This window comes from Ruditapes philippinarum, unplaced genomic scaffold (genome assembly GCF_026571515.1).
Source record: "Ruditapes philippinarum isolate M1 unplaced genomic scaffold, ASM2657151v2 ctg3913_1_1_1_1, whole genome shotgun sequence".
In the NCBI taxonomy this organism is placed as follows: domain Eukaryota; kingdom Metazoa; phylum Mollusca; class Bivalvia; order Venerida; family Veneridae; genus Ruditapes; species Ruditapes philippinarum.
In genome coordinates, this window is record NW_026859290.1 from 18,226 (window position 1) to 162,404 (window position 144,179).

Here is a 144,179-nt window from a genome sequence, read left to right on the forward strand (position 1 = left end):
TGCATGGGTTATGTCTGGATATGCCATCAGTATAGACTTGAATGTATTAACAGCTAAATAATAATAATGCTCCCGTAAGAGGCTCATATTCATTGATAATTTATTTCATATGTTTAAAACTTTAGTATTGATAGCTCGTTTTACTCCATATCTTTAATCTATTTAATTAGATTTTTTTCTTTAACAGAAGCAACCGAGGCTCAGCAGACCAAATAAGGGAACGATAATGGAACAACATAAAAATTCAAATACTAGCAAAAGTAAAGAAGGCTCCAAATACTAAGGTAAAAACACAATAACTTTAGTTGTATTGCACTGGAAAAATGTGGCATAAATACATTATAAATTAGTAGTGTTTTTTATTATTTGAAAACATTTTTTAAGAGCAGCTCAAACTTTTTTTTTTATTTGAGCATATGATACATGTAAATCAATTTGTTATAATGTCTTAGCAACCATCGGGTAATAGGGAATGTGGTCTTTTGTCCTTTAATGTGCACGAATGAAGGGAAAACTTTGATAAATGTTGATATCATAAACATTGCTACCACTGGCCGGCCAGGGTGTGTAGTTTTTTTCCTGTATGCATGTAGATAATACAGAAAACTTACAAAATCTTCATAAAATACTCCTGTTAGTTCTATAATTTGATATTATTTCACAGAAATGTTCCATCTACAAAATAATTTCAATCACTTTGTCACAAAACATTCTTGTTACATGGCAATTATTCGATGGAGGTCACCTTTCTATAATAAAATCACCTTTGTTACATTTTGATATGATTAAAAAGATATGATCTGACACCGTTTGTATTGGTTTGGACTTTCCTGGGGTCAGTTCTGGTTAAAAATATAGAAAATGGTTTTCAAACAATACTAGAGTTAGAAAGAGATATTTAATAAAATTGAGCCAAGTTAATTGGAGACGCAGTTTGTATGCTTTATTGGACATGCTGACAAAAGTTATGTTACTCAAAATAGAAAAAAGATGGGGGGTTTCAGACAATAATAAAGTTAATGAGATACTGTCAATAACTAAAAATAGAAGCTTTTAAGTTATAAGGCTGGGATTGCTTTGTGGCCGCCCCCCTTGAAATCAAGGTACTGTTATTTAATATAGAAAAATGGTTCATAGACATAGTTAGGATCAGTTATTGTAATACCATTTTGTGTGTGCGCCTTTTTGGAACAACTGACTGGGGTTGTTGGATACGTGGGGTCAGGTCACTGTTTAAAATAAAATGGTTTTCTGGACAATAAATAGAGATGTAATAAACGTTGGTATTTTAGGCAAGCTTGTGTGGAGAATTGCTTGGGATTGATTTTGGACTCAATAGGTCAAAGTAATTGTACGGATTATACCACTTAAGTGATAGCTCTAGTTTCCTATTTGATTAAGTTAGCACATTGTATAAGGTGCAAACAAATGATATATGATTCATATAATTAAGATGATTTTTATAAAACATGAACAATTTTATTTCAGGACAGATCCTCTCAGATTCTTCAAGTACAGGATAATTCGCTTGGGATTTCAGAAAGAATTATTGCAAGACAAGAGCCCTCAGAGACAGCACCGGAGAATTGACTAATCTATAACTCTGCAAACCTTGAAAAACAGCGTTCATGAACCACTGCAAAACGAAACGTGTTGTGAAACAAATATAACAGAAAAGAACGTAATGAAACTGTCAGTTAATTTCAGTGACTTTGATAACCTTGTGGTGTCTGACTTTCCACCAGTTGAAATTAGGAATAAAGATAGCAATTTATTGTCAGTGGATACCAGTACCCCTTTATCAAAGAGAACCAGGCACAAAGCAGTTTCAGTGACTGAAAACGCAAGTGATGCTACAGAAAACAAAGTTGACAGATATGAGGAGGAGTATGAAGAGGAAAATGGAAGAGAAGATGATACAGAAGAAAGTGAGGAGGATAGTAAGACTGAAGGTAATTCAGATGATAGTGAAAATGAACAGGACGAAAGTAACAATTACTCAAGAGTTGGAGATTTAAGTGCCATACATGAGCATGTTTCAGATGTTGAATCAGGCTCTGAATCAGATAGTGGAAACTGTGACATTGTTGAATCTGAGAGTGATGAAGAGGAAAAGGAATGTGATAGAAGAATAACTAGACGAATGGACAAAAGTTCAAAATCAAATCTAGAAAGATTATCAATAAATCATATAAATCAAAGAAGGAATACCAGAATGACAAGAGTAATACAATGTCATGAAGATATTAATGACTTAGCAGAGCTTTTGGTAGAGTCACACATCGATTCTAGTGAAACTAATGCAATTTTGTATCTTCAAAATGATGAATTAGTTACTGATGATAATCAGGAAGAGATAGAATATGTGTCACGGTCAGAATATCACACTGCTCATTCATCAAGATATAGTGATTATCATTCTGCAGAATATGATGATGCAGACGTTGATGATGGTAATAATGGTAGTGGCGATGTAGGTGATAAAGATAATGATGAAGAGGTAATTTATTCATATCCTTGGCTCATGATTTTATAAATGAAGAATTTATTCCTCCCTATAAAGCTGTAAAATAGCCTTCCGTATCATAGGCTGCTGCTGCTGCCAGTGCTGCTGCTGCTGATGATGATGACGAAGATGATGGTGGTGGCAGCTATGTGACTGATGATCTATAACAATGCATAAAAAGACTTTTCTCTTATAAAAGCTATCATTAACAATGAAAATTGTTGGTTAAACTGTCCTCTCTAGTTTCACATTAATTCAAGCATGCCATGTTGGTATAAGTTATTAATTACTTTTACATGATTAAAACTAAAAGTAAAGGCCATATAAAAAGACAATTACAATTTGTTTAAATTCTGATATTTATTGAATTGTGTAACACGATACAGGTTAAAATGGCAGCAGGCTTACAAGACATGTTTTAACTTTGACAGTTTCTTTTATTTCAGGTGGTAAAAGACCCTTCTACCCCAATAAATAACTACAGATTGTGTGTTAAATTCCAAGAACTGCAAAATTCGTTCTCGGTATGAGTATTTGAAATATGATGTAAAGCTTTTGGAAACTTGATTTATTAGGATTTCAAAACAGTGTTTTGAACAATTGCAATTGATTTTAACTTCAAAGTTCCATTTTAAAGTCATGAAAAAAGAATGAAGAGTATTTTTTCTTGAGCTCTCACACTAAAATTTGAAGATCTGTAATGCAAGCTTTGGAGTAAGTTTTGTAAGTCATTTGTAAGTTTTGAATGAATTTTTGTATTGTGTGTCTAGGAGTTGGGCGGCAATAATTTTTGTATCAAGTTTTTGTAGTGAGGAGACTTTAACCTTTACTGACTTTGATGGTACAATGTATTTATGTTATCATTTTAGGAACTTTTGACTCCCAAGAAGAGAAAGAGCAGTAAGGTATCACTGTCAGCTCGAGCTAAAATTCTCATTCTCTGTGACCAGACAGAACCAATAACCTTTACAACAGCTCTTACTAAGAAGTAAGTTTTTTATCCGTTTGTGTAAACTACCAGTGACTATGTATTTCCCAAGGTAGCATTTGGATAGCCAGTTAGTCAATTTGTATAAAAGTGCAAAGTTATATCTATGATCTTAACTTGGTTGTAAATTTCATAAGAAATTGTCAAAAGGAGCTGTTGAAGTGACATAATGATATCGACTGCTTTCAGAATGATCTCAAAGTGTAGGAAGATAGGAGAAGGGGTTTACGGTGAGGTTTTTAGAGCTATCAACAGTAATGGAGATTCTATTGCCTTCAAGGTTTGAGATATTTTTTTACATTTCTAATGATATTCTGTTAAAGAATAGTTTCTGTAGAAAGAACAGACATAAGTTTAATAACGTTTAAATAATGGTTTTAGAGCATTTAAGTTGCTTATTACATGGAGAAGGTAGTGCTGAAAATGACTTAATTTCTCATGAAAGTAGCAATGTATAATCCATGAAGTAGGAACATGTATTAACATAAAGTAATATTTCACTTCAGTACAACTAATTATTATAAATTGGTACTTTGAGAAGCGTGATGCAAAGGAATGTTAGATTACTGGCCAATGAGTATTTTTTGATTTAAATAAAAAAACAAAACTTAAGGCATTTGAGAAATAAAAATAAACCATTTCTGAGGCATATTAGGGCTGTTAAGGGACTGAGGCCAGGGGCATTCAGGTAGGGATTTTTGCATTGTTTCGGAGAAAAAGGGGAGGTTTGCTCTTCAACAAAAACTACTCAATATGTTAAATCTATTTTGTTTTGCTAAAAGCAAATTTTAATTAGATATTATGAAAGGTCTTGTGCTTGAGACAGATAATTTAAAAAATAAATGGGAATATAAAATCAATATATAATTATTATATATTGATTGGGAAGAGGAATGGGTAAAGTTTCGACTCGAGTATCATGACATTAGGGCCCGGAGAATTTTACATCAGTATCATGGAATGCACTGATATTCTGTGAAAGTCAAAAATATGAATATAATCTGAAAAATGCTCATATTTTTTGCTAGGAATTATCTTATCAGCAATTATTCTTGCTCTAAAAGGTGATGTCGGATTTTGGGTCATATGCATGAATATGTTTTGCCCCCAGTTTCAAAATGAATAATCCCAATGCAAGGGGAAACAAGAGTTATCCTTATTGTATGACATGTAAACATTTTAGTTTGGCGTTCAAAATTGTAAAACGTAAAATAAAATAATTGAGTCACTGATAACCATTTACACTGATGCCATGATGTTCTGGCTCTAGAATGCTGGCAAAGGCTAGTCGTTTTCAAGTCTTTCTAGTCTTTTGGTAGTAATGTTTAACTTATTTAATTAAATGATAACTCAGCATTTGTACACTCCAAGTAAGGTAAATAATCAGATATTTTATACACATTTATTTTTCTCTGCTTAAATGAAAGGGAAAGAATCTTAATCTTATTGTGTTCATTTGAAAGGAATTGCATCCTTTAAATGAGCTTATTTTAGTTAACTTTATTATTTAACTTAACTTAAAACAAGAGCCGGTTGAACCGGGTGATGCTCCCCGACTAGGATTTGGACACAGAAAAGTATATCTTTTGTAGTTTCAGGGTTATGTCCCAGACAAAGTTCAAAGTGTGATAATTCCAAAATAGTTGTAAAATCCGACTTCAAATAACGACGTTATGGGCCGGACACAATTTTGCTTCAAGGTCATGCTGTGACCTTGACCTTCAAGGTAGCGACCCAAATGTTGCGCGCGACACATCGTCTCAATATGGTGATCATTTCTGTGAAATAGTTGTAAAATCCGACTTCAAATAACAAAGCTATGGACCGGAAACGATTTTTCTTCAAGGTCATGCTGTGACATTGACCTTCAAGGTAGTGACCCAAATGTTGTGTGCGACACGTCGTCTCAATATGGTGAACATTTCTGTAAAATAGTTGTAAAATCCAACTTTAAATAACAAAGTTATGGGCCGGACACGATTTTTGTTCAAGGTCATGCTGTGACCTTGACCTTCAAGGTAGCAACCCAAATGTTGCGCGCGACACATCGTCTCAATATGGTGATCTTTTTTTGTGAAATAGTTGTAAAATCCAACTTTAAATAACCTAGTTATGGGCCAGACACGATTTTTGTTCAAGGTCATGGTGTGACCTTGACCTTCAAGGTAGCGACCCAAATGTTGCGCGCGACACGTCGCCTCAATATGGTGATTGTTTCTGTGAAATAGTTTTAAAATTCGACTTCAAATAACAAAGTTATGTGCCGGACACAAATTCGGGACGTACGTACGTACGGATGGACGGACGGACTGACGGACGGACGGACGGACAACCCGACGACTTTATGCTCCCCCGAAATTTTTCGGGAACAATAAAAATAGTTAAACATCTAGGCAAGGTGAAAATTAAAGATTAAATGTATAAAAATTGAATTGAATTTTTTTTTCAGATCATCCCTATAGAAGGTGATTTTGAAGTGAATGATGAAAAACAGAAAAAGTTTGCAGAAATTCTACCTGAAGTTGTTATAGCTAAGTAGGTGTAATCTAAAAGTGATTTATACTCTTTTTATAGCAATTCACCTGAGTGTAGTAACCTTAAAAAATCTTTTCCATAAAAACCACAAGTCCGATTTCAACCGCTCTTGCCAGGATTGTCCATTGGGTGAAGATCTTTCAAAGTTATTCGAAGAATTTGAAGAAATATGGTTACTTTGGAGGACAGGATGAAAAAATAAGTAAATAAACTGTATTTAAATGAAAGTAAATTTATCTCAAAAACCATATGTTCATAATTATTATATAATGCAATTACAAACCATTGTTTTCCTCTAACGTTCTTTTTATATTACGTTCTTTTTATATTACCTCTCATCAACTTCAAAATTTATACTATAAATGTAATGTGAAAATCTTATGTCTCCTTTTATTTAATGTTTAATGATTTACTGTATGATGTGTATTTGCATGGTTATGTATGATTGTATGATTTCGATTTATTAATAAATGGGGTTCCACATTTTGTGGACCTGAAGCTGAAAAAAAAATACAAGATAATATAAGATATAATGATAAAAAATACATTAATTTTATTTCTTTGTTTACAGGGAATTAAGCAACTTACGTAACGGTAAGACCTCCATGACATCAAACTTCTGTGAAGTTAACAATTTATCATGTGTTAAAGGAAGATATCCAGCCGAGTTACTGAAACAGTGGGACATATTTAATAAAAATAAAGGCTCCGAAAATGACAGACCTGGTTAGTGGTATTACTTTCAACATTATTTATGAGATGGGTTCAAATTCTACAAAGGGCTTCCACACAAAACTGGTCTAAAACATCTACATATACGTTTATATTTATTAAATATGTATAGAAGTAAAATTTGAAACTGTGACCTGATATAAAAAAAACTATATTAATGCCCAGTTGCATGAAACAGCTTGGTGCAGGTAGAACTTACTATATAAAAGGCTTTCCTTATTATTCGTTATTTATGTATTTTATCTACGGCAAATTTCATATTCTGCCAAAATACTTTTGATTTGACACTTATATGCACATAAAACGATTTATTAAAAAAAATATATATTTCACTGTTAGAAAAGCTGAAGGCCACATTAAATAGCTATATTTTGATTATTTTATGTGCTTAAGTTTCTCAGACAAAGTTTTACTGTGTTACATTTCAGACGTATTTCCAGAAAAGCAACTTTACATTATGTTGGAGTTTGATGATTGTGGAACTGATTTAGAATCTTATAAGGTAAATTTTGGTCACCTTCTCATCTGTGTGTTTGCGTGGTAAATGTTTTGTGTGCAGCTTCACATCTCATCAACCACCAAGAAATTTTCTTGGATTTTAAAACTTTCCGAGGTATATTACTCTTGCATGGATTTTTGTGTGAATTATAGCCCTTTGTGGTGTCCCTTTCAGTAAAAATATGTAGATTCGTTGATGTTCTATCATCTAACTCTAGTTTGACAGTGATGCTGAATCAGAGACAATAGCTATAAAAACTGATAAAGATACATATGCAATGCTGTTATTTATTGAAATTTTGAAACTTTAATTTATGCATATGACAAAATTTATTTTTCAATTTGATTCACATAAGTTAATTTATCATTAATTATTTAGTTCACAACAATCCATCAAGCCAAAAGTGTTCTGACACAAGTAGGCTATGCACTGGCAGTGGCAGAGGAGGCGCTCCAGTTCGAGCACCGGGATCTTCACTGGGGTAACGTACTTGTTCGCCCCACAGACAAGGAAGATATTACCTTCAGATTGAAGGGTAGACCAGTCGTAGTGTCGTCACATGGGGTGGAAGCCTGTGTAATAGACTTTTCTATGTCACGACTGACCAAAGGTAATAGATTTATAAAATAGAAGTTTATAGATGTTCAATATTGGCTGCTTGAATGAGGGAGGAGGGAGTAATTGATTATCATTATGTACAAATAGGATACCGTTTTAGATGTAAATTTGAACTTTAGTATCAGCTTACCTAGATTTTAATAAAATGACCCCCGTTTTTATACATCTATGACATTTTAACCATGTGCACAATTTCTGGGGTAGAACTGAAATCTGATATCAAATGACCTTAATATTGATCTAGTGACCTACTTTCTTGTTTTTTTATGTTCAGCTATGAAATTATGACCATGTATATAGTATTATTAAAAAAGGGCATAACGTATGGTCTAGTGTCGAACATCGTCCAATTTCTTGTAATAAACACTTAAGCTTAAGTTACTGCTTTTACATAAATAACATAAATCACAGTATGTCTTCAGGTGAGCGACATTTTCTTATATTGTTTTGACTGGCTGTTGCACCAGCACAGTATATGTCATATGGCGACTTTTCAGCTTTACTGGCGTAGGAAGGCCTCAGGTGCCCCTATGTGAATTATTTCAGGCACAAGCAGGCACCTTCCTTTGTTTTTAATGCAAATATGAATATGCATTTATACTGTATTTACCTATGTGTGAATTTAAAACGTAACATGCCATCTCAAAAGAGGTTTATTTTACATTTAATAATAGGATTGTGTAGTGATTATCATTACTGTTAAATATCAAATCTGAGCCTAATCTATCAAGCCCCTCCTCACAAAAGAAAGAAAAATAAATGTAATTTTCCAAAATAAGCAGCTAAATAAGTCCATGTAAGAAAAAAATGTATTCTAAGATAAGGGATCAATAGTGTAATGGGGAGATGTTTGAATATTTCAGATGGATGTACAGTTTATACAACAATACCAGATGATGACACGCTATTTGACGGAAAGGGTGATTATCAATTTGATGTTTACAGAGAGATGAAGAAAGAAAATAAGTACGTACCGATGAAGTTTTTATTTCTTTTATTTTATTCAAAGTAAAGAATATTACTAGACTATTAATGGTTTGTCTATAACAAGCACCTTGCCGTTTGATTGGTTTGGTTTATTTCAAGACTTCGAGTGTTCAATATCATCGTTTTCGCTTCTTTACTCTTCACTTGTGAAGCGACATTTAGGATATGAATTTAATGAGATAGTCGAGTGCTAGTAATTATAACAAAGAGCCACCGCTGGGCAACGCTGGATTTATTTTCCAAAATCAAACAAAAAGATTTAATGAATATATAAGAAAATTATAGAAAAAAACTAAAAACGCTAAAGTATGTCACTAGGTCAAAATCCAGATCAGCCGATATCAAAGTTCAATTTTATATCTTAAACTGCGCATATGGTTCAAAATTCAAAGCTGTTATTCCAAAAAAAAAAAAAAAAATAACAACAATAAAGTAGGTCACTAGGTCAAAATCTAGATCAGCTGATTTGAAGGTTCAGTTTTAAAATTGTGCATGTGGTCCAAATTTCTTAGCTTTATATCAAAGAACAAAAATAGGTCACTAGGTCAAAATCTAAGTCAGCTCATATCAAAATTCAATTTTACATATAAAATATGCACATGGTTTGAATTTCATAGCTGTTCATCAAAGCACAAGAAAGAAGAATCTATCAGCTGATATCGAAGTTCAATTTTACATCTTAAACTGTGCATATGGTCAAGATTTCATAGTTTAAGGATAAAATAAGAGAATTTCGTTGATTTGGCCTTGACGGTTTGCTTTGTAAAAGGTCTTGTTTTGTCCATCAAATCCGTACATAAATAACAAAATTATGAAAATTCAATAATTTTACCTTAAATAAGAGAATTTCGTTGATTTGGCCTTGACGGTTTGCTTTGTAGAAGGTCTTGTTTTGTCCATCAAATACATAAATAACAAAATTATGACAATTCAATAATTTTACCTTATTGAATTTTGGCTTTAAAATTGCCATATTTTTATCATTTTTATACGGATTTGATTTATACTTAGCCAAAACAAGACTTGCTACCAAACAAACATATTGAATAATTTAGATGTGACCTTCACCTTAACCGTAGGGTTCTAACTAGTTGGGGACTTTTGAATTGGTTGCAATACTTTGATCATTGCTTGTATTTTTCCTTGAACATGACATTTCTTTTAGGTAAGATTCAAACAAAGGCATTATTATGTATACTGAAACAAAAAAGAAACTTTCTCCAAGTTTGAATGTAGATATGCTAGTACATTTTTTCAATCCTTTTGAAACACGATTTTTACGTTGAATAAACATATCGGGCTTTTATACGGGGATTAGCTGACCGATTTTGCAATACAAGCTACATGTATATAAGTGTGTACATCTAAGTGGTACCCGTGAACAACTGGCACATACTTTGCGAGAGTTTTTTTTTTTTTGGTTCAGTATAGTTTAAATCTTACATAAAAATAAAACGAGCCAACACTTGTTATTACTTTGTTTTATAGAGGTAACTGGGAGAAGTTAAATCCACATTCTAACGTCTTATGGCTACATTATCTGGCTGATAAACTTGTGTATCATACGAAATACCCAAGTCATTCTAGTAGACAGGAACGTGATGTGTTACGAGAATTCCGGCAGTTTATGTCAACTATGATAGACTACAGCAGTTCACTTGAAATGACTGCAGACAGTTTGTTTATGAACTCTTGAGACTGTGGCATAAATCAGTGTGAGAAAAGAGCATGTTGTCAAAATGTGCCATATGAAGATAGGGACAATAAGCGAAAAGTGTTACTTTATTTTACATGGTCTATGAAAGAAAGTGAGTCCACTTCGTGATAAAGACGAGTGTTTTTTTAGGATTTTATTCAATTGTGCTTCAATTAAATGACAAAAACTAAAACTTTAAAGAATTGCATCTGCGCATTTATGCAACAGGCTTAAGAATGTAAATATAAAACATTAATACATTACAAGGGCTGAATTGATTATGATAAATCAACACTTATCCAATTAGAGTAAAATTAAAACAGTGATAATCGTTTACCATAGTCCGCATTTAAATAAGTGCAGTTTGAGACCAAGCTATATTGCTTTTTAGAATAAGATTTCTTATTTTGAAACCCCTCAAAATTAGCAATGGTTATTCCGAAACATGACAAGTTCATTAATGAAAAAGTACTATTCATGTGTGTCTAATTTTAATGTTAACATAAGTTGATAGCATTTATATTTAATTTAGAGAAGCAATTGCTTTCTACTTGTATGTATGTATTCAAGATAACAATTTTTTGTGTGATTTTTTTTTCATTTTAATTTTGTAACAGATGTTTGTTTTATGTATTCTTCTTTTCACTTACAATGTATTATGTAAAAATCTTGATACAATGGTAATTAGTGACATTATGGTAATTTATTCACTGTCGAGTTGTGATAATATAGTCGCCTATTTCAAAAGATTATCTATTGTAATGTTGAAAGAAAATAATTGTTTAGGATAAGATTTCCTTAATTTTTTTATAAATTGAACATAACCGATAATATCAGAAGAAGAATAATTTATTATTATAGATTTTTTATAGATGTTTAAGTAGGTCACGGGGGTTATAGACTATTCAAGAATCGTTTATTATGAAATCGAAAAACAAATATGAGAAGTTACTTTGAATTTTACCAGAATATCCACCACTAACTCTTGGACAGGCATAATGTTACTAAATCCTACATTAATATCTAGCAATTGTCTAGAAGACATACAAGTGTATTTAAGCATGTTAATCTGTCGAATTAATACATCTTTTTTCACACTGGATCAAATCATGGCCTTGAGGTCAGGTTGGTGCCCTTTTGTTTTAAAAGTTGTTCTTTAATTACAATTAAAATGGTTAAGTTTTGAATGATAACACAAACATTTGACTTTATAATTATGATGAAATATTTCAGCCCGATTTTTGTTGATGTATCGAAGTGTTAGATTATGCCAGAAGTGTAAACATGTGTCAAAGTGTTCATTGTTTCTGAACCACATTTTAGAAAACATCATGATTGTTACAGTTAAATTATATATTTATATATATGTTTGTATAAAGCAGTTATAAAATTGTTATGAGATATAAATGTGTAAAATGAAGTTAATGTTTGTCTTATTTTCATTTTCCTATTTTCATTTTTCCTTGTATGATAGAGCACAGTATATGGCAGTGGTTAATGTCTTTGACCACAATCAACTTGCCCCTCATGGCTTTGAATTCCCTTATATCTCATATAATTTTAGAGTTATGTTCGGGCAATGTTTAAAGTGTAAAATTGAACAAAGGGCAATAACTCCAAAATTAGACAAGGCAGAGTTCAAGTTCTTGTGTGCTATACATCTACTCAAAAAAATCTATCTACCTACAAAGTTTCATATTAATATCTCTTACAATTTTAGAGTTATGTCCCAAACAATATTTTTCTAAAAGTGGAGATAATTTAAGTTATGGTTAAGCACTGCACTTCTACCCAATGAGATCAATCTACATAAAAAGTTTCATGTTGATACCTCTTGTTGTTTCAGTTATGTCCCTGACAAGAAAAGCAGACAGACAGATGGACAGACAAAGAGACGATTATATGCCCACACTCCGGGGAGCATAAAAATCCCCAAAGCTGTAAATATACTAGTATAACAAACTGCATAATTATAAATAACAGTTTAATCAATATAATATGGTATCAGTGTTTGGGCTTGGATATATTTTCGCTCTACTCCAACCTTCATATATAATGCCAACAACTTGGAGTAAAATGTTATAGCTGCAACAAAGTGTATCACTGACAATTTATACCAGTCACAAATTAGTACAAAATAGTTAATATATCGTATTTAATAACACACAAACAGTGGAAAATTAATGCAAAATAATGTATTGTATCAAAGTTATTCTGAAAATTTATACAATAATGCAATTATTATATGATTTAACAAAATGACCATGATGGTCCTGGATCTCTCACCTGAGATTTATGCTAGAGGAGGGTAAAGCCAGTAATTCAGTCACATTTGGGTTTCTCATTTTTTAGCTCGACTTTTCTATGAAAAGGGGAGCTATCCTACTCGCCCCGGCGTCGGCGTTGGCGTCACACCTTGGTTAAGTTTTTCGTACCACCCCACTTTATTTCAGAAGTATTACAAGTATGGCTTTGAAACTTACCATACTTGTTCACCATCATAACCTCCATCTACAGACAAGAGTACATAACTCTGTCAAGGTTTTTGACAGAATTATGGCCCTTTTTTGACTTAGAAAGTGTATTGAGCTTGGTTAAGTTTTTTGTACCACCTCACTTTATTTCAAAACCATTGGAGGTATTGCTTTGAAACTGACCATACTTGTTTACCATCACGACCTTCATCAACAGACAAGAGGACATAACTCTGTCAAGGTTTTGACAGAATTATGCCCCTTTTTGACTTAGAAAATACATTGAATATGGGTAAAATCCACTTATTGCCTTAACCCTTTGAGATATTTGCTTTGAAACTTTTAATGCTATTTCACATCATTACCCCATCTGTACGCAAGAGAAGGTAACTCTGTCAAGGATTTGTTTTAAAAATTAAGGCCTTTTATCGACTTAGAATCTTGGTTAAGTTTTAGTACCAGTCCACTTTTTGACTGAACTGTTTGAGATATTAATTTGAAAGTTGGAATACTTGTTTACAATCATGATTCCCAAACATGTCCAGGAGAAGGTAATTCTGTCAAAGATTTTATTTGAATTATGGCCCTTAACTGTCAATGTTTTGTATTATAGGCAAGCACTAAAAAACTTAAAAAATCTAAAAAAATTCATTCCTATCCACTTCTTCACTTTACCATAAATTATGTCATATAAACATTGCTGTAATATTCAAGGGTATCAAACAACTAGTTCACTTTAAAAATACAGAGATTCTTGTATTGCCTTTTACTGCAAAAACTTTTTTTATTGGCAAGCAATAAAAAAGTCGAGCGCGCTGTCTTACGGACAGCTCTTGTTTTCTCTTGGCTGCACAATTTTTTTAATATTTGTAGATGTGTCTACTACAAAATTCTTCATGACAAATATATTTCTAAGCTCTTGGCATGGTAATTTCACACAAAAAGAATTAATTTATTGTATAACTTCATGTACGTAAGTCTATATAAACAAACTTTACTATGTACATCTATATAAAGCGAGTAATCCTCAGGATGGGCCAGTATTGACCCAAGGGGCATGATTTATAAAACTTTTGCAGAGGACCACAAGGTGGTGCTTCATGCAAAATACCTAAGCTCTTGGCATTGTAATTTTAGAGAAGAAGAATTTTTGTAGATATCAACTACGTAATGTTACATGCCAAATATCTAAGTTTCGGCTTGTAGTTTCACAAATGAAGACTTAAATTTATTTTCCATCAAATCCACCTAGTTGTTTAGGAGGAGATGTTGTTTTGAGAAACTGTGGACAGCAACAAATGATGGACAACAAATAACAGATACACTGCTACTAAAAATAGCTGCAATCTCATTGGTCTTCCCATTAAATAACTGTATACTAATTCATACAACATTGCAAAAATGATAACAAATTATACACTCTATCAGTTAACATTAATGATTCATACAATTTTCCAAACATTAAAGGAGCTCCACTGAGGTTAAGAAGCCTAAAGCCATAAAATTTGAAATTTTCAGATTACCAAGTGAAGCCTTTAAAATGGAAAACTTTGCAGAGGATTATCAAGAAATATACTCAAGAATTTAATTCAAAATCTATAAATATTGCGATTCTGTGCGCAATTTGAGTGAAAAACATTGCAATGCTTTTCATGTTTTGGCCATTTTATGCAATAAAACTTATTTCTCTGGAAAAACAAGTTGAGGGCTGAAAGTTTGAAAACATGTTATTAGTTCAGATCTACATCAAATGGCATACAAATCTTGGAAAAATATATCCAGTCTTGTCATGTCAAAAAACAAACAAGAGGGCCATGATGGCCCTGAGGTCGCTCACCTGTATATAGGCGCACCCAACCCCCACCCCCCAACGTTGCAGGGCCAATTTAACCTAAGGGCTTTTATTTGCACAAACTTGGTAGACACCCATAAGCTCTAGCTCATTGGGCTTTTTAAAAGAAGATTTTTTTTTAAGTTTTTACTATACACACATAGTTAAAAACAATGACACCCCTGGGGCCGGGCCAGTTTTGACCCCAGGGCTTTTATTTGAACAAACTTACTAGAAGATGTTCATGCTTAATATCTAAACTCTAGCTATTTGGGTTTTTTCAAAGAAGATTTTAAGTTTTTGCTATACACATATAAAGAAAATCAATGACCCCCGGGGCTGGGCCAATTTTGACCCCAGGTCTTTTATTTGAACAAACTTTGTAGACACTCACTAAAAGATGTTTCATGCTTAATATCTTAACTCTAGCTATTTGGGTTTTTTCATAGAAGATTTTTTAAGGTTTTGCTATACACATATAAGGAAAATCAATGACCCCCGGGGCGGTGCCAATTTTGACCCCAGGGGCTTTTATTTGAACAAACTTGGTAGACACCTATTAGAACATGTTTGATGCTAAATATCTTAGCCATAGCTCTTTGAGTTCTTTAAAAGAAGATTTTTTAAGTTTTTACTATATGCATAAAGGGAAAATCAATGACCCCCCGGGGCGGGGCCAATTTTGACCCCAGGGCTTTTATTTGAACAAACTTGGTAGACACTTATTAGAACATGTTTCATGCTAAATATCTTAGCTCTAACTCTTTTGGGTCTTTAAAAGAAGATTTTTTAAGTTTTTACTATATGCATATAGGGAAAATCAATGACCCCCTGGGGCGGGGCCAATTTTGACCCCAGGGCTTTTATTTGAACAAACTTGGTAGACACCTATTAGAACATGTTTGATGCTAAATATCTTAGCCATAGCTCTTTGAGTTCTTTAAAAGAAGATTTTTTAAGTTTTTACTATATGCATAAAGGGAAAATCAATGACCCCCCGGGGCGGGGCCAATTTTGACCCCAGGGCTTTTATTTGAACAAACTTGGTAGACACTTATTAGAACATGTTTCATGCTAAATATCTTAGCTCTTACTCTTTTGGTTCTTTAAAAGAAGATTTTTTAAGTTTTTACTATATGCATATAGGGAAAATCAATGACCCCCGGGGCGGGGCCAATTTTGACCCCAGGGCTTTTATTTGAACAAACTTGGTAGACACCTATTAGAACATGTTTGATGCTCAATATCTTAGCCATAGCTCTTTGAGTTCTTTAAAAGAAGATTTTTTAAGTTTTTACTATATGCATATAGGGAAAATCAATGACCCCCCGGGGGGGCCAATTTTGACCCCAGGGCTTTTTTTTAACAAACTTGGTAGACACCCATTAGAACATGTTTCATGCTAAATATCTTAGCTCTAGCTCTTTGGGTTCTTTAAAAGAAGATTTTTTAAGTTTTTACTATATGCATATAGGGAAAATCAATGACCCCCGGGGCGGGGCCAATTTTGATCCCAGGGCTTTTATTTGAACAAACTTGGTAGACACTCACTAGAAGATGTTTCATGCCAAATATCTAAGCTCTAGCTCTTATGATTTTTTAAAAGAAGATATTTAAAGTTTTTTCTTTCGGTTGCCATGGCAACCAGAGTTCTGCATGGAATTAAATTCTTTGAACAATTTTTAAAGGTGACCACCAAACGTGAAGGAACATTCCTGTGAAGTTTGGATGAAATTGGCTTAGTGGTTTATGAGGAGATGTCATTTAAAGTAAAAGTTTACGGACGGACGCCGGACGGACGCCGGACGAAAAGCGATCACAAAAGCTCACCCTGTCACTTTGTGACAGGTGAGCTAAAAACAGTGGAGCTAAAAACAGTGGAGTTCCTTTAATGCAGAAATGCATTATATCACAGTAAGTGGCTATTAACTTTTACCAGTATACATAGTAAAAAAATAATACAGAATATGTATTTTATCACAGTTTTCAGTAATTATTCATAAAAATGGTTGAAAAATTTAATATAATAGACATTTATGGCATAAATCATTTATGATTGATATACATAACTATAAATCCATTTAGAACTCACTTTGTAACAGTGAGAATTCATACAAATAATCCAAAATTGACACAGTGTAACACAATTATGTAAACTTGAGTTTGACAGTAAAGGTAACTTAAATGTCAATGTCATACTTGAATCGTCCAAAAAAGAAAAGGCACAAGAAAATTCATATCATATATCACAGACTGTATCAAATTATCACAGACAAAGTAATTTATATAAATAACAATCTATCATAATCATTTAACCAGTCTAAAATGAGCGTCCATCACAAGGACATGTCTGTCTTGTCAAACAAGTTGAATCATCACAGGATTCCATCAAATATCCCCATGAAGCTATCCTGCTCTGGTTTACTGCAATTACAAAATTAAAATAATGTGAATAAAAACAAAACAAGAGGGCCATGATGGCCCTAGATCGCTCACCTGAATTATCAAACTCATCCAAACAATTACCTAGACAAGCATTCTGACCAAGTCTCATGACAGGTGAGTCAAAAATGTGACCACTACAGTGTTAACAAGGATTATCCATATTTGAGCAGTGCGACCTAGTTTTTTACCCAGGTGACACATATTCAAACTTGACCTAGAAATCATCAACAAACAAACTTTCAGACCAATTTCCAGGATACTTGGATCAAAACAGTAGCAACTAGAGTGTTAACAAGATTTTTCTATTTTTAGCTCCGGTGACCTAGTTTCACATGCGATTTCGAACCTAGACAAGCATTCTGACCAAGTTTGATGATAATGGAGTCGAAAATGTGACCACTAGAATGTTAACAAGGTTTTTCCATATTTGGGCGGTGTGACCTAGTTTTTCATCCAAGATGACCCATGTTCGATCTTGACTTAGAAATCATCAAAACAAACTTTCAGACCAATTAACAGAATATTTGGATCACAACAGTAGCCACTAGAGTGTTAACAAGATTTTTCTATTTTTAGCTCCTGTGACCTAGTTTTTCATCCGAGATGTCCCATGTTCGATTTATTCCCAGCAATGACCTAGACAAGTTTCCTGACCAAGTTTGATGACAATTGAGTCAAAATTGTGACCACTAGAGTGTTAACAAGGTTTTTCTATTTTTAGCTCCTGTGACCTAGTTTTTCATCCGAGATGACCCATGTTCGAACTCATCCGAGTTATTACCTAGACAAGCATCTTGATCTAGTTTGATGATGATTGATTCAAAAATGTGACCGCTAGAGTGTTAACAAGGTTTTTCTATTTTTAGCTCCGGTGACCTACTTTTTCATCCGAGATGACCCATGTTCGAACTCATCCAAGCTATCAACTAGATAAGCATCCTGACCAAGTTTGATGATGATTGATGCAAAAATGTGACCGCTAGAGTGTTAACAAGGTTTTTCTATTTATAGCTCCGGTGACCTAGTTTTTCATCCGAGATGACCCATATTCGAACTCATCCGAGCTATTATCTAAACAAGCATCCTGACAAAGTTTGATGATGATTGGGTCAAAAATGTGACCACTAGAGTGGTCACAAGGTTTTTCTATTTTTAGCTCCTGTGACCTAGTTTTTCATCAGAGATGACCCATGTTCGAACTCATCCAAGCAATTGACTAGACAAGCATTCTGACCAAGTTTGATGATGATTGGTTCAAAAATGTGACCACTAGAGTGTTCACAAGGTTTTTCTATTTATAGCTCCTGTGACCTACTTTTTCATCCGAGATGACCCATGTTCGAACTCATCCGAGCTATCACCTAGACAAACATCCTGACCAAGTTTGATGAAGATTGGGTCAAAAATGTGACCTCTAGAGTGTTCACAAGGTTTTTCTATTTTTAGCTCTTGTGACCTTGTTTTTCATCTGAGATGACCCATGTTCGAACTCATCCGAGCTTTCAACTAGATAAGCATCCTGACCAAGTTTGATGATGATTGAGGCAAAAATGCGACCGCTAGAGTGTTCACAAGCAATTGTGGACGGCCGGACGGACGACGGACATTCATCGATCCTAAAAGCTCACCCTGAGCAAGCTCAGGTGAGCTAACAAAAGGTAAGAAAATGAGTTTATAGTACTTTTAATTATCTCAAAATATCTACAAAATTCAAACATTTAGAAATAACAGTAGAATTCAAATCAGGTAAGACATGTTTGCCTTAAGTTCAAAAACCATTCAGAAAAACAGGTTGACAGACAGTAATATCCAGTTGTTTTTCTTTCTTTCTCACTATGGTGATGAACAAGTATACCACATGTACCAGTGACCTTGATATTTCAACCTAAAATTTGGTGTGCCAGCTAGATAAAACTCTTCAAGTTGCATTGATGTATAATTTTTTTCATTGTAACAACATTGTTAGCATTGTAGTTAATTACCATTAAGGAAACTTAACTGAAATGGTTAACCAATGCCACCACTGAGTGGGTCATGACAGAAGCTTCACTTTCTTCTTCAAAAGGTAGAGCTTATACTGTTATATACATGTAAAAAGGATTATCAAAAGATTTATATTTCTAGATTTTTTTCTAAAAGGAGTAATTCATTTTACTCATATGACTAGTCAAAATGACTTACTTTACTCCATTAAATGTGATTAATGATAGTATAAAAAATAATTTAAAAAACATATACCTTGTTAAAGTACTAGCTCTGGTAGTACTGCTCTTACTTTGAAGTTTATCTTTTTGTGCACGCTCAGAACTGGAAACCCAGGCTAAAACCTGTAAAATAGACACCTGGTATTTGTTGTAATAGCTCCTACAGGATTTTCGATGACTTGTTATAAAATCATTGTATCACATAATGTACTTGTAAGTAATTGCATTTAATAATGAGAAACATAACTATGAGAAATTGGACATCCTTGCTAGAGCATGTGACACAGATACCTCACTTGTCACCCCCGGCTGATTTCTTGCAGTGTTTAGATCATAGATGCAGCTCTGATACGATTTTTCAATGATCAATTATTATATATATATAGTCACTTTACCACAAAATGTAGATGTATTGATATAATGGATAACATAATCGGACACCTTTGTCAAAAAAAATACTGCACTTGAAACCCATGATGATTTCTTGTGGTATTAGAAAATGTTCCACAATCCTTTTTATAGTCATTTACCATATAATATACATGTAATGCATAAAATGTTCCATGATTCTTTTTATAGTCATTTTAACATATAATATACATGTTATGGAAAAATGCACAACATATAACATGATAATTGGACACCCCTGCCAGAACTATATAACCTTTCATAATTTCTGTATTAGCTCCCATTAGATTTTCCATTATCCTTTATATAGTCATTTTACCAAAAAATGTACAAGTATTGAAATAATAATATCATAAAAGCAGAATATGACTTGAAAAAATTCTAATTAAACATATGTACTTCTTTGTGGCTTTTGGTTTGCTTGCAAAACCTTGCAAGGCTGATTTTATTTAAAATAATGAATATGTACACACAAACTTTAAGCTATGTCTTCCATTAACATTCATTCAATTACATCAGCTCACTTTCCATTGTTACAGATAATAAGGGGCATAAATTCTTACACATCAGCTTTAAGCTATGTCTTCCATTAACATTCATTCAATTACATCAGCTCACTTTCCATTGCTATAGCTTAGAAGGAGCATTAATTCTTACATTATAGCTATTAAAGTGAATTAACTTTTTCATTATAGCAAATGAAGGTCAAATAACCTTACATAAAAGCTAATAAAGGGCAATAACTCTTATGTTTGTAGATAGTAATGAGCAAATCCTTTGAGAAAATCCTTTTAACTTTTAAGTAACGGTCTACATTGTCTGAAACATTTTAAGCAGAATGCTTCAGAATGCTTATAATTGTGCATGTTGGTGTAGACTAGTTTCTATTATGTCTGTTTAAGCTGCATGCCTCCAGATGAGCCAATTTATCTCAAGGTAGAGACAATTTACCAACCAACTTATTGAAAAATCAGATAAACAGAAACAATTCAACAATCCAATCTACCAATCCAACTGCTATCATATTAATGGTGGAAATGTCACAAAAAATGAACTAAATCAGATGTAAACTTTATTTTCTTACCTCTCCATATTTATAATCCTTGTCATTATCTAAAGAATTGTCATCACTGATATTTGTACTAAGTCTTGTTGCTCCGTTGACAGCTATAACAGGTTGCCTCCTGGATATTTGTTGAGTGTTCTGTGTGTTGGAAAGATCACATGTTTCCATGACAACTTTATTGTCACAATTCCTGGTAGGATATTTCCAGTTAAGATTGTCACTTGCAGATGAAGACTGTGAGCTGAAGTAGTTTGTCCATCTTGATTGGTGTCCTTCTGTTCCTTCCTTATATAAATCTATATATTCATCAGGATATATATTCTCATCCTTGTCAGATGGTGAAACTCTGTTTACATTATGAGCATTTGATGGACCTTGTAATGATGCATTTGCACTTTCATTTCTAAAAGAATTACTGTGGCTTTTTTCTCTATTAGTTAAACATTGGTAATAGTCATTACATCTATCATCACTCACACTTGAAGATGCATTCTGTGGAAATCTGTCTCTATTAAAAAATGGTTGTTTTCCACAGATAGTCTTTTTATTGTCACTGTTAACCTTGTTCGGTTCTAAATATTTTCTGGTATTATCACTGTAGTATGAATCATCTTTACAACCTTGAGCAGTTGATTCCCTAAGAGCAGCTTTACTTGGTGTTCCATTTTTTGACTTGTATGAAGCGCTATAAACATTATCAACTGGTGATACACCATACGCTGCTTGCTTTATTACTGTGGGTTTTCTTGTACCGTAATTATATGGCAATGTTTCATGTCTACCTGGAACAAAGGACTGGGCTTTAAGTGAATTGGCTTGTCTCCCTTTAGTTCGACCAAGATTGCACTTACTGTCCCTGTAATGGTTGAAAAGCAATGTTTTAACTTATCTTAGAAATGTCATTAAAATATACAGATGAAAAAATCTCTTGTAAACAATCCTTGGGTTTATTATAATGCAAAGTCTCTCTAATATTTGATATACACAATTTAAGTCTTAACAGTTTTTACAATTTTTTTTTGTTCCATACAAATATGGAATGCATTTGAAATGACACATCTTTAAGGGGATAGAACATCAAGTGCTTGAAGGGTGTCTCTCTCTCAACCCAATTATCACTGATTTTAGCCAAATTGAGGTTGTATGACAAAGTTTCGCTTAGTTCCAGTAAGAAGACTTGGGAATAGTGGTTCAAAAAGGTCTCAAACTATTATCATTAACTGTGTTTAAACTAAATGGCCAAAATAGCCAGAAAATTGATCTATATTCTAAAATATATAAATATGAAAAGAAGAACAGTAAACTTACAAGGAAATCACATAGACCAACTCTTACAAATAGAGGGAAGTAAATTGTTTCTAACTCTTACAAACAGAGTGAAGTAAATAGTAATCATTATTCCATTACAATACATGTTGTGTTTTTATTTATTCTGCTGAAAACAAACTGGGTAGCTTTTTGTAATTTATTTCAAGACTGTTTTAACTAAATCTTTGAACACAGAAATGCATACTTCAGATTTCTGTTTGTCTGTTGCCACTGTTCGTTCATTCTGTCATCCCATTCTAAAGGAAGGTCTGGTCTGTCATCATTTGTTACATATGTATATCCATAATCTGTCTCATGACCAAAGCCATCATTGCTGGAATTGTTCAATTATTAATATATAGCAATCCCTTATAATCGTAAATATCTTAAACAATTTAATTGCTGGAATTGTTAAATAATAATGACGGGTAGTTTACCCTTACAATCCTTAATATCTTTAACAAGATATGTTTGTAAAACATGTATGCCCCCTATCGGCAGCCAATTAGTCATGTGATCAGGTTATCATGCATGACTTCGGACCCAGTGAACAAACAATTAATAAGGGTTATCTTGTATCTACTGGTCATGACTAGTCACAAGGTAATAATTATTGTGACCCCATAGGTTGTGTGCAGCAATTTAAGTTATTACAAATCTTACCAAATAATATGCATAAATTTTATGAATCATGTAGGCCTCATTAATGACAGCCAAGTTGTTATATTACATAAGACCTTCAAATGTGTATACCAAAAGCATTTTTCGTTTAATATAAAAATATCAACCAAGGCAACTTGAGTTGTTGAGTTATTGGTCAGAAACCATCATTAAGTACAAGGTCAATATGACATTGACCCCTTGACCCCAAAATCCATAGGGGTCATCTACTTGTCATGACCAATCATCATACAAAGTTTGAAGTTCCTAGGCCTAAGCGTTCTTTAGTTATTGATCGGAAACTGTTTTTACCTACAAGGTCAATGTAACCTTGACCTTGGACCCCTTGATCCCAAAATCAATAGGGGTCATCTGCTGGTCATGACCAAACACCATACCAAGTTTGAAGTTCCTAGGCCTAAGCCTTCTTTAGTTATTGATCAGAAACCTTTCATACTTACAAGGTCAATGTGACCTTGACCTTTGGCACCATGACCCAAAACGCAATAGGGGTCATCTGCTGGTCACGACCAATCATCATACAAAGTTTGAAGTTCCTAAGCCTAAGCGTATTTAGTTAATTGATCGGAAAAATATTTTACCTACAAGGTCAATGTGACCTTGACATTTGACCCCAAAATCAATAGGTCATCTGCTGGTCATGACCAATCACCATACCAAGTTTGAAGTTCCTAGGCCTAAGGGTTCTTTAGTTATTGATCGAAAACCGTTTTTACCTACAAGGTCAATGTGACCTTGACCTTTGACCCCTTAACCCCAAAATCAATAGGGGTCATCTGCTGGTCATGACCAATCACCATACCAAGTTTGAAGTTCCTGGCCTAAGGGTTCTTTAGTTATTGATCGGAAACCGTTTTTACCTAAGAGGTCAATGTGACCTTGACCTTTGACCCCTTGACCCCAAAATCAATAGGGGTCATCTACTGATCATGACCAATCACCATATCAAGTTTAGAGTCCCTAGGCCTAAGCATTCTTTAGTTATTGATCGGAAATCGTATTTACCTACAAGGTCAATGTGACCTTGGCCTTTGACCCCTTAACCCCAAAATCAATTGGGGTCATCTGCTGGTCATAACCAATCACCATACCAAGTTTGAAGTTCCTAGGCCTAAGGGTTCTTTAATTATTGATCGGAAACCGTTTTTACCCAAGAGGTCAATGTGACCTTGACCTTTGACCCCTTGACCCAAAAATCAATGGGGGTCATTTGCTGATCATGACCAATCACCATACCAAGTTTGAAGTTCCTAGGCCTTAAGGTTCTTTAGTTATTGATCGGAAACCGTTTTTACCCAAGAGGTCAATGTGACCTTGACCTTTGACCCCTTGACCCAAAAATCAATGGGGGTCATTTGCTGATCATGACCAATCACCATACCAAGCTTGAAGTTCCTAGGCCTTAAGGTTCTTTAGTTATTGATCGGAAACCGTTTTTGCTTACAAGTTCAATATGACCTTGACCTTTGACCCCTTGACCCCAAAAACAATAGGGGTCTTCTACTGGTCATGACCAATCACCATACCAAGTTTGAAGTTTCTAGGCCTAAGGGTTCTTTAGTTATCACTCGGAAACCATTTGGTCCACGGACCGACAAGTGCAAAGCAATATACCCCCTCTTCTTCGAAGTGGGGGCATAATAATTTAATTGCTGGAATTGTCCAATATTTTCATAGGTAGTTTACCCTTACAATCATAAATACCTTTTAAATTAATGAACTTGTCCATTTTTCATTCTGGACAAAACCAGGGTTCGTACAGACATCCAATGCCAAAATTCAAGGACTTTTTAAGCACTATTTAAGCACGTTTTCCCATTTTTCAAGCACATTTGTTGCACATATACTGACACAATCTTCAACCTATGATGAATAGTGTGTTCACCATTTTTTGTTAAATACACATTTTCTACTATTATAGAAGAACAACTAAGGGTGCATCAAGTACAGATTAGTTCAAAACAACTGCAATTTGTCCACTTACTGTTACCTTGAGTAAACATTTCATTGATTTTGATACTAAATTGGATCTTTTTTTTATTTTGTTAACCGTTGATTTTTATCAAAACTATGTCATTCTGTGATTCAAACATTTTCAAGCACATTTTTAGCAAATTTAAGCACTTTTTAAGCACTTTTTAAGAGAGTAATCAAATTCAAGGATTTTTAAGCACTATTTTACATTTTTAAGCACTTTTTAAGAAAGAGACTCAAATTTAAGCACTTTTTAAGACTGTACGAACCCTGAAAACATTCATTGTTTTACAGAAAATTGTCTGAACAACAAATAATGCACACCATGATCAGACATCATTTATGTCCCAATTGACCTTGATGCACGGTAACGTGGGTAGATTCTTTAGTCACCAGGCCCCATGTTCACTAAGATTTAAGGATCAGGGTCAAGATCAGGATCAAATCTAAAAACTCAAATATTATCCATTGTTTATCCTCAAAGATTAAATATCTAATATTAACATGATAAAACTGGACTTGAAATAGCATGTTTTTGAAATTTTAGAATAAATTTATTGTTATTTTTTCAAGATATGGGAATTTTACAGTTGCTCTAAATATTGATCTTGATCCAAAAATTGATCCTTAATTTGATCGGATTATTTCTGTATTTGTTTAGTTATTCATCAATTTTATCCCAAAATAGGTTTGTTTCATTGCAAATCAACAATTATTTACATTTTGAACATGTACCATTTAATTCTAGCAAAATACGATCAATATTAGTTATATAAAACATAGAAAATAAAATCAGGATCACTTGATCCTGATCCTGATCTTTTCTTTGTGAACATGGGGCCAGTGGACTAAGGGTTTTTATATACCATGTTATAACTATATAAATTAACAAGTTGTGATTTCTTTCAAGATGACAAAGAATTTTTTAAAATATATCTTGATAAAACTGACCCTCATGTTTCCACATTGTAAGAAAGATGTTTGTAAAATTCCAGTAATGCGAGCAATTGCACGCACGAACTCAGTGCTTAGACTTAAAAACAGCTGTAAATTTTGGTTAGAAAAAAAAACAAAACAATTCATTCTTATACAACATGTTTATTTCATGTTAATATTTACCTACCATTCATCTACTGTTTCCCAGTTATCAGCTGTGTCCATGTCTAAATTACAATCAGCATACTCTACACCAGATGCTTCAATATCTGGCAAAGATGCTTCATCATTTAAGATACCATCATCTAAAATCAGGCACACACAAAAAGAATACATCATATTCTATTATGTATTCACTGAAACTAAAAACAATCTTATAATCTGTGTCAAAAGTTTTTTTTTACATGTTATGCATTAACCAGATAAGGTTATAAACCACTCTATTGTATGATATCAACTCCATGTCATGGAAATCTTTATCACACTAGTGTTCTCTTTAGTTTATATATTTTAATGGTTAAAATAAGTACCAAATTTCAAAATGTCACTCTATTCTGCTGTAATTCAAAAGGTTAAAGGACTGTTCAATGACTCTTCTTGAACTTTAAAAACTTAAATTAACTTGTTTCTTGTATATTGTATATTGAGTACCTGGGTTGAATGTCTGTCTGTGTTTGGCATACATGTCTAACTCTTGCCAGTCATTTCTTGGTCTAACATTAATATTTTGCTGTTGTATATCTGAATGCCAATCTGGTCTGTCACATGCAACATTGTTTAAGGCTTGCTCTCCATACAAACCTGACCTATCACTGGATGTTGCAATACCTTCATTTACTCTACCATTGAGTCTGCTTGGTGTATATGCAAATCTAGATAAATCTAATCCTGTAGAATTTCCTCCCACCTTGATGAATAAAAATATGATTAATATGACTTATTTATACTATTTTATTTTAGTTTGATTGTGTTGGAAGCTATATATAAGTTTATTGAAACACTCTATAATCCATTCCTTGAACCAACCAGTACTAAGCAAAGAGTGTAAAACTCTTTTCTCATTGAAACAACAGCATGCCCCCAACAAGGTTTGAACCAATGCAGTCAGAAATCATTAGATTACTAGCCTGGCATGTTAACCACTCGGCCATGCCTCCACTTATGCTTTAATGGAACCATTTTGTCAGACAGGAAAAAGGTAAACAATATTATATTATATTATACTTTCTTTTCAACCTGTCCCTTGTTGATTATGTGCATTGGACAAGGCCTGTTCTAAATAAGGAACTGTCCATTGAACTTGGAGGGATTTTCATTCAAAATAGTTAAATTAAGAAGCCTAAAGTACACAGAGTGGCCCGACTGCATAACTTTGTTGACTGGTCAGTCTCTAACACTGTGGCTTAGATAAGTTATGAGTGCTGCATGTTAAAAATAGAATGTACTTAAAGTAATTACATGTGGGCAGAAAGATATCTTCATACTATGTATGTATGAATGGTACATACCGTGTTTTCATACATTTAACTAAATTATTTCAACAATAAACAGTTATGTATCATCAAATAATTAACTCCTGAGAACAAAATATAACATTTATATCATCTTAGAGGAAGTGTTCTGTTTGCATATTATTCTGTCATAATCCGCACCACCTTTAGAAATATTACTAAGTAAAATTCCCTTGGACTTCCCATATCAATACTTCCATCAACTATATACAGTAAACTCCAAATGTATCGATATCGCTTGTAATGATATATCGGTTATATCGATAGTTTGTCTTGGTCCCTGCCAACTTCCATTATAACCTAACGGAAGCATCCTCGCATATATCGATATCGCATGTATCGATATTTCGGATATATCGATGTGGATTTTCAGCCCCAACGCACATATATTACCTCTTAAAACGATAATTTGCTGCACAAGCTTGTTGTGGAAGAGCGGTCTCGGTCCGCTTGTTTTAATGCATAAATATCTGCTCGATTAAATACAATGATGCAGAACATGTTCTGTGCGTACGTAACTACCGTTTTGTTCTCAATACAGGTGAATTCATCTCAAAAAATAAAAGCATGGTTTTGTCCTTTTATTGTTTCCTTTCAATAACAATTTTCGTTGTAAATAAGTTATACATGTACATGTAGCTAAAACAGTGAACATGTCAGAAAAACGAAAAAGAAAAATTTTGGATATTGAAACTAAATATAAATTAATGCAAGAGATTAATCTTGGTAAACGTAAAAACAGGACATTGCAAACGATTTTGGAATTAAACAAAACACATTAAGTTCAATCTGGAAAAATAAAGATTCTGTCATCAATGCATACGAGACTACGTCGTTCCCAGCCCGTAAACGAATGCGTCATGCCAGTAATAGAGACATTGAAATGGCGCTGTTTGAGTGGTTTAAGACTGTACGATCCCAAAATGTGCCTATTGATGGACCTATGCTTACACGAAAGGCTAATTCTCTGGCATGTGAGCTGGGCATGGAAAATTTTCAGGCAACAAACGGATTTATTGAAAGATTCAAAAATCGTCATGGCATATCGAGCAAAACATTATCCGGTGAAGGTGCTTCCGTCGATAATTCACAAACTGAAAACTGGATGCAGTCAAAACTTCCAAGTTTGATCAAGGACTATGAACCAAAAAATGTCTACAATATCGATGAAACTGGCGTTTTTTTTTAAAATGACCCCAAATAAAACACTAGAGGTAAAAGGAACAAAATGTTTTGGAGGCAAACAAAGCAAGGACAGAATCACAGTGCTTATCAGCGCAAATATGGACGGTTCTGATAAACTTAAACTTTTGATAATCGGAAAATTCAAAAATCCTAGATGTTTTAAAAATGTTAAAAGTTTGCCGGTAGATTACGAAGCTAATCGTCGTGCTTGGATGAACTCAGAAATATTTATCAGTTGAGTGAAAAAACTTGACAAACGTATGACACGTGAGAAAAGATCTATTCTATTGTTTGTTGATAATTGCCCGGCCCATCCGAAAATCGAGGGATTAAAAGCTGTAAAACTGTTGTTTTTCCCACCTAACACTACATCTAAGTTACAGCCCTGTGATCAAGGGATTATCTTTTCATTCAAAAGCCATTACAGGTCATGTGTCCTTGACCATATTATTTCATGTCTAGACAAACATATCGATAAACAGATTAACATTCTAAAAGCCATACAATGGTTTTATGCGGCATGGAAAGATGTAACACCGACGTGTATCCAGAATTGTTTTAGAAAGGCTGGATTTATGAATCAAGCACAGCATGAAATTAATGCGACCCCGCAGGGGCATGTTTCCGATTCGTCTGACACAGACGAGTTCGAGGACAATGACATTCCGCTGGCTGAATTGGCATCGAAATGGAATCGCCTTAGAGTATTCAGTGACATAGACAAAAACATTTCTTTTGATGATTACATAAATGCCGATGAGAATGTTGTCTCCGTTGAGCAGAAGTCCGATAGCGATATAAAAGCGGAGGTATAGCAAAAATTGAAACCCGCTGAAACCCTGTCGCAGAGTGACGAAGAGAGTGACTCTGAGACTGTTGATGACCCCCCACCTACCATGAATGAGTTTCTTAATGCTATAGACACTTGCAGACGCTTTGTTCTTTCTAAGTCTGATTCGTGTGATTCTGTTTTCGGATGTTTACATGAACTTGAGAAATTTTCAGTTGAAATAGGGAAAGCCAAAAAGCAGACAAAATTAACTGATTTTTTCCGACAGTGAATGTCTTTGTACATGAACAAAACTTAAACAAGATTTACCCATGAGTGTAAATAGTTAAAAAAGCAATTTAATTTTGACGTTTTTTTTCCAGTGTATAAATTTAAGCCAATGTAAGGTTACCAGTACCTGTGTACATATTACTTTCGGTTTATGTCAGTTTTGTGTTTATTTTGATGTGCAACTGATTTTTTATGCATTCAACATTGATATGCATAAAAAGAATAAAGTTTTGTCGTAAGTACATGATTGTCACATGTCTAGTATATAATGCTACTGCTTATACATGTTGAACGATGCAGTGCATCGTCAGTAAGCTACACACCGTACAGAAATTCGGTTGTAACGATATTCGGATATATCGATATAGTTTTGTATGTCCCCTGAATATCGATAGTTTTGTATGTCCCCTGAATATCGTTATAAGCGGAGTTTACTGTACATGAATATATGCATGTCTAAGAGACCACCTAAAATATTCAACACTTTTTTTAAATTTGAATGTGGACCAATAAAGTCAATGACAGCATTTAGAACCCTTAACCTGCTGAATTTCTTAAAAGAAGCTGTTCAGCTTCATTTTTTTAACTGTCCATAATCAATAAAGAATATATCATCAGTCAACAAATATTATAGAGCCTGGTCAGACTGCACAGATATAAACAATGGTCTGGCTCAATACTGGTGGCAAATGCTGATCATTTTCCATTCCAGCAAAGTAATGGTTAAATAACCTAGTGAATACCTCTAATCTAATTCTCTTGTTTACGGATGGTGTAGAGGGTAATGTTGCTGCTCTGTTCTTAAGTTCCTGTAAATGGCTGGCCACTTGTTTTGTTGATGCTGGTTTAGGAGTAGCCTGGTTGGCAGTATTTCTACGTTTTGATGACACCCCATTCTTGCAGCATTCATGGGCACACATCTGCTTGTTATGGCATGTATGCAGACAAGGCTGGTTGTTGGAAAGTGACATGTTGCCTGGGTTAACTTCTCCTTTTGTCTGAGTACGAATGTTTAAATTTATCGATAAATAATGATAAATGTGAACTTTATTTTCATAATTATAATTTTAACTTTGTATGGTAATCAATCTTAACATATCTTTACATATGGTCACAAAGCTTTATTCAGATCTAGTAAAAGCTACAAGTAAGTTGCAATTTGTTAGCATATTGACAGTCTTTTTTCTTATCAAATATGACATTCAAATCATGTTAATATGCTAATAAGCATATTTTTCACAGCATTTCTGTCAAGAAATATGTTAAACACAAGTGTATTGAACTAACATTTAAAATCTAATATTCATGGAATGAAAAAGAATTTCTTAAGCTGTATACATCATATTTAAAGACTTTAAAACATTCACCTGTTGGTTTCCAATGTTCGATGAGGTCATTCTATTACCTCCAAGGTAGTTTGGTGTGTATGTACACTCAACATCTAGTCCCACTGTCAGGATGTAAAATAAATCTTTTTATTATATATTAATAAATGAGATATTGACCAATCATTATCAAAGCAAATCAATACAAACTCAATATACTTAAGATAAAACATTCTCAGAATTTTCCTCCTTGTTATAATTAAAGTACCTTAACATTGACCAATACAGACAACATAATTATGTGACCTTGTCATTATAGAATATTTTGTATGTCAAAGTCAAGAAATGAAATTTCACGCAGCTCATGTTAAGAGATTATTTAGGAAAATAGAATTCATTACTTTAGTTAGTTAACTAGATGTAAACATCTCACCCCAGTCTTGGCTGATATAATGTACAGACAAGTCTGGTCCTTTATCTGCCCTCTTCACCTCCAGTTTCTTAGTCCAACATATCTCTTTCAACAACAGAGCATCCCTGAGTAGAAGAAATTTTGATATCTAAGCCTCCAATATTCTAATGATATTCAAAAATATCTTGATCATATACAAGTATTATTTCTATACAACTTTTATTTTGACTTCAGGCTTTTACCCATTTATCCCAATGGAAATGTAAGTGATTAGCCCCTGCCACCAGCATAGAGCAAGGGCGACTTGCACTTCCATACTGACTGACCAGGCTGTGAGGCTCTTTACTGGTGGAAGCTTAGTTTAAGTATTGTTATGTAGAAATCCATTTCGAAAGTTCCAGTTCAATGCAGAGCAAATCCAATACACCCTAACATATGCCTTTTAAATACATTGTAGTATTCATGATTATTACTATAATACTGTAATCATCTTACAAATAAAACAGGGAAGCAGAAAAACATGGCTACATTTCACACTTTGAAAAAATTGTACACAATTTCAAAGCACAAAAAAAAAAAGAAGAGAAAATGGCTAGACTTTACAATATGTCTGCAGCTATTTTTTACATTTTACACAATATTATTTCCTGAATATTTATAGTTTATGTTTCTCTAATAATCACTCAGATTACTTCTAGGGTTAATGTTGTGGGTAAGGGTTAGTGTTATGGGTTAAGGCTAGTGTTATGGTTTTGAGTTAGTGTTATGGGTAAAGGCTACAGGGTTAGGGTTAGGATTATGAAGCACTGATTTTGCTGCGGACAGATTCTAAAAGTGCTTCGCGAGAATAATTTAAACTTTAAAATCTGAAATCTTACATTATTCTCTGTTTAAATATCACTTTATTATCGGCATCTCCAACAAGCAATGTACATGTATGGCCTGTACTATTGGTCAATGCCTCTCTATTTGTTATCTGGAGGGTGATAACAATATCTGCTGTATTTACACTGTACCTCATCACCTGTTTCAAACACACAAAACAGCATCCATTATAATTTATAACATGTGATGGTGTCACTTGTTTTCAATGAATTTTTACAACAACTTTTTATTTATATTAGTAAATAATATTACAAACATTCAATTACAGATATAACATCATCACTTTATTCAATGCTATGTAGGCAATAAGTGATAATAAGTTTTTTTTTTAAAAAAGGCATGCCAAACAGTGAATTTGTCATTCTTCTTTACATTATCATGTAATAAAAAGAAACTTCATACGATAAAGACTTATATTATAAACTTGGATACTCATGTGAAAATTTTTTAGATATGGATCATCAGTGCAGACTTTAAACTCATGAGCAAAATTTCAGATATGAATGTGCAGACTTTAAACTCATGTACAAGGGTTTAAGATCATTAAATTTTGCTCACTCCAGTTTTCCAGAATAATCATTTTAAATGTATTATGGAAAATGATTCAAAATTGAAAAGCATTTAAACACTTTTTAACACAAACCTGGGCAAGAATCACACAAAAAAATCTACTTTCAAATTAATTCTGTACTATAGTTACTTTTTACATATTTTTCCATTTCAAGTAAGCTCAGGTAAGCTTGTTTTACATAAATTTGTCTAGTGACACTATAATCTTTTTCATTATTATGACAAAGATCTTGCACATAAGAATCACTAACAAAGTGCCGTATATAGATATGTTTTACCTGTTCAATTACAAGTTCATACTTGGGAAGCTTTGCAATGTTATCTTTAACTTGGTTACCAAATGGTGGGTGTCTGTTTACAATCTGTAAGAAAATAGTTTTTTTTGTTGAAATTTGAACAAAAAGAACAACATGTATAAAATACAACATTTTCATATTAAATCAAAACAAAACAAGATATGTTTGTAAAACATGTATGCCCCACTATGGTAGCTAGTTAGTCATGTGATCAGGTTATTATGCATGACTTCTGACCCAGTGAACAAAAAATTAATAAGGGTTATCTACTGGTCATGACTAGTCACAAGGTAATAATTATTGTGACCCCATAGGTTGTGTGCAGCAATTTAAGTTATTACAAATCTTACCAAATAAAATATGCATAAATTTTATGAATCATGTAGGCCTCATTAATGACAGCCAAGTTGTTATATTACATAAGACCTTCAAATGTGTATACCAAAAGCATTTTTAGTTTAATATAAAAATATCAACCAAGGCAACTTGACTTGTTGAGTTATTGGTCAGAAACCATCTTAAAGTACAAGGTCAATTTGACACTGACCCCTTGACCCCAAAATCAATAGGGGTCATCTACTGGTCATGACCAATCATCATATAAAGTTTGAAGTTCCTAGGCCTAAGTGTTCTTTAGTTATTGATCGGAAATCGTTTTTACTTACAAGGTGAATGTGACATTGACCTTTGACCCCAAAATCAATAGAGGTCACCTACTGGTCATGACCAATCATCATATAAAGTTTGAAGTTCCTAGACCTAAGCATTCTTTAATTATTAATCTGAAACCGTTTTTACTTACAAGGTCAATTTGACCTTGACCTTTGACCCTAAAAAATCAATAGGGGTCCTCTACTGGTCATGACCAGTCATCATTCCAAGTTTGAAGTTCCTAGGCCTAAGCGTCCTTTAGGTTAAGAGTGGAAACCATTTTTAACTTCAAGTCAATGTGACCTTGACCTTTGACCCCTTGACCCAAAAATCAATAGGGTTCATCTGCTGGTCATGACCAATCATCAAACCAAGTTTGAAGTTCCTAGGCCTAAGCGTTTTGAAGTTATTGATCGGAAACCGTTTTCACCTACAATGTCAATGTGACCTTGACCTTTGACCATAAAATCAATAGGGGTCATCTACTGGTCATGAACAATAACCATACCAAGTTTGAAGTTCCTAGGCCTAAGCGTTCTTTAGTTATTGATCGGAAACCGTTTTTACCTACAAGGTCAATGAAACCTTGACCTTTGACCCCTTGATCCCAAAATCAATAGGGGTCATCTACTGGTCATGACCAATCACCATACCAAGTTTGAAGTTCCTAGGCCTAAGCGTTCTTTAGTTATTGATCGGAAACCGTTTTTACCTACAAGGTCAATGTGACCTTGACCTTTGACCCCTTGACCCCAAAATCAATAGGGGTCATCTACTGGTCATGACCAATCACCGTTTTAAGTTTGAAGTTCCTACGCCTAAGGGTTCTTTAGTTATCACTCTGAAACCATTTGGTCTACGGACCGACGGACCAACAGACCGACAAATAGAAGCAATATACCCCCTCTTCTTTGAAGTTGGGGCATAATAAAATAAAAACAAAACACAATGTCCCTGAATAATAGAACATTCAAAGAAAATATTTAATAAAAGTCACCTAAAATTATATTAATAAGATTAATAAAAAAATTGTCATACACACAGACTAAAGTATAATCAATGATTTCTCTATTAACGAGTAAGCTATGTTACAATGTAGAACAAACCAGTTCTATCTCTCTTGGATCCTTCTCTTCCAATTTCTCAAAAGTTGTCAAACCAGCATTGACAAGTGCTGTTGACAATGTAGGACCTGAAAATATTCGCAATTCACAATGTTTATGCCATTATTGTCCTCTTAAGCATATCACACAAAGAGAATATTTGTTTTTCTAAGCAATGATAAGAAACTTTTAGACATCTGAGTGGTCACTTCATACTACACGATCTATACATATAATGCGCTTCACTACTGAAGGTGGTAATATAAATTGTACCAGTGATTCAGACTGGGTTGGCACGTCAGCCCATGGCTGATAAAAGTCACAGATGATGGAGAAAATATAAACTTGCTATGCCCATCGGGGTGGGAAAATTACTGTCCTTCAGAAAATATGACTGATGAATATCATCATTTAAAAATTTTGTTTATCTTTTTGTCAGAATTACGCTAGTTTAACCCTTTACCACATATATACGCGAAACAACGCACTTTCGACCCCCCCCCCCTTTTTTTAGGCCCCAAAGAGTGAAAATATGTCCTATTCGGGCCCCAAATACATGTTTTCGTTTGAGAAATGTTGCTAAAAAATTTGAGCAATTTTTCGGCGCCGCCCCCATCTAAAAGATACATAAGGGGGTTGCCAAAAGGGGGATGTGCCCCCTTCTGTTAGGGGAGTTTGAAGGTGGGCGGAGTCCCCCTCATCGCCAAGAAAATTTTGGACTTGTGAGAGGCTAAAAATGACCCCAGGTCGATCATAATGTAACGTGTAACCAACGCTGAAAAGTCTTTGACTCTATCTCAATCCCTTGAGAAGTTGCAGCACTTTGAAATAAATTTTGATGGAAAAAAACGAGGCAAAATAGTGATTTTTGGCAATTTTGAGATGTCCCCTCGTTGCCATGGTAACAGGAAATTTAAGACTGAGCATGTCGTTGCAAAGGCAATGGTCCAGTCAACATTTGTGCCAAGTTTGATTAGTATTGAAGCATTTTTCATAGTTTTATAGCAGTTTGAACTTGTAACAGGAGGCTTTTCAGTGAAAACGGCCATTTTTCACAATATGCTCATGGGGGAAAGGGTTAAGACTGTGTGAATTAAATGTTCAAATTTTTATACCAGCCCACCTTATATCTTTGTAAGAGATAAAAAAATGTCCAAGTTTTTTCTGTGATTTAGGACAAATTACCTGAACTTTTTTTCCATTAGGAAAGAACTTATCAAATCTGAATCACTGCATGTACTCTCCGGTCTTAAAAATGTGTTAATATAACAATAACCCCCTGGTTTCAAGAACACACAATAATGCATTTATAAATTTCATCAAATTCCAGGTATAACTCAAAGATGTTACACCAATCATTGAACATTATTACAAAATGACAGTGGTGCTGCTATAAAATTAAGCCTTCCTTTAAATATGTTAGTTTATTAATTAATTTTAATTACCTATTCCATCAAGCTGTTTACTGACATACTTGGAATCTTCCCACAGTCTTGCTTTAAAACTTTTACACAGTAACAGGGCACTCAGCAAACACTTAAATTGACTCTTCTGTGAAAGAAACTCCACCAAACCTGTAAAAAGTCTCATCTTCATAAAACATAGGGCATGATTGTATCTAAAATAATTGAAGTATTGTCACATATTCACATAACTACCAAGTATTCTCATGCTAGCTTGAATACTATTTGAGTTATCCCATAATTTTTAAACCAATTTATGATTATATTTTTCATTATATGAGCAATAAATTTTGATCAAAGGAAATCAATGAATTTCCATCCCTATTTTTCATATTGCTTCGGTTATAAAAACAGTTGTAAATTAATTCTCTACTATAAAAGTGCTAAATAAAAGTATTAGTTTTAGTACTTTCCTTTTGAAGTATAATTCATATGTAATATGCAAGAAAAAGAATCAAACACCAGCTGTTTTACTGACAGAAATATCCAGCTTTTGAGTAAATGTCAACAGAAACCAAGCCTCATTTCTACCATTAACAGTTACCCTCAATCTAAACTGTTTTCAGTCTGTCCTGGCAGCAGATGTTAGATTCTTAATCTATGTCTTGATTATGATGATAATTTATGTAAATTTTGAATTAAAACTAGATAAATAATGGAAAGATATAAAAGTATTGACAACTTACACCTCGTGACTCGAATTCCTGCCCTGAATATTCTGTTTGTATCTTGTTGCAAGGCAAAATCTTGGATCAGAAGACTTCCAAATGTTGCCTGGATTAAACTGTCATAAACAAAAGAACGCAATACCATTTCAACAAAATTTCTTAACATTTTACATATCTTTACCAAAATTTATTTTGAAAAGATAATGATAATTTTCAAACTAATAAACATATGTTTTGTGCAGAAAACAAACAAAACTAAAACCATAATTAAGTTACCCTCAGACACTCTTCAGGAAAAAATAAAATGACTGTCACTTGATTCTGCATTATTTGAATAAAGCTTAATCGCTTGTGACTCGCCCCATCCCCCCCCCACTACAAATAATACCCAATACCCCTGCTATATTTGGCAAGAAAAGTCCATTGCATTTACTACTATTTACTTAAGGTCATAGCATCTGATGTCCAAAATATGCCCCCTAAATGTTAATGTATTCTTCATTTAATTCTGGTTTTGTAACTAGAACAAAATTAATGCATATATTGTTACCATAATAAAATTAATGAACATACCAGTTCACCTTCATATCAGTTGTCTTTATTTTCCCAGTCATTGGATATCTGGCAAAAATAACATCACATACTATTTTGAAATTTAATAAACATAACCATTTATTGGGAGCTTTTTTATATTCTTTTTAAAACATTTTTCTTCAATATGTCATCAATAATCAGCATAACAGAATGGATTTTTTGTTTATAAAACCATTTGAAACACTTATAAAGACAAACATACATGTTTTAGTTGTTTAGCTTTGCTGTTGACTGCAAAATTAGACATAAACTTTGTATTGATGCTTCATTACCAAAATCCAAATGCAGAAAAACATGCCTCTTCAATTCTAGAATTCTCTCTCTACTATTTTGACACAAAAAGCAAGGTTTACAATGGAAAATTTATACCTAATAGTGAGTCACTGATATAATTCAAACATATCCAACTCTAAAATTCTATACTTTTTGGACATAAAAAGAGTAAATGAGGCATACAAATGAAGACAAGTACCTTATAGTGATTCTGTTCTTGTCTTTATTTAGAGTATTTAATGTTTTCTTCTCATTATTCCTCAATTTAATGTCATCGAACTCCTGGCATTTACTGATTATACTTAGCTAGAAAAACAAACAAGAACTGTTGAAAAGTTATCTAAATAAGTTACTTTATAAATAAAATGCATCATCAAGAAAGTCCTCATATTTTGATAGGGTTAATTAGGCTTTGCAAACTATCATAATAAAACTCATAAAAAACTCAGATATACACATCACAGAAAAAAATGAAGGATAGGGTAATTAATTTGTACAATAAACCTCAAGTAACAGCAACATAGCAACATTACATATGAAAGGAAATGCCATGACTGAAGTACATTTATAGAGATGCTACAAATATTTTCAGAGTCAAAATATATAAGTAAAATTGAAAACTGGGATGACAAAATAATTGATGAGACATATGAATTTTATTTTGTGAACAATGGTGTCAAATCTTTTAAGCAATACCAACCATATCTTGTAAAGATTCATCTCCCTTGAATGCTAGAAAAAGTTCAGCAGTCTTGTAAGATATACAGTATCTTGCCATCAAACGACCACTCTCTAGGTAAAAGAAAAGGGATATACATTTCTATGACACAACATTTAGTCTGAAAAGATAGCTCACACTACAGAAACACAAAATTCTTTAGAACTGAACTTACTACAGTTCTTCATGAGATCTTAAGCGACATGCACTAAATGTTAGCTAGAACATGTATGATGTATAAATGACAAAAGTTTCATAACAGATTTAATTCAAAGATAGTGATAATAAGTAATTTTATGATTCTTCTGAGTCAGTTTTTACAAAGGCACCTGACACACCTTACCTTATTTCACTCTTGATACATGCCAAGCATACTGGAATAGTCCAGCAAAAGCTTAAACTCTGTTTAGCAAATTATGTTGACAACATACATGTACCATTTCTGATTAACTTCATTGTAAACAAGTGTGACAATGTGTTTAAAAATACACACTAAAAGTCTGCATATATCTGCTGGGTTGAAAACTATACCTGCAAATTGTCTGTTGTGTGTTTGTTTGATTTTAAGGAGCACCAACACAATTTAGGTCATATGTTGCCAAAGCAGGTAAGATGATTTTGCCTAACTTCGGCTGTTACAAACTAAAAGCAAAACAAGGGTCAAAGTCACCTCACATCTAAGTAAGTAAGAGATGCATAGACTCCAATAAAGTGAACTCATTTAGTCACCTCTACTTCTTGTATCATGCAGGGATAAACGGTGGCTGCAATTCTTATGCATTAATACTTAAAGGAGTACCTCAGCAACAAGAGGGAAATCTAAAGGTGTAAAACTACCTGTGGGTCTAACATCCATGTTCTCTTCATTCATCTGTATAAGGCTAAGCTTATTCAACTGATTTAAACTCTTCATACACAAATCTGTAACAATGTTTAATTAAATGCAATAAAAATATAGATATATTGTGCAAGCCAAACTCTAGTTTGAAACTTTCATGCAATAAATGTTGTTAAATAAGAAAATTTGAACAAAAGCCTCCCCCATCTCACATAGGCTTATTTTATAATTACACACAACAAAATGCATTAGGAAATCTTGTTTGAAACTGTTTAAAATAATTTATGTGAACCCAGTTATTTCATACTAAAACATAAAATTTGTTACATTATTTTTTTTGTATAAAATTTTAAAATAATTCCTTAACCCTGACCACAATATGTACCTTAAATGGACTGGTCCACTATTCAATCTGGACAAAACCATCATTTTCAGGTAAAACTTTAAAATGTGTACTGACTAAATAGTGGACAGTCCAGACCATTATATTGGCCTGGACTGTTCCAAATAGTACAATCTGTTGCTTCCATCAGTCTAAGTTTTAAAGACACAATAATAGAATGATTAAATAAAAAGGATTTAATTATAGATTTCCGATTATCTAGGTCTGAAAAAGAAATATTAAGAGAGTAACATGTTATCAAGCCTTACCTTGTAATCTTTTCTCAATTGACTGCCTTGTAAGACCACTTGGCATTCCTGGAACATTTTTTTAAAGATGATTAATTTAACTCACTACTATTGTGTACAGTCTCACCGACACTTCAGTACTAAATCAGGAGTTTTAACAACTGACAAACAATAATTGTCTATATATTGCATCTAATTTAGGCAGTAGTTCACATTTCAGGTTAATTGACTTCAGAAATTAATATGTTTTATTCTAGTAACAGTGAACACTAAATAAAATAATTTCAAATACAGTTGACTCTCAATACAGTTGACTCTCAATAAGTCAAAATCGTTTTACTCAAAATTCCGCGTTTGTCGAAGAATTTCTAAAGTCCCGTCAAATTTCCTTCTTTATCTTTGTATTTTAACTCCGCTTAGGTCAAATTTTGACTTACCGAGACTCCTGTTTAGTCGAAAAGAAAATTTGGTCCCGTTAATTAAAGTTCAACATGTTTTCATCTCAATTAGTCGAAGTGTGAAAACAGCCGATGGCGACATCAAGGTGAGATGTTGTCAATTGTGATTCACACGTTTCATAGTAATTTTAATTGCTGGTCATCAAGGATTATTAACACGTCGTGAAAGTGGCTTTAATCGGACTTAATTGTGTGTTACCAACGTAAATGACATTTGTATAATTAATGTTCCGTCATATTGCATACATTAATATGTACTTCCGGTTCACGATAGTTGCCACTTTCGTTTTCGTCAGATGATCAATTCACTTCAAATATTAGATAAATTGTTGTTGAAATAAATGTTATTGTACTTTTATTGTAATGAATTGTCATGAGTGCTTATAAAAACATGTGCTTTACTGATGAATACTGGCAAACTTGCATTTATGTCATTGGTTTATGTTTCACTATTAATATACATGTATTAAATTTTGAATAATATATTTTTGTTCATTTATAATTTGTAGTTGTAAGTGAAACACCATCATTTCAACTATCAACAATAACAAACCTACGTCTTTGCACATACATCTATACACATGTACGAATATCAAGGTAATGGCGGCAGATCCACATTACTCGAACTCCGTTTCTCTCGAAGTAAAATGCCCAGTCCCTTGGATTTCGAGTTACCAAGAGTCAACTGTAGTTATTTTGACTATGTTTCAAAATTGATGATCAGTCAGATGCTGATGCCAAACAACTGAAGCTGTCGATTGTTCTGGCTTGTTCAACCCAAATGAAAAAATTGCTGGATGTTATAATGAAAATCACAGAAATTACCATAGTATGTAGGATTTTTCATGACTCTAATATACAGGAAAGTATATTTGAGCCATTCTACAGCCACAGAGATATCAGTAATAGTGTTGAGGACTATCTCAGCATTCAAATGTTCAACCAGGTTCTTATGTAGACTGCTCTCTATCAACTGTGTACCATTCAACAAATTCTCATACTTCATCTATATATAAAATTAAAACAATTTTACAGGGTTTTCTAATGAAAATTACAAAATAAACATTTTTTTTCAGTTTGTTACTCTATTAAGTCGGTAAGTAAACCAAAATATATTTCTCACAAAATAAAGACAAAGAAACAAGGATATTTTTGCATAAGAGAGGTGAAGCTATAAAGATTTTTTTTATTCCATGGGGAAAGATTGGTTAAGGTGTCTGCCTCTCAACAAAGAGAATGTGGATTTAAGCCCTACCATAGTTATGGCCTGATTCTTCTTATGACACCAGTACAGACTTGTTCGATAAAAGAAAATATATACAAGATTCAAACCTTGGTTGAGTTTTTTGTCATGATAACAGCAGTGGCACTTGTATCAAACTGTGGTCTGCCAGCCCGACCTATCATCTGCAGCACCTGGGTATCAGGGTACTCCTGGTGTGAGCCCATGTTGTAGTACATAGTTGATTTGATTATTACAAGATGAGCAGGGAGATTCACACCCATGGCTAGGGTACTGGTGGCCACTTGAAATAAATATTCAAAATCATGATGTGATTATGTATATCAAAACAAATGCCTCGTCACAAATGAATGATGACTACATTGTGAAATAATTTCAAATATCCTAAGCTTTATACTTAAATTTTTTTTAAAAGAAGTTTTCTTCCTTAAGTATCTTAAGCTGGTGTATGAAGACATAAGCATACAGAATGAAGATCTTATTGCCAAGGTTTCAGATGTCTTCAAAGAATAATATATGAACATACAAAAGCTATTTGCCTAAATCCTAGATCAGCCAAAAATAGTGATTAGTTTTTGACTGTACACTAATTTATTTGTAATGAAATATCTTCCTTTACAGAATTCAATATATAATTCATAAACTATTTAAAAATGTTATTGAGTGAACATCTTACACATGTAAAAAATTATATTCTGTTCTATATCCAATTCTTTATCAAAGCAAAACAAAAACAAACACAAAGCACAAAATCTCACCCAGAACTGGTAATTCTCCTTTTGCAAAGGTTTCTTCAATAAGTTTTCTATCCTGAACATCCATCCCTGCATGATGGTACCCTATCCCCTTCACAACCAAATCTAAAATTCCACAAGTTCTATAGACAATAGGGTACAGGTTTAAAATTGAATTTTACTGAAGCCTGCATCAAAAACAAGGTGACTTTCCATGAATGACATAAAAACAGAGAAGCAGTGGCGTAGAAGTTAAGGTGTCTGCCTCAAAACCCAGAGATTGTGAAAATGAGCCCTACTGCAGGGTCACAACTATGTTTTCTCAAATAACACATCAATGGTTTTATATAGTTATCCCAGGAACATACTCAGTAGTGGTTCAGATAAGCCTCAAGCTTTCCATAATCCCTCAAGTAAAAACTAAATCATACCTGTGTCAATATTCTTGTAATTTTGTAGATTTTATTGCTTTTGAGATATCTTCCGTTTTCCGAATTATTTTCTTCTCAATTGAGATTAATTAACAAGAGTTTAACTAAAACAGATCTTTCATAAGCTGTAACCATGCCCTCATGAATATAATGATCATTTGTATCACTCTCAATGCACAAGACACAAAAGCAATGCCTCAAAAAGTTTAATATAACTTTCGAATGTCATTGATAAATTTCAGTTTATCAACAGAAATAGCTAAATTATCATAATCCAGTAGATTTTCCTTTGTGTCCAACTTCAAAATGGGTTTTGTTTCAAACTTATGTATTAGTAAGAAGAAACATTTTAAAAGAACCATGCCAACTTCAAATACTTGTTTTCTTATAACCATAATACTAACAGAAAATTCAACAGAACAAGTATTAAATTTAAATATAGTATTAAAGGAATGATTTTCAAATAGGCCAATATACTATGACTGTGCAAAGGCCAATAGATTCATATAATTTTGAAATAGGCCAATACATTTTGTATACTATGACTGAGCAAAGGCCAATAGACTATGTGCAAATACCATAAAATGTCATTCTATAACAGGCAAGTTTGCTGTAAAAGATTCGATTATTAACTTCACATGGTGTAATAGATAAACTAACCTCTCAGTTTAGAGTCTTTGATATGGAATGACATGTTCTGTAATGCAAGTCTGTGCTCTGAATTTCTGACATATAAACTTTTAACATCTTTACTGAGTATCTCCGCACCTTGCATGGAACTCTTTCTTGTTGCACAAAACTGAAACCAAGGTATGCTATTAGAAATAACAATATGCTTGAACTAAACTAATGTTAGCATTTATCCATTCCACATCACTGTCCTACAAATATCAAAGATTTGTACAAAAACTGTAAAATTTCTATTTCCAGCATCCCAATCAATTTCAATGAAAAAATAGCAAACATCAGTTTTCTATTGTATGTATAGAATAAAACATCAATGTTTTAATTCTGATGTAGTATCTGTTTTGTACTCGAAAGAGTATTCGTTTCCATTCAAAATATAATTGATACCTTTGGTAATAACCTAATAGATTAATTGATATATGCATTAAATTTTTATCATTACTTCTCTTTAAAACATTTTAAGGATAATTCTTAACATTCCATGATCAAAATATAAAATTGTTAATTCCTTGATATATTTACAAAAAGTTTTCAGTTTTTAAAATCCTCAATATTTCTAACATAGAGTGATATTGGTTTATGCATAATTTATTTTAGGTTGATTGCATAGGAAGCTAATAGCTTATGGAAATACTCTTGAAATAGAGAGATATTTTAAGGCATTTTCCAGGAATATGGGCACCCTGGACATTAAACAGCAAGGTAAATGTCATTTTATCAATATACTCACGATCAGAACAGGTTTACTATCACTATAAGTATTTATAACAGCAGCAAGTTTATAACTGAGGGATATATCAAACTGAAATTCTGACTGCTTGTTCTCAGCAAAGTGGTATCCCAGAACAACCTTCCTCAGCCTTACTGGCCGAACACTGTCATCCATTCTGAGAGAAAAATAAAATAGAAATCATGAACCAGCAGATAATGAAATTGTACAGTCTGGCAATATTTTTAGCAGTGTCTCCAAATATTTGATTCCACTGAAGCTTTGACGGCAATTTATTTATTATTATAATTGCTCATCCTTTAGCTGAAAAGGGCTATAAAATACATTTTTTATAGTCATGGAAATTCTTACAGGTGACTCACTCTCAAAGACTGTGCAAGTAATTTGATTTTAGAAAGACTGTTACGAGTGTTCAGGATACAATAATTTCGTCATTCCACGTCATCAGAAAAATCTGGTTCTTTAAATTGCAAAATGTAAAGCACAGTTACAAGAGAACCCTTCAAAAAGTTTTGTCTGAAAGACCAAGTAATTTTGTTAAATAGCATAGGATCAAACTGTACTTGAAGTCAGGCAGTATAAACACAGGACAACAATGTCCGAACTTTAAGATTACCATGAAAGAATTGTCTGTTATTAGTTAAAGGACTTCAGTAAACACTGTACATGTATTACAATATACAAAACAAGCCAGTTTGGTAAGACTTAACTTGCACATTATCATGATTGCAACTATAGCCCATTAAATGGTAATGTCAACTGATTTTGTGCTTATAGATATATAATAAAGCAGTGTTGGCATGTACTGAAACAGTACACACATAAATTATAAGTAAAAGTAAATAATTAGGTGGTAATTAGAAACTTACTTATAATGAACTGCAGGGACTTTACCATGTCCAAGCCATTCTGCCAACTGTAAACAACATAGTAAGATCAATATATTAATAAATGAATACAGATAGGTTGAGAACTTTTTCTGTTTTCTTCTCTTAATAAACATATTTCTTTACTTTTTTAAATTCAATATAACATTGCTTATTCAACTGTTACAGAAAATAAATTTATATTTTATATTCCTGTTGTTTGGCAAGTATTTACCTCAAATGGCTAGTCTTGTTTATGAAACATGAAATAAAGAGAACAAAAAAAAAGTTTCCTTACATCCTCTATGTTGGTGATAGTAGCAGAAATAGCTAAAAATCTGAGTGCTGGGAGATCTGATGTACCTTTAGACCTGTGTCTAGCTGCCTGTATCGTCTTCATTCTACTAGCTACAGCTTCTACCACAGAACCTCTTGTAGGGTCATTTAATATATGGATCTGTATTAATTAATAAATACAAATATGAAACAGTCCTTGAAAACTGTGAGTGAGTACTACTTTAATATCAACAATTTCGTTACAATGCACCTGTCATTAATGTGTTAATTATGGTGAAATTCATGGATTATGAATATTATCTGATATGAAAAGGTCATTAAGAGGTCATTATGCCAAAAGGAAGCTATTTATGTGTGTTGGGGTGTACTGTGCTCAGACAGAAAGGACAAAAAAATACAACTTTCTATCCATTAGACTGCTGGGGCAAAGAAATGCCCCTTTGTTTTCAGAATACAATATAACAATAATGCTACACAAGAATTTTTTTATTTGTACATCATCAAATTTGATACAATTTTCAAATATTTGAATAGCAGAAAACATTAAAGTTTTTGCACAAGGATGTTGACAACAATGATACAGCAATCATAACAGCTTGACTCGCGATTAAAAATTATTCAACATGGCTATATCATAAAAGAATTTGCCTCTGTTGTGTATTAGAGTTCTATAAAATAAGAATATAAACATCATGTTCATATGTTTATTTTCACCAAAAACAATTCCTGATTTTAAATCAGACAGCAGATGAAAATATGCAATAAGCAGATGATGTTATGAGAAGTAAAAAAAAGAAGGAATAAAATGAATACAAGTCTAAGGTACACATACTTCATCAATGAGGAAAAGACAGATGGCATTCATCACAGTTTTATTGTCTCTCCACTTTCTGGTCATACTGTCCCATTTCTCCTGTAACAAAATCAAAAACATTCAAATCATCTATCAAATCAATAGCCTAAAAATGACTTAAGTTTTAGTTTAATTTTTTCAGGACTTTCATATGTATGTTTTAAGATACATACATTAAGAGATAAAACAAGAGTTGCTCACCTGTATATAGGCCCCCGGAGCGGGCCAGTTTAAACCCCAGGGCTTTTATTTGAACAAACTTGGTAGACACCCATTAGAAGATGTTTCATGCTAAAAATCTAAGGTCTAGCTTGTTGGGTTTTGTAAGTTTTTGTCATACAAATATAAGGAAAATGAATAACCCCCGGGGCGCGGCCAATTTTGACCCCAGGGCTCTTATTTGAACGAACTTGGTAGACATCCATTAGAACATGTTTCATGCTAAATATCTTAGCTCTAGCTCTTTGCATTCTTTAAAAGAAATTTTTTAAAGTTTTTACTATATGCATATTGGGAAAATCAATGACCCCCTGGGGCGGGGCCAATTTTATTTGAACAACCTTGGTAGACACCCATCAGAAGATGTTTCATGCAAAATATCTTAGCTCTAGCTCTTTGGGTTCTGTAAAAGAAGATTTTTTAAGTTTTTACTATATGCATATAGGGAAAATCAATGACCCCCTGGGGCGGGGCGAATTTTAACCCCAGGGCTTTTATTTGAACAAACTTGGTAGACACTCACTAGAAGATGTTTCATGCCAAATATCTAAGCTCTAGCTCTTTGGGTTTTTTAGAAGAAGATATTTAAAGTTTTTTCTTTTGGTTGCCATGGCAACCAGAGTTCTGCATGGAATGGAATTCTTTGAACAACTTTGTTAAGGCATCACACAAGGAACATCCCTGTGAAGTTTCATTATGATCTGCCTTATGGTTTCAGAGGAGATGTCGTTTTAAAAGTGTGAACGGACAACGGACGACGTACGACAGACAACGGACGAAGAGTGATCCTAATAGCTCACCCTGAGCATATGCTCAGGTGAGCTAAAAAACAATCAGTGAAATCCTAAGTAATTTCAGACAAGAATTTAATTGGATAAGTAGAGAACATAACACTTCTTAGATCAAGTAATTAAAAAAATTGAAAAAAATTGTATATCTCAGACATACTGGTGTGGTAAGAATGATGTTAACACTCTGAAGCTCATAGAATTCATCAGTGTCAGTGTCCCCAGTAAGTTCCATTATCTTCAAACCATATGGTTCAAACTTAGTCTTCCAGTCGCTGAATTTCTCACTACAAAGGGCTTTTATAGGTGCCACTGGAATATAAAGGTATAAAACTTAAGATAATTACAGAAATTTTGTAACCTTAGAGAATCTTAAAAATGTGACAAAATAACACCTTGAACATCTTTTCAGCAATTTTTGAAATCATAGAAATCACAGAATCACAAGACTGTATCTTTTGTAATAATTTGATAAAGGTACTTGTTGGACAGGTAACACCTTTAAAAGGCTTTAAAAAGAAATGTTAGTTGCGATAACACTGTAATAAATGCTGCAAAAAAGAAAAACAATTTCAAATTTGCTAACCACATTTTGTAAGCCTTAGGGACATTGGTTATGTTTTCTGCATAAACTAAAATCTGATGATGTTTATTAACTTGAAAGTTACAATAAAGTGAAAATTAAATTACAACTGAAATTGGTAAGCCAAGGTATATTTTGTAAATGAAAGTATAAACTTACTATAAACTATTTTAAAATTTCTACTGAAATTTGTATCAGATCTGATGAGGAGTCTAACTATAGCCATCTCAAATACAGCCGTCTTTCCAGACCCAGTGGGAGAACATAAAACTAAACATTTGTCTGTGTACATCACCTACAAGGTAAAATACCATTGATTCTGTGATACTGAAACTTAAGGGGAATTAGCCATGTCATCTTAAAGAAATAATAGAGCAAGTTTGTAGCATTTATTCAACCTTTCAACAACATTTTCATGAGAGTAATTGTGAGAATTCCTTTTCCTTGAATGATCTAAATCTGTATTATTAACCCATTACTTCATGAGCATTTTGTGAAAAATGGCTGTTTTCATTGAAAAGTCTCCCGTTACAAGTTCAAATTGCTATAATACTATAAAAACTGCTTCAACACTAATCAAACTTGGCACAAATGTTGACTGGACCATTGCCCTTGCAACAACATGCTCAGGCTTAAATTTTCTGTTACCATGGCAACAAGGGGACATCTCAAAATTGCCAAAAATCACTATTTTGCGTTGATTTTTTCCATCAAAATTGATTTCAAAGTGTTGCAACTTCTCAATTGATTGAGATAGAGTGAAATGCTTTTCAGCGTTGGTTACACGTTACCTTATGATCAATCTGGGTCATTTATAGCCCCCCTTCAACCCCCCCCAAACAGAAGGGGAAACATCCCCCTTCTGGCAACCCCCTGATGTATCTTTTGGTTGGCGGCCGCGCTGAAAAAGTGGTCACTTTTTTTAACAACATTTCTCAAACAAAAACAAGTGTTGGGGGCCTAAATAAGGCATTTGTTCACCATTTGAGACAACGAGACAACAAAAAGGGGGGGGGGGTGAAAAAGGTGTGTATATTGCTTAATGGGTTAAGCACATTTTAACCTAAATTTTGCAGAATGGCTTTTAACTTTGAACAGTCCATTACAAGTTTACACATTTTTGCAGGCTGGCCTGGCTCTATATTTGTGGTAAATTTAAGGCTTACTTTCAATTTCAGCAGGGTCAGGTAAGCCTATTTTTTCCATATTCAAATATAACTCCCCAAACTCAATAGTGGATGATGGAAATCTTACACTGAATTACTAAGAAATTTCAAACTATGAGAAAATCAAACAATTAAATGATTCTACTTGATTCCCAATAATGAAATACATAGAAAAGTTTAGCAATAAGTGTATAGAAATGTGTACTGTTGCTTTGAACCGATGAGCTTCTTACTAAAGGTATAATGGCAAAAGTGCAATACTTACATCATCAAATACTTTAGACTGTACAATGTTGAAATGAGCGTAGTTAAATATTCTTCTGTAATTTTCAGCTGCGATAAGTTAAGTTGCAAAGCATAAATACATATTTTGAAATGTCAATGAGAAAACTTTAGGTTACATAAATAAGTTTCCTGCATCCCTGGATTTGAATTCAAAGAAAAGAATAACAAGTCTTGCAAACAAATTCAATAAAATAAAAGATGTATTCAAAGTCAAATTTTAAGGATCATAATCATTATGTTAAAAGGAAAGGCAGGGCCTTGTAGCTAAAGTGTAAGGATCATGGGTTACAGCCCTACTGTGGTCAAGACCTAGTTTCTTAATACAACATCATGACAAATGCACATTTTGATGCTCTAACACTAAGTTTAACTGAAGAAATATCAATGATTATTATCATCATGTCAGCAATAATGGAAAAATAATCCAGCAATAGGCATGAGTGTTGTCATCTATAAATTAAGTTGTACACTTTCACAATTATATATTTGAAGACCTCAACTTAGTTGACCCTCAGTGCATTACTCACAATCTAACTCGCTACAATATAAAGGATATGTATTTCAGTGACTGGTTTTAGTTTTATTCCCATTCTGTATTGATCAAGAGGAACTGAAATTGAATATAAAAACTATAATGTTTTATATTTAGTACATACTATGGCTAACTAATCAATTCATAACTTTAAAGTAAACATAATGTTAACCACTTCTAATTCTCATGCCTCATTTGATTTATTTTATGTTTGCCATTCATGCCTCATGCCTTTTTCTATCATTTCTAACAGCTCTTATTATATATAAAAAAAATCTTCATTTCATTTTCAGAATTCAGTGTGATAGAAAAGTACAGATTATGTTGGCAAGCATATTTTTCTTTTTATTATTTTAGACCATTGAAAATAAAATTGATTTATTTGTATGCAAATTCAGATTCCATTAATATTAAATACATTTTTTAAAACAATTTTTTCAAAATTCAAATTACAATGTTGAAGTATAATTTCTGTGTTCCTTTCAATGACTGGCCAAACAGTAATGAGTCTTTTAGAAAAGTCGCTTTTAATTCAAGAAAAGGAACAATGAAACCATGCAGTGATTTATAGACAGCTAGGCATTCTCCAAATGACAAAACTTTTGAAAATTCCCAATTATATTATTTAATATTAAAAATCTAAAACTTGTGAAGATTTTCACCAACCAGCCAACCATTTTAGCTTTCATTGCTTTTTTTTTGTCCAAAAACACCATCTATAAAACTGAAAAAAGTAAATGTTTTAAATTTTTTTGTGAAAGTAAATCAAATAACTGTTGACACTCAAACCTGCCACTAAGCCCGGTGTGTAAAGCTGGTCTCTTGGTGTCCTCCCAGCTGGTGTTAAGCACTGCTTTAATTGCTTCCTTCCTCTATTGCCAGTAACTTGGGTATCAAACCTTGCAGTATTAGACATAGAATCCTCAAATAAATCCTCCTGACTGTCATTCTCCACCTCTGCTACAAGTGGAGAAATTATTTTTCTCCCTGAATGTCCACCACTGTGTCCAAAGTGTGCATTACCTCTGTTATCTGATGGCTGAGGAATACCGGTACCCATTTTCAGAAAACTATTTCTGTTACTATTAGATAGAAACAATCCGTTTCTTCTTTTTTCAGCTGAAATAAAAATGTTTGTCTCTGATTACAGCTCAAATATCTAATTCTACAGCAAAAATGACTGTAAAAAATTTTAAGCAATGATATGATAACATTATGGTATGTCATCAACATCACTTCACAGTTAGAGGAAATACCATTTATTCTCAGACCATTAATACCAATGCGGGTATAATCTTTACAAACTTTTAACAGTGATGTAACCAATTATTTGCTTATTACACTTACTAGTACTGAGCTAGGCAGACCTGGGTTTATTGTTGGCTGCTTCATCATTTTGATATTGAAATCACCTTAATCAAATTATGGGCAGCATCAAAAACCAGTTAGACATAATATCGACATCGTCAAGCATACAATTTCAACTACTTTACTGGTAATATGAGTATTTTGGTGCCTTTATATTCAATCATTTCAACATAACAAAGACTTGTATGATTCATGGATTGTAGAATCGTATAAATTCATTTAAAAGAAATCAAAGAATAATCAGCTTTCAAATCTGTAAATGACATTCTAAGATCATTTATGTACTTAATAAAATAGATGTTTGTTTTATATAACAATTATTTCAATTTATAACCTGTACCTTGTTCTCCAGTCCTAGGTGCAACATAAACTCTGGTTTTATTTGGTTGTTTCTTTATGTTGGACTTTGAATGACCTTGGTTTGATCTCTGTGAAGCAGCTTCTAAACAATGAACATTCCAGACTTGCCTTTCTGTGGACATTGGAACTTGTGATGATCCGATGTTGTGAACAAGTGGAAACTGGGAGCCCAAAAATATATCATCACAATCGCCCCTGAGAATTATCACAAAATTATATTCATTTCATTACATTTGTTTCAAATTAGAGATCTCTTAAAATTATTTTGAAACAGGCATATAATTATGTAAGTATATACTGATAGGATTATTTTCCTTCCTGAAAAGTCACACCTTAACATGATAAGTTAGCTTAAAGGTCTAGTCACAATTTGAATTTTGAATTGCCCAAGATTTTGATATCAAATTATTAAAACAGAGCAGCTAGGAATATAGTTTGGTCAGTCTGCATCCAATAAATTTAAGTTGCATAGTTAATCATTATCTTGAAAATTGTGCATAATGCATGACAAGTAGCTTATCATGCAGGATGAGAGGCATTCACTGAGAACCAGTGAAATTTTTTATCCATGTTAAAAATAAATTCATTACTTCTCTGATACAGTTTTTCTATATAGTGCTTGGCCACTGGTATTGCTTAAATCCTTTCTCCCTGAAATATATACTGATAATGATTATTACAGTTTTGTTTGCATAACTAGTCTCCTTTTTTCCTATCAAAACCATTTGTAAAACAAGTAATACAAGCTAATCCTATTCTCAAGCAAAATCTTCAAAAAACATTTTACAGGACAAAGATAGAGAGAAATTGTTACATTAATGATTTCATGGGATATATGAAGCAATATACTTAGTCTTACTTTTAAATCATAAAGAAACTTCAACACTAAGTAAAAAGTTTTAGATCATTATCAAAGATAAATAAATAAGAAACTATAACGAAAAGATGTAAATTAATACAGCACTGTATAAATATTAGTTGATAATATTGTACAAGGATTAATTTATTATGAGGATACATAACAAACCACATGGAAACCTATTTGTGAAGCTTGTGTAGGTGGCATCCACTGTGATGGTTGTAGGTCAAGCAAGCTATTCTTGCCATCACTGTTAAGCAATGTACCAAAATCAGGAATGTCTGTAAACACTGGCGCTTCTGGCACATCAAAATATTGTCTGGCACTTTGAGCTCTGAAAATTGTTCATGAAATCCTATAATAATTTTTTTCTTAATTATCATGAAAAATTGATAACAAATATATGAAAAGTACAGTACCCTGATTTGTTGCCTTAATAGACCCTTTCCTGATTAAAGATAAAGTCATTTTAATGATTTTACCAATTCTATAATTTCCTTACTAAAATTATTGTTAGGTTTACTTTTATTCCGAATTTTGGCATCACACATTACAGGTGCCTGATGTCTAACACTTACCAGTGCTTACCCTACTTCGATATATAATAAAAAACATTTTAGATTAAAATGAAGTATTAAGGGGATATTTGACGTCAGGCCCCGGTGTCAGGTAGTGGTCAGTGCATTTTGGTTTATTTTTTTCCTAATCAGAGCAGATCAAAATTTCAAACAATCTGGAAGAGTAAAATATCTTATCACTGTTGACATCGTTAAATAACACAAAAATTAATGAACAATTGACATTAAATTGTTAAACTGCAAGCATATAACTACATAAAATATACATAAAGAATCCTTACTTTTCTTTACTTTTCATCTTGTTCATGTTTATTGCACGATCATTTTCATGTTTTTCTGAGAAGATCTGACTCAAGTCTATAACGCCAGCCATCATTGAAGTAAAGATGTCCCAACGCAGCACAAATTATCAACTCATTCTTTCAACGACAATTTCAAACAAAACATTGCAAATAATTGGATTCTTAAATGAAAATGTTGAATATTGTATGAACTCTCAGCATCCGTGACAAAATCGTCTGCAATTGAGAAGTACTATTTTCTGTGCATGCCGTTTCATATTGTAGGCCGTACCAGAATAGGCTTTAAGGTACTAAACGCAGTTTCTTCTTGGTTCCATATGCAATGACCGCTCTTCACAGGATCCTAAACATTGTTGGTTCCAGATTCTGACTCATGTTTAGATCTATTTATGTACCCTTTTCAATGAATGGCATATTTTCAGTGCAGTACAGTATCGATACAACATTTAAATTCGGAGTTTTTGGTAGCGTTGATTAAAATCACTCGAAGTTACATGTATTTTCGATCAAGCTGAATGACTTGAATCATGTTTTGCTTTTTAAGTGTTATTTTGAAATTTTTTGATTTCTTAATAACAAACTCATGACATCTGAAGATAAAAGGTTGCCAACTTTTGTTGATCCATTTCAGCAATAAAGTTTAATGTGCACACCACTAATATGACAGAGGAAACTTGGAAATACAGTGTAGGGGCGACTTTGTTTATTATAAGATAATAAACATAAAGTTTGGGAGCAATTTCAGTAGTAAAAATGCTAAGTGGACTTTGTTATTTACCATGTCGATGAATTATTAAACTGTTAAAAATATTTTGAAGTCGAAAATGTATTAACTTGCTTAAATTTAACTTTAAAATAATGATGACAATATTTTTTATCGTAGTTTTAATCTTGAGATATGTTGCAAACTACATTGTCTCTCATGAACGACTCAATACAATCGAGTCTGTAATATCTTTTTGTTTTCTCTGTTTTCATTGCTCCCTGGGTATCTTCTTTTCCAGATTTTATTCTCACAATAGCAACTTTCGAGTGCATGGCAGCTGTAAAACGTTACATCGTACTTCATCTCAGTTTTGTTATATTTTTCTTGTCATTCGGGATCGTTATTTCCAGTATTTGAAGTAGTTTGGTATTGAATACTGCTTAAGCATGTGCTAGGAAGTGTAAAGGTGTATGTCGCGATATGAACAGTCTCAATAAAACTTAGTCTGCAGTTGCCATCTATTTGCTTTGTTAACATTGCTCTCGGGGGATCTCCTCTTTCACAGATTCATATCTGTAATGCAATAGATACTGTAATATGGGTCGAATATTTTGCAATATATCGAAAAACATGTAATGCCATATCGTTGCCCCCTCATAATGAATCACTTATCAGACATGCAACGTTTTTTGAACATTCAGGAAAACTAATCTTAATGATATAGTAAGGTTAAATGTCAGATTTAGTAACATTGTACACATGTACAATACATCATGTACAATACATCTTTGGATCTGGAAACTGTATATGCAGCGATTGAATAAAAAACAACCAAAAACAAAACAAAAACAGGAGGGCCCAGAGGGCTCTGAATCGCTCTCCTGAAAAATATGTTAAACGGTCAAAGTGGAGCCCCTTTTAACCCTAGAAGAAATAGTGAACATTAAAACATCACGAAAAACAGCGGATACACAGTACATATAAGAAAAATCAATGACCCCCGGAGCGGGGCCAATTTTGACCCTAGGGGTTTTTATTTCAACAAACATGATAGATATACACTAGAACATGTTTCATTCCAAATATCTGAGATATTACTCTTTTGAACTTGCACTAGTAGAGTTTTTAAGTTTCTACTACATACATGTATATATAAGGAAAATCAATGACCCCCTGGGGCGGGGCCAAATTTGACCCCAGGGCTTTTATTTGAACAAACTTGGTAGAAGATGTTTCATGTCAAATATCTAAGCTCTACCTACTTTTGGATTGTCACAAGAATATTTGTTTTAGTTTTTACTATATACATAGAAGGAAAATCAAAGTAGACATCCACCAGAAGATTTTTCAGCTCAAGCTCTTTCGGTTTTTTACAAGAATTTTTTTTGTAAAAATATCTTTTGGTTGCCGTGGCAACCAGGGTTTTTTATGGAATTTAATTCTTTGAACAAGTTTGGTAGAGCTTCATGCAAGGAACATCCCTGCAAAGTTTCAACAAATTTGGCAGCTAGAGTGGTTTAGGAGGAGAAGTTGTTTAAAGAAATTGTTGACGGACAGACGGACGACGGACAATTGGCCATCGCAAAAGCTCACCTTGAGGACAGTGTTCTCAGGTGAGCTAAAAAGAAAAAGCAAACAAAAAGTGATGATTATGTTTTCTTCGAGTGTTCGTATTTTCTTGTAAACAAGAATTAAAAAATTTCATCAAAATGTTTTGCTAACTGGTATAATTTAAGTTTATTCTTTTCCATAAAAAATAGAAAAGAAAATAAGTCCCTAATTTTTATAGACTATTCTTCTATTATTTTCCCCGAATTAAATAAAAAATGTCTTTTAATTAAATTAGGCAGACACAACCAGAATTATTAGAGTAATGTCTATACGAATTAGGTATTTTATGATAAAATATTATGCTATTTCAAATATTAGAATAAGAAATCAAAAATAAAATCCAATGGCCCAGAAAAGGACAAAAATCGTAAACACTATTGAAAGAATAAAAGTAGACACCAAAATTCTAGCGGAATAAGTACATTGAGATATAGAATAGCTAACAGAGCCTATGGAAACATGCTAAATGAACAATTTCACCGAAGAAAATCTTTCCAACATCACAAACAGAAAAGCCAGTTGTCCCAATATAGATCACTAATATCGATGTATTGAATAGCACCAATCGAAAAGAATCCTTGGGACCCTGATTACAAGATAATTTGATTTTATGGGTTTCAGCTACTCTATATTTTCATTTAGACTAATTATCTTAATTGGTCATTATTATTTCTGATACCATAAAATCTTGTAGCACTTGAATACCTTTTAGTATTCCAAAACCTATTTTTTTCGTGAGACGACCCCTATGAGATGCGAACTTAGTAACTTCCGGTTTCATTTTAATTTTCATTGGATGATAAAAATAGTAACATCAATTAGCGCAGTAAAATGGAAGCTGTTCGATGATTGACAGAAGTCAACGCGTATTTTCGTTCTTAATTATAGGCTATTTAACATGTGATTTTCACTAGAGGATTCTTTTATTATTCTTTCTAAAGGTGAGTTAAGTGAGTGACTGAATTGCCATATGGAAATAACATTTCCTACTCAAAGCAATTATTCCGGTTACAGAGTCTGCGACTGAGTCGGGAAGATGGCTGCAGAGAATTTGAAAGACACTCCTGATCAAAGTGACTCACGTTTGTTATCATTTAGGTTTCCATAGCATTATACACGTTTAAAAACGGTTATTATCTGAACAATTTATCTATATATTCAATGATTCATCGCATTGTTGCGAAAGCCACAATTTGAGTCAAAATTACAGCGTGATGAACACCGACAAAGGTACTTACTGGATGCTTTGTGTCATTGTTACAAATTAGGGGGAGTGTGCATGTCAAAAGTGATTGATTATTTTTGTCTGACAGCTGTTTCGGATGTTTTTTCTTTGTTTCTTTCCGTGGTTGTTGTTTTTAATCTTGTGTATGTCATAGAATAATGTTTCTGTTATTGTAAAGATAAAGTGGCAAAATTGATTTCAGGTAGTTTAAAAAGGGAATAAGATTTAAAATAATTAAACTTACAGCATGCACTCTTTTTGGAACCAACTTTACCTTAGACTAATAGTAGATCTATATGCTCTGAAAACAAAATGCTCCAGAATCAGTTTCAGCATTTAAATTATTTATATTCATTTACAACATTCCAATATATCGCTGACTTTTATTAATCTATACTTGCATGTATGCACTTTTCTAAAATGCGTACTATTTTCTAGTTTCTACTATTTTCTAAACCATTTCCTAAATGTCTACTACCTTCTAGTTATTGTAACAGTTTCAATCTTTTAATTGAGTCTTACAGCTGGCCTATAAAGGGATATCATGGGTTTGGTCCTAAGCTAAGTAATATGCCAAAAATTGATTTAAAAACGTCATTGCAGTGGGCTAGTATAAATTGAGCATTTGGCTCTGGCATTGAAGGTCAGTTCAGTGGTTACAGTAAAGATCATTATCATGTAATCGGAAGCATATATGTTAATGTGCTATGGTTCAATATTTCACTGAAGTAGCTACATGTACAATGTAGCATGTAAAAAGTTTGCCATGAAGTTCACTGTTCTGTTGAGAAAGATGCTACACATCAAATCCACACACTTTTATCATTTTTCAATGTGTTTTTTCAGGTAGCGACAATTAATCATAAAATGATAAATGATATATTGATAAATAAATGCTATATAGATGAATATTCAGTCAATACTCCTGAAAATTGAATTGTTATCAATGTTGGGTCTCTGATTTGTATATAATACAGTTAATTTTTGTTTTGTCTTATTAAGATTTGTTAAACACAAAGTGTATTTTAAAGATTTACACAAAGTGTATTCTATTAACTAAGGACATATTAATTACGTTGCAATGTTCAGTCGCAGACATAAAGGAAGTACTGCAAGTTAAGTGCATATCTTTTATGTTATAGACTTCATCAATGATCAAGAATTGTACAAGCAAAAAAGTTTCATTGCACTGCAGATAATAATAATAATCATTGCACTGCAGATAATAATAATAATAATCAAAATCTCCCTATGGTCAATGTTCACCAATTTGTTTCAAAAAATAGTTAGTGCAGAGCTCTAGCCTTTTTCAGAATTATTTTTTGTCCCAGAAGTATAAGTTACCAATATATAACATAAAGGTGTAAAGCTACATAATTATATGTATACACAGATTTGGTTAAATATTCGTCCTGAACATCAGGATATTACTATAGCACATTAGGTTAAGACTAGATGCATCCGCATTCTACCATATATTCAAATAATAACTCTAAATAACTCTTACATTATTGAAAACTAGCTTTCACTGTCAGAATTCTTTTTGTTACATTTTACATGCATTTACCCTGTTCCCAAACATTTATTTTCAGCTTTACTTCAATTCTAAACTATTGTTAAAGGAAGTAATGGTAGAATCAATGCACTATCAGTATTTTTATTTTCATTTAAATTGTTTATTTACTATTCGTTATTCCATATCTTACGTGTCTGAAACAATTAGAATGATATTGAAATGCAGCATTGATTGACTTCATATCGCCACACTTCATTTATAATTTTATATGTTGCTGTGTGGCTATATAAGTTTTTCAAGATTTTTTTTCATTGCAAAAACAAAAATCAATTTATAGTTACTTTTATTATATATTCTAGTGGTCATTTAATATGTTGGGAATTTGTTACCTTAGGCTAATTTAGGCAACAGATTAACTCCTTATAAATTAAATAGTCTACTGTATTGATTACAAATGCAAAAAAATAAAGACTGGTAATCAAATAATTTTTTTTGTGATGGCCTTTTTATTTACATCCACTGCTACAGATGTTGAAGATATAAAAAATTAATCGACAGGTATTTACATCGTCTGAGTCTACTGGCATGTGTTAAACATGTATGTACTAAATCAATCGTACACATTGAACATGAGTAGACTTACTATAAAAAATGTAGCAACATGTTTTTGTACATACATCTGTACGATTTTTGTAATTTCCATTTAATTAGATGGCGATACTTGTTTTGATACACCTGTAGGAGGAATATAAGCCTTGTTGACTTTGTATGTTCGTCTTTTTGAGTAAAATATACTTAAGCATACATCAAAAGGATACCTAACAGAGGAATACTAATATAAAGAAAATTGCTTTCGCAAGGTTAGGCAGTAATTTAGATTTTTCTTTAGAATCTGAGATGGGAGTTTATTTGATAAAGATTGATCAAAACGAATGCAATCCATTTGAGCCATGTTGCAGGATTGCTCACACCATTCAAGGAAGTTAGAGACCAACAAATTAAGCGTTACGTGCTGCAAAAATTTGCAAAAGAAAAGTGTTCTGGTTCAGTGAAATTTTTAATCTACATTAAATTCATGAACTGATTTATAGTAATTGGACCAAAAACTATTTTATACTTTCTGGCAATTATGTGTCTTAAGTTTTGTTTACATGTACATTGAACATCATGTTGCTTGTACAGATATATTTTGAATATTAGAATTATTGGTTATGTATGCTCCTAAGTAAGACTTAAGAATGCATTTTGTTTGAAGTTCCACTCACAGAGATAAATTTTGGATTTTCACCAAATCTCTATTTATTGATAATGATTTTAAACAGAATCAATTACAAGTGAATGAAGTATTTGGCTTGAAGGACATGTTCCATTCCTTTTCATTAATATTTAGGTTGAGTTTTATTGTTTATTTTCTTTCTAATAAATTTTAAGGTACAGGCTAGCTAGACGTGAAAAAACTTTTCAAAATGATGATGATAAAAATTAACTTCCCCCAAACCTTGCCTAACAGCTGTACCTTGTAAGATCAAAATTGAGCAAAAAGACTCCACATAATACTTACGTAATAAAGGTATACTCAATAATTGTGCCATAGCTATTTACATTTCAATATATTTGTAAAAAAATTTAATCAAGGACAGGTCAGATTGGAAACCAGTGAGTTCAGTTAACTTAGTGTTTGTCAGTCATTAGTTTAATCGTATAATGTAATTATTTAATCCTAAAGATGTATGTTAAACTATAAAAACAGATATTTTCGCATGGAATTAAAATTTGCTTATTTTGCTTCTCGAAGATTTAAGCAAATATAAATGTTTGCTTAAGTATCTTACAAATTAAAGGCTTTTTTGACATGACGGGACTAGAAATATTTTTTTTAGTTATATTTTATTAATATTTCTGTTTAAAGTGCTCGACATGTTTATCTATGTGAAAAATTAAAATGTTATGTTTTAGGCTTATAAACCTCAGTGGAGTTCCTTTAAGTCCAAAAAGTTGATTTCGCGAAATTTTGGCCCTATGAAAATATCTTATTGTACAGTACTTACTACTACATGACCTAAACTTGGAACTAAACTTGAAAACTACAAAGTTTTTTTTTGCCGCACAATTTTTTTTTTTTCTTCCTATGGAATATGATCAAGCTCTACAAGTGGTCCTTGGCCTGTCAGAACTGGATTAGGAAAACTAGAGTAAATTCGGGAATTAATTGAAATTTGTTGCAAAACTTGTAGGAAAATTCCCAATAAGACTGCCTGATTGTGTTGTTTGTAGTGTTCTAAGTGTTTGAACGAGTCATTGCAAAAATCAGTTATCACAATATTTACATAGTAAGCACATACAATCTTTTTGCATTATACTCACCGCATGAGAATTATTGTAAAAAATAGACCTACAGAAAATTTTCTTAGAAGATTTCTGAAATTAGAGACACTTTGATAAAGATCTGTCTAAACTTGATTCAACTCTAATTTTCATGCTGAGTTTGCATTCTCACTGGAATTACACTTCTCAAGGCTTTTAGGCCAGACAGTTTTGCTCAATTTTGTGCTGAACTTTATCACAGAATAACTTGGTTTGTTTAAGGCTGTTATATTGTGTTTTCATTACTCATTGTGTTAAAGTCACGAAAGGCAGCACTTCAGTCTTCAGTTAATTTCTGTGAGATTGAATAAAAGTTTTAAGGTCAAAGCAAATGGATACATGTAAATTGAAATTTTAGGCCATGGTGCATGAAAGAAATAAAATTTTATTTCACAGTATTAAACAGAAATGTTGCAAGGGATAGATCAGGCCACGTATAACATTTAAGACATGTACATTGTATTCTAATTTCTTTATCCTTTTGCGATAAATTTTTACTTGCAGTATGGGCCTCTTTTGAATTTTGATTGGAATAAAATTTGCTGTCAAATGCACTATTTTCATTAAACCTATCTGTAATAAAGATAAGCCCTTGCTTCAAGTTATCTTTTTATCTTACAGTTCAAAACCAGTCTCAAAATTGCAATGTTCAGCCCTTTTCATTGGTTAAATTCAAATAGTCTTTTCAGTTTTTTGAAACAGCCAATGACAACTTGTAATTTGATATGGGCACATAATTTCTTGAAAAATGTATATATTTACCAAATTTAAACAGATAGGGTTGATAATTGAAATGTAAACATACATGTACTACTTAAGACAAGATATCACAGTACATGTTAGTTTGAGTGTACATGTAACTCTTTTGTGTGCCTTCATTATAATTATTTCAAGAATAGCATTTGACTTTGTCTCTCCCTATGTTATATACTTGTTTTCATTCATTGGTTTCCAGAGTGATCGGAATAATACAATAAGAAGAAAAAGAATACATTGTATATAATCCCTTTTCCATTACTGTAATTCAGATACTTTGAGAGATAGGGTAATTTAGAATATTGAGAAGAAAAAAATAAGGAAAAAAAATAACAATGCATTTTTGTTCCTTGCTCCCATGCTGGTTAAGAGGCTATATGGCAAAATATAATGAGTAATCTTAGTTGGGAAGCAGTCCGCAGATCACCAAATAATTAGGATAATTAGTTATGTATCCCTTAGAGACCATGAATTTACATACAAAGTCATGATTGGATGATCTCATAGAGATTTTCCTCTATGTTTACCAACAAACAGATGGTTTGACATTTTGTGTGCCTAAGATTTGAGCCATTATACTGATTGCAATGTTTTTTTTTTTTTTTTTTTTTCAATTGTCTGTGCATCTGTCTGTGTTTCTCTGAATCCACATTGCACTGCCTGAGCCGTAAAGTCTTATAGATATTTTGCTTAAATTAATTTGCTGTTTGATTTGGTTACATGTATTTAGTATAATTAGTAAATTTTTCTGAGGAATGAAATGCAGATAAATTTGTACATTTGTATTGAATGGATAACCTGTAATGCCTCTGAAGGCATGTATGTAAAATCTATTAGTGGGACAGATTCAGTCATTAAATACTGTTACGTTAATACTTGTTAGTTATATATAGTTACAATGAAGGCCATTTTGCTAAATAAAGTTTGTATGTTGATACACTTGAAAGAAATTTTTGAGACAACGGAATCCATAAATAAAATCAGATCGAATGAAGTCTGTACTAAAGAAATTTATGTTTTATAGACTTTATGAAATTGACAATGCATAGGGGAAATTATTGCTTTGATGAAAATCATGAACATTTGTCAACAGTTACATGTTTCAAAATTCAAGTCCCTTTGCAACATGGTGCCTCCAAAAATATTTCTTTAAACAACATACTAGATTCCCGGAAAATCTTAAATAGAATTACATTGTATATTATACTATAATATGGTATATACTATCTATTAAGATTTGTAAACATGTAGCTGCTGTATTATACAAAGATTCAGGCTGTCAATTGAAGAAGCTTACTGTACTGGATGTTTTTGACACTTTGAACAAAATGTTAGAAGTGCTTATATCTCCCAAGATAAAACTTGAACAGTGTCATTTAATTTCTTTAGGAACATTTACTTCCTGGGCAAAGGAATAATGCTTCTATAAATGGCAACATATTGTAGTTAACTTCCAGCTACATTGTAATGTTAGTATAGGCTTGTATCAGCTTCACATGCTGAGTTAGGCAGAAGTTTTCTTAGGAGAATGTTGAAACACATATTGCCATGACTCCAGTTAACACCATGCCCCTTACCCTCTTGACTTCAGTCTTTGGCTAGGAGTATGATAGAAATAATGCAAAAAATTAGTGCTATGAAAGGAAAATATAAAAAAATGATATGAAATTCTTTGCATTAGAATTTTCAGCCTTCACCTTAATAAAGCTTATGAGGTTACTACATGTACATTGTTTATTAGAAAAAAGACATGTTGCAAAAAAGCCCAATAAAAGCCACACACACAGTGAAAGGAGTAACATAATAATTATATTACAACTTATTACAAAATGTGCAATGGCAAAAAAATGATATCAGGTAATGTTCTTCAGGCCTAGTTTTTGAAAACCCACACCCCCATAAACAGATCCTGGAAAAGATTCCTGTAAAGATTTATCTATGAGATAGCCTGATTCAGATATCTACTGGAATTACACATGAATCTTTTTTTTGAGGAATTTTGTGGAGAAAATACAGATTTTTAGTGATTTTATACTAGCGATAAATGTTTCATTGAGAGAATTGCAGGGGTGTTGTTGTTTTTTCTGCAGCTCATGAATATTGGAATTATTGAAGATGCAATAAGATTTGAAGTAGGTTCAAGGGGGGAAAAATGCATTGATGAAATTTGAAAAATGATACCATTATAGATATACATTTTGTATATATGTGCAGATGCCTGATATATTTTACAAGGTATATAACAATATTATGTAATTTATTGACTTTGTATTGATTTTACAGGGTTGATGTTTGAAATATTTACGGTGATGCATCCATTATAAGCTTGCAATGTTTAACTTAATTCAAATAATTATTATAGACAATATATACAGCTACAAAAAGACTATTCACCTAAATGACATTACTGCATGCTTTATAAATTAACTTTAAATCGGCATCCCTCAAGATTCATGTATAAAGTTATATGAAAGTTGAGAAAGTCTGTTTCAAATGTCCAAGTATTTGTCAAGTGTTGCACAACAAAATTATTTATAGCTGGCATATATGGCACTAAGTGACTTACAACCTACAAATGACCTATAGAATTTTAACAGTAATAATAACAATTGTCAGAAAATGCAGAAATAGCTGTTACTCTGTTAGTAAGGAATGTAATTATGGTGATATAATGGTAAAGTTAGATAAAGTTTATGCTATAAATCATCCTGTGTGTCATTTGGAATGTAGTAAGATATTATTTATTTCTTAAAATGTAAATACAGTTTTTCATCTGAAGGTTGCTTTAAGTGAAGAAAGTTGAGAATTGAACAATATTGTACACAGTAAGTGAAATATATCTGCTCTGTGCTGGAACCCAAAATGATAACCTTTGCAACCAGTAACTGTATTAAAGTATTTTAGAGCCAAGCCAGTCTGCATGTATGTGCAATTTGACATGAAAACCATCATAAAATATTCTCAGTTGGCAGTAAGGAGTTCAGTTGCACGCAGTGAGCAGCTTAGTGGTTAATGTACATCCCAACCAACTTGGTACATGGGTTCAAGCTCTACATGCTTATGTTAGCTTATATGAAACCAACTACTGGTTAAATTATGTGGCTCAAATATTAGCATCAAGCTGATCTTCATAATGTAGCATGAATAAATAAAGTTTAAACAAAGTCTGAAAATGACTTATTATATTAAGTTAGCATGAGTAACAGTTAACTAAGGATGCAAGTCTGGTGTTATAGTGATTGATATAGGAAGTTCTCGGTTTATAAAGACTGATAACTTTAGTAAGTGTTGTTAATCATGATACACCTTAGAGTGATAGAGGTAATACAGTGTTTGGATTATTTTCAATTCTTTTACATCATGGTTGAGTCATGACTTTACAAACTGATTACATGTTGATCAACATGTACACAGGTAAGGTCATATGAAATAGTATATGTGTGTGTGTGTGTGCATGCTGCTACTTCAATCTCATTTGATGTAATGAAATGCATCATCATATAGGTGTTTAAAAAAAAACTTCATTATGGAAATTTAACTGTTCATAATATTCTAGGATGTACACTATGTAGACTTGTTTGTTTGTTTGTTAAATGAGTGTGGAATATATGTCAATGAAAGTGAGTCATACTTTATTAATATATTATGAAAAATGTAGTCGGGTGAAAAATTAGAAATATTCACACTAAATGCGTCACACTGCTAGTTGGATATATGCTCCCTCTTTGGTGCCAAAACAAAATTACTAAATTGACCCAGCAGTGCTTAGACAGACTAAGAGTTTGGTAAAAGCTCCCCTCCCCCTTCAACCCCCAGTTTCCCTCAGCACTGCTATCGGTGACTTCACATCTTGTGCAGTTTGAACTGTTGTGCTAAATTTCTTGAGCATCTGTACAAATATATTTATAATGGTCAGGTATGCATCAAGTTTGGGGACATCAGCTTCATTAAGATTATAAGTTTGAAGTTTATTAACAAAGCCTGTACCCTGAGTTGTATAATGATGATAAAGTCTGCCAGAATTGTTTTATTCTTAACTGTTTAATTTTGGTGTTTTAATCAGATTCATTCTAGACATCCATGGAATAAATAATGAACAGGCCTATTATACATGATCATTAGGGAATAGGTTAATTGTTTGTTACCATCACAGAGTAGGGATAATTAGTGAGTAATTCTTTGGTATATTCTTCTAGTCTTAATATACAGCCATGTAAAAACCAAACAAGTTGTTGTACCGAAAATTGGAAAGGAAGAACAATGTGCCTGCAGGGTTATTTAATTGGTGTTAATTGTTAGAGAAGTGATGTTTATGTTCAAAGTTTAAAGCACCCTGTCATGTAAGAGGAAAATTTACAAGCCAGGAACTGGTGTTGGAAGTACACTGGTACTCAATTTGCCATTAATGTCAGGTTGGGACATACACAGTCTGTGCTAATAACCTAGGAAGGTCAAAGTTACTGTTGGGTTTTGAATTGTTATGCTTCCAAGTTCTCACATATATTGTAAAGACAGGTCTTTAAATTATTTTCTTGTTAAGAAAACAGTTTGTGCAAATGTATTTGACAGAATTCCACCTGGATATTTGTGGTGGGCCAATGTGTTTGTATCAGTTAACTTATTAATAAGGCCAGTGCCTCTTTGAGCTTGACATAATATTTGTATAGTATTAAAAGGTGCTGGTAATATTTGTATCAGGTTGAGATGAATTTGAAATAATAATGTATATAATATAGAATTGAAATAAGATGGTAATATTTATATAGCATTAAATGGAGCTAATAATATTTGTATAGAGTTGAGATGATTATAAATTTGATATACATGTAAATAATACAATTGTAATAAGCTGGTAAGATTTGTGAAGTGTTAAAATGAGCTACCTGGTAAATAAAAGTATTCAAAGCATTGAAGTTGATAGGTTGAAATGACAAGTGGTTAAATGAAAATTAAATTCATTTTAGAAGTTTGAATCTCATGCATTATTTTCTTGATGTAACAACAATTTTAAACAGTCATGTTTTCTTTATATGTTTGTTGTATAAGCATTAATTTTTTAATGTGATAAAACTTCACCTAGTTTGTAATAATTTCACAAAAAGCACATTTAACAGGTCACAAATTTTACTTTTTCTGGGGATACTTCGCTATAAAATGAGTAGTGTGAGATTACCGTGACCCTTAAAATGTAACCAATCATTTTAATTTTTTCTGCTTATAAAAAAAACTCATGATATCTCATTACATGTCTTTAAATTATGCATGAGCTGTAGGTATCTACATTTTTACATACATGTACAGTTTTATATTTTCCTGTGAAGATTCCTGTATATGTATATTGTGATCATGCATTGAATATACGAAACATTCCTGCTGTGATTATGCAAATATTTTTGGGATAACCAACATGATTTTTTTTAACACAGTATAAAGATAATGGATGAGCTGAAATAAGATGGATTAAGATAGTGGGTGATAAAGCCAGCATTAGTCAGCTCTCTAAGTTGGTCTAACCACACCCTGACTTCTAATGCTGATACTAGATTACATTATATCAAACTGTGCTCACTGGTTTTTAAATACATGTACATGACATTCCAAAGTTATCCTGGAAAAAAATCTTATCAAGATATCTTTAAGGGGTGTAATTATGTCATTTATGAGGCATATATTTAATGTTAGTTATAAATGTTGAGAATTCATATAGCAGTATATGAAGAAGATTTTAAAGACAGTTGCTAAAGCCTTTATCAATTGTAGCATGACCTTGCCCTTTCCTCATAGGCTTCTGCAGGACTTCGGCTTTTGGAGTATTATAGTTATACCCCTGGTAAATGCCTGCCCTTTGTGGACAAGGTCCCTGTTAAAAATACTAATACTGTTTAGCAACTGAAGAAATGAAAAAGTAGCATGCTTTTATACAATGTCCTCTTTATATACAAGTTGATGCTATATATAGATATTGAAATTCAATCTATAAATAACCACAAAAACTATGATATAAAACTGGATCTGTTTCACTAACAAGTAGTTGTTCTGTTTACCTGTTAAAAAACAAACAATATATGGACTGTTTATATTTTATAACATTATATGAACCTCGTTTATAAGATAATGTATCAAAACATTTAATTTCTGAGATTTGTTTTTAAGATATTTTCATTTTTTTCTCCTTGCAGAAAACCCAGCCGAGAAGATTTTGACTGGAAACATTGTAATTGGAATTTGTAGATAAGAGCAAAGAGGGAGGGACATCAAAAAAAATTACCTCAATTCGTTCATGACCAACTCATGTAAGTAAAACTATTTTAGTATACGAGTTTGTGATCCTGCAATTAGAAAAGACTGTATTGTAAAGAATGTAAGGCCAAACAAAATAAGTATTAATTTTGTTTTCCCATAATTTTCTCTAGGGTTGAAAGAAAAAGAATTAACAGAAAATTGCTAGTGATTTAATTAAAGAGCAATTCAGTGCTTTTTTTGGTTCTTTTAACATGTTAATGAAAGATCTGTTTTCGGGTTTTATAGTCTTAAAATGGAAATAAGAAGGAAATGCGTTCCTCAAATTAACTTTGACTGAGATGGTTGCATGCTTTAGCATTTAGGGCTGTTTCTAGGAAGTTGTGAAAGTGGATCTCCATAATTGACTTCAGTAATGTTAAGGTCTCTTTTGAGTAGTTTTTGATTCCGATAATTAATGAAAATTATGCAATTTGCGGAAAGAAAATTAAATACCAAATTGGAATGTTTCCTGGAATTGTCTTTGATGTGTTTAGATTAATTAGTAGGACAGCAGTTGATAAAAGAAGATGAAGACTTTTGAAAAAAGACATAGTTTCAAGACAACAATTTGAATTTTAGTTTTACCAAGAAATGCAGCTTTTTGCCATGATTAAGAAAAAATAATGCCATTTGTTTATGGTTTAAATTTCAAAGACTTGTTTTTTAAATATTTGTGGTTTGAAAAATCAGTAAATATTGAAAATTTGCAGGAGGTTTTCTTCTGCCAGTACAGAAAATAGTTAATTTACTGTATAAAACTTTAACAGTGTTGATGAAGACCCAATGAACGATTTTGTTAAAAAGATAAATGTAAAATATTGTTTTATATTTATATTGCAGTTTGTGAGGGAGGTTGACTGTTGAAAATCAGCAAGCTGGAGCAGACACGCTTTTACGGAATCGAAAATAACATGGCCCAGGGTCGGCCAATTAAATGTGTTGTGGTGGGAGATGGTACCGTTGGTAAAACCTGTATGTTGATATCATACACGACAGACAGTTTTCCTGGAGAATATGTCCCAACAGTGTAAGTGTACATTGTATATCAGAGAAAGTAGAAGCATGTTAAATAATTGTTTTTCACTTATCTTGACCAAATTTTATTAGATGAAATTGTGGCTTTATAGATAGTAAGAAGCAATGCTATAACTTGTGTATGATTTTTGTTAGTTGAACAAAGTAAATATGTAGGGTAGGGCATTTTCACCAGAACACCAGGTGCCAAAAAAAGACTCTTCCCAATCCAAAATATTTTGAATTTCAATAAAAAAAATCCCAACAGCACCATAAAAATTAAACTGTTATGCCTTCAAAGAAAATTGGACTGTTTTGATTTGTTTCTTAAAAGAAGTGACAAGTTATATGATCATACACATTATAAAAAAAAATTAAGTCATCTAGAAGGTAGATTTTCAACTTTTTAAAATTTCTCAAATTCCCCTAAATGCTGAAAAATATGTCCCAATTTATGTCAGGGGCCTTTTCCCAAAATAGCTAGGATTGAAGTCCTGGTTTCATTAACTTGAGTAAAAATGTAATACTATCACACATTTGGGATACTTGGGTATAAGTGCATATCATGTAACATGGTATAAACCAGACATTAATGTTGGACCTCACAAATACATTGTATTTATTATACCCCCACAAACGAAGTTTAGGGGGGGTATATAGGAGTCAGCTTGTCGGTCGGTCGGTCGGTCGGTCGGTCCGTCCGTCGGTCGGTCCACCTTCATGGTTTCCGGACGATAACTTGAGCTAGGAGTGAGATATTCCAATCAAACTTGGTGTACAGCAAGGTTGTATGAATACCTGGGTTGGTATTGCATATGGACCCCCTGGGGTCAAAGACTAGGTCACCGTTACTAAAAATAGAAAAATGGTTTCCGGACGATAACTTGAGCTAGGAATGAGATATTCCAATCAAACTTGGTGTACAGCAAGGTTGTATGAATACCTGGGTTGGTATTGCATATGGACCCCCTGGGGTCAAAGACTAGGTCACCGTTACTAAAAATAGAAAAATGGTTTCCGGACGATAACTTGAGCTAGGAATGAGATATTCCAATCAAACTTGGTGTACAGCAAGCTTGTATGAATACCTGGGTTGGTATTGCATATGGACCCCCTGGGGTCAAAGACTAGGTCACCGTTACTAAAAATAGAAAAATGGTTTCCGGACGATAACTTGAGCTAGGAATGAGATATTCCAATCAAACTTGGTGTACAGCAAGCTTGTATGAATACCTGGGTTGGTATCGCATATGGACTCCCTGGGGTCAAAGACTAGGTCACCGTTACTAAAAATAGAAAAATGGTTTCCGGACGATAACTTGAGCTAGGAATGAGATATTCCAATCAAACTTGGTGTACAGCAAGCTTGTATGAATACCTGGGTTGGTATTGCATATGGACCCCCTGGGGTCAAAGACTAGGTCACCATTACTAAAAATAGAAAAATGGTTTCCGGACGATAACGAGCTAGGAATGAGATATTCCAATCAAACTTGGTGTACAGCAAGCTTGTATGAATACCTGGGTTGGTATTGCATATGGACCCCCTGGGGTCAAAGACTAGGTCACCGTTACTAAAAATAGAAAAATGGTTTCCGGACGATAACTTGAGCTAGGAATGAGATATTCCAATCAAACTTGGTGTACAGCAAGCTTGTATGAATACCTGGGTTGGTATTGCATATGGACCCCATGGGGTCAAAGACTAGGCCACCGTTACTAAAAATAGAAAAATGGTTTCCGGACGATAACTTGAGCTAGGAATGAGATATTCCAATCAAACTTGGTGTACAGCAAGCTTGTATGAATACCTGGGTTGGTATCGCATATGGACCCCCTGGGGTCAACGACTAGGTCACCATTACTAAAAATAGAAAAATGGTTTCCGGACGATAATTGAGCTAGGAATGAGATAAAACAAGCTTTCTTGAAGACCTGGTTGATGTTGCAATTCTTTGTACTCATTTTAATCTTCATAAATTATAGTTCAACTTCAAACTATTGTTCACACCACTTATTTTTCAAACGTAATGGTTGCTTGTGGGGGTATTAATCACCTTCAGTGATAGCTCTAGAGCAGTTTTGTTTCCACTTATGTTTTAGCAGAGCATATTTCATAAACATTGGCTCTGACTATGACCTTTTTAGAAATGTGTTAAAATTTGACATTAAATATTTTAATTTTTGTTTTGATGGAGTTTGGTGCAATTGTTACATAAAAAAAACAACAAAACATTTTTAATGATTGTGGAGCCTTATTATATTAATTAGCATGTTAGAATGGAGATATCAATTATACTATAATGCATTGCTTATTGTTCAATGCTTTTATAATTTATCCCTCAGGCCTGCAAACCTTTATGATTTTCTAATTCCATACTGAATTTGAACCATGCATATAATCAACAACATAACACTCAAAATTGAAAATTAATGTCTATTTTCTAATTGAATATAGAAATTACATGATAGGAATATGCACTTTACATGTTTTAATTGATTAATTATTGATTTATTTATTATACTTCAACATCACACTCATAATTAATGTATATTCTAATACAATATAGATGTTATATGATAGGAATATATACTTCACATGTTTTGATTGCTTATTTGATTGATTTATTTTATAAATTATTTATTTATTACTGATTTATTATTTGATTTATTTATTATATGACTGATTTATTATTTGATTTATTTGTTATATGATTGATTAATTAAACTGACTGATTTATTATATGTTTGATTTATTTATTATATGACTTATTTTTTATTTGATTGATTTACTATGTGATTGATTTATCGAACCTACATATTTATTATATGATTGAATTATTGTATGATTGATTTATTTTATGACTGATTAAGCAAACTGACTGATTTATTATATGATTGATTTAGTATATGATGATTGATTTATTATATGATTGATTTATTATATGATTGATTTATTATATGATTGATTTTTTTTGATCGATTTATTATTGACTGATTTTTATTTAATCTATTATATGATTGATTTATTATCTATTATATGATTGATTTATTATAACTGATTTATTATTTGATTGATTTATAAATATGTTTATTCCAGATTTGATAACTATACAGCTAACATGATGGTAGATGGGATAGCTGTTAGTCTAGGATTGTGGGATACCGCAGGACAAGAAGATTACGATAGATTACGACCTCTGTCTTACCCACAAGTAAATGCTCTTTCTATTTGAGATTAGACATGCTCTTAGAAATGATCATTAACAGGATGTTATGATAAAAATTTTTTGCTGTTTTATATAATAGGTATTCATAGAAATGAGAAGTTAACAGGATGTTGTACTGAGTTTGTGCACATTTCATTTTGTTTCAAATGTTGCAAAAAAGTTACACAAAAAGTTTTTAGGCAAAATACTTCTTGATTAATTGACTATTTCAAAAAAAGGGCTGTTAGATGTGAAGCATGTCAAAAATACCATGAAAACCTGCCCAAGCGCCATCTAGTGGCTTAAAGAGTCAAGTTGCAGGTTTAAGGCACCTGCATGTCACAGTGGTTAAGTGGTTTAACTTCATAACACTTGCCAGATTTATATCTGAGCAGCAGCTAAAATGTTATTTCAAACATTTGAATGTTTTATTATGGCCGCTTTTCCAACAAGTCAAAATGTCAAAGGTTCTATTCTGTCTATTAAGTTTATTTCAGTTATAAATTACAATTTTAAGTCTTTCTTTATTGTAATTTATGCAAGTTTAATGTTTTTTTCCATTTCAGACGGATGTTTTCCTGATATGTTTTAGTGTAGTTAGTCCGTCTTCCCATGAAAATGTAGTCACAAAATGGAATCCTGAGATTAAACATCATTGTCCTGATGCTCCAGTCATTGTAGTAGGTAAGTCTGTCTGCAATCCGAGCTCCACTGTAGTCTTGGGTCGCCTGTGGCCTGATGGTTAAGGTAGTTGACTTCAAAACACTTGCCCTTTACCGCTGTGGGTTTGAATTTGGCAAGGGACTATGAGAGAAAGCTATCCAGCTAGCTTATGATTAGTCAAGTGCACCTCCGTGCCTGATAATAATAATGCACAGAGGAACACCTGACCTCTTTCTCCACCAGTAAAGCTTGAAAATTGGCGTATGACCATTACAGTGTTGGTGCCACGTATAACCCAACCACTGTGGTCCAAAAGCCTAAGACATAAAATTTGAAAATCTTACATAGATCAACTGGGGCTCTTTAAATGGAAAAATATGAAAAAAGGTAATAAAGAAATATATAAAGAATTAAATTGAAAATCAGTATTTAGTATGATTCTTATTCTGATTTGAGTTAAAAGCTTTAATGCTTTTTGTTTTTAGGCCATTGTGCACAATAAAAATGAATATTCTGGAAAAATGAAATTAGGAAGTGATATGAAATTTTGCACAAAAGTTGTTATGGTAAAAAGACTTATGTCATATGACATGGTATAAAAATCTTGAAAAAATATGATATTTCGAGTCCAGTCATGTCAAAAATCCTCAGTGAAGTTCATTCAATCTGCAGACTCAGTGTAATGGATTTGGCCATGAACAGTATATTCAAAGTTTAAGTGGTCTGGCTCTTTAACAGTGAAAAGGCTTATCTCTTTCAGTTTTCAGCATTTTTAGAGGTGATGGGTTAAAAAAGCAGACTCCCCTCTATACTTTGAAGGACATTGTATATTGAATGTTTACACAATGCTATAATTTAGTTAATATTTAAATCCAAATTGGTTTTGAAAATTAGATGATTCTAAAAATCAATATGCTGTCATTTAAGGTAATAATTGTATATTTTGCTAAGCTTCTTAATATAGGAAAAACCTTATATATTTTTTTTATACTGAAATATAGTACTTCTGCAAAGTGTTGATATATGGAAACAATTATCCTTTCCTGAAGTTTAAAGAACTTAGTCTTGCAAAGTATATCAGTTTATTTTCAAGAAAATTATACAGAATAATTTTAATATTCTGGAGAGAAATAGAGTTTTTAAGTTCTGTTTATTAAGGATATCAAAAATATATTTGCTAATTTTTTGATTTGTCTAAAACATCATTGTTATCATTTGTTTTAGGAACCAAAATAGATTTACGTGAAAATAAAGAAGCCATTGGACAATTAGCTCAACAAGGATTGTCACCAATCAAGCGAGAACAGGGTATTAAATTAGCCAATAAAATTCGAGCTGTCAAATATATGGAATGTTCAGCTTTAACTCAGCGAGGACTTAAACAGGTATAAATTTTGTTAAAAAGTGCCAACAAAACTTTTAACAAATAAAACAATGGATATATTCCTCTAAATCCTGGGATTTAGTTCTGTTTTGGGTCCTTACCACGTTTCCTGATATGATCTGAAGTTATAAAGAAATTTAATCTTAAACTTGGATATCTTGCTCCCGATTGGTTGCAAAACATGAAAAGAATGTAACCGTTACTGACCAATGGAAGTCCTTGAATTCAAGACAAAGCTCAGTAAATCATTTTAAAACCTTGAAGCCTGTATTGGTTTGTTCCAGGAAACATACTCGAAAGTGATTAATGTAAATTGTAAAGTAAGTAATGTAAGTTGTTTCACAATTGAACTGAAATGAATAATTAAGATATATAAAATTTGTGTAATATATTTTATTGATAATTTTCAGGTATTTGAGGAAGCTGTTAGAGCAGTTATACATCCACAGCCTGTGAGGCCTAAAAACAAATCCTGTAGACTGTTATGAATAACTACAATCAATTATTGTGTATAGTGTGTAACTTATTACTCATGCTGAATGGCTAAATTTCTATGTATCTGTAATCGATTACTGATCCTCAAACACAGCAAGCTGCTGCCAGCTAAATGAACTTCTTATCCTCATAGACTGGGCTGGAGAGATACACTGCAGTATCATCAAGTGTATAAGATTGGAATTTGCAAAATGCATCTGTAATTTGTAATGGAACATATCTGTAAAGAGTGGTATTTTTAGGCGAATCTGTAAATTTGCTTCGGAACAAATCTGTAAAGATTGGAATATTTAGGTGAACCTGTAATTTGCTTCAGAACAAATCTGTAAAAAGTGGTATTTTCAAATGAATCTGTAATTGGATTTAGAACAGATCTTAAAAAAGTGGTATTTTCAGACAAGTCTGTAATTTTATCTATATATAGTGGCATTTTCAAATGAATCAGTAATTGGATTTTGTAAAGAGTTACTTTCAAAAGAATCTGTAATTTGATTGAAACAGATATCTTAAGTGTGGCATTTTCAAATAAATCTGTAATAAGTGTAATTAAATTGAAAACTGATCCAAATTGACAAGAATTTTTAATACACCATTAATATAAAATGGAACAAGGTTTCATATACATTGGAATCTTAGAATGAACATAGACTGAACCATCTAACTTGTGTTCTTTAATTGAATCTGTAATGCCAATTAGTGTCGCTTAATTGAATTAATCAATTACTGATCTTCTACATTATTAATATAATGACTTACTGTAATCAGATATTGCAGTTAGGATCAAGTCTCCCACTGAATCTGTAATCAGGTCCAAGTCTTAAAAGTTTGTGTGTCTAAGACTGCATCAGTAATGAGTATACATGAATGATTCTTACAGATTTATCATATGGCCATTTTTGCTGCTTATCATATCAGTTGAGGATTAAGAGTTGCTGGTTCTTTCACAGATGTCTAAATGTGTGCTTTATTTTATAAAAAAAACAAAACAGTAATACATTGAGATGGGAATGCATGTCATAAATTACGTTCGGAAATGGATCTTCGTGCATTCAGTGTTTTTTTTATAAATAGGTCAACTTGGCTAATGCATCGTGTATGTGATATTCATATTTCATTGAACCTTCTTCTCAAAGTTCAACACCTAGAAGAAATATCATGCTTTGTCGTTTCTTGAGGATTCAACAGTCTATGTTTCTAAGTTATATGTGTGGGCCAACAAGTGAAATTTGGATTTAGCAGTAGAAATGTTGAAAGTTTAGCTTCAGAAGTGAAAACTACATTTTCAAGGAATCGGTCAGAATCCATCAGTCAGGAATGATACAAAAAGGTCGGTAAACCATCAAAAGCTATTTCAGAATTAAAAGGGACTTACTTTAATCTAGCAGTTGAGAGGGAATGTAACATCAGCAGCTGAGAAGTGGAAAGATTTTTGTTGATGAAGGATACTTTTTGCTACTGTTTGATGATGATGATGATGATGATGATGGTGGAATGAGTGCCTACACAAAATGATGTACATGTATATAGACAGAATTTTTTAAGTGAATTGATAAGGCCTGTGGTCTGAGTGGGCAAAAAATATATACATGTGTATTAAACTTTTTTTATTCTGATTATTACGCTATGTGGCAATTTTATTTTTTGTGAATCATATTTTTTTTGGAGAATTTTATAACTTTCTGGTAAAGATGTTTTTTACATAATGTATGACATAAACTGAAGCATAATGTTTTTTTTTTTTTTTTTTTTTTTTTTTTTTTTTTTTTTTTTGTATTTACAAAAGCTAGTCTTTGCTTTACTAAGATGTATACTTGAAAGAATTTAGTATTTCATTATTTTTTAAAAAGTTTTTTTAAGGTATATTTTAAATTACAGACAGAATTTCATGGATCCCCTTTTTATTTATTAAATCTTACTAATTTTTGTTTGAATGGTTTTGCAGTAAGATGGATTATCAGGTGATTACAGAAATAATATTTGTTAAATTTTGTAAAAGGATTTAAAATTACAGACTAAATTTACATTAGATTTAAACTTACGTTTATTTTTTTTCTAAATCAGTAAATGAAGTTTTGCAGTAATCAAACAAACAATATTGTAACATTGTGTGCATGTTAATTTTCAATAAATTTTATATGTCAGGATTAAACAAATTGGGTTTGATTGCATGAAGTGTTGAGTAATAGCTTCAAACAGTACGAAAAAACAGGTCTACCCCTACTTTGGCATTAAGTTAAAAAATTTGAAAGTCAGGGCAGGGCTCTACAAATTTTTTTGGAATAGAGTTGTCCAGGACAACTGACCTAGCAAAATAGAGTTGTCCCAAAATTGACTACAAGTGTCCAAGTCTCGGTAAATGTTCAGTATGCATAGTATGTATATCCAAAGAAGAAGTAAACATTTTGTATTTCATTTGTAGTATAAAATAGAACATTTTGTTTCAACTGAAATAGTTTTGATTGTTCAGCACTCTTCCCAGGTACCTTTCAGCACTGTTCAAGTTCAATAGGCCTATATGTTTTGTTTCAGTTTTATTTTTTTTCCTGAATTTTTATCCTTCAGGCTTGATCTTGAAAATTTAAGTAAAATTATTCTAACAAGAATCTTGTTAGCCATAGCCTCCCTCAGTTTCCACATTTCACATTGGAATTGGTAAATAAGAAAAAGCCAGTCATTATTACCCGGTAGGGAAATATAAAATATGATAGTGAATTAGACTATTCAAATACTTACAAATCTCATCATTATTTATCTTAACATTGTCAAAAGTCCTTTTGATTCATAAGTAACAAAAGATTTTTAATATGTCTACTTGCTGCAGAGCTTTAAACTGATTAAAGCTGCCTCACGATTTATATAAAAAAATCGGCATCGCGAAAATATGTGACAAATGAAAATTTTTCTGTTTTCCTCATAAATTATACTATTTTGACTATTGTATGTTCTAATGCGTTCATAATTGATGCTTTTTGGATATTCTAATATTGTTTTCCACTGAGGAATTCATCAAAAAGCCTAAAAAGAAATTCCAAATTTTCAATTCACGGCACAAATTACAATATATCAACTTCAAAGACCAAGTCTGTGACTTAATAATGTTTTTGACATGTCTATAATAATGTTGGACTTTGTATTTAAGATTTTTATCAAACATTTAGTGTCTTATCTATTTTTATTGCCTGTGGCAATGTAAAATTAATCAGCGTAGCAAATGCTGAGATTGATTGCCTCAGGCGAAGATTACCAGTGCACCATGCTGTGTAGGGTCGTATTATTAAACATAATTTTACAGTTGTCCAAGATAAGCATCTGTCAAAATTTGACTTGTCCGGGACTAACTTTCTGCTTATTGTCAGTTGTCCCAAGTGGTTTTAGAGTTGTCCCGGACATCGGACTATAGGATTTGTAGAGCCCTGCAGGGACTGTAAAATCTCTAAAATTTGAAGTCACATTATATAGCCAATAGGTAAAGAAGGAAAACGTTACATGTTATATGACCAATAGGTAAAGAAGGAAAACGTTACATGTTCTATGACCAATAGGTAAAGAAGGAAAACGTTACATGTTCTATGACCAATAGGTAAAGAAGGAAAACGTTACATGTTCTATGACCAATAGGTAAAGAAGGAAAACGTTACATGTTATATGACCAATAGGTAAAGAAGGAAAACGTTACATGTTATATGACCAATAGGTAAAGAATGAAAACGTTACATGTTATATGACCAATAGGTTAAAGAATGAAAACGTTACATGTTCTATGACCAATAGGTAAAGAATGAAAACGTTACATGTTCTATGACAAATAGGTAAAGAATGAAAACGTTACATGTTCTATGACCAATAGGTAAAGAAGGAAAACGTTACATGTTATATGACCAATAGGTAAAGAATGAAAACGTTACATGTTCTATGACCAATAGGTAAAGAAGGAAAGCGTTACATGTTCTATGACAAATAGGTAAAGAATGAAAACGTTACATGTTATATGACCAATAGGTAAAGAATGAAAACGTTACATGTTCTATGACCAATAGGTAAAGAATGAAAACGTTACATGTTCTATGACCAATAGGTAAAGAATGAAAACGTTACATGTTATATGACCAATAGGTAAAGAATGAAAACAAACGTTGAATTCTGAAAGTCACGATCCCAAATCAAGGAGTAACAAATGACTCTAAAACTTCCATTATAGGAAGCCCTGAAAAAAAGTCTTTTTTACATTATTTCACTGTCTATGACTTACCTCAAAGTGTAAGGTTTCTATTTTTATCAATTTGCAGAAATATAGGTTGACTTGAAATATTTTGAGTTGTTATATATGATTCTGGTGTAAAAATTTATCGAATCCCAACTAAAAAATACTCATTATTTCTGTTGCATTGAATTATCGTATTTTAAGTTATGTAAATTTTTATTCATAATTGTATTTTGATTTTTAAACATTTGCTGAATGTTTATATGAGAAGTATCAAGAACTTGACATATGTAGATTTAATGTTTTTTTTTTTTCAAATTTGGGGGCAAGATATTTGTGTTTTGTTTTAGGATCTTGTAATAATAAGCAATAACTCGATGGTTATATTAATGAAAATAAAATTGTTTATTTATTAGTTTTTATTACAGAAATACTCCAACAGTGTAGGTTATAATTATGCATGTGCATCTTTAGGATGTTGATAAATTTCGGAATTATATAATGGACACAAAAATTTTGGAATTATATAATGGACATAAAAATTTCGGAATTATATAATGGACACAAAAATTTCGGAATTATATAATGGACACAAAAATTTCGGAATTATATAATGGACACAAAAATTTTGGAATTATGTAATGAACACAAAAATTTCGGAATTATATAATGGACACAAATGTTTGTTTTTTTACACTCAAAGGTTGTAAATACTTTTTGGTGCCTGTATTTTTGTAACTTGATAACTCAGAAATGCCAATAAAGGTTATTTGTAATCCTTTTTTCCCCCATGTTTTATTTTAGCATTAATATTAATCTTTCAGTGTTTTTATACGTCAGTTTATGAAAACGATATTTTCAACTTTTTTATGCTAGAGACTATTTTACTACTAATTTTGATGTGTACATTGAGTGTATTATTCATTTTGATGTGTACATTGAGTGTATTACTCATTTTGATGTGTACATTGAGTGTATTATTCATTTTGATGTGTACATTGAGTGTATTATTCATTTTGATGTGTACATTGAGTGTATTATTCATTTTGATGTGTACATTGAGTGTATTACTCATTTTGATGTGTACATTGAGTGTATTACTCATTTTGATGTGTACATTGAGTGTATTACTCATTTTGATGTGTACATTGAGTGTATTACTCATTTTGATGTGTACATTGAGTGTATTACTCATTTTGATGTGTACATTGAGTGTATTACTCATTTTGATGTGTACATTCAACTCTATATGTTTTGGGCACAAAATTAACAACACTGGTTTAAATAAGTAATATTTTTCTGACGTTTTACATTGAATTCTTAGGTAAAAATGAAATTGAATCATTTAGCTGTATAATTGATGTGAATGTTTAAATGGAAGTAAAGGGAGAATCATGCAATTAATGATTACTCGTGAGTTTATTATTTTAACCTGCAAATTAATCTTGCTACTTCCCATTATTACATATTTTACAACTTATATTTGAAAATACTGATTATACAATGTGTTCTGATTTACAAATTTTATTCTAAGTCATACTTTTACAGTAGCATTTAACAATTTTGCGATATTTTTGTATGTTGGGTATTTTTTTTTTCATATTTCATCGTCATAACCAAAGTTGTATTTGATTTCTAGTGTTTTTTTTTCCCCAAGGTATCTTTTTCGTCACAATATTGGCTTTGAAATAGAATTTACTGAATTGGTTTGCATTATAAATAGTTTTATACACTGTCTAATGTATGGTTTTATGCTATTATTGCAATATAGGTTCATTTTGTATAAATTTTTTGCATTAATTTAGTACTATAAGTGCAATAGCCTTATTCTTGCAATCTTTTTTTACAAGCCATGTTGTAGATTTGAAAAGTTGCTGTAGATTTTGAAATTTGCTATGTAATGATTGCCCACATATATATTTTTTACTCCCTTCCCTTAAACATGGCATGGTGTATACATATTTTATTATTGCCTTGATTATTTTTTAAATCAGGTTGTGAAATCAACCAATCAGCATGTCTCTTGCATACACAGATATAAACTATATTTTTTTGCTTAGAATGGCAGTGATTGGTTGGTCGATATGTCTGTGAAGCTTTTTTATGCCGCTACTTTTTTCAGTTTTGCCTTATAATTTTTATAAAAGCTATTCATATGTTGATTATTATAATATTATCAATATTTGAACATGTTAGCTGAAGTATGTATACTTGCATTAAAATTTACTTGCTAGTTTCTTTAACTTTTCATACACCAATCTCATAGCTTTAGTTTGATAACAATAATTATATCTGTGAACGAAACAAAACTTTCATATAACATAGGTTGCTTTGAGAGTGTAGCCATGTAATCATTGTCATTATTCAAACAGTATTGTAAGAAATTAATACGGGCGCTTTTCCGAATAAATTTCATCTCGGAAAAAAATCATGCTTTCAGGAGCAGTTCAAAAACAGCTTCGCACATCGTCATGTTCCAAATATAATATTATGTGATGATAAAGTGAATGTACACATGATGATAGTTTTTTGTGTGTGTAAAACTTTGTCATTTCAACAGGTCTTTGACTGCTTCAAGTGAAAAATTTGAAGTGACGTAAAAGTGTTTGCAGGGTAACACTGACATGCATTTGTGTATATTTGCCTTTTTAAGATGTTTCAGTTGTCACAGATATGTATTTTTATTGTGGAATATTATGGTAAGCTTGTATAATTGGATATTAAACATGAAGGTAGTTTTTTTTATTTTTATTTTCTAATTCCCGATTCACTTGTATGTATGTTGATGGGATTTCTTATAAAACCACCATTTGTTGATATTGTGATGCTTGTATGGAAACCAAATGTCATGTACATGTTTTTTTATATTTATTAAAGGTGCTGGCACATAAAGAAAAGGTTTTTTTATTTGTATGTGCTTTTTATATTAACCTAGTCAGTTTTAGGCACGGTTTTAGTTTTCAGTTTTATTATTTTATAAGTTACATGTAGCTTTATGTCTTAAAGAAATGTATTATAATAACATATTGAAATGTATTTTGTATTCAAGTCTGTAAAAAGTTGTGTCATGTATTCAGAGATAAGAAAAAAATCATTGCTTTTATAAAGTAAGTAATTTGGTGATTGAAATACATATTTTTTGCCACATGTAGTAATTCCACATTTAGGCATTTTTCCTTGTTTTTTGCAGGTTGCTTTAATATGATTTTGAAATAAGAACTATTTTTATGTTAAGTTTAGATAAGATAAGATTTTTTTTAAAGAAATCTCTTGCCTTTATTGTTTTGACAAGAATCTCTGCCTATGATTTTGTTTTATGCTTTTAATTTACACGATTTTTGTCATAATTGATAACATCACCTTAGTGCAATATCTGGTTAACTTCTATTTAATTTAGAAGGACTTAAGCCGTTACTGCACTAAGGTGACAATAATGAGTGCCATCCCCATAGTCATCATTGAAAGTTCAAAACTTACATTTTGTATTTACAAGTATTACATATTTAGTTACTTAATTACAACCAAACACACAACACCAAAGTATTTTAACATTAAGGAATTCTACTTAACAGTTTTTGTTTTATAATGATTTTTTTTTCTTATTAAGTTATTTGGTACACTGTCTTGTTCTTTTAGTACGAAATACACATATTTGAGATACTGTATATGACTCTTTGTCAAGAAGGAACGCACATTACTTACTTAAGTGTGAACACACCAGGTAGTATAAAATAAAGTACAAAATGTATACAAATTATAAGTAGTTTGGTATTTTACTTTATTCTCAGTTAATCTATTGTAATGATATATATTATATATACATTTACCTGTATGTAAGTTTTTCTTTTGTGTCATGTAAACTGTGGAAGTTTTGTTTATTTTATTGAGAAAAATCAGATATGTTTTTTTTTTTCAATTCATATTTCTCAATCATCCAGTGTTGATACAAAAGCCAACAAAACCAGTAAATGTGCTTTTGCTTTGACCATGTTTTACTATATGTTTCATTGTTTGGACCCAGGTCACATGATAATATATATTTTCCTGTTTTTGAATTTTATGCATAATTGATCACTGAAGAAACCAAAATAACTGGAATGATGTGTGAAGAATGCTTAAGTAGTAATTTGTGAAGACTTAAATAATAATCTGTTATTTCTTTCTTCAATTTCATGTGGATAAATTTATTTTTTTTGCATTGCAAATTGGAGCTTAAAGGAAAATGTGTACACATAACACGTGTTCACTTTGTACATATTGTACATATTTTTCATTTGCTTTGTGTTTTATCCAATGCAGAATGTTTATCCTAAGAAGAAGAAAAAGAATCAAGTACCAAATCTTTATTTCTTATAATTTCATTTCACTTTTAAATAATATTTTTGCCTTGCGGACCTATGTAACTTTCAAAATTGTTATAATTTTAGAAGATGACTATATTGACTAATTGAGTAACAAGTATAGAATTAATAGATTTAATGCAAATTTGAAGACAGTGGGTTTTTTGTGATCAGGGTCCAAACTATTATATGTTATATTGTTCTTTACTTTACACATGTAATATGACATCCATTGTACATATCAGTGGAACAAATCTTGTGTACCGAATTTTGACATGCATGATGATAATAAAGGTCTCAGAAATCCTCAATTTATTCTTAGTTTTGCTTCACTCGATGTGCTACAATGGTATCACATAGGTATTTGCTAATTTGGCTGTCTTAGTTTTGTTAAAAGAATAGTTTTTTTTTTAATGTGCTTTTTAGCTCACCTGTCACAAAGTGACAGGGTGAGCTTTTGTGATCGCTTTTCGTCCGGCGTCCGTCCGTCGTCCGTCCGTCCGTCCGTCCGTAAACTTTTACTTTAAATGACATCTCCTCATAAACCACTAAGCCAATTTCATCCAAACTTCACAGGAATGTTCCTTTGGTGGTCACCTTTAAAAATTGTTCAAAGAATTTAATTCCATGCAGAACTCTGGTTGCCATGGCAACCAAAAGAAAAAACTTTAAATATCTTCTTTTAAAAAACCGAAAGAGCTAGAGCTTAGATATTTGGCATGAAACATCTTCTAGTGAGTGTCTACCAAGATTGTTCAAATAAAAGCCCTGGGGTCAAAATTGGCCCCGCCCTAGGGGGTCATTGATTTTCCCTATATGTATATAGTAAAAACTTAAAAAATCTTCTTTTAAAGAACTCAAAGAGCTAGAGCTAAGATATTTAGCATGAAACATGTTTTAATGGGTGTCTACCAAGTTTGTTCAAATAAAAGCCCTGGGGTCAAAATTGGCCCCGCCCCAGGGGGTCATTGATTTTCTCTATATGCATATAGTAAAAACTTAAAATATCTTTTTTAAAGAACCCAAAGAGCTAGAGCTAAGATATTTAGCATGAAACATCTTCTAATGAGTGTCTACCAAGTTTGTTCAAATAAAAGTCCTGGGGTCAAAATTGCCCCGCCCCAGGGGGTCATTGAGTTTCCCTATATGTATATAGTAAAAACTTAAAAAATCTTCTTTTAAAGAACCAAAAGAGCTAGAGCTAAGATATTTAGCATGAAACATGTTCTAATGGATGTCTACCAAGTTTGTTCAAATAAAAGCCCTGGGGTCAAAATTGGCCCCGCCCCAGGGGGTCATTGATTTTCCCTATATGTATATAGTAAAAACTTAAAAAATTTTCTTTTAAAGAACCAAAAGAGCTAGAGCGAAGATATTTAGCATGAAGCATGTTCTAATGGATGTCTACCAAGTTTGTTCAAATAAAAGCCCTGGGGTCAAAATTGGCCCCGCCCCAGGGGGTCATTGATTTTCCCTATATGTATATAGTAAAAACTTAAAAAAATCTTTTTTTAAAGAACTCAAAGAGCTAAGATATTTAGCATGAAACATGTTCTAATGGGTGTCTACCAAGTTTGTTCAAATAAAAGCCTTGGGGTCAAAATTGGCCCCGCCACAGGGGGTCATTGATTTTCCCTATATGTACATGTATATAGTAAAAACTTAAAAAATCTTCTTTTAAAGAACTCAAAGAGCTAGAGCTAAGATATTTAGCATGAAACATGTTCTAATGGGTGTCTACCAAGTTTGTTCAAATAAGAGCCCTGGGGTGAAAATTGGCCCCGGCCCGGGGGTCATTGATTTTCCTTATATATGTGTATATCAAAAACTTAAAAAGTATTCTTTGAAAAAACCTAAATAGCTAGAGTTAAGATATTAAGCATGAAACATCTTCTAGTGAGTGTCTACAAAGTTTGTTCAAATAAAAGCCCTGGGGTCAAAATTGGCCCTGCCCTGGGGGTCATTGATTTTTCTTATATGTGTATAGGAAAAACTTTAAAAACATCTTTGAAAAAACCCAAATAGCTAGAGTTTAGATATTAAGCATGAAACATGTTCTAGTAAGTATCTACAAAGTTTGTTCAAATAAAAGCCCTGGGGTCAAAACTGGCCCCGCCCCAGGGGTGTCATTGTTTTTAACTATATGTGTATAGTAAAAAGTTAAAAAATCTTCTTTAAAAAAACACAATGAGCTACAGCTTAGATGTTTAGCATGAAACATCTTCTTATGGGTGTCTACCAAGTTTGTTCAAATAAAAGCCCTTGGTTAAAATTGGCCCTGCCGGGGGTAGGGGATGGCAGATCATTGTTTTTCATTATAAGTGTGTACATCATGAAACGTCTTCTTATAGGTGTCTTCCAAGTTTGTTCAAATAAAAGCCCTGGGGTTTAAACTGGCCCCGCTCCGGGGGCCTACATACAGGTGAGCGACCTTAGGGCCATCATGGCCCTCTTGTTTGAAGAAAGTTAGTAGCATATTTGAATTGCTCCCAGGTTGGCAAGTACTGGTGACATTTTGTTAAAAGAAAATTCTTTAAAGAAATTTGTAGCATATTTGAAATGCTTGAAAGTACTGGTGACATTTGGATAGCTTTGGTTCTACGGTAGTTTTAATCTACACTAGCAGTATTTCTATAATTTCAGTAATACAACAGTTGGCATTTACTTTATACCAGTCTTGTCCAGTTTCTCTATTTGTAATTGCTAACTTTCTGTGGTTCATAGAAATTTGTATCTCCAAACTGAACAAAATTTGGATTGTTATGCCTCCCTAACAGTAGTAATAGATGGAATAGTTCCTTCAAAAGATTCTCAACTAATACAGTTTAAAGCTCAACACATGGCCCTTAACAATGATAATGTAACTTGGACCTGCTCTGTTCTGCATATTATGCCAGATACGAAAACAATAGCTTGAGCAATTCCTTGTCACAAACAAAATTTAATGCCAATGTTAAGTTTGAAATGGTCAAGAACTTTTACTTTTAAATGATTTGAGTTATTTATTTGTCTCACTTATTCTCCAAGTAGTATCTGTCTTTTGTACACAAACTTAAATAAAGTGAACTAGCCTACAGAATATTGGTGGTTCTACTTATGATAAACTTATGTTTCCGCTTATGTCTGAAATAATGAATTGAGCTGCACCCCGAGGTCTTTTAACTCCACAAAAAGCTGCAGTCACCGTTATGACCTTGACAGAGTCGGTGTGCTTTGAAACCCAAAATAAACAAAAGAAATAAAATGAACAAACTCGTACAAAAAAAATTTGTAATTTATTTCATAAATAGGATTTGTTATAAAAGAGAGAATGTGATAAATATGTAACATTTACTGTAAGCAATTACAATATTTACATGTTATTTTTTTCTATATAGATAATTTCATTAATATCTCTGCTATATATAATATTCATTAAAATCTGGAGCAACCAAAAATCACAACAAGATTTAACAGCAGTGCACTTAATGATTTATACAATTGTCTATTTCTTAGCCCATTGTTACACATAAACACTTTTCAACCTAAGCACCTGTTACATCACACCGCTGTCATCACTAAACCTCATATGATAATAGGTACTGGTATATCATGTGACCAAGAAATGGCGGCCATTTTAATACTTGCATTATTATTACAACCTGGTTTCTGTACAGATCAGGGGAAGTAACTGCTGAGCCAGTTTGATAAATATCTTTTAACATACATAAAGAAAAACTCGTGTAAAGGCCATTTATTACTATTACACAATAACTTTGTTCGAAAGCGTATGACCAATTGTCCATTTAGGTATACACAATGTATCTAATAACTGTGAAATTCTAAAGCATCAGATATTATAAATATTTTCTGCTAAATCAGCTTACATATTAAATTTTTTCAATGGTGACCAAGTTAACAAAAGGCAAAATTTTGAAAAATAAATGCAAGCAAGAGTTACAGAACTTGCACTAGAAGATAATTCTATGGTCCTGAACAAGTGTGTCCAGCGTATTGCTATTTTCCAAAAAATAATTTCATATTTAACAAATTTCATGAACAAATAACAAAACAAAAATTTTGTGACAGCAAATAAAGAACATCGGCAGGAGCTATGCAATTTGAAAGAAATTATCAAAAAAGGCACTGGTCCCTAAAACCAAATGATAAGCAATAAAATTAAAATAGAAAAATCAACTTTCAAGATTTTACAATCTATATTTTTCAAACTAATTAATAGGGGTGTCACGGTTAAAAGAAATGCTAACCGTTTAAACGGCAACCTAGTTAAAACATTTAAACAACCTTTAGATTTTTAACATTAACTTTGTTTCTTTTAACAAAATACGATATTTTGTTCGTATTTTGTTGTACTCAAAATGATTATAATACATATTCGATATATAATAATTATTTTCCGTTAGGGTCGTACCATACTCGATCAGTTCGGGAAAATTTTTTTTAGAGTAAAACTAAAATACAAACAAGCTGTCTTGTTAGTAATACTTAGAATCAATTTAAAACTGTTTCGCCTCTTTGTAAAAACTAACCTCAGTTATTTGTTATTGAATTTTCTAACCGGATTTCAGCTACAAACTGACTGTACCCGCTTAAATGGATAAACGTGACACACCTACTAATTAATTTCTCTTCATACACTATGTAGCTTATATCATTTTACATACATAAATAAGAAACGTATCCACAGGACACAAATAACCCGCATCAAGAAAACCCATACTTGATTTTGTGATCTTTATTTATACATGTATAAAAGCATCGTATGTTCATTGTGACCATGACCTTTGAGCAGGCAATATCGTTTTTGGCACAAGTTATTAAGGCCAAGTTTTAAAAAAATCTAATAGCACACATTAAATTAGAGAAGAGGGCAAGCAAACTTTTTTTCAGAACATGCATATAACAAAATAAAAGTTCCTTTACAATTCCAAGTCATACAAACGGTACGGATTTTCACTCAGTGTCTTGGTAAAATGCCATTGCAAAAACAAAGTTTAAAAAAAAATCCAAGTATGGAAGTCCCATAGATTTAGATTTGAATTTTGTCCGCACCACCATGATCTAGAAAGGTCTGTAACTCTGAGGGTATTTAACTAGAATCCAGTTGGCGAAATGTCTAGCACAGTGTTCCCAGCCCAATTTCCCATACAACTGAAAAATTGAAAAAGAATGATGAAACAAAACAAATACAATCATATAGAACAAATGTATAGGTATTAATCAACTTTTAAAATATGAACTTTTTCAAAAAGTCAACAAAATGAATCTGTACTAAAGCTCAGAAAACTAATAATATCACACATAAATCCTTGATTTATCAGAAATGTTGACCATGTTAAAAAAAGAAGTTCAAAATAGGCCAAACTTAAATCTCTCATCAACAATTATAGCTCACCTCAAGTATTTTCTGCTCGGCATCTTTGTTAGGTTTGTCCTCTATTTGTTTCAGAGAGAGTTTCAATGCTCTACCATACTGTCTATGGACCATGGCATGTTTTATACTTAAGGGTAAAACCTGAAATATTTTAAGCAAAATAAAAATATATGTATTATACTATAACCTGCTGAATTTCTAAAATGGACTTGCCAATCTTCCATTTTTGAAACTGTCCATTATCAATTCTGTTGAAAACCTAGTTATACCTGACTTATGGTAGTTTTTACCTATATACACAGACAATTGTCTCCAGTATGCACAACAGATTGTGGTCGGCAATGTTCTTCTATTTAGCAAGTTTAACAGACTGGGCTCCAGGTAGAAACTAGAAATGTGTCATAACGCCACAAATGCCCCTGCATGCAGCCAAAATTTAAACATTAAAATTTGAACTTGATTTGTATTTTGTGGTAAATTACCTGCACATGCAGATTTCAACCTTAGAGATACATTTTCCTACAAAAGTTAGAGTGCTGAAACAGAAAATTTCTTCTTTTTTTCAAAGTCAAAAAGGCATAATCTTTTCAAAAAATCATTGAACAACAACCAAATTTGATCTTGACCTGCATATTCACATCATATATCCAAATGTCAAATTTGAGTTGTTTGGTTTGGTTTAACAATGACATTGACACATTACTGGTCATACACACCAAACACTATAGTAAGTAGGCCTAAAATGAGTTGGTACCACTGATTTAGTTAAATCCTCGAAAAAAAAACCCAAAATAAACCAACAAACAAACAAATAAATCTGTAAATACCTTAGAATCATTAACATCGGTCCATTTAGCAACCTCTATCATAGTTTTATCTAGATCATCATCAGTTACAGTACATGACTCAGTGTTCCAGTCATTTAGTATAACATCAGCTTGTGCCGTACCTAGTTTCAACAATGCTGTTATCACCTGAGATTTCTTCTCCTCTTTCTCACTGAAATATAAATAGTTTCAATTTACTACATTTGTACCTTTAAAAACCTTTAACCCTTAACCTGCTATGGACTTGTCCAGTTTCCAATTTGGAATACTTCAGTATCAATTTTGGACACATCAAGACAAGAATGGGAGAGCAAGGTGGCCTGGTTCTGTTCTGGTGGCAAAGACTAATCATTTTTGGTTCCGGCAGGTCAAGGGTTGCAAATTACAAACATCTTCAAATAGTTACTATAAACATGATAAATGAACAATCACAAGCAAAAGTGAAACTGAAAACTGCAAGCAAATAAACTTGCATTGTATATTTAGAGTAAATTCTATTTTATGTGGCACAAAAGAATTATTTGAGATTTTTTCCCCTTAAATTTTTAAAGATATTATTCAATAACCATGATTAACATGATCCTTTCTATATCAAGCTATCAGCAAAAACAAATGATACAGTTAGATCAGTTACAATTTTGTTCTTAAGTACATGTGAAATTTTAAGTGGATATCTGCAGTGGTAACCAAGAAATTCTGTTAATATCCAAATACACCACTGTGAGACAATACCAAATATAACCCCATCATTCTTAGAATAGTCAATTTAATACCAATTGCTCAAGTTAACAAGAATAAAAATAAAAATAATTAGAGCAATTAACAAAATCCATTCAAAACATTCTGCAGTACCATGTTAAAGTACATTTTCATATGTTATACAATATTTGTACACACCTTTTAATAGTGCTTGCCTCTGTACTGTTGTCTGTCTTCATACCAAAGTAAGCTAGGACGCTGTTTTGATCTATCTTAGATAGTATATATCTGCTTAGGTCAATCATCTCTCCAACACACTTCTCTCTGTCCTATATTAAATAGTGTACATAAATATTACAGGAATATATATGTTCATATTTTATCATACATGTATTTATTGTCAGTAGGACAGCATGCTCGGCTATTATCAGTGCTTGATAGTGAAACAAAAGCCAAGCCAGAGTTATAGGCCTTGGAAAGTGAGCTCCTATTAGGAACAACTTCAATAGTTTTGAAGATTGATGTTGCATGTAAAACATAAAACTCTAACATTCTAAGATAACAAGGGGCCATAAATGTGTCAAAATCAAAGCTACAGGTATGGGCCTTCGACAGAGACCCCCTATAATAATAGTCTCCCTGTAAAAGTAGTATCAAATATGAAGCAAATATCTTCAGTGTTTCATAAGATAGGATGTTGTACAAGAAGTTAAAACTTAACCAAAGTGTTAAACTTAGGCCAATACCCGATTCAGTAGGACAGCCCTATATTTCCTCAAAAAGTCAAGCTTAAAACTGTACTCGGTCTATATACATTAACATATTTTCTATATTATTATTATTTACTAGACTAAACACAAAATCCAATACAACGAACAGAAATAAAATTTGTATTATTTTTCCTATATTTGGCTGTCATAAATTTAACTTGAATCACTGAGCAACAATATATGATTTATTTGAATAGGTAAAAAATCCCAACAAACCTTTTCAGAGTCTAGAGCCTGAAGTCTGGCTATATATAGTGGAAGATGATCCTCATACTCTGATCTTAGCTCCTCGAACAATGGATGACTTATCTCCAATCTAGAAAACAAAATAAACCATATACAATAACTCACTTTTTTCCATTCATTTCTTTGATTATAATGTCTTGGTACAAACCCTATAATAATTTTTTTGAAGTTGTTAATGAAAAAAAAATCAAAAATAAGTTCATTTTTTAGGACTTCAAAAAAGCTGTAATTTAAAACCTAGATCGCTTATTTTTGTCCTAAAAAAAAACAAAAAAATACAGCAAGTTTGAATTTAAATACAAAATTACATGCAACAATCATTTTTCTTTGTGCTAATATTTAAGTATTTATACTTGTGTGTACAGGCATCACTTATTAATAAAGCAGATTGTATTTTTTCAGTATCATTTTTACATGATATTACTCTTAATACAATGCCAACAGAAACTGTGTCTTTACAATCTATACAAAGAGTAAAACAGCTAGCACATTTGTATAGTTTGACCAGACTCGTTACTGTTGGCTACAGTACTCAATTATAATTTTTCAACAGTAAAATTTCACCAATCCATAATGGATACTTCCAAATTCAAAGCAGGGCTCAAATTAAGAAGTGTTAGTCAATAGGACAAAAAAGGTTTGAAATTAAAATTTTACCCCACTTGTAAAACGTAAGTTTTGTAGAGAAACAAGAAATGTTTTCATTAAACACAGATTTGATAAAGAAACTAGAATTGGTCCATAAAATGAAGAAACTAGAAATGTGTCCATAAAATGAAGAAACTAGAAATGTGTCCATAAAACACATAATTGGTGTAGAAACTAGACATGTGTCCAAAGGGCAGAGTGGCAACAGGGGAGGCATGCAAGTGCAATCTATATGCCACCTACCCTGTGTTTGTGTATGTTTGAGCATAAAAAAACAATAAATGATAAATGTACAATTTCCACACATACTTGGACAACCATGTAATTCTGAGATCTCTCAAAGCTTCCTTGTATTCATCCTCCTTAGTTTTATCCTTGTTCTTATCATTCTTATCTTTACCATTTGACTTGTTGTTCTTCTTTGGCGACTCCGTTATTACATACTTGAATGGTAGAGAACTCTGAAATATTTACATGTATATATTCAATATTGTTCATGAATAGAAATAATTTATTGCATTGTAGCGACTCAGTTATTACATACTTGAATGGTAGAGAACTCTGAAATATTTACATGTATATATTCAATATTATCAACGGTTTAACATAATTTATTGTATTTTGATGGTTTTACACCAAACTGAAACAGATAAAGGTTAAAGGTGGATATTTAAACTTTCAATAGTTTTGACTTTGTGCTTAAATATTTCAAGAAAAGTGTACAAATTAAGATTTTAAGAAAAGTAAAAAGATTCATTCAAATAAATTCAAGTATTTATTTACATGTTATGTGCGATAAAACATATTTTGCTGTATTTATCAACAGATTTCTACTGCGTGACTAAAGCAGTCAGTCCTATTTTTGCATATTTTGACATCTTTTTGGTAACTTATATTTTTCTAGATACATGTGCGATTTAAATTCTAAAATGAACTAATAGAATTTAAAATTGTTTTTGTCTGTGTTGTTAAGACTTGTAACAAGAAGAATACTAATTGACATGCTGATATACTTACAGCTTTCTTGGCTGGTTCCTCTTTCAGTAAAGTTATAGTTCCTGAGAGATAGCATCCAGCTGTAGCTGTTTTAACCAATGGTATTCTAAAATACAGGGAAAAAAACAACATACAAAATATGCCTGCTAAGATGAGAATAAATAAAATTGAACTTGGTAAATAATTTCCTACACCGACTTAATATAGGAAAGGAATATTTTGTAAGGGTATGATTTATTCTTTTATTTATGCTAGAATACTTAATGTCGAATTGTCAATTTTTTTTGCAATTTTTTGTCATAAAAGTGAATTTTTCTTTATTTTCATAATCATGAATTCACATTATCATCATATTCAAAATTGAAGTGTTGCTTAATAAATAAGAAAATGCAATTTCCTGTAACCTTGAATTATGGTGGAAATTGATAAGCGAACATAAGAAATGACTCAATGTCCAAAATAAATGTGATGAAGAAATTAACTGAAGATCCAACAAGCAGAGCTACCCATGGATTACAAATCTAATACTTTCCCTTATGAACTAAGCAGGCAAAAGCAGTCACAGGCAAAAGCAGTCAGGCCGAGAGGCAAAGAGACCTTGGATAATATTTAACATGATAAAACAATCAAACAATATTCAAAACAGAACAAACAAGATATGTTTGTAAAACATGTATGCCCCCTATCAGCAGCCAATTAGTCATGTGATAAGGTTATTATGCATGACGTCTGACCCAGTGATCAAACAATTAATAAGGGTTATAAAGTATCTACTGGTCATGACCTTGACCTTTGACCCCTTGACCCAAAACTCAATAGGGGTCATCTGCTGGTCACGACCAATCATCATACAAAGTTTGAAGTTCCTAGGCCTAGGTGTTTTTAGTAAATTGATCAGAAACCATTTTTACCTACAAGGTCAATGTGACCTTGACCTTTGACCCCTTGACCCCAAAATCAATAGGGGTCATCTGCTGGTCATGACCAATCACCATGCCAAGTTTGAAGTTCTTAGGCCTAAGGGTTCTCTTATTATTGATCTGAAACCGTTTTAACATACAAGGTCAATGTGACCTTGACCTTTGACCCCAAAATCAATAGGGGTCATCTGCTGGTCATGACCAATCACCATGCCAAGTTTGAAGTTTCTAGGCCGAAGCGTTCTTTAGTTATTGATCAGAAACCGTTTTTACTTACAAGGTCATTGTGACCTTGACCTTTGACCCCTTGATCCCTAAATCAATAGGAGTAATCTGCTGGTCATGACAAATCACCATACCAAGTTTGAAGTTCCTAGGCCTAAGCGTTCTTTAGTTATTGATCAGAAACCGTTTTTACTTAAAAGGTCAATGTGACCTTGACCTTTGACCCCAAAATCAATAGGGGTCATCTGCTGGTCATGACCAATCACCATGCCAAGTTTGAAGTTTCTAGGCCGAAGCGTTCTTTAGTTATTAATCAGAAACCGTTTTTACTTACAAGGTTATTGTGACCTTGACCTTTGACCCCTTGATCCCAAAATCAATAGGAGTAATCTGCTGGTCATGACAAATCACCATACCAAGTTTGAAGTTCCTAGGCCTAAGCGTTCTTGAGTTATTGATCAGAAACCGTTTTTGCTTAAAAGGTCAATGTGACCTTGACCTTTGACACCTTCACCTAAAACTCAATAGGGGTCATCTGCTGATCATGACCAATCATCACACAAAGTTTGAAGTTCCTAGGCCTAAGCGTTTTTAGTTAATTGATCGGAAACCGTTTTTACCTACAAGGTCAATGTGACCTTGACCTTTGACCCCTTGACCCCAAAATCAATAGGTCATCTGCTGGTCATGACCAATCACCATACCAAGTTTGAAGTTCCTAGGCATAAGGGTTCTTAAGTTATTGATCCGAAAGCATTTTTACCTACAAGGTCAATGTGACCTTGACCTTTGACCCCTAGACCCCAAAATCAATAGGGGTCATCTACTGATCATGACCAATCACCATCTCAAGTTTGAAGTCCCTAGGCCTAAGGGTTCTTTCATTATTGATCGGAAACCGTTTTTACCTACAAGGTCAATGTGACCTTGACCTTTGTCCCCTTAAAGCCAAAATCAATAGGGGTCATCTGATTGGTCATAACCAATCACCATACCAAGTTTGAAGTTCCTAGGCCTAAGGGTTCTTTTGTTATTGATCAGAAACCATATTTAATTAAAAGGTCAATGTGACCTTGACCTTTGACCCCTTGACCCCAAAATCTATACGGGTCATCTACTGATCATGACCAATCACCATACCAAGTTTGAAGTTCCTAGGCCTTAAGGTTCTTTAGTTATTGATCGGAAACCGTTTTTACCTACAAGGTCAATGTGACCTTGACCTTTGACCCCTTGACCCCAAAATCAATAGGGGTCATCTACTGGTCATGACCAATCACCATACCAAGTTTAATGTTCCTAAGCCTTAAGGTTCTTTAGGTATTGATCGGAAACCGTTTTTACCTACAAGGTCAATGTGACCTTGACCTTTGACCCCTTGACCCCAAAATCAATAGGGGTCATCTACTGGTCATGACTAATCACCATACCAAGTTTGAAGTTCCTAGGCCTTAAGGTTCTTTAGTTATTGATCGGAAACCGTTTTTGCTTTTAAGGTCAATGTGACCTTGACCTTTGACCCCTTGACCCCAAAATCAATAGGGGTCATCTACTGGTCATGACTAATCACCATACCAAGTTTGAAGTTCCTAGGCCTTAAGGTTCTTTAGTTATTGATCGGAAACCGTTTTTGCTTTCAAGGTCAATGTGACCTTGACCTTTGACCCCTTGACTCCAAAATCAATAGGGGTCATCTACTGGTCATGACCAATCACCATACCAAGTTTGAAGTTCCTAGGCCTTAAGGTTCTTTAGTTATTGATCGGAAACCGTTTTTGCTTTCAAGGTCAATGTGACCTTTAACCTTTGACCCCTTGACCCCAAAATCAATAGGGGTCATCTACTGGTCATGACCAATCACCATACCAAGTAGTAGTCACGTGATCAACAACTATTCATATGACGTCACACATAAGTGTGACGTATTAATTTGTTCTCGACTTGTTCATTCCACAGTCAGGACGTGCATTTTTTGTGCTTTGGACAAAAGTTCGGATTATGTCTGATTCTCTTGAAAATAAGTTTGATGAATTTATGAGTTCATTTGATAATAGACTTAGAAACATTGAGAAAGGTTTATCTGAGACCAGATTCGCGCAAGAGCGACGCTCTGAGGATTCCATTCCTCCAGCTTTAGGCCTCGTGGGCGCTAGTAATCCGCCATTTTTGTCTTCAGCGACGGGCGCTACTAGTAATCAGCCGGACTTACAGGCGGAGTTCCAATCGTTGAAGGACAGTTTGAGTAAGGTAAAAATTCCGGCAGAACTGAGATTAAATGACAGTAGACAAGGTATTAAGAGAAGTGATCAACCTCTATTGAATGTCATTGTAAAATGTGGTCGGTATTGTGAAACTGGCATAAAACTGTTGGGAACTTTGGAAGCTGGCAGTTCTTTAGATCAAGAAACTTTGGATAACTTATTTCTTATTCATCACGCACAGGTTAAATATCTTCAAGAGGAGTTTGCTGCCTTACTTGTTAATGGTCAATTTGACACGTCAACTGCCAAAATATTCCGCAGTCTTCAGAGAAATACTTCGGGTTTCGACCAAACTTCATTGGAAACATTGCGATCAGCAGCAACATTAGCTGCAGCTGGACGTTCATCTGGATCTGGCGACGAGCGAGGACGCCGTGGACAGTCGTATTTTTATGGTCGTGGCCGAGGACGAGGTTCGTTTTCATATAGACAGGATCGTGACGTTTTCCAGAGTTTTGCTAATAGGCAATTTCCTAATCGAAGGCAACCAAGGGAGGACAACTCAAACGTGCAAGGTTCGGAGTCGATATAAGAGTTTTTTCCCTTTAACATTAAATGTGTATTAGTACGCTTCGGAATCATTTAGACGCGTGGAAAAATATCGACGCACCGTCCTACATTTTGAACTGGATAAACAATGGAATAGAAATACCTTTTTCGTCACCAGTAAGTGTTAGTTTTGAACTTAATAATAAATCTTACAGTCGGAAGGAGTACATTTTTCTTAGACACGAAATATCGCGGCTTATTGACGCTGATTGTATTGAAAAATGTGATATAAAACCAACGTGTGTTAATCCCATTCATTGTGTACCAAAAAAGAACAACAATCTTCGTCTCATCACAGATTTGCGAAAACTAAACTCTTATTGTACTGTGCCCAAATACAGAAATGAAGACATTAGAGATACTGTTAATTTGATTAAACCTGGAGATTATTTTGTCACAACTGATATAAAAGATGGCTTTTTTCACATTCCTGTTGCTGTAAACTGTAGAGATTTTTTAGGTTTTAGGTTTGATAATTCATATTACAGGTGGAAAGTTCTACCTTTTGGTTTATGTGCAAGTCCATATTATTTTAACAAAGTTATCCGCACTGTTATTGTTTATCTTAGATCTATTGGATTACGTGTTACTGCGTTTGTTGACGATTTTCTGTTGGCTTTTAGTAGGTCAACTGCTACTGATCACGTTGACCAGTTATTACAAACATTGACTGAGTTGGGTTTTACTATCAATTTTGATAAATCACAACTTAATCCTTCTAGATCTATTAAATATATTGGGTATTCTATTTACAGCACTGTAGAAAATGTAAGAGTCCAGGCGCTTTCTGTTCGTACCTCTAAACTAAAGCGTAGCATACGTAAAGCGTTACACCTCAAGCGTATTACATTTAGGTTTTTAGCGCAAATTTGTGGTCAGTGCATATCTGTATCTTGGGTTGTATCTCCTGGCAAGCTTTTTCTCAGGAACGCATATCCTTTACTTTCTAAGTGTAAGGGTTGTTGGTCCAATCAGGTTACTCTTACACCTGAAGTGTTACAAGAACTTAATTGGTGGTTAGAATCTGTTGATTACTGGAATGAAAAAGTAATATGTACAGAAGTAGTTCAAGGTCAGATTGTTACGGATGCCAGCCATCTGGGTTGGGGAGCTATTTACAAAGGTCACGTTGCTTCGGGCGACTGGAACAAAAGAATGTCGTACCTGTCTTCGAACGAGAGAGAAATGTTTGCTATACTAATGGCTTTAAAAGCTTTTTCCAGCCTTATTCGGGGAAAGAGTATTCAGATTTTAACAGACAATATATCAGCCGTGGCTTATATAAACCACATGGGGGGTCCAAGTCCATCCCTTACCAATTTAGCAATAGCAATATGGGCAGAAGCAATAGATCTTGGACTCACAGTCAAGTGTGCACATATATCAGGGGTAAACAATCGGGAGTCGGATTATTGGTCAAGGACACCCGACAAACACAATTGGATGTTAAACCGGCATTTGTTCAAATATCTAGACAAACTTTGGGGTCCTCATACCATCGACCGCTTTGCAAATTGTCAGAACAGTCAGTTAGAGAGGTTCAACAGTCGGTACTGGGAACCATTGTCCGAAGCAGTGGACGCTCTTTCTCAGGTCAAGTGGCACTTAGAAAACAACTTTGTAAACGCCCCATTTTGCTTACTTCACAAAGTGTTAGATGTTATTCAAACACAAAAAGCATATGCAACTGTGATAGCCCCAAAATGGTTAGGTCAGACTTGGTTTCACCGTCTAGTCAAAATGTCCATTTCCCCACCATTGAGGTTACCAAACAATCCGAGAGTATGTCGGTCAATGGGAGTAGCGGAACCTGCCGCAATAGAAAATGGGCCCTGTATGCTTGGAGGATATATGGAGGCACAAACTTGAACTTAAGGGCTGGTCATTAGAGGTTTCTGATAGATTTCAGTTTTGTATTGCTCCAAGTACGCTTCGTTCATATAACCACATATTAGAGAAACTGTATGATTTTTGCCTGTCTAGACCTTGCCCTTTTCCTCCGTTAGCCAACAAAGATCTTGCAGATTTTTTATTTTTGATAGGGTGTCAGTCACAAAGGCCTAACTCAGTATTACGTACTGCTACAGCTGCTATTGGTCATATATATAAAGTTCAAAGTTTACCAAACATTGCTGATAGTTATGAGATAAAGATGCTGATTTGTGCTCTTGTTAAGTCAGGTACTTCCAGGCCCATGCAAAGGTCTAAGGTTATGCCTACAAGTAGTTTTCATGATTTGTTTTTGAAATGGGAGGACAACAATATATTAGATATTAAAGCCCTGAGACTTAAAGCCATTACTCTGCTTGCCTTGACAGCTATGTTAAGACCATCTGATATAGCTCCTAATGCTCAGACTGTTGACACAGATGGTGTTAGGAAGGTGGTTTTTGCTGTTGATCAAGTTGCATTTTCTGATGAAGATGCCAAAATTCAATTTTTTGGTATCAAGAATGATACTAAACGTACAGGTTTTGAGATTGTATTGCCTCGCGCCAGTATTGTAAAGTTAGATCCTGTTCAAACCCTGCAGGATTACATTGAGAGAACAAAAAATTATAGGTCTTCTGACAATGCTATTTTCCTTACTTTAAGACCCCCTTATAAGGCTTTAGTGGCTAGTTCAATAGCTAAGGTACTAGAAGAAGCCATAACGTTAGCTGGTCTTGGTGGTCAAGGTTTTTCAGCAAAATCATTTCGCCCCACTGGTGCTACTTCTGCCATTGAAAAGGGTATTAATCCAGAAATAGTAAGAAAAGTTGGTCGTTGGAAGGATTCTGAGGTTTTTTTCGCTCATTATGTTCATGCAAGAACGCCTGATAATTTCACTGACGATGTTATATTTCACGATTAAGGACATTTTATTCAATGCTAGCACATGAAAGTATAGTAGGTTACTATGATTTGTACAAATAAGTACATACATTTATTTTATTTTTATTGTAATTTTTTATATATTTTTTTTTCTATTTTTTTTTTCTGTTTTTACTCATTACATATGGCATATGTTAAGTACCTATTGAATGTTTATAAATAAAACATTGTACATGATTATGTTGTTGTTTTCACAGTGACGTATATTTACCAAAATAGTAGTCACGTGATCAACAACTATTCATATGACGTCACACATAAGTGTGACGTATTAATTTGTTCTCGACTTGTTCAGGTGCTCTGTTTAATTGGTTGAATGATAGGCCTATGAGTATAATACAGATGTGGAATGACATGTGGAGAATATGGCATATGTTAAGTACCTATTGAATGTTTATAAATAAAACATTGTACATGATTATGTTGTTGTTTTCACAGTGACGTATATTTACCAAAATTTGAAGTTTCTAGGCCTTAAGGTTCTTTAGTTATTGATCGGAAACCGTTTTTGCTTTCAAGGTCAATGTGACCTTGACCTTTGACCCCTTGACCCCAAAATCAATAGGGGTCATCTACTGGTCATGACCAATCACCATACCAAGTTTGAAGTTCCTAGGCCTTAAGGTTCTTTAGTTATTGATCGGAAACCGTTTTTGCTTTCAAGGTCAATGTGACCTTGACCTTTGACCCCTTGACCCCAAAATCAATAGGGGTCATCTACTGGTCATGACCAATCACCATACCAAGTTTGAAGTTCCTAGGCCTAAGGGTTCTTTAGTTATCACTCGGAAACCATTTGGTCTACGGACCGACGGACCGACGGACCGACAAGTGCAAAGCAATATACCCCCTTTTTTTCAAAATGGGGGCATAAATATTAACAAACATACTTATCATCAGGTATTGGTGCTGTGAACACAGGGCACAGATCTGTCTTCTTTAGCGATGTTGAATTCATTTTCTTACCGCCCGTGAGAGCAGCCTGCCAGCTACCGTAGAGGTCAAAGTTGAGAGAATTGGACAGTTTGTGTTGTATCAACAATATCACAGACTTCAGCTTTTCAAGCATGGCTTTCTTATCATGTCTCACCTGAACTAACACAGTATAATCTCCCTTCTCTAACTTCACATTGTACTGTAAATAAAACAAACAGAGAATAACATGATATAAATGTGACAACAGGTGATTTATATGCTTATTGATAATCATAATTAGATTTGAAGAGCTCTTATATTAGGACTTGACGACTAATGTTCCAAGCTAATGTCTTTTAAGCAAACTTATTACTATGGCAATGGTGGCAAATATTTGCTGGAAGGAAAAGATTAGTACATTGTATTGAAAAAAGACTTATGCTAGATCATAGGTATGACTGACAATATTGTCACCTTAATGTAGTAATTTCAACATTTGTTATTGTTATTTGTTTGGGTTTTTTCTTTTTCTTCTTTTTTTAAGGGGGGGGGGGGAAATTGGAGTTGAAGGTCTGGAGCTGGTAAAGGCAAAGAATTCAGTCAAACCAAGTATTAAAGACACCTTATAAGTTTTAAGCTTTAATATTAATGTTTAATAAGACCTAGAACAAGCAAAATTGTGAGAAACTGAATAGCGCCTTAATATTAAAACTCAGTCTTAAAGCTGCATGCCTTCAGATGAGTCAAAATATTTCAATAAAATATGTACTACAATTTTAGGAAAAGTAAAATGATTCAATATTCAAGTAATATTTTCCATGTTTTGTGCGGTTAATGACTTTTGAGTATTTACAACTATATTTCTACTGCGTTACTAACGCAGTAAGGGCTATTTGTGCATAATTTGACCCCTTTTTGGTAATTCACGTGGAGTGTCATTGATAATGTGTATATTGCTTCCTTTTGGTTATTTCACGTTTTTATACATTCAAATAAATTTTCAAAATATTAATGAAAATTAGTGTGAATCTGGAGGCATGCTGCTTTAAAATTGAAGTCATAATAAAGAGACAAAGCGTAATCATTTAATATACTTTTTCTGCTTCCAAAAAGACATAAATGTAAAGTTTTATGTGTTCAAGTATTCAACTTATCAAGTATACAACATAATGTTATGAAGGTGAAAAATATGTGAAAACCAAAAATGAAAACGAGGTACATTGTGTTTTGTGATAGAAAAAAGAATCAGTAAGCATTGCTAGGGAAAACATAGGACAAATAAAACAAATCTTTTGAGTTATAACTTGTAAGTGCATATTACTGTAAGTGCATATTACTATAAGTGCATATTATCGATACGTTCATATAAAAAATGTGAAACAACAGAAATATCACCAGTTATTACGAAGACAGAAATTGGATGGAAACCTACATGTATACCAGGAAATTTTAAAATTCACAATATGGGGAACAATTCAGTAACAATTTGTGTTAGAGTTATGCATCCTGGTAAGTGACATACAGTTACGAAATTGTAAGTGAGGCCCTTGTCATGTGTGGAGATTCATAAAGAGATCTGAGTAATTGTAAAGAAAAATCTAGCATACAAAACCTTTAACAAGGCGTTTTCAAAGTTTACAACTATCCATGCTAGAGTTACGGGTCTTGAAACAGTGAAGTAGAAATAAGATTGAAAAGGTATGTGTGAAGTTCAAAGTGATTACTATCCAAGCTGAGACAAGAAATCATAACCTTTACCAAGAGTTATGTCAATGTTTAGTTGAGTAGAACAGTCAAAATATTTTCCAAATAGTCAAGGTATAAATAATTCAAAATTAGATTTATAACAAAGTATATATAATTTTTTTTTTCATGGGAATAGTGCAGGTAAAAAATCTAACATCGGCCAATATTATACAGTTACGGATATTTACGGAACGTTATTTTTCAAAATCTTGGGCATAAGATTATTTATCACTCATCACTATGTACTAAATATCCGGTAATAAACGGTTAAAAATCATTGAATACCAAAGATTGTGAAAAAAAACGTTCCGGAAATTACGGATTTATTACAATATTGGCCGATGTTAGAATTTCTTTGGCGGGAAAGCATTACAGTAAGACTACCTTAAATTTCTATGATTTAGTAGAATACAACACAGTGATATATAAAAACATCATGCATGCATTCTGAAGATGATATGGGACTGATATATTACATGTTTTTTAACCTGGTGCGGGTAGGCATCCCCAGTGCCCAACAATTGCTTGTTGTTATCAAACAGCATCCACAGTTGACTCTCGTACTCCGACTCATACAACAGGTCACTCAGTAATGACAGGTCAGGGGTCACCTCCGTTGTTTTACTCTGAGAAAAGAAATTTAAATAACATCATAACATGTCGATTTTTGTTTGTTTGTTTCATTATACACCTTTTTCCAACAGTATTTCAGTCATATAGGCGGGTAGTTTCCTAACCATCGTTCCTGGAGTTACACCAGTACTAGACTACCTTCCTCCGCGCTAAACTACCAAAGCATCTCCCGGGGATCAAACCCATACCAGAGAGGTAACTGGATTAGAAGTCATCGACTCTGACCCTTCGACCCCGGAGGTGGTACATAACATGTCGAAGAAACAACTTTAAATAAATGTACTAAAGATACATTCAAAACATACATTATTTCTTTTATTTGATATAATTACTATTATGAATTAAATATGAACTACATGTATATTTTATCAGTACTAAGTGTGTTAGCCCTACTCATTTTAAAGAACACCAAAGGCAAAATGAATGAGTAAAATTTAAAACATTTTTACTCAAATTATGATCACATTAAGTTGAAATCATTGTTTCTGAACATAAAATTGGTAGGTTGGTCATAAAACACAACATGAAATCATGACTGAATTTACCCAAGGGACCAGTGCAGACCAAGATCAGCCTGTACATCCATGCCATCTGATCATGGTCTGCACTTTGGCATTTTACTCTGTACATATTTTGAAATTTCCTAAAAAAATGATGAACAGTTTTATCCAGATGAAAATTTGACAAGTACATATATACAGGTATATAGAGTTAATAGGTTACACATACCACATGGAAGCCATATGTTAATTCCAGTGCATATATTTGTCTTCCCTCTGGAAGCAGGTCCCTGGCACCTGTCAGACACCGTATTTTACTCTCTGTTGGTCTAAGAGGCTGGGTCAGAGACTTGAAGGATACTTGAGGACTTACATCCTCTGTTTTAAGATGAGACCTGAGTTCGAACCTACACACACCATCACCACCATGCTGTAATATATATATACATGTACATTGTAAATATATTCATCATAATACAAAAAGTGTAACACTTAGGAAACTAGTAAACAACAATAAATTCAAGTATATTTAAAGACATATATTCGAACATTTTATTATTCAATAAAATTATATAAAGATTTGAGGATTTTGAGGTCCCACCTAGACTTTTAAAAGTAAACAAATAAAATAGACAATAACCCTGTGACCCACATAAATATCTATAAATATCTTATGAAAATTATTGGTCCAGCTCAATTAATAAAGAGAGTAGTAGTCTTTTTACATTTTAGACAGTTTTTATATTTTAACATAAATATATTTGTCATTACCAATTAATTATTGTTCAATCACCATTATAAATTTTCAATTTTTTGACATATGCAACTAATTCATGTCAGTTTGACAGTAAAAAAAAAAGTTTATAAAATGACTTACAACAGTGATTTGACTAGATGAAGGTTTAACACCATGAAATGTTACACTATAATCTAGGTTAACATCACCTATATTAGCCCACCATTTGGCTATACACACTTCTATAGTTCTATCATCCTGTAATAACAAATAATAAACTTTAAACATACATCTATCAGGTTTAACATGGCAGAGGTGATCACGTGGTTAAGGTGCCTGACTCTTAAAGCTGCACGCATCCAGATAAGTCAAAATCTTTCAAGAAAACTTGAGAAAATTGTACTTAGATTTTAAGAAAAGTAAAAGGGTTCAAGATTTAAGTAACACTTTAAATGTTAGGTGCAATTAATGACTGATATTGCAGTATTTATCACCATATTTCTCTTGCAATACTAACACAGTAAGGGCTATTTTTTCGTATTTTGACCTGTTTTTGGTAATTAATGTAGATTATAAGCATTGTTCGTAATGTGTTAATTAATATCACTCTTCATTTCACAATATTTTACTTTTAAATACATTTACAAAAATTTTCATTAAAATTAGAATGAATACTACTTTAATCCATGAGTAATAGGTATGAGTCTTACTGACATGTATTGACATGTTTCAATATTTGATATTGTTCAAGAAGTGCACACAAAGCCTGTTCAAATAAAGCTCTAAGAGTTCATCACAAATTAGCTAATATATGTATGTTTATCTAGCACTGAGTCAAATATTAGCATGTTTTCAATACAAATCCAATATATGGAGAATAAGAGAGCACTTGGAAAGTTTCATGTGATTTTATTCTACTGTTTCAATATATTTAATAAGAAATCTACACAAATTTAACTAATCTAAAAGAATCTGACAGATCGAAAATTAAACCGAAGTCTTAAATATGTTCATGACAAGAATGGTAACTCTTCAACCTCACTTACCACAACTGGGAAAGCTTGAGTTGTCTCCCCTCTATCAGATATGTTGACAAATTTTTCAAACTCGTATTTCTTATACTGACACTGGGGAACCAACTGTATTGTATGTAATAACATTCTACAGCTTTTCTCCGTGTCATTAGACTTTACCCGTAGAACTGAAATATGTTGACAGTGACGAGTTATTAAAATATTGAAAAAGACTCATATTTTGTAAAAGAGCAAAACTTTTAATCCTCTTGTATATTAATAATGCATGGAGTCCACTGAAGATTTTTCATAACAGGGGACTGGAAATATATTTCCAAGAATTGTGTACCATTTGTTAAGGGTCTGGACCAATACCTTGTGGTCAAAATTTCAGAGAATTCCATCATCCAGTTTTATCCAGAATCATCATTTCTATTGTGCAAAATGACCCAAAAAGAATAGCATTTCAACACTTTGCACTTACTCTGCATTGGTGGAAAAGGCTTATCATTTTTGGTTTCGATATGTAATGGTTTACTAACTTATTTGATTAATTTCAAGTCAAATATCAAGTTACCAGTATACTAAATTTGATATTTATCAATTTTGTAAGGCTTTCTTATGGTCACATGACAATTTTCATGCCTAATTTGCTAAAAAGAGATCCTCAATGCATTAATTCAAGTAAATATGGCCACTAGGGCACTTGTTACATACAGCCACATCTATATATCTTCTTGACCAAACAGAAATCAATGTCTATTTTGACATAATGAATTTATCTAAGATAGATCAGGAGGCAGAAATTAATAAGCGCAATGAAACATACCTGCGACACTAGCTCCAGCCGGTACATGTAAAAAATGTCGTCTAATCTGCCCCGGTCGAAAACTCATATCTTTATACTGTACTTCACAATTAACAGTATCTGATACTCTGTAATTATAATGATTCACATATTTGAATATTTTCCATTTCTAGGGAGTTTAAGTCAATAATAACTTATTTGCAATTTAGGAGTTCAAGCCAATAATAACAAGGGGCACCCCACAGACTTAGAAGTGGGAGCATAAAAGTATTGACTTTATATACTTGTAATGTTTAAAACTGTCTGTATTTTAGGCAAAATCTTAAATATTACAAACTCATGTGTCCTTGACATGATAAAATTGTTATCACTGACCTTGACGGCACAACAACGGTTATAGGAATTCTGAATACTGGTCCTTTCTCAACACATGTGACATCAAACGCACACACCTTCAAAATATAAAATCTTATATATTATAACTTACAACATTCTCTTGATCAGCTACAGAAATAAGGTCACAAATAAAAAACATTCTTTTTTGCAATACATTCTTGTACTCAAATACAAATTTCTATTTATTTTTGTTTTCTACAAAGGATTTAACTGCAGCAACTTTCTATGATTATTCAGTAATATGTTGTATTGACTAAAACAAGTTCAAATCAAACCTTGCTGATTACTTTTCGAGGTGTTCAACTCCTTAATTTTTCAAAATTACCATAACATACTGTATGATTATTTTTTTAATGGTAGGAACACAATTTGAAACTAATATCATTAATTTATAAATATTGTATTAGGTTGTATTCAAAGTTACATTGACATAGTCATTGTAAAGGTCATATGACATCTAACCAGCTTTACAGGTAGATGAAGGCTTTATTGTTAGGTACAACCTTACCTCTAAAGTAGAACCACAAACTTTATGAGTAACACCGCCACAGTAAAAGTTATATGGCAATTTTCCAGCTTTACAGTTGGAGAAAGACCTTGGGTGCCTCCTTTGTGCATTCTTTCAGGCACAAGCAGGCACTTGTGTAGAACGATCTACCTCCCAAAAGCTGGCTAGATAGCATCATATATTATAATATACAAAACCATGAAACAATATATTACCTCTGTGTAATGAACACCCTCTGGGAGGCCACTAGGATCTACTTTGATTGATACAGAGCGAGTTGTGTTAAACAACTCAAGATGTGAAGGACATTGCACATAAGAAGCATCACAGATGAGGTTAAAATGCATACAAAATGAGATCTTTTCTTCTTTCTCTACAAAACAATACAACATGGATTAGATTAGATGTTTAATTGGACTTATGAATGTTTTTAAATTCAATCACATAAACATTTTTAAGGTTTCTATTTTAGGTCATACCAGCTATATAAACTTTAATTTAATGATATTTCAGATGTCCAATTACCATTTTAAATATCTTCTATAATTATTATTTTTTCATCAAAACATTCATATATAATCAATTTTTTTTTACTTATATCCATAAAAATGTTACACATTTTTTAAGTTTTTATAAACATTAAGTAATAAATAGTCTGAAACCTTATCAAAACAACTATTAAGGATCATACTAAATCTTTTTAAAACTTTTTTCTCTGACATGGAGTAAAGTTGAAATTTACTTGCTAGTTAAAGTCGAACAGTCTTTATGTCAGACAGTCCTCTTTATAAGTCAAACACAGTGATAACTGACAATGAAAGCAAAACCAGTCGCACATCTTACAAAATTTTTATAACTATTTACCTGTAATTCCCTCGTAATGAACTGGTTCAACTGAGACTGCTATGATTGATGGTTTTAGTAATTCTATTGGCTCTCGTATATAAATCCCTCTACCATTACCGGAACAGCTGATGTTAAACTCTGTCTTACATTCCATTGATTTACAATATCCAACAAGGTAATCATAGGCTCTCTCCACCTGTGATTAATAAGAAACATATGAGAAGGTAAGACAAAAGTTGTTATTTTAAATGAAAAACTTAAGTTGAATATTAAAGAGTATAAAAGTATAATGAGTTGTCAGTAATTTGCAGCATAATATCAGTTCATATTGTGATAAAAATCATATCAAAGAACCTTTACTGAAAGAATGATGTCAGAAAACCTCAAATTCAACTTTTTCCAGGAGTCCTTTCTTTGCATGAAATAGGAAATGCAATAATTTTAGAAAAAATATATTCTGGAATCAATAAAAAAAAAATTTATGATTCCAATTGTCTTTGGAGTCTAAAATAAATTTGGTTATCTTTTGCAGATTTATTTAAGTTCAATTCTTTCTAATTTAACAGACATACTTTCATTACAGAAAACTGTTTAAGGCACAGTACAAATAACAACAATATCTAAATGTATATTTTAATTCAGACTGCAAATAGTACTAAAGTGTAATTATGACATTATTTAATAGCTGTTATCCTGTGGGTTTTCTAAGCTGTAACTATAAGTTTGTTTGTATCCTTCAATTAGCTGGGAAAACCCAAAGTATTCTTGATTCCGGAGTAAGTATTGTCATTATAAATGGACTAAAATCAATAAGGCTCAAAAATATCTTCTTATTAAATAATGCTGTATGTTGAAAAGTAGCAAACTTCAGTTGCTTAAATTTGATGACATTAAAACAGAACTGATATCAATTATATCTTACTAATAAAATCCTATATTTCACACAATATACATGAACTTATAATGTACCTGTACAAGACCGTATCCCATGGCAAACACTTCTACACCATCTACTTGTTTGGCAGTATTCTGAAGTGCTCTTTTCACACTGTATGGATTATAACCTATATTGTTCGCCTTTAACCCAGACAAGACCAATGCTGATGAAAATATATAAAACAACAACAATTTTATTAACATTTTAAACAATTCCATTCACATTACAAACTAATGATTAACAAAAGCAAGTTATTTCATAGAACACATTTAAAATGCTAAACAAAGTATCATGTAATCATTACCTATAGAACCACATGCATTGGGAGAACTCATACTTGTTCCATTCATGAGCTGGCAACCCTTGAGCGTCCAGTTAGGTACAGAGGCTATAGCACCTCCAGGGGCACTTATATCAACTCCTAAAGCACCATCTGACCTGTAATATACAAGCAATAAGTTAACAGCTTGCAATAAATTAGTATAACTATAAATGCATTACTGTAATGCATACACTAGTAGTTCAAGCACTCATAACCTAACATTTGTTACAGACTCCCTAAAATATGAATGAGTGGGCCTCCTTGAATTGAAAGGCTCCTTACTTAAAACTATCAGCCCCTCACTACTATCTCATGCATAATAAAATGCTTGGAAAGAAACTACCAATTTTCCTTACCAATCCAATTTTCCTTAACCAATAACACTTGCATATGTCCTCTAGGAGTAGGAATATCAATATCCATTTCATTGTCTTAAACTGAGATGGAAATACTAAAATGCACTTAATTTAGTATATAGTATAACCAAAGCACTATCATAGATAAGACTGTATTACAGCCATTAAACATTTTAATATTCTTTTAACATATACATCAGCATTTAAATATAAACATGATAACACTGACAGATGTCAGTCGGAACTTACGTTGGACCCCTGGAAGACCATGTGTAGTGCATAGGTGGCAGTTTTTCACGTAGAGAGTATTCCGCAGCCATCATTGTCGGGGTAACATGTGCTCCGACCCCAATAAGAGCAGAGCAGGTTCCCCCAGGAGTACCCATTGTTGAGAGGGCTGGACCATTGTTACCAGCACTGGACACAAATATCACATTATGCTTATTGACCATTTCACTGAGTATATCGCTCACCCTCCTATGAACAATGCAAACATTTAATCATGAAAATAATCAAAGTCAAAGCTATGGGAAATTGCTTTTTAATTTAACCCTTATGTCTGCTTGCAACTTAACACAAAAATGCAACCAGTGCAGACCAAGATCTGCCAGCACACCCATGGTCAAGATCATAGTCTGCACTGTGTACTATTCAGTCAGTGCATATTTTGAAATTTTCCAAATAAAAAATGATGAATGTTCTCCGTCAGATTAGGCCTTGAAAGAGTTTACAAAATAATAAGGTACATGTACAAAGAATCAATCTACAGCAAAGTCCTGTAAACATATCATGCTTGATAAGTTAAATGCAACATTGATTTCTTTAACAGATATAATCAATCAAAAACGATAATGTTTTTAAATCATTGGCATTTCCTTAAGGACAGTGTTTAAGTTAAATATTATCTATGATACTACTTGATCACTGCATATATTTAAAACAGTAAAATTATGCTCATTAGGATCAAATGTTTAAGTTGAGATGAAAACTGACCCTGAGTTTGGCCAATGTGAAGCCTCACCATAACTGTAATTGACTAAGTCACATTTGTACTCCTTTACTTTGATCATCTAAAATAACAAAACAAAATTCATATTTCTAACAAGAGCACCACATGCAGTGTTAATGCTTGTCTGTTTAAATATCCATTTTTGACAAAAACACTAAGACAAAAAGGGGCATAACTCCAAAAATATAGCTTTCAGAATTGTGCCCCTTGTCTTGACACTGCCTCATGTCATCATAAGCAAATATTCCAAGTTTCAAATAGATACTGTTCAAATTGTTTGAGTAATGGGCTACATTATAGTTTTTGCACGATGGCATGTGATATCTAATTTATTGAAAAACACTTATTAACACCCAATAAATATTTGTTTTTTCTGCTTTAATACTGTTTTTAACATATTTTTAGTCTTATCTCATTGGTAGGCTCACTTAACCATCATTCATGGATAACTAACCAGTAACTACCAATTTCTCTGAAAATTACCAACTACAAAATGCCACATGATTTTTGAATCTGCAATAAGAGACAAATGGCCATTAGATTCAATATCTTTGCCTTTTCCAAGGGTCAAACCAGCCACCTAATAACAAATCCTATGCTTTCCTTATTGAACTAAGCGGGCTGACAACAACTTCTTTTTGTTACCACATTGACACAAATTATATTATATAATAATGTTTGTTTGATTTGGTTTTAAGTCACTATAATAATGTAATATTGCTACAATGTACAAAATATAAAGGTTACATACGGCCCTAACAAGAGCACTGCCTGTTTCCATGGAGCCTATACGCGAATCGCCTATCTTAATACCAATGACCTGTGCCCCTGGGGCCAGTCCGTTTCTTTCTGGGGTCTCTGGAAAGTTGCCAGCTGCTATACAAGCCACATGTGTACCATGGGAACCTGAAAATTTTCTTAGTTTAATATTTTTCTCTGTGTAAAGATGTATTGAATTGATTCCTTTTTTCATTTTTAAGTTAATAAAGCTCTTAAATTCTGAATTTTTTTTTTCATAACAAAAATGCAAGCCATGTTTACATGAGCAAGAAACTTTACACTCATTTAATATCTAACATTGGTTGGTTCCAGGATCAGTTACAGGAGTGTTTCTATAGGCATTATTCTTTTTCATTTTAAACAGTCTTAATTTTGGGTATGTGATAAGAAGAATATTATTTTCATGTAGGTTCATTATTGAATTTATTGAACTTGTTAAATAAAATAATATTATTATCTTTATATTATAATTTGTTCAATAAATTCATTATTGTGAACTTACACTCATTTAATATCCTCTATTTGTGCGTGCGATACATACCTGCATTTGTAACTATTTCCAGTATATTTCCATCATTATAAATATTTATACTGTAGTTCATCATATCTGTAAAAACACAAAAGTATAATTATTATATGAATAGTACAAAAGTACCAGTTTACAACTATTGGTAGGATATTCAAAATATCCAGTCTACATGTTAAGTTACATTGTGTATTTAATTTGTGTGCTTTTTATTGCTTGTGCATTACCATTTACAACAGCTTTAACCCTTTTGCTGCCAGAGGGTTATTGATTTATTGATCACCTATTTGCAAGAGGGTTTTCTAAGAAATTACTATATTATAATATAAATATGATTATTATTTATTAGTATTATAATAATTATTGTTGAGGGTATAATAATTTATATATTTATTATTATCATTATCATAATTATTATTATTATTTTTATAGAAACGGCAAATACGCCTAAAATAATAGGGACGGCATATGCCAGCCTTATGGCAGTGAAAGGGTTAATGACTTGTCTGAGGTCAAAGATGCACTGTCTGTGAGAGCAGTATCATAATAAAATATTTTCAAACATTTTCCGCGAAGAACAAAAAATGTATATCTTCAACTATCACTTAAATAATATATTTTTCTCATTTGAAAGCAGCTGAGAAAACTATAATAATTGTGAGGCTTCAGTAAAATGTGCTTCAAGCTGGAATCAAGTCAATTTTTCCTACAGCTTCCAGAATTCACTGACAGTACAAGCTCAAGTCTAGAAGCATATTGCCTGTTGTTTTCTTTATTCAATAGATGTTATCCGGGACTTGGCAAAAGTGGGTTTTTCCCATGAAAATCCCCCTGCATGAACAAACTTTTACCATTATGGCTTCACAGAGCACTATCTTCGAAGAAGTACTTGTAAAAGTTTGTTTGTACCTCTGGAATAGCTAGGAAAACCCAAATATTTGTAATTCCGAAGTTAGTCTATTGTTCCAATATTTTAAGAAATAAATAAATGGATAAATAACTATCTGATCTATTTCTAAAATCAATAAACAATTATTCTTCTTTTTCAATCTTAGACTTTAAAATATTTTTTCTCTCTTGCAAACTAGCATAAAGGGCTATAACATTAAAGCAATGCAATCATGACTAAAATAAACCATTAACAAGTTAACATTAGATCAAAGGTAGTTTAAGAAAAATCTAGAGTAAAAGATAATGTCCTTAAACAATATTAAAGCTGAATGCCTCCACATGAGCCAACATATTTCAAGTCAATCAAACTTGAGAAAATGCCCTAAGACTTTTAAGAGAAGTAAAAAGATTTAAGTAATAATTTGCATGTTGTGTGAAATTCATGACTTGCTTTTGCAGTATTTATCACCATACTTCTTCTGCGTTACTATTGCAGTAAAGGTTATTGTTGCATATTTTGACCTCTTTCTGGTAATGTACGGGAATTATAAGTGTTGTTTCCAATGTGTACATTACTTTCTTTGTTTACTTCACAATATTATACTTTTAAATACCGTATAAGTACTATTTTCTGCGGGAACTTTATTTCTGCTATTTCTGCGGTTCATAACGACACCGCAGATTTAAAAACCGCAGAAAATTAAGCCTTTCCGTATGTATATGTCGGAATAAGTCAACTACCGGTATTGTATAATTACATTACCATGTACCGTTATCAGCTTTTGTAGATGGTAATTTTTCTTAATGTATCTGTCGTGAATAAAATATTAGAAAAAATGTTACTTTGCTTGTTCCCTTTGTTTAAATAAATTTTATGTTTGTACGATTTTTTCGCTCACCCTTAGCTTGATATGTTTTTGTAAAATCAAACTATTGTAGTTTGACAGGTGCAATAAACATACCCTTTTGTATTTGTACACTATCTTTTGTCTAAATGCGATTTCGCCATTGTTCATTATTCACACTTCAAATTTATACACATACAGTATTAAAATTGCTGTCATTGCACGTTTATTTACATGTATATACCGATACATGATGATTACGACGAAACACATTTTCAGTCGTCTGCATGTTAATCGGAAGAAAAGTACATGTAACATCAACAAATCTTGAAATGTTGTCTGATTGTGTCGGTTAATTTTTTAAAAATATCTTAATTAAAACACAGAAATAAAAAGCATCAATGCGAGAATGATGATACCGCAGAAATAAAATACGCAGAAATTTAAAACCCCTTATTTTAACAAAAATCGCAGAATATTAAGCCCGCAGAAATAAGTACTTATACGGTACATTTTCTTTTTTTTAATGAAAATTAGCATGAATCTTGAGGCATGCTGCTTTAAGCATGTCATTAAACAATATTAAGCATGTCAACATACCGTCTGTACTAAGAGTTCCATATTGATGTTCCTCTCTATAACTAGCTAACAGTTTACACTGTGATAAATTGCCTTCCTCGCTCGTATCTACACATGCCCTGCAAAACACACATAATTGTATTTATTCATATATGTATAATTAATAGAGAAGATATTAAATGAATGCAGATTCAATACTGAATTTTTGAACGAGTTGTATAAAATTATATAATGCTTGCCTAATTTATCGAACAAGTTGTATAAAATTACAATATGCAAGCCTCTGGTGACCATAATATTACATATATTTTATTCAACAATTGTATAAATTTGTTAAGAAATTCAATTTATCACATAACCAACTTAAGAACTGTTACAGTGAAAATAATCCTTTTTTGTTACTGACGCATCTATACAGTAGTGTAATTGTAATGTTAACATTTAGTGCTATGTTTGTACAACGCAAATGACGCCACATCAAAATATATGAACTGCTGTGCAATACCTTTTTTTACGGAGTCACAAAAAAAAAAGTCAAATCAAGTGAATAAAAACAATCTGCCACAGGAATACCACTAGCCTAAAACCTTCACAAAATATTTACCTCCATGTATCTCCATCGTAAAATACGACACAATCATAGACTGGGCCACAATCATTATACTTCTTATCAGCATCTGTAAGTATATCTAACTGTGCTTGTAACTCATCCTTCTCTTGTTTCTCTTCCTGTGAAGTAAAAAATACATTATAGCAATGAAAAATTCACTATTAGCAACTATCAGTGACCTAACTATATGCCAAACAAATACACTTTCATTAGACTAGAGAGGTCTATTTCGTTGATTGGTTTTGTTTGCAAATTTTGACACACTAGCCTCTCATTTATGCTGTGAGGGTTTTTGATAACCATCCATGACCATGAATTCTTTCATGACAGAATCTATCCAACTAGCTTAGCAAAAGTTTATTGTTAATATCAGATGCCCATTTGTGCCTGTAATGTCAATAACACAAATGGGGCATCAGTGATCTTTATCCAATATATAGTGTCTCTGAGACTTAAAACCAAATCATTTATTCCAACATCTTTCACAATTAATTACAACAATTGCTTGCAAAACTACATGTTTATGACAAGTAAAGAAAAATCTAATAGACATCACATAGATCTGTACCAAACAGTCATTTCTCCTTTTAAATACTTTGAGCTATAACCTAAATAATAATAATCTGATATGACACCAAAATGTTGTGTGACTCCTTTTCTTCTGCATTTAATGTGCTCCTAAAAATAATTTTACAGATGAATTAAAATGACTATGAAAATTTCCCTGTATTGTAATATACATGACTGTATAAATTCAATCATATCAAATGAATTAAAAAAGCAGTATTGGCCTGATAGTCATGTGATAAAATTTGAAACATACAAATTTGGAGCATCACAAAAATTTTTGATACAGTACTGATTTTTTCTTAACTTTTCTTGATACACACATCACAAAACAAATGACAACAAACCTTTTAGGTATTACTCTTCTTATTCTCTTTCAACTTTAGAGAGACTACATGTATACACTATACAAAGCAAAAAATATAGGATATTTTTTTTTAAAGGACATTTTCAAAAAACATTCTTAAACAAGAGGGCCATGATGGCCCTGAAGTCGCTCACCTGTATACAGGCCCCGGAGCGGGACCAGTTTAAAACACAGGGTTTTTATTTGAACAAACTTGGTAGACACCCATTAGAAGATGTTTCATGTTAAACATCTAAGGTCTAGCTTGTTGGGTTTTTTAAAAGAAGATTTTTTAAGTTTTTTCTTTACACATATAGTTAAAAACAATGACACCCCTGGGGCAGGCCAGTTTTGACCCCAGGGCTTTTATTTGAACAATCTTTGTAGACACTTACTAGAAAATGTTTCATGCTTAATATCTAAACTTCAGCTATTCGGGTTTTTTCAAAGAAGATTTTTAAGTTTTTGCTATACACATATAAGGAAAATCAATGTCCCCCAGGTCGGGGCCAATTTTGACCCCAGGGCTTTTATTTGAACAAACTTTGTAGACACTCACTAGAATATGCTTCATGCTTAATATCTAAACTCTAGCTATTTGAGTTTTTTCAAAGAAGATTTTTTAAGTTTTTGCTATACACATATAAGGAAAATAAATGACCCCCGGGACGGGGCATATTTTGACCCCAGGGCTTTTATTTGAACAAACTTTGTAGACACTCACTAGAAGATGATCTAAACTCTAGCTATTTGGTTTTTTTCAAAGAAGATTTTTTATGTATTTGCTATACACATATAAGGAAAATCAATGAACCCCTGGGGCGGGGCCAATTTTGACCCTAGGGCTCTTATTTGAACAAACTTGGTAGATATCCATTAGAACATGTTTCATGCTAAATATCTTAGCTCTAGCTCTTTGGGTTCTTTAAAAGAAGATTTTTAAGTTTTCATTATATGCATATAGGGAAAATCAATGCCCACCTGGGGCGGGGCCAATTTTGACCCCAGGGCTTTTATTTGAACAAACTTGGTAGACACCCATTAAAAGATGTTTCATAGTAAATATCTTAGCTCTAGCTCTTTGGGTTCTTTAAAAGAAGATTTTTTAAGTTTTTACTATATGCATATAGGGAAAATCAATTCCCCCTTGGGGCGGGGCCAATTTTGACCCAAGGGCTTTTATTTGAACAAACTTGGTAGACACTCACTAGAAGATGTTTCATGCCAAATATCTAAGCTCTAGCTCTTTGGGTTTTTTAGAAGAAGATATCTAAAGTTTTTTCTTTTGGTTGCCATGGCAACCAGAGATCTGCATGGAATTAAAATCTTTGAACAATTTTTAAAGGAACATTCCTGTGAAGTTTGGATGAAATTGGCTTAGTGGTTTATGAGGAGATGACATTTAAAATAAAAGTTTACGGACGGCCGGACGCCGGACGAAAAAGCGATCACAAAAGCTCACCCTGTCACTTTGTGACAGGTGAGCTAAAAAGACATGTACCTGAGAAGTGGGATTTGGGTGAGCAGTGTCAAAGTTTTCCAGTGCTTTACTGGCACGCTAAGCCTCTTATTTTCTGTATCCCAAAATTTTTTCAGCCTCTCTTTATCTTTCATCTCCAAAGTTTGGGGTAAATCAAAGATTTTTTCACCCCAAATTTCCCTTTCCCTTCTCATGACCCATTCTTCTGGTATCTGATAACATAAAAAGATATAATTCATGACATGATAAAATAATCTTAGCCTTTAGGTATAGGTTGAGTCTCTTTCAACAATAAAAGGACTGATACTTCTTCATAGAAACAAATATTACACAATATTAAATTTTTTATAAAATTACACCCCAATACATCAAGTAAAATGTATATGATTTGCAGCCTACATGTACAAGAAAAAGATACAAAAATATGACAAAAAACACTAAGAAATCTTTCCATTATCGTCCAAAATATTTAGACCTAAGCCATTATCCCCTATTTTAAAGTTGTATAATGAACTACAACATGTTTTTATTAGCCATCAACATAGCTTTATCAATATTACTATATAAATATTATAAAATCTATAACAACTCACAGCTAGTGTACGTCCAGTGAGACCTTTGACACTGCCATCTTTAACTTCTATCACAGTTGAAGTGTCAACATCGCCAGACCCACTAGTATCTATCAGATCAATGATTTTAGGTTCACCTGTTGTTGTTGTCTGAAAATGTTTCAATTAAATCAATTCACATTTGTTTGTTTGTTTGTTTTATTTTATGCCTTTTCCCCAACAGTATTTCAGTCATATAGACGGGTAGTTTCCTAAACATTGTTCCTGGAGAGTTACACCAGTACAAGACTACCTTCCTCCGTGCTAAACTACCAAAGCATCTCCCGGGGATCAAACCCATGACAGAGAGGTAACTGAATTAGAAGTCATCACCTCTAACCCCTTGACCACAGAGGCAATTCACTTCTAAGATATAGTACATAAATATAAAATATAAACATACATGGATATGTTAACAAATACTAGTAATCAACTCATTAAATAACAAATAGCATTTTTATAATTTTGCATATATTATATAACAGACTGCTAATCAAAATACACGTAGCTGTATTTAATTTATTAAGATTTAAGGCTAATTAATATTAGACACTTCAGATTTCCAAACTTGAATAACTTTGGCAAATGAAATATATAAATTCAAGCAATTTGGGAACATGATCCTACCAAAAGAATTTGGAAGTTTTACAATGTTTTAGACAAATTGGGAAAAAACTGGCAACATATTGTATATATAAAAAAGACAAGAAAAAAAATCAAACAATTGTTTAATTAAACTCCTTTTATATTTCCAAATATTACAATTTGGATGCAAGATGGCAGAGTGCAGCTAAATGTAACAAAAATGAAAATAATTTTATTTACTAATGTCAAGGTTCAGAACTGTTCACTAATTAGGGGAAAAGATGTGTAAGCAGCCGGATAACTCAGTCGGTAGAGCCGAAGAACGGTATTACAAGGGTCCCTGCTTCGACTCCTTGTCAGGCTGCACATTTTTCTCACCCTGTGACATTTAGCACCTAACGTGGGGCCGTGATTGAATATAACTCGGAGTTTAATTCACATTGCTCTGTTACTGTGTGAAATTCCACGACAAATTTCAATATAGCAGGAAAAGTATGTCAAGGTTCAAAATTGTTCACTATTTAGGGGAGAAGATGTGTTAGCGGCCTGATGGCTCAGTCGGTAGAGCCGCGGTAGGGTATTGATTAGATGATAGTCCTAGGTTCGAGTCCCTGTCTGGCTGCCCATTTTTTCTCACCCTGTGACATTAACATATTTTGTTTTTTGTTGGGGAATTTCTTCTTGAAATTGAGACAAGTAGTCCAGGGTTGTCATTAACATTTTTTGCAGAAGGTTTGTTTTGAAATTGAGACGGTCATTTCTGTCTTTATCATGCATAACAAAAAGTGTTTTCTTAATTTTGAGACGGCCCATAATGCATTTGAGACAGGCACTTTGGCCTCCTGCCGCCTCTTAATGACAACCCTGAGTACCATTCTTTTTGGCCTTTGGATCACAACACAATATCGATCTTAAATGGGCCAGAAAAAAACCCTAAATTTCTAAATCAACATCTTATCAGGACTTCATGTTGACCCAATTGCAAGTAAGTATGTGTCAAACAATAAGTAACTAATGACATGTTCTAACAGAGGGCATTATTATCTGTGTGGAAATTGTCCTATGGCCATATATAGTTTACGCTGATCTTACAGTAAGTTCTCCCACTGTATCAATAGCAATGGAGCATAGGTGGTGGGTAATAAGGGAACCACAGACGCCCAACCTTCAGGAAAAGGGGGCCAAAATGACTGACCAACTCATCATTTACTTTGAAAGTTAATTATTTATTTTCTTCCATTTTATCAACCCCTGCTGGAGACAAAGAATTGTCAAAGCTCTCTGCAAGATCACAGACACTTGGGGTTATGTGCGTGGCTCCCCTTCTTGATCCACACTTGCATGGGTGAAAGTTGGAAATTTTAAAAATCCTGAAAATCCTGAATTTAGCAGTTTTTCTATAGTTTTACATAAGAAATAGAAGGCTTTCAGCAGACTGAAAATCCTGAACTTCAGGAATAGTCCTGAAAACTTTCACCCATGCACTTGTATACACCATGTCTATTTTTATCGTGCAAACCGTACATCAAAATATGTTTGCATATTATTATGACCTGGTCACGTGTCTTGAACATAAAACTAGTTTTCTGCTATTTTGACAATGTTTAAAAAAGTCCCTAAAATATCATTGAAACGTTGGTAAAAAATTGACTTTTTTAAAATATTATGAAATTCTATTCAAACTTGTTCACTAGTCCTATAAATATGACGTCGCTTTGAGATATTTTTGCTTCAGGGCAAGGCAACGTCATATCGAAATTGCTCAAAAACCCATAGCCCGTTCCGCCAGAAAATCAGGCGGAATGAAAAAACAATTAAGACAGCGTGTATTTACATTAATTTTGACCTATTTATGAACAAAACTGAAAAATAAATACCTTTGGAAATTGGACAAAATAATTAAACTGTCACATCCAAAAAATCATGATTAAATCCTCTCATGTAATTAAATTCCTTATACAGCCGATAAACAAATGGCCGCCATAAAGTGCAAGAAATCTGATTGGTTAAAAAACTATAACAAGTCCGTAACGTCTAATCTATTGGACTTACTTGTTCACGTGCTAGACACTTAGCCGTCTCATACTAATATAGCCGTCTCATACTTATATAAGCAAAAATTTAAAACTAATTCTTGTAATAAATCATACTTTTAGTTTTCAATATTCAGGGGCGGAGAAGGGCTGGTCCATACTCCAAGTGTCTGTGTGCAGGATGACATGGATGAATAATCCAAAATTTACACAGCATTCAACAAATGAATAAATAAATACTCAAAATTATATGATAATGTTAAGACATATTTATTAAAAAAAAAGATGGGTTTAAATTGAATATTACGACAAAATATAACATTAAAAAATGCACCGGATACAGATATATTATGAAATGTCATGCATGTCAAATTTATTTCCCAAAATCATTGTGATATTTTATGGATACCTGTAACCCAGAAGCTCCTGGATCGACACCGGTGTCTAAAATTGCTATCAAAACATTTCTACCGTCAAAATCTGGATACTTATTGACGAATGATGCAGCACCGGTTTCTTTTTTCGGCAGAATTCCATCAATTGGAAAGTCCATATCAACTGTAGACGCCATTAGAGTATTGAATTATCTGCCCCTGGGAATGAATGAACACCACTAAATAGTTTCCTACGTCGAACATTTAACACCACTAAATAATTTCCTACAGTGCAAATATACAAACAAATACAATTCTGTCTCTATTTCGGGAGTGACTTCATATATAATCTTGTTCATTACAAAATTTATGTTTAGCATTATCATTTGAAACAAAACTTAATTTGAATTGAATATTTACCAAGTTCATGAACATACGTACAGCAGCTTTATGTAAAAATATAAAAACATATATCAAAATTCCACTACTGTACACTCTATTCTTAGTGTGTAAAACATTTTTCAGCTGTTTCAGAAATTTTGTTTAAATTTTGAAAATGAATAATCCCAGACTGCCTGTATGAAAGAAATAATGTATGCTGGTATACTTTGAGCGAATGGCACATGCACGAAATTATTGCTAAACGTACGGTTAGAAATAGAGGATATTTGTTTAGTTCAGTGTAAGATCGGAATATATTTCACCGAGTGAGCACCAAAAGGTATATTTCACGAGTGGCGCAGCCACGAGTGAAATATGAACTTTGAAACTATGAACTTTTGGTGTTCACGAGGTGAAATATCATTCGATCTTACATTAAACTAAACAGATTTTCTTTTTATTATATGCAAAGAAATGTTATAAAAGACATTTTAACCTAGTACTAAATGAAAAGGGCGCCAAATAATAATACAACGTGACGTCATTTACGACGTCACGCCATTAAGTTGGTTTCCAGTACTGTGAACGCTTTTGTTTCACTGAAACAACGTAACGGGCTCAAATATTCAAAACAGTGAAATTATCAAATTGGTATTTCACTATTTAAAACAGTGAAATTATCAGTTTTTATTTCATTGATATATTTCTATAAACCACCGAAAAGCATGTAATAAATGTATTTACTTAAGATAGCACCATAATATTTTGTACAGGAACATTTTATTTTGTTATAGGTACAGTTTCCATGTGCATTAAATAACAGAAACATTCCATGTTACAAACTTTTCCAGAATCGACCATTAGATTATGGATACAGCACATTTTTATCGTTTTTAAATAGAAACAATTAAATCATAAGATATAGCTGCCCCTCCTTTTAGAAGTATATCTTGAGATACATACCTTCTACTGATTTTCCCATAATCCTTTATATATCTTGGAGATTTTTTTTCATTCAGGTTACATTATGCTCATTTTTTGTTGTCAATGTGTGTTGACTTAGTAATAAATTTTTAAGACTGGATATCATAATGGTGAGTGACCTATAATTGATAAAGAAAAATGTGTTTAACTACTATACCTAAATTATAACAATACTGTCACACTCGTTTTAAGAATTTAGCGTTACCGATACATTTTGAGCGATATTTATGGAAATTTCTTGTAAAATTGAACACAATTATAGCAAAATGTCAAGTTGGTTTTACTTTTTCTTGTTTTCTTTGACCATTTACATTTGGATTGGCATAATGTGATCAAGAATCATACATATTTCATTAGTTTTTAGCATTATATGTTGTACAACTAGAAGGTTGTAAAAACGGACATAGCTGAATGATCGAGGGACATGAAAGGTGATAGAAGGAGAAATACTGGAAAAAGCACATTATGTCTCCAAAATGTTTTTTTTTCTTTAGAAGGGACAAACATGTTTAGTTTAGTTTTAAAAAATGGAAAAGAAAATCAAATACTTATCACCATAATTAAGTACAGAAAGTGCTGAATCTAAAATAATTTTTCATAAAGGTAGCAAACCGTGAACAAAAAGTAGCGTTTTCACTTCCTTGAAACATACTACATCATTATAATTGATTGGTTACCAAAGAAGCAGCTTAAGATGGTGGAGATATATGGAAAATGAGTACTTTTGCAGAAACTGTAAATTTCTTTTTTTGAGAAATGAAAATAATACTATACATTATAACTTTGTAGCATGTTTAGGGCTCAACAGGATTTTAACAAAATGATAGTTTGAAAATGGCGTATTAAGTCATACATTTTACAGTACATCTGAACTGTGAATTAATAACCGTTCCATTCCTATACATCAATTATTTTAATAAGTGATCCTTTTTAAAGACGGGAAATGTTACTTTAACTATAGGAAGAAATTTTGCTGTTTCTATATGATTATGATCGTGATGCCCGGAATTATGTCTGAGAATAAAAAGTTTAAGTGGTATACAATTTTAACTGTATTATCATTTTAACTGTGCTCTATCAATTTTTGCTTGGTTAAAGGGACTCCACTGAGGTTTTTTTGACATGGCGGGACTGGAAATATTTTTTTTGAGATTATTACTCCATCTGATGTAGGTCTATAACAACAATTTATGTGCAAAACTTAAAATCATTAGCCCGGTTCGTTTTTTCCAGATAAATTGTTTTAATTGTCAAAAATGACCTAGAATTGAAAAGCGTTTAAATGCTTTTCACTCAAATCGGACTGAGAATAGCACAAACATACGATTTTCAGTGTATTTCTATGTATATTTCTTAATTATCCTTTGTATATATTTCTGTTTTAGGTGCCCCAGTTGATCTATGTGAGAAATTAAGATTTTATGGTTTTAGGCTTATGAATCTCAATGGAGTTCCTTTAATATGTTTTAGATTATCCTATTGTTAGATGAATATAGCTAAATAGGAATACAACTAATGTCCAGTTTTTGCGATTCAGTAAAAACTGCGAAAATATGTATCATGGCGTGACGTCATTCGTTTTTTAGTTCGTGATTCAAGGATACCCGTCATATGTGTCTACGACCAACATGAAACTTTTGAGCCTTCATCAAATTATCCATTTCGTACTATATAATATTTCAGAAATTATGCTATAAATATATGACTTTTTGTATAATATTTATATATTCTCATATACTTTTCGCTTATTTATATAAAAGTTGCAAACTACTGTAATTTCATCTTAATCTAAAGAGCCCCGGAAATATCTCGTCTTGCATATTACACTACACCGTTTAATTTGTCGTCGATTTCATTTCTATATCGCAATCTTTGTAAAATCATACGAAACGAACTGAGCTATTTCCGTTCTTTTCCCTATTATTGTCGGAAATGGATCTACCACAATTAGTTTAAATGAGTCTAGATTTCAGCTTTCATAAGAAATATTCGTAATTTGTCCTTTCAATTTGTTTCCATTTGACAGTAAAACAATACTTTGATAGCAGGAGGACGATAATGTTAAACCGGATGATACCAGAGAACAGCAGATATATTTTTCAATGATCAGCAGAGACTCTTCTATTCGTGTTTGAGTAAAAACACTTATCAATTAAATGATACGATATCCTAGAGTACTTGATACTTGATTTATAATTCTAATATTGTCCAAGTCTGATAGAGATCAAAATGACAGAATTATACAAATTTCTTTTTTTTCTTTCATTTTCAATACTTTATGCAAACTGTGTAATATTACAATAAAATACTTGTAAATAATTACTTAAAAGATTTGCACAAGTCTTAATATTTCAATCCCAAGATATTGCTTTAATGAAAGAGCATTAAAACAATGATTGTTTCCGAGGTAGCTTTTCTGCACCTTTATAAAAAAACTTTAAAAATTAAAATTCAGATCCTTTCAAAGTATAAAATACTGAATGTCGCAAAATCTGTTTAAATAAGTTCGTTCACAAGAAACTTTGAATTTTCCCTAAATATGGTCCGAAGTGTCCCAAAATCTGGTCCGAAATGTCTGGTCCGAAATGTCTATGGTCCGAAATGTTCTATTACCATTAATTATACAGTATAACAAATGGAGAATAATAAGTGGGTGTAGATTCAATACTGAATTAGTTTGAAGAATTGAAGAAAATTATGTAAAGCGAGCAGCATTGGTACGGGATAAATGGCTTTAAATAACTCTTGCGCAGAAGTTTACATGATGTTTGAAATAAAGACGAAAAGACGAGTTAAGAAAACTAAAAATCATCTTTGATTACCCCTTGTGTCTGAAAATCGCAAATATCTTCTTTGGTTATTAAAACAGGAAAATAGATCAGCGATAGCAGGATTTGATTTCGGATTGTTGGTTAATACAGATCTCGAATTGTTGATTTATACAGATCTCGAATTACATTTACTTCGATCGTGTAGGTAGCAAATAGCTTAAAAATACACTCTGAAAGGAAGTAAGATTTTATTTTTGAGAGAAAAAAGATAATAATTATACCGGAGTTTTTCAAAAATTCAACAATTATTGGTGAATTATTTCTGTCGAAAATATACAAGGAGTGTTCAAACACGAATACATATAAAACTTTTTATTGTTCAATATTGCGAAAAATACGAGGAAATGAAGGTTATCGGGTCTATTTACATGTTAGCTTGTTATTGATACCACATTAATGAAGCTTTACCGGTGGAGAAAGACCTCAGATGCCCTTCCAGAGCATACATTATTTCAGGTATATTCTTAAATATCATAACTGTTTCGCTACGAATATTTATTTCGTAGAATGTTTTAATTTGTTTGCTTTTTTAGAATTTTTTCATCGATTGCCTTCATTCAGATTCAAAAAGTTGTATATACAAAAAAAGTTTTAAGTATTTGTAAATAGTTACAGAATTTCATCGAAAGAAACCGATTTGATCTTAAAAAAATTTCGAATCACCTTAAGAGAACATATTCTAAGAATAACAAATACAATCACTAAGGTAATGCTCAAGTCCGCCAAGTACCAAGTCTTAAACTAACATTACTTTGGTCTCCGGTCAGCATATGAATAATTAATTCAGTTGAAAAGAAACAATTTTGGTATAAAATCAAAATCTCTTAATCAGAGTTTTTCCATTAATAAAGATAACTTTCAAGTTTTCATTTTCTGTAAGGAAACAGATGTGTACCAGAAGAAATAATTTGACACTCTATACAAATATTAAAATGTTGAAAAAAATAAAATATAACGGAAAAGCAACTAATTTGTCTGAAAATATACAACATTAACTATTTTAATTCAATTTATAGGTGTATGCCGGAAATATCTTGTATCGCATATTGCATTTTACTTTTTAAAATGTCCATCGATTTTGAATCACACTTAGAATATGTTGCCTGCTTTTTAAATTTGTCTTTTGACGTCTTACATGTGATATTCGGGCTTCATAATCTCTGATCCCTTTTCAAAATTCCATTGTGTTAAGCTCCCCCGACTGTTTTCTTATTTCTTTTCCTTTGTGACCATACGCCACTTTTCATTGAAAGGCATGAAAGTGCCACATTGAAGATTTTCTGAACACCTCTGCAGGTGTTTCTAAATTCAAAATTTCACTATTTTTGCGTTTTAATGTTGAATTCTGCGTAAGCCGGTGCTAGGGGACTTGGACGGTAGTTTGCACCTGACATTACCGTCCATGAACAGGCTCCATCAAACCGATCCTGAAACATTTTCAATTTTGTCCTTTTGGAATTTCTTTAGGGATTCCTAGATTCTATATTTTCTCTATATTGGAATTATAAGTATTTTATTTATTAATCGGTTTGATCCACCACTTCCGGTACTGTTAATTCGTGTCAGATATGTTTTATCGCCAGACAAAGTCTACCTCTTCTATAACTAAAGTGTAAACTAAGACAGAAATTCAAGAAAGCAATGCAATCCTTTAAGCATATTATTTAAGTATTATTTAACATGGTTTTAATTTAGTTAACTATCGTGTGACATATATCTGTCAAGAAAGGTTTTCTTTTTTATTTATTACAAGAGGATGCTATTTAAACTTATGTCCATGTCTAGCGTTTCTGTGGAAATTTGATTGTCACAATTAACTTCTCTTTTGTAACGGATTTCTCTGAGATATTTTGCTATTAGATATCATAGAGATTTACAGAGTGAATGAATATGTTCTTGTTTCCATCGGTAATATGGACTCTGATACTGATAGTTGATATTTATTTATTTTCCTTCTATTTTGCAAAACTATTGACGAAAAAGTAAAAAAAAACCCATTGAAATGAATCTCACATTAATCGAAGTACCCCTTTAACTGTTGTTATTAGAGTTAACGTGCCTTTGTAATAACATTTACATAATTATTGAAATGTGTTTCGACAATCACTCGACAAAATATGCTAAGAAAAATTACAAATATTAAATAACTCTTCTAAAGATCTTGTTGAACTATATAACGTTTTAACAACTTGCACAGCTTACAAATGGTCAAATAGAAAATAAAACATATAAAAGACTATAATAACAGGCATGCAAAATTTTAATTTTAGGAAATCAAAGTCATAGGTTCATTTTATCTTACAACGGTAACCAAAGGTTGTCTTATGATGTTATTTATTGTGCCTAAACAAATTCAAATTCGTAAACATTATCTACAGAAAAGAGTAATGACTGAAATTTCATGATAATTATGTTCATATTATATTACTGCTTACAAGAAAGGTTTCTTGTTTGCTTTACCATGTTACTTATTGTTCCGGGATAATATCTAATTTTGTCTCATCTTCTCAAACTTACTTTGTCCTAGTCAATTTATTTTTATGATTTTTTATGATTTTCCCAAGACACGTTAAAATGTTAGTTATAGGGAAAACGTTTAATTTGACTACGAAGAAGAAGAACAACAAAAAAAACAAAAAAAACAAAAAAAAAAAAAAAAAAAAAAAAAAACAAACAAAAAAAAAAAAACAACAGCAATAACAACAAAAACGCAAACTAAAGTCTTATTATTCAATTTAATTCAAAAGTGATGTAGCAATACAATAAAACAAGATGTTTGGAATTCTATTAAAACTTTCCCTTGTTGTTTCTTAAGTTACAGCTGGACAGTTAAAAACAAATCATGAATTTAAATGAAATGGTAATTGCAATGTGTACTTCAATTCATGAGAAAATCCCAGAAATTATTTGTGTCGTATATTCCACCATAACGTTAAAACTGACGTCAATTTCTATGTCTTAATAAAGTGAAAATTCGAAACGAACTAAGATGTTTCCCGTGTTTTTCGTTGTTGTCGGAAATGAATATAATACAGTTAGTGATAATGATTCTAGAGTGTAACGTGTCACCGAACATAGCATTGTTCTTAATCAATAAAACATACACTTTGTAGAAAGATGGCATGCAATAAATATATTATAATCAAAATGAACAAGAATATATAATTACATCAATTTTTAATATTGCTCATTCTTTATTAGAATTAATACACCGATGTTGTATATAAAACCAAATGATCTTATCACGCAAATCATCTTATTTTTTCTAAATGTTTGTACAAACATTGATTAAATTAAAAAATTCTAAGCTGCGCACAAGAGCATGTCTATATTAAAGCTGAATATGAGTTCAAAGGACTAATAAAAAAAGAAAAAAAGAAGGAAAAAAACCAAACAAAAACAACAACAAAAAAAACACAACAAAACATACATTGAACATGATACAATATGACTGGTAGGGTTAATTAAAAATTGGTGATATTAAAATCAATGTTTTGTTTTACTTTTACTTATACAACACGTCCCTTTTTATTAATGATTAATCCTCTGAAATGTGTTACCATCTAAATGTCGCAAGGTCGTGGATGAATAAATTGCATTAAATGCAATATACGATACCTCTCACATGGTTAACGACTACGTATGTTGCATAGGACATGTCTCAAGTTTTTGTTGAAAATTATCACTATATCTTTATAACAGAAAATAATTGGACCAAGATTCGTTTTAAAATATTATCTCAAGAAATGCATTATTTTTTTTAAATTCAGCTATTAGTGTAGATATACTAGATGATTCATTTAGTTCTCTTATTACCATATATACAATAATTGATATAAATGAGACAAATATGAAACAAATGTTTAAGTTGTTGTCATTTCATGCTTTAACATGTTTTCTTATAAGAGTTTTGCTATGTAAACAAGGAAATTATTTGAAACAGCCTACAATAACGCCTACAGTATGAAAAGAAATGATAGATATTGCATTCCATAAAACGCTGATACTGCATTTTAAGACTGTAAAGAATTTGAATACGTATTTTCTGAAGAACATTAAAAAATAACCTCAAATTTAGCTGACACAGGTTTGAAAGCTTCCAATTTGTTTCTTTCAAAATAACTCGAATACTTATGTAAATGTTGAAATAGTCTATTAATTCTGTTTTTTTCTCAATGCCGTCTGCTCTAATGGACTGTTTGTTAATAAATGTATTTTTGCTATTCTTTATATAATAGTGAACATGTGGTGTTGTCAATAACTGTCTATTACTTTAATTAATTAGACCAAAAAACTGTAAACATGATATGGAATATTCAATGTCGATTTCCGGAAATATTTTGTCTCGTGAATCGTATAACAAAAACTGCTTCATTTTGTATTTGATATAATTTCCATAAATGCAATTTGCACATTTAAAACGAAATGTTTTTTTTAAGCTTTCGACAGTTAGTCTTTTTCAGAAAATATCTTTTATACCATTTCTACAACAAAATAATTGTGTTTTGATTTCAACACCTGTATAAGCTATTAATTTCGGAAAAAAATATGCCGCTTTATGAAATGCCGAGCTATGTTTGTCATTTCAGACTAGTAATTTATGAAGTTTTGCAATGCAATTCTAATAATTGAAAAACATCAGTGTACAAGCCAGTTAATTTTACAACAAAATCAATTATTTTTAGTTTGATCACATCTTTTTATAGAAATCTTAACAAAAACTAAATAAAAAAACCATAAGACAATTGAATCACTCCCAATACTAATAATTCTGAAGGTTATCCACATCTTTTAAGATAAAAGTTGAATATAGTAAGACGTTTAACACATTTAGGCAATTGAAAGACTAACAAAATTTATGTGAGCACCATGTTTTCCGTTGAGAGGTTATTATGATAAATATTATTAGAATAAATGCCTATTTTATGTCGTGAACTAGTGAACTTATTATGACTATATCATTTGCAAATATATATACGTTCCTATTTTTGGCAAAACAACACCCAAACAAACTGTTTCCTCATTAATGTATGGTTAGAAATAAATAATAAATGATTTGTATAAAAATGTTAACAGCGTTCGAACATTACTCTTAACAATAAATTTGATGATATAAAACGTCACCGAAAAATGAAATGTGTCAATATTTGTAATTCTTTATCTAAAAACCTAATATTTTTTCTTGAATTTGGCAAATTATTATTCTTAAAAACATATATACATTTTTTTGTTTTTGTCTGGAAACAATAACAGTGGTAATATAACCATCGAATGAATGAATGGACCATAGGAATGCTAAATCATAATAATGGTATTATACCATATTATAACCAAGACATAATTTTCAGCTTTTGAAATTAAAATATTGTTAGTGGTTGTTTCGTTCAAAAACTTGAACATTTGTATTTTCCTACAGTAAATCATAAATACGACTATATCATTTGCAAGTTTTTATATATGTATAACAACAACAAAAAACAACAACACAAAAACAGTTTCTTCATAAATAAATGGTTAAAAATGAATAATAAAAGATAAAGACATGCGAACAATACTCTCAACAATACTGATGATGAAATAAAAGCATCGAAAAAGGAAGTGCTTCAATATGTGTAAATCTTTGTATAAAAAACATATTACAACGCATTTTTTCTTGTGTTTAGCAAATTGTTATTCTGACAATCATATACATTTTTGTATTTTTGTTGTCTCGTAACAATAACAATGGTACTTCTTTTGATGACAATCAAACAAATTGTCTCAATGCTCATTTTTATGATCAAGTTGTACGTTCATTGAACGCCGCCCTACCTTGGTGACCTTGTTTATCATATTGTAGATTTATAACGTATAACACAAATACCTCTCGCTTCAAGTCAAACGATTATATTTATTTAAGATAACAAATTAAATCGTGTATCAGAGAATCAGACAACCGGTCTCGATGAAATGGTTACATTGCTTACATTAATTTCGAATACCTTTATTTGGTTTTTAAAATTTGATAAAGTAATAGCATTATTGAATATAAAACTGTCTTGGAGATGATTTCTTAAAACTCATTCTTTGAAAACACAGGAAAGTAAGTGTGTTTCATGCATATTTTATAGTAAATTGATTTGCTTAAATCTATTTGTTGAATTATAAAAAAGTTTGATAAATCGTACATGTTTCTTAACAAGCAATATTTACTTTCCCTCTCACATATTCTGTAGTATTTAGTTTAAGATTATTTCATTTGAACAATACGGACAGGTCCATTATAGAAAAAAATAAAAAAAAAATATTTATTACTAAATATAACATTATAATACGCTTCACATTGTTCACCATGATGGCCGAGTGCATTATATAACACGAGATTTCCAAGGAATAAACACGGAATGCTTACACGTCGTATGACGTTAGATATGTTGCCAGTTAGAAAAATCACTTTTACGCTGAATGTAATATAGCATATTTTTTATCAATTCTCTTTTTATAACCAAGTTAGAATGGAAATAGATATTCATTTATTTTAGTTGTATAATGCGCAGTTAAATGCATGCTTGGTTATTAATCAACCAGGCCTATTGGTCTTCGTGAATTTGAACTCAAACCTTGCTTTATTCTAGAACAATGCACTCAAAACTGATATCTATTTTCTAAACAAATAACAAAATAATTATTTATGGATGTTGTTTACAAGATCTCGTAAAATTAATATAGCAGACGAATATTCTAGAATTAAATTTTATTATTCATCATATAAATGTTCATACTAAAGCATTTAGTATTTTATCAACATTTTTTACGAACAATACTTTATAATGATAAACAAATGATACATTTGTATTAATTGTTTTATAAATATTTAAAATGAAAATGTTGTGCCCATTTTCGATCACTGCGCTTTCAAATTAACTATAAGTTATTCAATTATAAGTCATAGTGAACAATGTGGTGATGAAAGAATCCTATAGTTCCATTTTGTTAAAATAAATTCATCAATTCATTTTTCTTTTTGAGATCTTTTTTGTTTTGATTGTATAATTATTGCTTATTTTATGTGGAGGTCGTTTTACTCACAGATTGATTGTTCAATATTTGTTTCCAATGGTAATACTTTGACTGACACTTGTTCGGGTTGAATGGTCTTTTGTTGATATTTTACTTGTGACTCAGTTTCCGTCTAAACATTTAAGAATGATTATATATTGTTTTGCTATTATTATTATTGTATTTCCCTTAAAGATCCTGTAACACATTATTTTTATGGTTTTATATACAAATTATGATGCTCAAATTAAGATTTATCGATATTGTAAGTTTCAAAAAACATTATTTATAAAGATATTACCGAATTTGATATTTCATGTAAATAAAGGGAGGTAATTAGAATTTAGTTTTCTATAAATTCTAAGTCAATTTTTCCAATAAGAAATGAATGCATATAATTTAATGATTACCTTAAATATGTACAAATATTTGCAATACATATTTTACATATTCTTCCATGTTTGAAAATTGACAAATTTGCATAATTACATACATATATAATTCAATGAAGAGTGGTATGCAACCTCAATTACAAAACATACAGGATCTTTAAAATTGAGGAAACACTGTTTAAACGTCGCTCGAGTGTAACAAATACTATGAAACAAACTATGTTAAAGATATATCTGTTGAAAAAATCCGCTCTCAATAGTATATGTTGAAAAGTCAATATTAAGAGCGTAAATAATTGCAATTTAGTTACTTAAATTTTGATAGAAACATTCCTTTCTTTTGTTTGCTATAACTTGTTTCCTATTTCTCAATTGCATACAAATTATTCATTAAGAGCAATTTTCTGTCCTGGCAGATGAAGTCCTGATAAAGTGTTTTTTCCCTGGCAAGTATATCAAGCGTTTATAACCTTAAATAATTAAATAAAAAATACCTTTCACCGCAGCCGAAGCTACTACTAGTTTAAGCTTTTGTCTGTAAAACTGATCGATGTTGTTTAAAAAAGAATACAAATGGAATTGCAAAACTCAGCACTTTATGGAGATTTTAACCGAAAGCGTCTATATCATGCCATATGAGAAATCGTCCAAGCAAAAGTGCAAACAGTTTATTCAGTTAATTACATGTAGCTATCCTTATTTGCGGGTAAATTATCATGATACAAAATGGCTTACATTACAAAGGAATTCAATATTAAATTGTTGAGGATATTATTGAAAACACTACTGAATTGAGTACAAAGTTGTCAAACCTATAAAGCCGAGTCTGATAAATATTTTACAGCTTTGTAAGAGTCCTATAGAGTCCTATAGAATCATTACTGTTCTCAACAATATGTAATGGCCTCTTTTTGACATTTTTACTGTGTAACCTAAATTATTATTAGGAGTGAATATTATTTGTTTACTACGAAAAAGAAAGCGAGACAAAATGGTGTACAATATACATCTGATATGTATTTTTATTGAACGCTAGAAATGGAAAAGATGTTCATTTAATGAGATAGAATCCAAATATGATACTTTTGAGTTTAAACGCTGAAAATTCGTTCTTGTATATATTATATATACTTTATAAGGTGTTAAAACGTTAAGCCGCTCTACAAATTTTGATACTTTTGCTTTAAATTTTTATTAGCAGAACTTTATCATATTATAATATTGTCAAACAACGACCACCTCCGAATATCTCTGTTCGTAAAGACCAATTCTGGACAAACAATCATTGATTTGTTCACAGGTTTCACTTAACAAATGAGACGAAAAAATGACCTTTATGTATGTCTTTTATTTTGTGGGGTATTCATGCAGCTATTGCATTTGAGTAATACTTATATTATGTTACCATTTTCAAGATTTTAAAATGAGAAATAACAATAATGAGGAGGTCGAAGCTATCCGATTTGTTTTATTTTGATGGCCTAGATAATACTCAACATAATTGGCCAAATCTTTTATTCCTTCTCCACCACATGTTACATCCGTTGTTTTCCCTGTCCCCATTTGATGCCCTGATGTTTTTTTTTTGGCTGTGTTACATGAGCGGCGGTCTACCTTGTAAATATTTAGTTCTATTTTATTTTTAGAAAACACGGGTCAGCCACTCTGATATTGACAGAAAAAACAGAGCCATTAACCATTGACATTAGGACTAGTTCCATATCAATGATGCTTTCAATCATGTTCCAACACGTCCACGAAAATTAAAATTGTGACAAATATTCTCAATTGGGATTCATTGTATTGTATATAAAATTACATAATTCATTATACTCCTAGATAATCCTGCTTAATGTCCGCTACTGGTCATCCGTGTCCCGGTTAATGTTTGAGATCAACCAATAATTCAATCATATTGAAAACATCATATGATGTTTTGTGTGGATTGATATTAGCGTTGTGGAATCTGGAAATGGGTAAATATATATGACCATTATATATATCTCCCTTGTAGTTAACTACAATGAAATGTAATGCAATAGGTGAATTTTATAATGTGATAAGGGGTATTTAAAGTTCAATGTTTGTATATTGAAATCATCTATGTCATTTAAAGGGCGTCCATTGAGATATTTTGACATGACGGGACTTGAAATTTTTTTTTTTTAGATTTAAGTACCATTTGATGTGTAGGTCTGGACCGATAACGTGTGTGCTAATTTTCAAATCATTCCCTTATCCCGAATATGTTAGATTTGCATCTTATAAGACTCATAATGTATGTGCATTTGATTATTATTATAATCATAAGCCATAATGTATCTTATGTTAACAGTTTTGATTAAATGCAATAAAGTGTTTGCGTTACAAGAAAGTTCATGAAAGCAATTAAAACACATATGTGAAATATTACTATAATCAATGTTTAATAACGGCAACATGTAGTTTACATGTAATAACTATTTTTATACTACTCCTGTTATACTACAGATAAATAGCTATAGCTGCGTTACCATTTGAGTTTGAGTACTACCTACATTAATTTGATTAAACCTGTACTTATTTATAACACTATTGAAAAAAAAAGAATTTGTTCTTTATCATTGAGGAGTAGTTTCTTACCTTTAAGGTTGCCATTTATGTCCATTTGTCATACAATAGTAATACAGTTTGTGTAATTATCAATAGGAAAAATCTTTTGCCCTGTCATTTATACAGTAAATCTGTTTCCGTTCGGTACAAAAAAGACAGAACTGTCTAAGAACTTGCAATTAAGTTTGCAATTATAACAGTGAAAAAGAAAATGTACAACATTTATATGAAACAAAAGTAAATGTTGTACAATTACATTTTACGTTCGGTATTTACATCTTGAGGACGGAATAAAGCTTTCTTGATTGAATGGTGGTTCTGCGTGGCAAATTTAAATTGAAATCGAAATCCTTTAATTTGTTTATAATGTTCATCCCATAAATTTATTGAAACAGAAAAGTAAAACAATTGTTATGTTTTGTCAAATCTACACTGAGTTTTTACAATAACAATTGTCGTAATACAATGGAGTATTTATTTTTGGCTTATTTCAAAACTTTATAGTTATGTATTGACCCAATTGAAGTACATATTAAATATTTCGTTCCATCACATTTGTCACGATATATATTTTTTCAAAATTAATTCATTTAAAACATGTAAAACAGATACATAAATTCAGAGGCACTATGAAATAATTTTCATATATTTCTGATTTTTTTTAAATTATCCTGTTGATGCCATCTCTTTACTTGGGATTCGGATTTGGCATTGCACTAACACTACAATATTATAATGTTTTAAGGATTTTTTATTTTTTATTTTCAATATATCTTCAATTGTGTCATGCAGATAATTTGTATACTGTAGCCTAACTTAAGTTTTTGAATGACAATTTTATAAATCCTCAACTTTTTATTAATTTATACTTATATAATAAATGATATATTGAGATATATTGATGTAATAAATTGCGTATTTTCATTTTCCGTATATTCACGTGTTAAAATTTATTTTTTCACTGCCGTGAAGCATATTTTCGCGTATTTTCACTAGCTGTCATGCGGACCATCTTTCTCATAAATTCAGCCCAATAAAGAAAATTTAAAAGTTGAATTCTTTTCTAATCATTAGGATAAAACAAAATACAAACAGAACTTGTCTTATATGGGAAATTCAAGTTTTCTTATCAATACAGGATTTTTTTCAATGTTAGGTATGAAAATTATTTCATATTCACTCGCTGCTACTGCCTATGGTGAAATATTTATTATTTTGATGAAAATAAATCATTGTATTGATAGAAAAACCTTTATGTATTGAAAGCTAAAGAAGATTGGCAGGTTATTTCTATAATTTTATTTAATTGAACAATTAAAAACCATTTCTAGAAATGGCCTTAAAAATGTTTTCCTGTCATCGTAAAAAATGCCGGAAGTGAAAAAAGTATTCTAGGGTAACATTTATTTTAAGAAGTATCAAAATAGGCTAAAATCGCTTGTAAACTACATTGAAAATTGAGGGGCGTGGGTTCAAACCCCAGAAGGGCCAACTTTTTTTTTCTTTCTTTTTTTCTTTTTAAACATATTTATGTATCTCTCTGATCCCTTATGGGAAGAAAAAAAGTTTGATTTTAAATTATATGATTATGTTAGGGTATTTTATTTGCTAAATAATGCCAAATTTATAAGCAAATATGATACCCAGATATTTTCAAAGTTCCTTCGATAAAAATAAAAAACTACACGGTAAAAGTATTTTATATTTCGCATGATCAACTTATATACCTTTGAGAAAATTTAGGCAAACTTTGAAAACAGACCTCATTTCGATAAATTTAAGGGATATTTTGAATAAGGCATTTTTAGATAGGGAAATGGTAAAATTAGTGTAAAAAAATGGGTGGGGTAGGGTAACATTTTTATACATATTTAAGAAAACAAACAAACATTTTACTTGTAATGTGTTACCTGAATGTTATCAATCGTTTCTTAACAATGAACAATAGAGAAAACATTTTTTTATAATGATGATATTACAGATTATTTACAGTTTCCTCATTTCTAAAAATAAGCTCTTCTAATGGCAAAGTCTTAGTTCAGAAATATATCCATAACTCATTAAACCACGCGGTAAATTTTATTTAAATTTTGCATACAAGTGACCTTGAAGACATATAACTGTCCTATGTTGTCAATTTTACAGTTCCTTATGGTGCCCATTACCCATGGTCTACCTTAAGAAATCTAAAAACAAAATCAATCAGAAGAAATTCGACGTTTTTATCGCGGACATTTGAACAGCATTTTGAAATGGTTGTGAGTTAATGAGCAAGGTATTTGTTTATCTTGCAGTAAAGCAGTATTCAAACCATTGTAATTCGTTTTCATGGTAAGTTGAAAACGATATATTTAATCGTAATTTTCTTTTATTCTTGCATGAGCTTTAGCAATAAAAGATACATTATCATGATGTTGTGTGATTTGTTTTTAGGATGTGTAATAAAAAGTCAGCAATTCAAGTAATGGTCTATTTGCGTGTTTTTACGTAAAGCAGTGCTAATTGAGAATATATTAAAATTCTGTTATTTGTGAACACACATGTAATGTACAACAGTAAACGAAGAAATAAAGATCGTTTTTCTCTGATTTTATTATTCTCTATAGCAGTAAACGATGTATTAGAATCGTTATTACATAGTCTAAAGCAGTTAAAGTTAAAAGTAATAGTTGTTTTCTTTTGTGTGATTTTATTATGTATAGCAAAACATGAAACACGTTGTTATTAATCGTATGTATGTAATTTTAATTAATCGTATGTATGTAATTTTGTAACATCGTTTATATCAGTTCACGATATAAATAGGTCAGTTTTTTTATTTGGTTATATTTCAAAATCAACCCCCTACGACAGAGGCTCGATATATCCTTTTAAAATATAAATCTATCGTTTGCATGATAACAACGCGTAAGTCGTTATAACAAAAAGAGTTATGTAAAAGACATGGGAATGAGGATTCGGAATAGAATAACAACAAATGGAAACCAGGGACGTGTTGTTTATCAGAATTGCTTTACCCTTATTGCTCCGACACTTGCAATAAAACATTCATACTGATATAATCGTGTTTTACTTAAATTTATTACCACTGATCATTTCACGGTTAACAGTTTCTGGCAGGCATTGTTATAGTCAGAAACGAAATCCCACGATAGGTATCGTATTGAAAAATAAATAGTTGAAATGATCATTTCGGCTCCTTTTTTTTGAAACGGTCTTTGTTGAAATTGTAAAGCATGATAAAATAACGCACTATTTACCACTTTCTATAACAATGTTCGAATTTCTTTTGTATTTCCTTTTAAATATATATTAATGTTTTGCCTAATTGGATAAATATCCTTTTTCATTATTATTATATTAGAGCGTGTCATTTCAAATACTCCCTTACACAATCGCAACTACAAATGTCCAGAAATCTGCCGAGTGCCCTGACTATGTTGCTAGGGGCCGCACATGTACCGCGTGTATTCTTCCTGATCTTCGTAAGATCCCCTGGATTGATTTTCATTCTGTATGGCAGAACAAGAGGAAACATTCGATATTTCATTATAGTCTATGTAACAACTTCATGTATGTTTAAAAATGATGAGATTGGAATATATGGCAGAAAGAGATCTGTTTTTAATTGCCTCGAACAATACCCAGAAACCGTCCCGGTGTTCAAATATATATATATTTTTTTTATTTTGCAATGTTGAAGTACTAAATGTTTCATTTTGTCTGGATATCACACATATTTTATAAACTTAAACTATTTCATTGACTGGATAAATAAATTGATGAAATAAATTTACTTTATTATTGTGATTTAGAAGTATTCATTATACGTTATTTACTTAAAATTTCAAAAATACACAAAAAAATCAAACGAAATTGTAAATTGTATTATAAACATTTTTGTCTTTGAAAACCACTTCATAGGAGAAATACACGAGAAAAATGACGTTGTTAGTCTGTAAGCCCACAATAGCAACGGACATCAAGACATTGTAATTTTCTTCTATATTCACGATAATAAAGTATTAAGGCCAGCTTGGGTTAACCATAGCAAAACATTAGTCTTCACAGATACAATAGACAATTAAGAAAATTTACAATATTATCCTTAAGCAATAAATCATAAAGTTCTGAAAAAAGTATTGGTGGCATTTGTCTGAATATCAAATATGGAAACAATAAGTCATTCCACTGAAAGAAAATAACGCTATTGCTAATTACATTATAATCATTTCCGACAAGAAAAGAAACATCGGAAACAACTTAGTTCATTTCGTATTTTCACTTTATTACGACATAGAAATTGACGTCAATTAAGACGTTATGGTGGAATTTACGACACAAATTATTTCTGGAACTTTCTCATGAATTGAAGTAAACATGGCAAATACAAATTCATTGAAGTTTATGAAAGTTTATTAAAACTGTACAGCTGCAACTTAGGAAAAACAAGGGAAGGTTTTTTTAGAATTCCAAACTCTGTTTTACTCTTATTGCTACATCACTTTGAATTTGATAGAATTGATATAAGTTTTTGATAAATTTGTTAATGATGATGATGATGTTTTTATTTTAAATTATGAACATCATAAATGGCAAATTCGGAACAATTGATATTGCTATGTATGATGAAATGTTATTTAAATGTTTGCAAGTGTTGGTTTTTGTTTTGGTTTGGTTTGTAACTGATAATTTTGGTAATACTGCTATTTTTTATTTCAAATTTGTAACACAAACTTTACTTAGAAAGGAATTTGACAAACCGTATTTTGCCTAGTATAAACATTTATTTACATTTACGATCTGACTTACAAAGACAAAAGAAAACAGCATTGCATTCATGATAAAAATGACAGTTTCGTGTTCAAATATCCGCGATAACTAAAATTTTAACGTGTCTGAGGAAATTAAAAAAAAATTGACTAAGACTAATTCAATTTTCACATCTGCAGGAGAATGAGACAAATATAAATATTATCCCGGAACAATAACTAACACTATGGATTGAATTAATACCATGACATTATTTTACCTAATGACAGTAGATTCGTTTCCGAGAAGAAAAGAAAATACCGGAAATATGTAAGATCGTTTGGTTTAAGTGTGGTTATATTTTCATATAACAAATAATGTCGATGACCAGGTACTCTTTATATCGCAATAAACGAGACACTCTTTGTACTATCGTGTTTTCACTTTTTGAAACTATGTTTTTTATTTTATGGCTTTCATAAGTTCATGACTCATTTTGACGTAACCTGCCCATCAAAAAACTATTATTAACAAACTTTCTTTCATCCAGGTTAGTAATAATAAACATTGCAATATTTTATGCAAATGAAGTACATTATATTCAAATCGTAAGAAAACAATTCTTAGACTGTTGCTAGCGGCTAAAGAAACTACCAGTGCTACCAGTGAAGTATAAAGATCAGGTTCAAGACAAGCAAGTCCATTTTTTAAGATAAAACGGGAAACGGTTACTTCGATGAAGTTTGAGATTCATTTTAATGTCTTACCTTTTCTTCAATATTTTAGAAAACAGAAATTAAATATTTTGAAAAGAAACTATCGGTATCAGAGTCCATATTACCTATGGAAACAAGAACATGTTTACTCTGTCTCTGTAAATCTCCTTGCTATTTAAATAACATCTCAGAGAAATCAGTAACAAAAGAAATTAATTGCGACAAATCTAATTTTCACAGAAACGCTAGACATGGAAATAAGTTTAAATAACATCCTGTTGCAATAAATAGTAAAGAAAGAAAACCTTTCTCGACAGATATATGTCACACGATAGTTAATTAAATTAAAACCATATCATTTTAGAAATTGGATATACATGTATACTTTAAGGATTTCCTTGCTTTCTTGAATTACTGTCTTACTTTACACTTTAATTATAGGAAAGGTAGACTACGTCTGGCTGACAGGAATTTACAGTACCGGAAGTGGTGGATCAAACCGATTTATAGATAAAGACTGAGAATTCAAATACAGAAAAAGTATCGCAAAAAGCAATCCCTAAAGAAATTCCAAAAAAAGGCAAAATTGTAAATATTACAAGTTCGGTTTGATTGAGCCTGTTCATGAACGGTACTGTCAAGTGCAAACTACCGTCCGAGCCCCCTAGAATCGGCTTAAGCAGAATTCAACATTTAAAAATGAAAAAAGTGAATTTTCTAATTTAGAAACATTCGCAGAAGTGTTCATACGGCGGTTATCATGAAACCTTCAATGTGGCACTTTCCGTGCCATTCCATGAAAAGCGGCGTATTGTCTCCAAGTTAAAGAAAGTCTGTGCTCTAAACAAGAAAACGGTCGGGCCGGAACTAATGGACAAAATGGAAATTTTGAAAGAGTTCAGAGGTTTTAGGCCTGATATCCACATTAAAAGACGGTCCAAAAAGAACATTTAAAAAGTAAGGCCAAAATTTCCCTTAAAGTGTGAAATTCCCAATCCCTGGATTGAAACAATTTTAAAAAGGTTAAAGATGCAATATGCAATACGAGATATTTCCGGCATACACCTATGAATTGAATTAAAACAGTTTATTTTGTATATCGTCCTGCTAAGTCACACAAAATAGGAGATTTTCCATTATTTTTCTATTTTTTTTCAACATTTTAATATTTGTTCAGAGTGTCAAATTATTTCCTTTTCCTGGAGCAGATCTGTTTCCTTATAGAAAATGAAAATTTTGAAGAGATCTTTATTATGGGAAAAACTCTGCTTAAAAGATTCTGTTTTATTTTTCCAAAACTGTTTTTTTCCAACTTGTAAATTTATATGATTAACGAAGACCAAAGTCATGTTAGTTTACGGTAATAAAAACTGGTACTTGGCGGACTTCAACAGTTCCTTATCGATTGTATTTGTTTTTCTTAGGATATGTTATTAAGGTGGTTCGAAACTTTTTATGATCAAATCAGCAGTGCGTTCAGTACCCATTTTACGTTAGCCAATCACCGTTACTGTTCTTTCAACGACATTTTATAATTATTCAAAAATACTTAAAACTCTTTTTATATACAACTTATTTTAAATCTGATACTGCGAATTTGTCAAGGCAAACAATAAAAACACCAAAAAAAAAAAAAAAAAAAAAAAAAAATAATAATACGAAATACATATTCGTGGCGAAACAGTTCATTTTATTTAAGAAAATATGGTGCCCGATTGTTCTTGAAATAATGCATGTAGCATAGATGGGCATCTGAGGAAAACTTTGTTAATATGGTATCATTATCAAGCTATCCGATAACCTTCATTTCCTTTTGTTTTTCGCAATATTAAACAATATGAAGTTCAAGATGCATTCATGGGGCCTCCGTGGCCGAGTGGTTAAAGTCGTTGACTTGAGATCACAGGTCCCTCACCACTGTAGGTTCGATCCTCACTCGGGTCTAAATATATCATGTGAGGAAGCCATCCAGCTGGCTTAGGTCGGTGGTTCTACCCAGGTGCCCGCTCGTGCCTGAAATAATGCCCAGTGGGGCACCTTGGGTCTTCCCTCACCAATAAAGCTGGAAAAAAATCAACGAAAAATCTCGGCGGGACGCTCTAGGATGACCCGACTTGAGTGTACGGTCGCCCATATGGACTCTCCGGCGGCGACCTTAAATAAACGCATCAAAAAAAAAAAAAAAAAAAAAAAAAAGATGCATTCGTATTTGTACACTCTTATATTTTCGACATGAAATAATTCACCAATAATTGTTCAATTTTTGACAAAACTCAGGGTGTAATTACTATAATTTTCATCTTCAAAACTGAAATCTTACTTCCTTTTGTTACCGCTACATTTTCTGAATCTTATAATAATCCTAAGGTACAGTTATTAACGAAAAAACACCGCCTTTTTTAACAGCTAAGTAATTTACTGTGTCATAAATTAAATTAATCTGACGAGTGTAGGAGTAAAAAACTCCTTCAGTAAATGTGATTAATGTTGTTCACATGGTCGAGTGGAAGGAGACTAAAATTGTATTTGACTTTCTTCATTGCTGCGGATTCGAATCGTTTTTTTTTTTAAGAAAAAAATATCGTATATCACATATAAGTCCTAACGATACCCATCAATGTTGTGTTTTAGAACTTTTAGATATTTTTGCTGACTTGTTCTATAAAGAAACTGTCGAACTAGCTTTGATATATAAAAATGGTGTTTTATAAAATATTTAAAATCATTTGAAAAGGATTTTGGGTAAGTATTGGTTGTTTTTAGGGTCCAATACAAATGACTGAGGATACATTACGTTGTGGGAAATCAGTCCCGTTGTTTATACAGTATAAACAAAGATAATTCTTTTTATCAAATTACAAAGAACCATTTGGAATTATTTTTGTTTCAACACTTTTTATCAAAGACATAAAATGATAAAAGCTATCATAACAAAGTACAAAGACAGAATAAGACGAAAGCAAATAACAATTATCTACTCCAAATCTCTATGGTATCTAATTATTTCCGATAAAGGCATAAGAAAATTTATTAACTCAGACAAATTTAATTTTCAAAGAATCCCTTGACAAAAACACAACTTTGGATTCACTGTAACGAAAAATTTTTGAAAAAGGAAACCTTCTATAGCATTTGTTAAAATCACAGAAGTAAAAAAACATAACTAAAATCACAACAAATCGTTCTCTGTGTGAAATAGATATAATTTTCTATTATAACGTTCACTTTAGTGAGTTTTCACTATATAACTTTCTTAGTTGAATTTTACTTAATTCTATTTGTTAAAGTATTTTCCGCATTTAGTAAGAAAATCAGTGACCGCATGGTTAACGCGTCTGACTAGTTAGTTATCTAAGAATAGTTCAAGTCACGTCAGAGGCAATCCCCTGTTTCTATGAGCAATATTTGCTCCGTACTGGATGTTTCCAGGAACGGACTTGGGAGTGTATTTATAAGCCTACACGATCTACCTAAAATGAATTATTTAAAAACCAACAATCCGAAGTCAAATCCTGCGAATTTTGAACGCACATGTAATTATTCAAAATAACGTTGCTAAAATCAACCCAAAATACAGACAAATTTGAAAATCGCCTATCTATTATCCTATTTTAATAACCCGAGAAGATATTGGCGATTTTTAGAGAATGCAGGTTAACAAAGATGAATTTAAGCTTTCTTAGCTCGTCTTTATTTCATTTATCACATAAACCTCGGCACAGGAGTGTAATAAAGCCATTTATCATATACCCGTGCAGCTCGCATAGTATTTTTTTCTGTTCGCCCAATATATTCATGTATTGGATTACACCCGCTTAATAACCTCTATTTTATATATTGTATAATTAACTACATGTTCCACTCTTTCTGCTACTTTAGAAGTTGCTGACGAGCGTGAGAAATGTTGCACTTTTCAAAGTTTCTTCTGAACAAACTTGTTTAAACAGATTCTGTGACATTCAGTTTTTCTTATTTTG

The 144,179-nt window shown here is 32.2% G+C and overlaps 6 protein-coding genes across 6 annotated transcripts; 3 read left to right on the top strand and 3 right to left on the bottom strand.

The window, feature by feature from the left end:
• Window positions 1-1,672: 1,672 nt before the first annotated feature.
• LOC132755962 (serine/threonine-protein kinase haspin-like) lies at window positions 1,673-10,694 on the top strand. The gene is made up of 10 exons (XM_060746903.1): window positions 1,673-2,500; window positions 2,953-3,030; window positions 3,376-3,494; window positions 3,684-3,774; window positions 5,944-6,029; window positions 6,601-6,755; window positions 7,190-7,263; window positions 7,639-7,870; window positions 8,742-8,844; window positions 10,354-10,694. The coding sequence occupies exons 1-10, from the start codon at window positions 1,685-1,687 to the stop codon at window positions 10,559-10,561; spliced, it is 1,962 nt and encodes a 653-aa protein (XP_060602886.1). The 5' UTR covers window positions 1,673-1,684; the 3' UTR covers window positions 10,562-10,694.
• Window positions 10,695-16,742: 6,048 nt separating this feature from the next.
• On the bottom strand, window positions 16,743-28,261 carry LOC132755963 (uncharacterized). The gene is made up of 7 exons (XM_060746904.1): window positions 28,223-28,261; window positions 26,540-26,795; window positions 26,076-26,193; window positions 22,503-22,631; window positions 21,008-21,845; window positions 19,550-19,638; window positions 16,743-17,290 (listed from the first exon to the last, which is right to left on the bottom strand). Exons 1-7 carry the CDS (start codon window positions 28,259-28,261, stop codon window positions 17,242-17,244), a joined length of 1,518 nt encoding a protein of 505 aa, XP_060602887.1. The 3' UTR covers window positions 16,743-17,241.
• Window positions 28,262-28,282: 21 nt separating this feature from the next.
• Window positions 28,283-29,399, top strand: LOC132755964 (uncharacterized). Its single transcript, XM_060746905.1, has 2 exons — window positions 28,283-28,523; window positions 29,047-29,399. The coding sequence occupies exons 1-2, from the start codon at window positions 28,283-28,285 to the stop codon at window positions 29,397-29,399; spliced, it is 594 nt and encodes a 197-aa protein (XP_060602888.1).
• An 886-nt stretch (window positions 29,400-30,285) lies between these two features.
• LOC132755965 (probable ATP-dependent DNA helicase HFM1) lies at window positions 30,286-54,005 on the bottom strand. Its single transcript, XM_060746907.1, has 30 exons — window positions 53,389-54,005; window positions 52,709-52,863; window positions 52,261-52,321; window positions 51,651-51,865; window positions 50,732-51,061; window positions 49,946-50,020; window positions 49,391-49,458; window positions 48,119-48,254; window positions 47,537-47,688; window positions 46,349-46,429; window positions 45,518-45,676; window positions 45,223-45,269; window positions 44,354-44,510; window positions 43,597-43,735; window positions 42,530-42,631; window positions 41,861-42,054; window positions 41,354-41,534; window positions 40,092-40,139; window positions 39,440-39,523; window positions 38,585-38,676; window positions 38,084-38,190; window positions 37,591-37,638; window positions 37,036-37,133; window positions 36,332-36,460; window positions 34,890-34,975; window positions 33,115-33,198; window positions 32,260-32,405; window positions 31,403-31,506; window positions 31,012-31,094; window positions 30,286-30,642 (listed from the first exon to the last, which is right to left on the bottom strand). The coding sequence occupies exons 1-30, from the start codon at window positions 53,481-53,483 to the stop codon at window positions 30,286-30,288; spliced, it is 3,813 nt and encodes a 1,270-aa protein (XP_060602890.1). The 5' UTR covers window positions 53,484-54,005.
• A 2,502-nt stretch (window positions 54,006-56,507) lies between these two features.
• LOC132755960 (ras-related C3 botulinum toxin substrate 2-like) lies at window positions 56,508-76,378 on the top strand. The gene is made up of 7 exons (XM_060746901.1): window positions 56,508-56,667; window positions 67,767-67,880; window positions 68,710-68,896; window positions 71,984-72,098; window positions 72,659-72,776; window positions 73,980-74,140; window positions 74,550-76,378. Exons 3-7 carry the CDS (start codon window positions 68,781-68,783, stop codon window positions 74,625-74,627), a joined length of 588 nt encoding a protein of 195 aa, XP_060602884.1. The 5' UTR covers window positions 56,508-56,667; window positions 67,767-67,880; window positions 68,710-68,780; the 3' UTR covers window positions 74,628-76,378.
• Window positions 76,379-86,435: 10,057 nt separating this feature from the next.
• LOC132755966 (tripeptidyl-peptidase 2-like) lies at window positions 86,436-120,729 on the bottom strand. Its single transcript, XM_060746908.1, has 28 exons — window positions 120,552-120,729; window positions 117,507-117,635; window positions 117,111-117,125; window positions 116,935-116,991; window positions 114,515-114,639; window positions 113,932-114,029; window positions 111,611-111,676; window positions 111,041-111,195; window positions 110,274-110,350; window positions 109,530-109,757; window positions 108,907-109,040; window positions 108,635-108,765; window positions 107,684-107,861; window positions 107,035-107,192; window positions 106,291-106,367; window positions 105,937-106,043; window positions 105,141-105,295; window positions 104,236-104,352; window positions 103,588-103,788; window positions 102,714-102,851; window positions 100,455-100,699; window positions 92,757-92,841; window positions 92,049-92,200; window positions 91,062-91,161; window positions 90,274-90,404; window positions 89,377-89,548; window positions 88,571-88,690; window positions 86,436-88,326 (listed from the first exon to the last, which is right to left on the bottom strand). Exons 1-28 carry the CDS (start codon window positions 120,711-120,713, stop codon window positions 88,237-88,239), a joined length of 3,603 nt encoding a protein of 1,200 aa, XP_060602891.1. The 5' UTR covers window positions 120,714-120,729; the 3' UTR covers window positions 86,436-88,236.
• Window positions 120,730-144,179: the final 23,450 nt, after the last annotated feature.

Excerpts from the sequence above, each read along its gene's own strand:
- LOC132755960 (XM_060746901.1), top strand. The coding sequence starts at position 68,781 with ATGGCCCAGGGTCGGCCAATTAAATGTGTTGTGGTGGGAGATGGTACC. Across the intron at positions 68,897-71,983 it reads GGAGAATATGTCCCAACAGT|ATTTGATAACTATACAGCTA; the intron begins GTAAGTGTACAT and ends TGTTTATTCCAG. Across the intron at positions 72,099-72,658 it reads GACCTCTGTCTTACCCACAA|ACGGATGTTTTCCTGATATG; the intron begins GTAAATGCTCTT and ends TTTCCATTTCAG.
- LOC132755966 (XM_060746908.1), bottom strand. The coding sequence starts at position 120,713 with ATGGCGTCTACAGTTGATATGGACTTTCCAATTGATGGAATTCTGCCG. Across the intron at positions 107,193-107,683 it reads TCATTACGAGGGAATTACAG|AGAAAGAAGAAAAGATCTCA; the intron begins GTAAATAGTTAT and ends ATTGTTTTGTAG. Across the intron at positions 90,405-91,061 it reads AGGCTCTAGACTCTGAAAAG|GACAGAGAGAAGTGTGTTGG; the intron begins GTTTGTTGGGAT and ends TATTTAATATAG.
- LOC132755965 (XM_060746907.1), bottom strand. The coding sequence starts at position 53,483 with ATGATGGCTGGCGTTATAGACTTGAGTCAGATCTTCTCAGAAAAACAT. Across the intron at positions 50,021-50,731 it reads CACACCGGGCTTAGTGGCAG|TTCCTCTTGATCAATACAGA; the intron begins GTTTGAGTGTCA and ends ATTCAATTTCAG. Across the intron at positions 39,524-40,091 it reads AATTGAGAAAAGATTACAAG|ATTTGTGTATGAAGAGTTTA; the intron begins GTAAGGCTTGAT and ends ACATTGTTACAG.
- LOC132755964 (XM_060746905.1), top strand. The coding sequence starts at position 28,283 with ATGGCGCTGTTTGAGTGGTTTAAGACTGTACGATCCCAAAATGTGCCT. Across the intron at positions 28,524-29,046 it reads GATGCAGTCAAAACTTCCAA|ACAAACATATCGATAAACAG; the intron begins GTTTGATCAAGG and ends TTTCATGTCTAG.
- LOC132755962 (XM_060746903.1), top strand. The coding sequence starts at position 1,685 with ATGAAACTGTCAGTTAATTTCAGTGACTTTGATAACCTTGTGGTGTCT. Across the intron at positions 3,495-3,683 it reads ACAACAGCTCTTACTAAGAA|AATGATCTCAAAGTGTAGGA; the intron begins GTAAGTTTTTTA and ends GACTGCTTTCAG. Across the intron at positions 6,756-7,189 it reads CTCCGAAAATGACAGACCTG|ACGTATTTCCAGAAAAGCAA; the intron begins GTTAGTGGTATT and ends GTTACATTTCAG.
- LOC132755963 (XM_060746904.1), bottom strand. The coding sequence starts at position 28,261 with ATGACGCATTCGTTTACGGGCTGGGAACGACGTAGTCTC. Across the intron at positions 22,632-26,075 it reads TGGGAAACAGTAGATGAATG|CAATGATGGCTTTGGTCATG; the intron begins GTAGGTAAATAT and ends GAACAATTCCAG. Across the intron at positions 19,639-21,007 it reads AGGATTATAAATATGGAGAG|GTTTTAGCCTGGGTTTCCAG; the intron begins GTAAGAAAATAA and ends TCTATTTTACAG.